Below are 110,154 nucleotides of genomic sequence, written 5' to 3' on the forward strand. Positions count from 1 at the left end.
TTAGCATATCCAATAGATGAAAATTTTGGATCTAGTAATGACTAGTACCTTTTGAATATCAAGTCACACCATAAAAACATGTTTTAGGTAGCTAATAAAAAACAAACATTATGAATAGAGAATTCATTAATATTAAAGCATAAGAAGAATTACATAGAATGCCATGGAAAAAATTGATACATGAGCATTATGACGACTACATCTAACTCCGACAAAGAAAAATTAGCTACGCTTAATCATCTTAACTTTACAATTAAGCATAGAAGAGAGATGTTGAAAAATAGCTGTTATTGATTCCTCGGACAACACTTCCTCCCTCAATCTTCTTTTCTTTTCTTCTCCTGTTATGTTTTTGGAAGACAATGGACATCTCTCACTCTCCATCAAGAAAACGACTAACTTACTCAAACTTATTTCAAACAGAATAAATTGGACCCATATTTTTAGGGTTCTGATATGTCATTCTCACTAAGCGAGGCTCGTGACTCCCTTAATAAGCCTACTTTTTCTCCCCTACATTTTATCAGCTCATCCTGTAAGTTGCCTTTACCGCCTATCCTCGCTTAGTGTGCCTTCAAGTTTGATTAGGTTAGAATGAGTTGTGCGTTAGACCAAATACCAGTCCACCTATTATAGAGAATTTTCTAGAGTTTAGAGGTATTAGAACCTTCTACTTATCATAACTGTTTTAGAGGACAAGTGTGAAAAAAATCATGTGAAATATAATGTGAACGGACTTTAGTGACTTGTCAGCTCTCCTCACATGTGCTACTAGTAAAAGTCCATCTCAAGGTACCTCTCTAGAACCTTCTTCAGAGGCATCTATCAAATGTGAGATGATATCAATAGATTTAACCGTTCATTTGATCCAAAATTCTTGATGTCTAGTCGATCTCAATCTGATTTCATATTAGGGCATGACCATTTTATAAATACACATTTTTGAATTGTTCTTTAGGTATGAATGTTGATATCTGTCTCAGAAGACCAGACAATTTAAATAAATGGGACGATGTCATTTTTTAAAAAAATTATTTACTTAAGAAAGACCTTGCGGTAAAAATAACAAAAAAAAAATTATATTAAGAATATTCTTACTTTTCTCCACAAATAGTAAAAAAATATTTATTGTAAAAATATTTTTACTCTTCTTCATATGACCTAGTGGTAAGAGTAAAATATTTATACTATAAAATATTTATTTAAGAATGTTTTGCTGGCTACTAGATCAATACAAAATATTGTTAGAAAAATAAAAAATGTAAATTTTATTTTAAAAGTTATGTATTGAATTTAGGAGTAAAACTTATCATTTTCAACTCATTCTAAAATAAAACTTCAATCTTTTGTTTTTTTAACTTATCTCTCCTTAGATACTTTCTAGTAATACTTTAAAAGTAATTCTTGAATATCTAACTACTTTAATAATACTCTAAAAGTAATTCTAAAGTATATGTAACTATTTCATGCATAACTATCATATATCTATATGTCTAATGTAAGTCAAGAAGTTAACATAGGACACATAAGCATCCAAAAGTAGAATTGTTCCTAATAGTAAACGAGTTGAAAGTGTAAGAAGACTCTTATAAAAGCAAGAAAGAAACTAAATTTGTCAAAAAGAGGGTCACAAAAAGAATAATCAAAACCATCCAAGCAAAGCAATTTGAAAAGAAGAAAGAGTAAAGCAAAGAAAACTAAAATGAATAAAGCCAAAATTAAGGAATCATTTGAGACAACTTTTGTCCTTAATGTCAAAGTGCAATTCCTCACGCAAGCTAAGGGGAAAATATGAATTAGAGAAAGAGAAAATTTACCTATCCCACCCATGCCACTAGATTTGCACACAACAATAAAAAAATTGAAATTGGATTAAGAGAATAAAAGAAAGACACCATCACACGGCATGCATGAAATTTTAATGGTTGAATTTTTTATAATAATATATTTTGTTTAATTTTTCTAACTATTGCTATCATTTTTAGTTTGAAACTAGATATTCTACTCTATAACCTACTAATATTGATGATCAATAAAGACAAAGTAGGGCTCTACATGGACTAATTCTCACAAGAATGGCTAATGAGGACAAATTTAAATTATCTTGAAATTTAAAAGAACACAATTTAGAGAAAGAATGGCGAAACGAGTATAATACATCCGACATGTCTTTTTTATTGACATTGTTTTGCGGGACATGTCAAATTTTAAGCTCACAGTTTTAGATTATTTGGATTGACTTTTAGAAAACTCAGAATCAATTCTAGAAGTGTAAAATTGATTCTGGGTGATTTTAAGGTGTTTTGTTTATTAAAGATAGAATTGATTCTACTTGAAGTTAAAATTTTTAATTTTTGCATCCAAAATTGATTTTAAGTGATTTTTATACTGAAATTTATTGTTCAACTAATTTTTATATAAATGTATTCAAGCATAAATCAATTTGCAAAACTCAAATTTGTAAAAATCAATTCTACCCAACTCAATTTTATTAGAATCAATTTTGTCCACCGTCAATCCAAACACACGCTTTGTATTATGTCTACCCTACCCTTTCCTATTTTGGCACATTTTTACGGATGCTGGCATTACGCTTAATTGCAACTTTGGTGCCCTTATTTTATTTTTTATTTTTTTCCGATTTTGATCCCATCATTTTTAAAACCATGATTTTGATCACTTTTGGAGTTTTCTATTGAAAAGAGACAAAAATAGGAATTAATTTTGTAGAAAAAAGCAAAATAGGAGACTAAAATAGTGGTTTTTAAAATAAAAGAATCACAGTTAAGAAAAAGATAAAATAAGAGGACTAAAGTTACAATTAAACTTATAATTTTTTTTCAACTTTTAACTTTTAGGAATGTTGAACTGGCCACCAATGCAAAAGTTAACGGCGTCAGTCAAAATTAGATGAGAAAGACTAACTTGACCCTTTTTGTGCAATTAAAGAATCACTTTAACACTTTTAGAATTAAGGGACCAGAATGGATCCGAGGTAAACTTAAAAGACCAAAAAAGATATTTTGCCCTTATTTTTATTTTAAAACTCGATATTCGACTCTATAACCTACTAATATAGATGATCAATAAAGTCAAAGTAGGGCTCTACATAGACTAATTCATCACAAGAATGGTTAACACAGAAAAATTTGGATTATCCTTAGATTTTAAAAGAACACATTTTTAGAGTACAAATGACAAAATGTGTCTGATTCGTCAAACATGTCTATTTAACATGTCAAACGTGTCTATTTAATTCACATTGTTTTGCATGACATGTCAAAGTTTTAAGCTCACACTTTGAATTATGTTTTGCCCTACCCTTTCTCATTTTTGGCATGATTTGTTTTTACGGATGCTCGTTAATATGAAATTTATAATTTTTAATCTTTAAAAATATCAGACCGGTCCAACCTTATCTTTTTTGAGATAGATCAAAATTTTAAACTCACATTTTTTTATTTTGCTTGTCTGTTTAAATTTTTTCAAAATTTTACAGAACAAAGCCTAAACGAAATGGATATACCTCATTTACCACTCTACGTTAAGTTCTTTGCCACCCTACTTTTAGGCAGTGTTTTAAAAATCGGACCGGTCATCGAACCGGTGAGGGTACTGGGTCACTGGTTTATCGGTCGAACCACTGGGTCACTGGTCGAACCGCACGACCAAACCGGATTAAACCGGATAACTCGGTTGAATAGACCTGTCATTATATAGGTATAAAACCGGTCGAACCGGATGATTCAGTCTCTAAAAAAATATAACTAGCTTTTAAATTTTTTTAAAATATCATGTCATAAATTCACAATTTCATAACTTAAATTCAAATTTTAAACAATGGTATCACACATAATAAAATAGTAAAAAATTACAAAGTCTAATTGCAAACAAAGTCTAATTACAACATAATCTAATTGAATAGTTTATAACAAAATAACTCCAATGTGCACCAAATTTAATTCAAAATAGAATCCTCCTAAAAAGAAAAACAAATAAAATTCAATATGTTTATGCTATTTAACAAATTTTATTAGCAAAGATAACAAATAGACAATAAAGTTTTTAATTTGTGACTGATCAGTGGTTTTTACACGTTTATTTACCGTTAATTTTAGTCGTCTTTGCTTTATATTGTCAAGTGTTTTACTTCATTCTTCTACATTTTATGCTTTGGTTGTGTATTTTACTATTTGCAGGCTCCAAGGAATAAATCGAGACAAATCAATGCGAAAAAGTACAAAAAGGGGAGTTTCGAAGGAAGTGAAAAATCAAGCTACATTAGGTCTGACACGACCACCTGTGTCACCTGAAACTGGCAGTGTTAGGATGAAGCGTGGCCAAGAAAATGCAAAAGAGATGAAATTCACGGGGCTGACACGGCTCGTGTTAGCAAGTGTGAGATCTAGAAATTTTCAGCATGTTTCTCATCGTGACAGGCGTGTAGTATTTTGATCATAACTGGAGCTTCGTAACTCGGAATGACGCGGTTCCGGTGGCAAAATTTCGCTAACGAAAAGGGCTACAACTTTCATGAAGAATGCAAATTCAAATTCTGAAGTTAAGGACCAACACGGCCCGTGTTACCTAACACGGCCGCCCGTGTTAGCAGTGCTGAGTGTGATTTTGAAAAATTAAGTTCAGGAGGCCAACACGGCCACCCGTGTTGCCTGACACGGCCAGTGTTGGCTAAAACGCTGATTTTGCTGATTTTTGTGATTTTTTATTAAGTGTTGACCCAAGGGGCATTTTGGGTACTTCCAACCAACCTAAGTGAGTCTGCACTATTTAGAAGAGTTTTAACGATGAATTAGAGGACTTTTTGGCTAGGAGAAGACACGATTGAAGATTGGAGAAAACAAGGGTTTGGGAGAGAAGAAGGTCTTCATGAACGGAAGCGATTGAAGATCAACTTTCATCTCAATTCTTGTAATGTATCTATTTTATAATTTGTTTTCTTTGAACAATATGAGTAACTAAACCCTAATGCTAGGGGGTGTCCCTGATTTGACTCTGTAATGATTTTGAATTCCTGAGTTCATCAATAGATTTGTTTTCTTATTTAATTTAATTGTACAAGGTTTTTATGCTTTCTTTGTCGGACCAACAAGATTGATTTACGGTTAACAACCAGCTGGACAGCGGTTGTTAAGGTTTTTGTACGATTAGACTATAGTAGATATTACCTAGGACTAGGGATACCATATAGTTACCGGTTAACTCTTAATAACATAAAGGCTTGATTTCATCATAATTCTCTAAGGACTTAGGAGTTAGGATGAATGTTCAAAGGTTTTCCCACTAAGGAATTAGGGGAAAATAATCTAAAGGGCGGTAATTAAAGGTTATGAACTTGTTGAAGAGATCTAAATCCAAGGTTATTACAGGAACAATCACACACTATACCCTTAGCATAATACTCATATTTGTCAAAAAGCCAATTTACTTTTCTGCTTATTTTAATTATTGTTTAGTGACAATTTGCAAACAAAACCCCAATATTAGTTTTTGTTTAATTGATCTATAATTTGAACTCGATATTACTACGCAGTCCTTGAGATCGACATTCGGGGAATTTCCCTATTATTACTACAGAGGCAAAATAGTACACTTGCTATTTTACCGATCAGTGACTAACGAAAAAAACTATGTGAGAATGCTATTTAAGTAATACACAATTAAATATATTAAAAAAAAAAGTTTAAAAGAAATGTTAAAAAAAAAGTTTAAAAAAAAATTTTAAAAAAAATAAAAATGCAATTAAACCGCCGGTTTTTCGGTTTTCCGGTTTTCCCGGTTTTCACCAGTTCCCACCGGTTTAATGACATACCCGATCTGACTATTGAACCAGACCGGTTACCAGACCGGTTCCCGGTTCGACCGGTCCGACCGACCGGTCCGGTCCGGTTTTTAAAACTCTGCTTTTAGGTCTCAAACTTTCCTCAATTCTAAAACAATTACTAACAATACTACTAACCGTTACAAACAATCTAACACATAAAGTCTTCCAACTTGAAAATTGCATATAATAGAATTAATGTTGATGTATATTTACTTTCACATAAAAAAGACATAATGTTGATGTGATAAACTGACATAAAAATTAATGAATAGAATAGAATTGTTAACGTCTAAAAAACCAATATGATATTTGTAAGAATCTTACCAAAAATTCAAACGGTGCCTCTAGCTAAAAATATTTACAAGTTTCTCTTTCTATGTATGCATTAACATTGATGATTCTTTCTTGTACTAGAGAAACCTGTTCTGTTATGTTTCTGTGGTTTTGTTGTTTTTCAAATGCCCTTCTGACTCTGCAAGACTGAATATTCAATGCCACTTTGTATTATTTATTGCTCCTTTTTTTCAAATTCAAATTGGACCACCGTTGAGTTGCTTTTACACTAATTTCCTTTATTCATTACATTCAAGTATTTCACCTCATTCAACTCATTCAAGTACTACTACTATAATAAAAACAACCATTGATGAGAGTTGCTATTATTTTCATTATTAGCAATTATGTTTTCAACGAAAGATGTAGCCAAACTAGAATTGCCTTGCATGTGCATTGCTATAAGTATGATTAATTAGATTTTAGACCATAGTTTAATTATTCCCTTTTTATTTACTAGAATCCACTCAAATTATGGGACCAATCAGATCTAGATAATCATGTAAATACGAGATCAGTGTTTTAAAAACCTGATCGAATCGGCCAGTTGGACTGGGAACCGGAGGGGTCATCGGTTTGGTTTGATTGTTGGATCGGGTATGTTGTTGAACCCGTGAGAACCAGTCAAAAGTGGAAAAAAAACCCGGTAAACCGGCGGTTTTAAAAAACCGACGTTTCAGATGTATGTTTTTTTTTAATACAAAACAATGTCGTTTTTAAAAAAATATAAAAAATATATTATTAGACTATTCAAAATGTATTTGGAACAATTTTTCTCCTGTTTGCAATTAGACCTAATTCAAAATATATTTGAATTTATATTTTGTATTATTTTACTGTGAGTGGTGATTATATTTAGAATTTAAATGTACAGAATAAACATGTGAAATTATGGTATTTTGAAATTTTAAAATTTTGTAAGTGTCATAATATTTTTTAGAAACCGAATCATCTGGTTCGACCAATTTAATAAATATATCGTTTTGCAATAGAGACCGATTTATTCAATCGAGTTATCCGGTTTGATTCGGTTTGGTCATGCGGTTCAACCAATGACCCAGTGGTTCGACCAATTAGCCAATGACCTAGTACCCTCACCGATTTGATGACCGCTTCGATTTTTAAATACTGTGTGAGACGGCCAAGTCAGAATGTGAAGGTTATGATTTTGAAATAACGTGTTTGAGTCTAAATTGTTGATTGGACTTTATAATATAAATATGTAATAGTTCAATAGCGATATATTTTAAAAAAATGATAAACTTGCATTTTTATATATTGATATAAATGACATTATATAAATATGTAGTGTGGGTAGAGGTGCGTGGGTAGTAAGATATTGGTACCCGCATTCATACCCGCTTATTTTAATAGGTAATTATCGTGTCTATATCAGTATCTATTTTATAGATTTTTACCCTATCTACTATGGACATTTTTTGCAAATACCTATTGAATATGAACTAAATTGTTATCCTACTAAGATAATGACCTAGCTTTTGAGTTTTTGATGGATTGAGTCTTCATCTAGTCTAAAATATTTTATATGGATAAATATAAATCTATCATGATAAATTCATATTTAGCATTTAATATAGTAATAAATCTATGTATCAAATAACTATAGTAAGTCTAATATTTTGAATATGTGCTTTATTAGTTTTTTTTGAATTGTTATTTTCAACTTTTTATTTATATATTTATGACAATCAATAAATTTTATTATTTTGTATTTATATATTTATTTATTCTATTGTAGTTTTAACCATTTATAATTTTATTATATTTTTTATATTAAATAACTACATATATTATTGATAGATTATATTAAATTTAAAAAATCACAAATAAATAAAAATATAACTTTCATGCAAATACTATGATTAAAAATAATAGAACAGGTAATAGTATAAAGTATGAAATGAACCATAATTCCTTTCCAAAAAGCTATGCTCTCATTATCAAGATTTGAACTCTAAACATATGATTTAATAGCCATACTAGCCATTAGAAACAAGATATTGCAATTGTGTAATTAACAAGATTTCAATCAAGAAACTTTTGTGCGACTTTTGCATTAAACTTGAGTAATACTCACATTAAAAAGCTTATCCTAAATCATGATAATGAATTTTCGCTTGCAAAGATAAAAGAAAAGATATCAAGTTCCACTCACAAAGAAAGTTACCATATTTTAATTTTTTTGAAGAGAAAAAGCTCTTTTGTTTACCCAAAGTTTCCATCTTACTTTTTTTATTACTAACTAATAGTGTGTGTTGTGTTGGTTGTGTTTGCAACTTCCAAAGTCAAACACCAAAGGAGTGCTTAAGTGGTAACTACATCTTCTCTACAACACAAATTATAACTTGACATATTATAGTATTATATTAAGGAAAAAGTTTAATAAATTGTTAGTGTCTTAAATTAATTTTGAAATCCATTTTATCTCTTAATTAAAAAAAATAGTTTAGTCTATTAACTCTTCATAACTTACTTTTTTTTTTCTAATTACGACGAATTTAACGACAAAATTTTAAGTTTTTTTTATTACAGGATCAATATAAGACTACTTTTAAGTATTAAAATTCGTGGGTGGTAAAACAAATCCGGTCGTCGAGTATGCCTTTTTGTCCGTTTTTTTCGGGTGAGCCAATGTTTTAGACTCGTAATTCATCCTGTTCCGTCACTTTTTTTCACAGGCGAGAAATTTTTGTAATTTTAAACATAAGAGATACACTGCCCACGGCTCCGCCTCACATTCATTTTTTTAGATGACCAAAGTTTTCGACCCTCGTCCTCAATAATATTTGGCCCACTTCCTTTTCGTTTTTTTTAGAATGACAAAGATAAGCTTACATTCTCAATTATGTCCACCTCATCCGACTCTGTTTTTTTAGAGACTTTTGCAAGATAATTCTAATCAGCGCGTGGATGCCGGCCTGCTAGGAATGGCAAACGGACATGTTCGTCCATTTAGATCTGCCCCGCAAAAGCCCATAAAAAATTGAGTGAAGCAGAATAAAAATATTAGAGATTGCAAGTCTAAAATTTTAGTCTATCTCAGAGAAAAGTGCTATCAAAACAGAATTGTTCAAAAGATCTCTAGTTTAAGTGTACATTTTAGAAAGAAAAGAAAAAGATGATACATACCCCTTTGACATGATTAAATAATTTATATGTCCTAATCAAAATTTAAAAGTAAAATAAATTGAGTGCTATATTTCTAAATTGAGAAAGGTAGTAAAAGTTTTCACTTTCACTTTACATTTTTTTCCTCCTTATATATCACTCTTTCATCACACGCCACTCCACATTATCATAAAGCAAAGCAAACACACATCTTCATTCCTCAAACACATCTCTCCCATTCCCTCTCTCTCCTCTTTCTCTCTCTACATTTCCACTTATAAAACCTCACACCTCATTCCTTTATTCCCGCTTCCCCTCTCTCTCTCTCTCTACAACCATGCATTCACCAACGTACGGATCCGACCCGACAGCACAACCAAACACAACCTTCGTACAAGCCGACCCATCCAACTTCCGATCAGTCGTTCAAAAACTAACCGGAGCATCCCAAGACCCATCAGCCCAAAAACTTCCACTCACACTCCCATCTCGTCTAACCCAAGCCCAAGCCCACCGTCTACCACCATCCACCACCACTTCCGAACAACCAATGGGCCCAAAAAAACCAAACTTCAAACTCCACGAACGCCGCTCCAAAAAACTTCAACTAACCGTTTCGGAAACTCCCACGATGTTCCAAAACAACAACATGATGATGATGTTGATGAACAACAACAACAATAACAACATTCGAAGTGTTGTTATGGCTTCACCTGTTTCTCCATTAGAATACTACATGGCGCATGGAAATAGTCCAAAGTCACCCTATGAAGAAGATGAAGAAAAAGAAGAAGAAAAAGTGATAGCTCAAAAAGGTTTCTATTTGCACCCCTCTCCTAGATCCTCTCAACAACCACCTCAACTCTTACCTCTTTTTCCTTTGCATTCTCCTTCTTCTCAATCTCATTCTTAATTAATAATTAATTATTTTTATTTTATTTTTTTGAGAGAGTTGATTGTTTTTTTATTTTTGTAATATTATTAATTAATTACTAATTAGTAGTAGTAACTATTATTAACTTTGTTAGATTGGATTTTATATTTTTAAAATTTAATGTATTGCGTGTGTCAGTGTGTGTATCTGTAATGTGGAATGTGAATAAATACTGTTGTTTGTTATGTTTGATTCTGCGTTGAAAAGTTTGGTTTGGTTTTACATTTATGTATATATTATGGTACTTAATAATTTATTTAAGATTTGTTTGCAATTTAATTTAGTAGTATTTTGGTAATGGGTTTTCTTAAACGTGAATGATGGAGAGAGTAGCTTTTAAGAAGCAATTAAGAGTTGAACTATAGAACACGGATTAGGATTATATGAAGTTTGAATGCATGACGTACGGTGTGATGATATAATGTTTTCAAGTAAACACAAATTTTGACACAAGATATATTCCTTATCGTACAGATAATGTATGTACAATATTTTTGTTGTTTACTTTATGTTAGTATTAGATAATGTTAAGGAGACATTTTTGTAATAATAAGTTTGATTAATTAACCACTTAGAATGTTTCATTAGTTATTTAAATGAAAGACATTAATTATGTTTTTTTTTTGTGATTACATAATTAATAAAGTAATAGATGTGTTTGTTATCTCATTAATCACTTATAGTTTTTTTTTGTTAAATACCTAAAAATAAATGGGGTAGTCAACGAGAAGGAATATCTTGTGTCAAAATTTTGTTTAAGTAAAAATAAATTTTGACCCAAATTTTGACACAAGATAAGCCGAAAGCATTTAAATATAATCGGCTGAGCATGAGTCAATATAATCTATTTCGAATTTATTAGAGTTTATCGTGGATGCCATAATTTTAGACTCAATCAAAATATAGTAAGATTGAACAATTGAGCTTAATGATCATGTTACGTGTTAATAATGCCACTAATCGTAAAGGGTGAAGATTGTGGAACTACGACCAAAAAAGATGCGCACAATGGATGTAGTCAACGAGAAATGCTGACAAAAAGACAATAACTTGAACATGCATATATATATCTCAAAGTAGAAAAACAATCACGCTTTGCTACATAAATAACCAAATAAGCCATTATGATAGTCCTCTACATAAATACCACAATCTATAAATTATTTCGCATGTCCAATCGATCAAGACATTTTATACACTTTATCTTTTTGACTTTCTTTTTGTTTTTTTATGTATTTTGTACAGGTCAAAAAGTATAGGTGTACATGTTCCTCCTGCAAGGGGAGGGAGGCTCAGAGGCCTTAATAGATTTATAATAGTTTGTAGTGTTAGGAATTGCCCACGACGGCAAGAAGCCATGTACGATGGAATTTTGAGGTGATTTAAGAGACTTCACGTGAGGTTAGAGACTCTGCTAATGATCGGTGATGCTTGATGGCAACCATATAATTATCGGTGGTCATGTATCCAGACTATAGTGAGCGTTGTGCTCTTTAAGGTGTAGAGAATATATATTACTTAGGGCATGTCCCTTCTCCTTGAGAGATATGTATTTATAGAGGTCTATAGGACCTAAGTTTTGAGTCACCCTTAGTGGCGTCAATCTCCCCCTTATTCTTCGGGGAAGTTATTGACCACTTATATGTCAGGAGTTAGCGAAGACTTCTTATTTCTTGACTCACACATTAAGGTTTCTTCTGGGGGGTCTCCGAGTCATCGCCCTGACAACACGCTACCTAAGGGAGGACGCCTTTGTTTAAAGCCTTCGCAAATATCATAATACATAGTCCTTCAAGCACGAGGGCTTTTCTAAGGGCGAAGTATTTTTAAAATCTTGGACCGCGCCCCTCACCTTGTCAATAATTTCTCTAGATAAGGATGACCATGCTCTCTAGGTGAGTCCCTTAGCTAAATGTGACTATTTACCATGACACTTAATAGATGAGTCAATTGCCATATATCCCCTGTTAGCTAAGAGATGTCATCCAAGGATGTCAATAAATCCCCTTATGTTTGTACTTACTTTTATTTAATATAATCAATAATGACCTATTTTTTGAGACCTTAAACATTAGTGGCACATGTTAGAAACCTGTTGAGTTTTTCTAATGCTCTGAGGGGATTATGAGATGGTGTGTAAGGAACTGGACATTAATCAGATCGAGGGGGTCTTTTTATCCTTCTTTACTACCTACCTATCGAAGGATAGTTGGATGTCCCTAGGTATACGTCTTAGAAACCTTCTCACCTCTTATTATAACCATTATAAGTATTGGAAAGACAGGTGGGTAGTGAGTGAGGGGGCGAGACGATTCTCTCGGGATGCTAGGATCTAATGGCGACCCTTCTTTCCTTTATCTTGGACGGATGATCCATTAATAATCACGGGATACGAACAACGTTCCTTTCTCTCAAGGAGAAGAGGATTGTTCGCTTCTTGTTGCAGTTTCAATTTATAAACTGACGAGAAGTAGTTAATCTCTAGGAGGGAGGTGGCATGCATCCTGCTGCGTATATAGGTAAATAACTTTTTATATTCCTTTTGCAAGCTTTTTTATACCTTTTATGATCAGTGTATTGTTTTGTAGATCAAACGACAAGGATTATGGATGAGGAGTGTAGGCAAAGGTGAGAGAGGCTTAAGTCTGCCAGCATGAGTACCAGCAACCTAAAGAGTCATACTGAGGGTTTCATCATTAAAGGGAAAAAAAGGTTAGTCGAAGAGCCATCTCAGAATTCTCTAGGTGCCAAGGCTCAGAGGTTGGAAGATGGATCCTCTTCTGTTGTCGACAAGACGAAAGTGGCGGCACATCCTACATGCGGGGCTACTTCGGCTCCGATGGCTTGGTGGAATGATGTCGGTTTCAACACCCTCCGATTCAAAAGCTTTCACCCCCCTTCTCCAAAGAGTTACCTGTCATTTATCAAGCCCTCTGCTCTAAGCCAGTTTCTACATTATGAACATGAATGACACTATTTTGTTGAGGGAGCTCATGCTACATGAGGTAGAACAAGGAAGGCATGACTAGGTGATAAAAGAGCTAGAGTCAAGATTAAAAGAGGAGTTAGACGCCTATAACGAGAGCCACAGGTTGTTGCATTCCCTCCAGTAGGACGAGAAGAAATGGAAGAAAAGGTTAACAGATGTTCAGGCCAAGGCAAAAGAGGTCTCTACTAAGAAGAACTCTTTGTAAGATTCTTTGAATGTTGCTCTCTTTCGCCAGAAGGATATGAAAAAGGATGTGTTGAAGCTAACCAAAGAGGTTGGGCCTGCTTCCGACGTCTGAAGGATAGAAAAACACTTAGAAAGGGGGGGGTTTGAATAAGTGTAGCTTTAAAAACTTGACAGATAAAAATAAATTGCACAGTTATTTTTATCCTGGTTCGTTGTTAACTAAACTACTCCAGTCCACCCCCGCAGAGATGATTTACCTCAACTGAGGATTTAATCCACTAATCGCACGGATTACAATGGTTCTCCACTTAGTCAGCAACTAAGTCTTCCAGAGTCTTCTGATCACACACTGATCACTCCAGGAACAACTGCTTAGATACCCTCTAAGACTTTCTAGAGTATACTGATCCACACGATCACTCTAGTTACAACCTGCTTAGATAACCTCTAAGACTTCCTAGAGTATTCTGATCCACACGATCACTCTAGTTCCTTACAACTTAATGTAATCAATTCTAAGAGTATTACAATTGCTTCTTAAAAGCTATAATCACAAACTGTGATATTTCTCTTAACGTTTAAGCTTAATCTCACTAATATATTACAACAGCAATGTAGTGAGCTTTGATGAAGATGAAGATTCTGAGCTTTGAGTAGAACAGAGTTTCAGCAAGTTAATATGAGTTGTTTTGTGCAGAATCGTTAACCTTGCTTCTCATCAGAACTTCATATTTATAGGCGTTGGAGAAGATGACCGTTGAGTGCATTTAATGCTTTGCGTGTTCCGTACAGCATCGCATTTAATGTTATACGCTTTTGTCAACTACCTCGAGCCTTGTTCACGCTGTGTCTACTGACGTTGCCTATAGTAGCTTTTAACGTTCCTTTTGTCAGTCAGCGTAGCTTGCCACTTGTACTTCCTTCTGATCTGATGTTTGTGAATACAACGTTTGAATATCATCAGAGTCAAACAGCTTGGTGCAAAGCATCTTCTGATCTTCTGACCTTGAAGTGCTTCTGAGCGTGATACCATCAGAACTTCAGTGCTTCTGATCTCATGTTCTTCTGATGCTTCCATAGACCCATGTTCTGATACTGCTTCGACCATCTTCTGATGTCTTGCCAGACCATGTTCTGATGTTGCATGCTGAACCCTTTGAGACAAAGCTTCTGAGCGCTGAATTATGCGTACTCTTTATATATTTCCTGAAAAGGAAATTGCATTGGATTAGAGTACCATATTATCTTAAGCAAAATTCATATTATTGTTATCATCAAAACTAAGATAATTGATCAGAACAAATCTTGTTCTAACAATCTCCCCCTTTTTGATGATGACAAAAACATATATAAATGATATGAATTTGCGATCAGAAAGAGCAGACGGCAAAAGACAAATTACACAGCTATAGCATAAGCATATGAATATGTCTCCCCCTGAGATTAACAATCTCCCCCTGAGATAAATAATCTCCCCCTGAAATAAATACTCGAAGAACTTTTAATAAAAGACTTCCCTGATTATTTCGGTAGAGACGATCACATAAGCTTCTGTCTTCAGAGAATTCATAGCTTCTGACTTCTGCTTCCATTGGACAGCTTCAGAACTAGAATTCCTTTAGATCCCTAGAACACTCACAGCTTCTGATTCCTGCTTCCATCTAGGACAGCTTCAGAACTTGAATTTCTTTGATCTTCAGAACATTCACAGCTTCTGATTTCTGCTTCCATTTAGGACAGCTTCAGAACTTGAATTTCTTTGATCTTCAGAACATTCACAGCTTCTGATTTCTGCTCCCATTTAGGACAGCTTCAGAACTTGAGTTTTCTGGATCTTTAGAACATTCACAGCTTCTGATTTCTGCTTCCCTCGGATAGCTTCAGAGCTTTGAGTTTTCTGGATCTTTAGAACATTCACAGCTTCTGATTTCTGCTTCCCTCGGATAGCTTCAGAGCTTTGAATTTCTACCAACATCACTTCATGCTAGATTTGTATCAGAACATTGTTGAATGTACCAGAGCATCATCAGAGCATCTCTACATCCTGAAATGTTACAGAACAAAAACTAAACGACAAAAGTCAGCATGAACGAGTCAGAACATAAAATGTATATTAGAACACATTATATGTATCAGAGCCATATAGGCTAAATTAATGTATCAGAGCAAATAGAATTTTGTCAAAGCAAATAGACAAATATGGATCAAATTCTATTATCAGTGCTTCTGATTCATTCTTCTTTCTTGCTTCTGATTTCTGAAGCTTGACAGCACTCGGCTTGCTTCAGTTTCCATGAGCTTATTCTTTTTACAGAATAACACTTCTTATGGTTTTGCTTCTGTGTTTGCTTTGAGGATTCTCTTCACTTCTTTATACCTGCAAAACACTTAAACCATATAGAACTTGCAGTTCTTGTTAGTAAAAGCAACTGATTAAATCAAATCATTTATCACATATTTCTCCCCCTTTTTGTCATATCATCAAAAAGCAAAAAAGATTCAGAGACAAACAAAACGAAACACTCGGAGGAAGAAGATGATTTCATTGAAGTTCAAACAGCAGGTACAGAAGTACATGAAGATAAGTAAGATCAGATGCACAAAGACAGATGCAACGAAAAGAAATAAACAACACAGACTCAATCTAAGATGGCCCTAGCCTTGACAAGATCTTGGCCAGCATCTCTTGAACCTCATTGTTGTGTCCATCTTGCCTCACCATGAAAGCTCTATACTCATCATTGAGTGAGCTTTGCTCATCCTGTCTCCTCTGAATTTCTTCCAGAGTCCTTGCAAGACGAGAAGATTCATCAGAAGAAGCTTCACCGCTTTCAACCACAGGAATAGCAACTTGATCTGTAGCTTCCATGGATAGATCATTTGCAGGGATTTCCTCAACAGGATCTGATTCAGCAACATGATCTTCAGCATCTGCTTCTTGCATAGAAGCATCTCCATATTCTGCAGCAGGAATTTCCGAGTCTCCATTCTCAAGTGCCTGAAGAATGGCAGCTAGATTCCTGGGAGCAGAAGGACCTTCAACTTCTGGTGGGTCAACAACTTCTGGAATGACCAAGCTTGGGTCTTTCTCAGAAGGGTTTTCCCTCAGATAGTCAAAGAGAGTCTTGAAGTCTCCGAGCAGAACAGGATAATCAGGAATAAAGATAACCATATCCCTGCATGAATTTGCTTCCATTTCAGCAGCCAGTCTTAATTGTTCCATCTCATCCAAGAAGGGCTTCTCCTCAGCAGCAACACAATTTCTGAGAGGATGGTAGTATATACCATTATCATCCTCCAGAAGGTAACCAGGGTAACCAGGGGCAGCAGTCACTAGTCTTTTCTGTACTCCCATTGCTTCTACTTGAAAATCCTTGCGAAATCTTCTCTAGAGATTTCTTGTAGAAACATCATCCAGACCATTTAGAAATGCATCCTTCAGAAGGTCTAGACTGCTAATCACCTTATGTCTGAAAAGTTCCAGGTAGGTATAGGGTTCAGGTTCAGGCGGATTGAAGGTGAATTTGTAGTCAGGGTAGAGAAGACAGTAAGGTTTGGATTTTCTGGTAGGTAAGGGATGGGATATAGAAGGTGGAGGTGCGGTGGATGAGGAAGAAGGGATATCTGAGAGAATGATTGATGAGGATGGAATGTCAGAAATGATAGATTGAGACGAGGATGGAGTATTTGTAAAGGGAATTGGTGAGAAAGATTTATCAGAAGGAGTTGGGGGAAGAATACTTAAAGGTGTGGGGTTTAGAATGGGAGAGGAGAAGGATGATGGAGAAGGATTTGGTAAGGTGAAGTTTATTTTTGGTTCAGATGGAGGTGATTGGAAAGATGGTTTAGGGACAGAAGGAGGTGGAGTAAAAACCTTTCTGGAGATTTGTACAGAAGAAGAAGATCTTGTTCTGCGAAAGGAATCTCTGATCCTTTTATCTCTTCGTTCTTCAGAGTCCACCTTGTCAGGATCATAGGTGACCCTCAACTTCTTGGCTTTCTCAGCCTCATCTTCTCGGGCTTTTCTTTTTAGCCTAGCCTTTAGTTCCTTCTGATCCTTCTTCAGAAGATCAGCCTTGGACGGAAGTACTCTGCCACGGATCCAAGCAGGATCAATATCTGATTGCTTCCTAACACAATCTTCCAGGTAAGACTTGACAACCTGATGCAGTTCTTCTTGAAACAAGGGGGCAAAACCTTCAACAGCAACTCTTCTTGAGAGAATGTCAGGAAAGCTTGGGCACACAGAAGGTACATTTTGAATGAGTTCTAATCTGAACAAATCCACACCATTAAAAATGGGACCTTGAACTACTCCAAGCAAATGGGATGCATTGAGTTTTCTGATGGAGTCCAGCACTTTGCTTTCAGTAAGAATGTCTGAAATCATTCTTCCAAACGGAATAGTCGTTCTTGAAAGATGAGGGTACTTCGCCCTTTCCTCTTCTCTTGACTCAAGGATTGAAGTCTTTAGATTCTCAAACAGAATGTGAGAAATGTTGATCTCAGTCTTTTTGCCAATGCAGAAAAGAGTGTGCTTGTGATCTGGACTGATGTAAGAAGAGGAGAGCATCCTTTTTCTGTGGTGAAGAGAACCCAGAATAATCTCAGCCCATACTCTATAAAATGGCCTTAAGGTGCCTGTGTTATTCGAGTCAATCCCAGAAGACTTAGAGATTTGTTTTTCAACTATCGACCAATCAACAGATGCATGTCGAAAACCAGACCAACCTTCTTCATCATTCAGATTGTATAGCTTCCTGATCAGTTTTTCAGAGATAACCACTTCATGCCCTAGCACGAATGAAATGATGGCCGTTGGGGTAACCGTTGCATGTACCCAGAAATCCTTCACAAGATCAGGATAAATTGGACCAACCAATCTATTAAGGTACTTGGACCATCCTTGCTCAAGGATTCTTGCATCACACTTAAAGCCATTCGCTTTAAGATTGTTTAAGTCCACAGCAGTTTCACATAAAACCTCCAAGTCCTTCGTGGGTATCAAGCAAGTTTTCAAAGGAGCATATTCATAATTTCGTAGAAGGATTTGTGAAGAAGTAAGTCTTTCTTTTGAGGAAGATGAACAAGAGGAAGAGTTCATGATGATTATGTCGTAAGATTAGAGCAAAGACTAGGGTTTGAAAAAGACAAACAGATGCAGCGAAAAAAAAAATGTACAGCAAAATAGAGAAGGAGAAAAGAATGAAGTTGAAGCGGGCTATTTAAAAGATTTGAAAATAATTTAAATCATTTTGCATTAAATGTGAAATGACATTAGGAGAGATAGCATGGTAAATGAAATGATTTAATACAGTTACCTAGGTCGGCGTCTTTTCAACTGCACGCTTCGTACTGACCGTAGAGACACGTGTTCATCATCAGATAATGGATGACAGGTGTGAAATGTTCAATAGGCTTTACGCCTTCTGATTCCGATCACTGCTTCTGAATTGATCAAGTTTCTCTTCTGGAAACACTCCTTCTGAAGTGTGCTGATATAATTCTGAATGATCTTCTGATCCATTACTTCTGATATACACAGCTTCTGGAGATTCACTTTTTTGTTCTGCAGCTTCTGATAAGACAAAACTGTATCTGCAGAAATTCTTAAGCTGTTTTTTTTTTTTTCATCAGAAACAAGTTTATCATCAAACCAGATATTTATTGATTCGTCCACAATCAATGTTTCAATATTGTATATTCTGTAGCATTTAGAGCATTCAGAATAATCAAGAACGAAACATCAATGCTTTAGAAACAAACAAAACAGATGGTTCCAAGACTAATAAACTTTCTTTTCTGATCTCCTACGAATATAGTTTCTTCCACAGATTTAAGTACCAGAACTCGGAAGACAGTCCTTCTTCCCTTCAAGTGTTGAGACCAACTTGAGTCCAGGTGACATGTCATGTTGACTTTTATCTTCTTTTTCGCCAAGAGAATCTGCAAAAGAAATAGTCTTTTTCTTTGGTACCCACATCTTCTTGGGTCCTTTCTTGTTAGATTTTCTCAAGTTCTGATTGAACTTGGGTTTAACATTGTAAGCAATAGGAGGAACAGCATGATAATTTTTAATGTAAGTTTCATGATATTTCCTAGGTTGTGTCACATGCTTTTTGGTGTGTGTTATGTGAAAACTTTGAGCATGTAAAGTGTGCCTAATATCATGGGAGTGGCCATACTTGAACTGATCATACAATGGCTTGTATGTGAATTTCATTTCATCAACAGGTTCAAGTTTGTATGGGGTTTCACCCTCAAAACCAATGCCAACTCTTTTGTTTCCAGACACAGCATATATCATAGAAGCTAGCTGACTTCTGCCAATACTTCTAGATAAAAACTTCCTGAAACTTAAATCATATTCTTTCAGAATATGGTTTAGACTAGGAGTGGATTTTTCTGAATCAGAAGGAGATCCAACATTATTGGATAATTTTAAAAGTTTTTCTTTTAATTCAGAATTCTCCAACTCAAGCTTCTTTGTTTCAAATTCAAATAGCTTTTTCAGCTTTTTGTATTTGAGACTAATCTGAGACTTGAATTCCAGAAGTTCAGTTAGACCGGAAACTAACTCATCTCTAGTAAGTTCAGAAAATACCTCTTCAGAATCTGATTCTGATGTAGATTCTGATCCGTCATCTTCTGTCGCCATCAGCGCACAGTTAGCCTGCTCATCTTCAGAGTCTGAATCATCTTCTGACTCATCCCAGGTTGCCATAAGACCTTTCTTCTTATGAAACTTCTTCTTGGGATTTTCCTTCTGAAGTTTTGGACATTCATTCTTGAAGTGTCCAGGCTCATTGCATTCATAGCACATGACCTTCTTCTTGTCAAATCTTCTGTCATCAGAAGATTCTCCACGTTCAAATTTCTTTGAACTTCTGACGCCTCTGAACTTCCTTTGCTTGTTCTTCCAGAGTTGATTTAGCCTTCTGGAGATCAAGGACAGTTCATCTTCTTCTTCAGATTCTGATTCTTCAGGATCTTCTTCTCTAGCCTGAAAAGCGTTAGTGCATTTCTTGATATTGGATTTTAATGCAATAGACTTACCTTTCTTTTGAGGCTCATTTGCGTTCAGCTCTATTTCATGGCTTCTCAAGGCACTGATAAGCTCTTCCAGAGAAACTTCATTCAGATTCTTTGCAATCTTGAATGCAGTCACCATAGGACCCCATCTTCTGGGTAAGCTTCTGATGATCTTCTTTACGTGATCAGCCTTGGTGTATCCCTTGTCAAGAACTCTCAATCCAGCAGTAAGAGTTTGAAATCTTGAAAACATCTTTTCAATGTCTTCATCATCCTCCATCTTGAAGGCTTCATACTTCTGGATTAAAGCGAGAGCTTTAGTCTCCTTGACTTGAGCATTTCCTTCATGAGTCATTTTCAAGGACTCATATATGTCATAGGCCGTTTCCCTGTTAGATATCTTCTCATACTCAGCATGAGAGATAGCATTCAGCAAAACAGTTCTGCATTTATGATGATTCCTGAAAAGCTTCTTCTGATCATCATTCATTTCTTGCCTTGTCAGCTTTACGCCACTGGCATTTACTGGATGTTTGTAACCATCCATCAGAAGATCCCATAGATCACCATCTAGACCAAGAAAGTAACTTTCCAGTTTATCTTTCCAGTATTCAAAGTTTTCACCATCAAATACCGGCGGTCTAGTATAACCATTGTTACCGTTGTGTTGCTCAGCAGAGCCAGATGTAGATGCAGGTGTAGACTTTGCAGTTTCATCAACCATCTTTTACTGAAGCGTTTTTCTCTTCCTGAATCTTTTCTAAACACGGTTAAGTGCTTGCACCTTAGAACCGGCGCTCTGATGTCAATTGAAGGATAGAAAAACACTTAGAAAGGGGGGGGGGGTTTGAATAAGTGTAGCTTTAAAAACTTGACAGATAAAAATAAATTGCACAGTTATTTTTATCCTGGTTCGTTGTTAACTAAACTACTCCAGTCCACCCCCGCAGAGATGATTTACCTCAACTGAGGATTTAATCCACTAATCGCACGGATTACAATGGTTCTCCACTTAGTCAGCAACTAAGTCTTCCAGAGTCTTCTGATCACACACTGATCACTCCAGGAACAACTGCTTAGATACCCTCTAAGACTTTCTAGAGTATACTGATCCACACGATCACTCTAGTTACAACCTGCTTAGATAACCTCTAAGACTTCCTAGAGTATTCTGATCCACACGATCACTCTAGTTCCTTACAACTTAATGTAATCAATTCTAAGAGTATTACAATTGCTTCTTAAAAGCTATAATCACAAACTGTGATATTTCTCTTAACGTTTAAGCTTAATCTCACTAATATATTACAACAGCAATGTAGTGAGCTTTGATGAAGATGAAGATTCTGAGCTTTGAGTAGAACAGAGTTTCAGCAAGTTAATATGAGTTGTTTTGTGCAGAATCGTTAACCTTGCTTCTCATCAGAACTTCATATTTATAGGCGTTGGAGAAGATGACCGTTGAGTGCATTTAATGCTTTGCGTGTTCCGTACAGCATCGCATTTAATGTTATACGCTTTTGTCAACTACCTCGAGCCTTGTTCACGCTGTGTCTACTGACGTTGCCTATAGTAGCTTTTAACGTTCCTTTTGTCAGTCAGCGTAGCTTGCCACTTGTACTTCCTTCTGATCTGATGTTTGTGAATACAACGTTTGAATATCATCAGAGTCAAACAGCTTGGTGCAAAGCATCTTCTGATCTTCTGACCTTGAAGTGCTTCTGAGCGTGATACCATCAGAACTTCAGTGCTTCTGATCTCATGTTCTTCTGATGCTTCCATAGACCCATGTTCTGATACTGCTTCGACCATCTTCTGATGTCTTGCCAGACCATGTTCTGATGTTGCATGCTGAACCCTTTGAGACAAAGCTTCTGAGCGCTGAATTATGCGTACTCTTTATATATTTCCTGAAAAGGAAATTGCATTGGATTAGAGTACCATATTATCTTAAGCAAAATTCATATTATTGTTATCATCAAAACTAAGATAATTGATCAGAACAAATCTTGTTCTAACAACGTCTACTTCGAGTGCGCAGAGGAGCGGGTTCTATTCCTCTAATCCCGATTTGGATTTAAAATTAACATAATACCGCATCAGTCCTTGCTCACAACACCAATAAAAAACCCGTGAACCATACTTTCCATTATCTCTCTCTTCATTTTCATTAAACACAACTCAACAAACTTGTGGAAGAAAATAACCACACGCCTGATTCACAGAAAACTACACAATATATAATCATCACCTTATTAGGTGGGGCCATAAGAATTATTTTTGTGCTTGCATCCGGTGTTTTGTTCTAAGTTTAGCGCTTGCTATTCCTTTCGAGTTTTCAACCGTGTTATTAGGTGACAGGTGTGTGGATTCTCTCACTTATAAATGCTCAAGTCACTACTTTTCTAATCAATGTGGAACTTTCCATCACTTTATTTCTCAATATTTTCAACTCACACTTGTTATTCTCAACAATTAAAAAATATATAGTCATTTAAATTTTGAAAATTTAACTTATTTAAGTTCTAAATTTTGTTATAAATTTGTCAAAATTGGAAGTTGAGAAAAACATAAATTCTATTTTAGAAGAAAACAAAGTAGGCTACTTATAATAATAATAATAATAATAATAATAATAATAATAATAATAATAAATAATAATAATAATAATAATAATAAAATATTAATAATAATAATAACAATAATAATAATAAAATGGTACAAAATGGAAAATTCTACTGAAAAATAATTGTACTTTTGACTATAATCTTTTTACAAAAATAGAAAAGTTAAAAGTACAGATTTTGGATCGACAGTGACATATTTGCTTCCCCATAATTTCTGATAATGGCATACAATTTTAGGTCACATGCTTTTATCCATTAGATTGAAAAAGTAATGCATAAGTTTTGCTCTTTTATTATGTTAACATGATTTGGATGTGTTATTTGATAACGAGATTAACATTAATATTAGCAAAAACAACTTTTTCTCTTCACTTAGACTGTGACATAGTAGCATACCCTAATAGAGAGAAAACAATCCTTGAATTGTATTCTTTCCCTGATTTTTTGGGTAACATTTCATAGTTTATGGTCCTACTTATAATCAAATCAAATTCAGTATAACAGTTTCATAGATGCATGTATACAACCTTGTAGTTCTAATTTTATGTCACAAGTTGATTCTCTCTAGCATTTCAACCCTCTAGTTATATACTAATTTTTGGATGTCATGTCACAAGTTGATCCACTATGGGATTTCAATTAGGGTGTTAATGGGAAAGATGAGTCAAGAAAATCGACCTAAAACGAACTATAGTAAAAGATCACATAAACTTATCAATTTTAATTTATTTAAAACTGAATCGATTTAAAGTTATTAATTTAATATATTGGCTCAGAATTTTCAAACCGCACTAAATCGGTAGAAGACAGTTTTTTTCAAACCTAATTGTTTGTTAAAGAACTGAAGTAAACAGTTATATTGTTTTTCATTATTTTTTAATGTTTTTATCATTTATCATTTTCAATTTTGATTTGGTTCCGTTTTAATTCCGATTCAATTTATTTATCATTTTATTCAATTCTAAAAAAAAAAGTACAATATTATTTAGTTTACTAACCAAATATAACAATTCGATTATTTTAATTTTAGTTAGGTATGTTTGTAGATTCATTTTCATCGTTTTTTAAAAGTACTAATTTTAATTACTAAATTGCTTCATCAAAATAAATCACTCCAAAAACTTTGGCTCTTTTATCTTTTTAACAAACAATAATGTTTTGAGATCTCACCATAATCATAATGATTGATCCATGTTTTCACCTTGAAGCTATTCTTCAATTTACTGTGCAGTGGTTACTCAGATGTGATGTGCCTCAACTTTATTGCCAAATTCTTCAAATATCTTCATAATTAAAGTGAAAGAATGAATCCCAAATGTGGTAATAATTCCTTGAACTACTTCACAAAATTTGGATTCATTTCCAAACTATGTCTATATTTGTAGATAATTTTCAAACAAGTATACTCTATATTTGGACATGAATTATAAGATTGAAAAATAAAGCTAACACCAAAATATAACCTTAAAATTTGTGTTGGTAAATCCGGAGAAGTTGGTAAATCATGAAAAGTATAGTTTTTACGTAATCAATAGGAGTGTGAAGAATAGCTCTCAAAGACAAAACCTTGTAGAATTGGTTCATGGATTACTAAAGCTCAATAAGATACATATCCGGGCCGGTTTTTTTTTTAAAGAAATGATTGGTTATTGCATTCTTAGTAGTTCTCTCCCGTCACGGTGAAAAAATAATTTTTACTACTTTATTTTTGTCTAGAGTTTAAAATCTGGATGCACCACGATACAACAAATCAGTGCATCCATGCTAGTAAAAATATATCTGGAGATTAGACTCCGGAATAACTCTCCAGACATTCGAATCCTTATACACTCATTTAAGTTACATGGTCATCTTTTTCTTCTAATTCTCTTACATTTAAATAGTTCTAAAAACACGAAGAAAACCTCTCACAAATCCAAATTCTTCATTTTTCCAACCATGCTTGCAAGTTCTAATCATGTTCATTCAAAACAAGCAACTTCATCAAATTTATTCATGACTCATCTCTTAAATTTGATAAGTTTTTCATTTTTTATTTTAATGTATACAATGCAATTTCTTAATACATTCTAGTTAAGCTACATTAAGTTACATTCATTATAAATGTAATATATTGTTTCTCCTACTTAGATTTGGTTTGATTATGAGTCATTTGAGGGTTAGGGTTCATACTGATGAGTTTCTGTTATGAGTTAATAAAGTCGGATTTCAAAATCTGAACTATGTATATAGATAACAAAATCTAGATTGCTTATCATTATGTTTATTGATTTTTAAAGTGTGCCATAATATTGTAATTATAATATGTCTTGTCGCATTTGATTATAGAAAAATGACTTACAAACAACAAATGTACAAACATATTCCGCTTTCTCAACTTGTATTGTTATCAGTGTGATATCGCAATCAAGGACAAATACACGTGACATGTTTTTAGGGTCTTTCAACATATTCCGACACATTTTCAAAGCCTATGAAACATTATCAACTTTTTCATATTCCAAAAATGCAAAGCTAATTGAGTATATCATCTATGTAAAGTAACACCAAGCAATTTCCTGTTGGTCTTACAATAGGATTGTGTTTAGAAACAAAAATGCAAAAAAAAATTTAGAAAAGTTTAAGTAAATGTGTTATGATTATGAAGAGTACCACATGTATGGTTTACTCACAAGGTTTTTCCATTAAGCACAACAATAATACTAACATGGATTTGCCATTAAGCTTTTTATTGACAAAAAATTTCCAAGTATCTTATTATATACCCTTATTACCTTATTTTATAAACAGAAAACAAAATGAATGCAATGACCAAAATTAAGTATAAACAGTGATCATCCAAGTAATATTTTCAGTGTTGATCAATGCCTGAAGATAAGTCTACTACATTGTCGACAGAAACAAAATGTTGCAACCATCACCATAAATTTTCTGTTCTTGACAAAATGATTTGGGTTTAATTTTGATGAACCATCGGTGTAACATTTTTATAGTACTGTCAATCAATCACCAACAAAATCACATAAATTTGAACATTTTTTATAACGATAGAATGGTAATCAATCATCAATGTGAATTTTAGTAAAATATCGAAACAGAGATGAAATTAGACGTGTGTATGTGTCATACATTTGTAGCTCTAAATATACATAAGCATATCGATGTATAAACAAATCACATGCAGTATAGCTGCAATAGCCTTAAATATCGATGTATCAACAAACAGATTATGAAGCAAAAAAGCTTTTTGATCTCTAATCACGCTTTCTTCCTCGGTTTTGGAAGGAAGAGAAGCCAATATTGCAAAATCTGTTGCCCATTCTTGATGATCATATTCACCATTTCCCTTGGCCACCACCATTACCACCCCAGTTTTCATCCTCAGCAGGTAGAGCCGGAAAGTTCTAAAGAGATTCGCCAACGGGACTTAACTTTAAATGTTTCTTTTTAGCTTCTTCCAAGATCTTCCTAGCCTGCTCCATTTTGCTTCCATTCGAATAACCACTGGCGATAACAGAATACGCATACACATCTGGTTTGAAACCCCTGCTCTCAAGTAGCCTCAAAATCTCCACAGCTCGCCCCATTTCCCCGGCTTTGCAGTAACCAGTGATAACAAAATTGAAAACAGCATTTCCAGGAAGTGGACCATCAGCAATCATTCTCAAAACCAACTGCTTTGCCGCATCAACATCTTTAACCTTACACAAAGCTCGAACAACAGCAGAAAATGCATTGATTGCCCGTTTCCTCTTTTCCACAGGGATATCATTCAACACCTCCAAAGCCAATGGTACAGTTTCATTCCTATAACGTAGACAAGCAGCCAAAAAGCTAACCGAAGACAAAGGTGGACGCCTCTTGTTCTCCATTGCTTTTACACTGCATGAGCTTCTTTCGCTTTGTCGCCCTTACATAATCAACACAACATTCTACCAATTTTCTCACCATCAGGAGTCATCTGTGCATCAAGCATCTTCTGACACACAGAACAAGCCAAATCAAAATACAATCTCCTAGAAAGAGCATCAATTGTAAAGTAATATGAGTCAGCATCAGGTACACACCGGAAATCCTCAGTTTTTTCAAATACCTCTAATGCGGGTAAGAGTATAAAGGTTGATGCCCATGCAGGTATGGGCTCGGGTACAATTTTTTTTCAAACTGTGGGTATGGGGACAGATACTACTGTAGTACCCTATACCCTACCCAATGTCACCTTAACCGTTGAATCCCTATTTCCTAGAGAGAAGTGAGTTATTCCCTTGACTCTTTTTCTGCATTATCGCATTATCTCTGACCAAGACACGTCACTTCCTATGTTTTCCTATCCTGGGTGAGTGGGGATGTCTCTGGCAAAGTCATCTCCTCGTGGGCGAGATATGATCATGTTGTCTCCTGGTGGACAATATGATCTCATCGCCCATTGTGAACCATCGCAGATATATCACTATGTATTATGGTTTGTTGCACCAACATTTCTAATTGAATAATTTATTATAAAATGTCACATTTCTTGTAACTTACTGATTGAGGGTGTAAAATATTATCCTAGGGTTAATCGAGATTAAAATCCAGAACATTTTTTTAACAAAGAGGGGGTGTCACACTAATTAAATGATTTGATCTATAATAGACCCACCGACTTTTGAAATATGAACAATACAAAGAGTATTTTGGAATTTCTATAGGATGTGTGATCAGGGGTGTAGTGAACAACATATAATTTATCAATTTGACCCAATGTGTTTAAGAAAACAATAAAAAATTAAGATAGAGTATTTATTCTGCAAGTCATCTCTCAAGATTCAAAGACCGCTTGCAGAATATTTTACGATTACCTACTAACAAGATTCTTCTCATATCACGAAGAATTTTGAACTTGTTGCTTCACAGGGTGATACATAAATAGCAAACTTACCAACTAAATCAACCTTTTGTGATACATAACTTAATAAGTTTAACAAAACTATCATGATAACATAAAATAAAAACAACAATTCTGAAGTGAACTTCTCAATAAGCTTTTTATTGACAACAAAATTTTCCAAGTATCTTATTATACGGAGAAAACAAAAATACCTTAAATACCTTATTATATAACATAAAACAAAAATGAATGTAATGACCAAAATTCAGTGGAAAGAGGTCATATAATATTAACAAGATGATGTCAAGAGCTTTGGCCAAACAAAGCAAACAAATTTGGATAATTGTCGTGACTCATTTCAAGAAGACTCTAATCAACGAACTGAAGCACAAATTGATGGTTGGTTGTACAATTCCGTGACACCATTTGTGATTTTCTGTCTGTTTTTTCTCCTGTTAGTCACTACTACAAATCCTTCACCATCTATTTTGTCTGACTCTTCACTGTCATCACTGGAACTAACCACTGTCTTATTCTTTTCTTCAGTACCATACATTATTTTTATGACTGCACTGTCTTTAGCTACTTCGTCAGAAGAATTTTCAAAGTTCTCAACTTTTCCTTCACTAACTTTAGGCTCATCCACAGTATCAGCATTTTGATGAACAGATTTCACTAGAAAACTCAGTAATATCTGTCTTGCTATCTCTGACTTCTCAGATTCAGAAAGACTGTTTTTTGACGAATTATTCTTGACTTCACTTGTTTCTGTTTGAGAAGCTCTTCTTGGAACAAACTCAGGAGCGTGTGGATTCATTATTCTTGGACCGCCTGATCCACTTATTTCCCTTATTTTCGCTGAACCATGTTTCATGCGAAAAGTATAATTTGTTCTGTAATACAACGGTGATCTTGGCCCGCAAGGGACCCGGGCAGCAACAGGAGGAAGAATGGGCTCCACAAGAATGCCTTGACTCCCATTTGCATCATATATGGTTGCGAGAGGAACAGGATTTAAATGACGAGAAGCAGACAATGTTCCTGGACTGAACGGTTTGGCTGCAGCCGAAAGCTTACTTCCATTTGTTTCTGTAGATTTTGCTTGATCACTTGAAAGAGAAACCTTCTCAAGCTCTGATGCAGAATTTTCTTGTTCCGATTCATCTTCATGAGTTTCTTCTTTTTCATCTTCCTTAGGAACTGTATCATCAGCTATAGAATTTTCGACGGAACCTTCAGTTTTCGGGGTCTCATTTTCATCGCTTACCTTTTCTGTCTCGGTTTTTTCCAACAATGGCTTTAAAACAGTACCTGGCGGTGCTACAGCAACTTCTTTGTATGATATAGACTTTGAGGCCAAAGAGCTCAGTGAGGTTGGAGTAGATGCAATTTTAGACGGCAAAGCTTTTGGAGTTTTTGATTTTCTAGATGGAGATAACACAGCTGAAGCTACTTTTGGAGATGCTTTTTGGTGCACGGTAGTCTCGTTCCTGTAACTGGCTTCTTTGTAAACATGGTTATCAGGACCGTTAACAGTGAGCTTCGATAGAAGAGGCCTTTGTCTACGACCAGACTTGCGGTTAGCACCGTTAGCTGATCGCCCTTTTGAATTGGCTTCTTGCCAACCTTCATCAGATGATGTCTCATAAACAGCTTCACTTGTAACCACTGGCTTGTGCCTGCTGAGATCGCCAATTTCTTTTGGTTTTTGAGATATTTTTGTGGTATTTGTTTCTTCTACATTGCTTTCCACCACCGGTGCTGCTTCTTTTGCATTCTCAACAAAAATTCCATCATCCGCTATTGCAGCATCATCATTTTCTTGAGAGTTGTCACTTATTGGAAGTATCTGAAAAAATCACATATAAAAGTGACATAAAAAATTATAAGAATTAGTTTTGATTTGAAACTTTTCAGACTCTCATAGAACTTCACCTAGAACTCTAAGCTAACTCCAAAAGAATGTAATAGGTTGAATGTCCTTCAATGTCGACTTTAATAAAGGTTAAAACTCCCAATCGTTGGAACATAGTCTTCATTGTTTTCCTTAAGGACAGTAATAAATAAACAGCACGGTAAATTGTAAAGAGATATATACAAGAAATATTTATTCAAGAATAAAATAGCATATAGTACCTTAGCATAACCTAAGGATATAGAAATAAATATGATCAAAACAAAACCGAATCCCTTAAGAGCAATTTTAATTTTGAAGAATAAATAAGCATGTAAAAATGTATGTATTATCCCACCTTTGGACGCCTTTGTTTCCTTTGAGCATCATTTCCCTTTGAATCGCTGTCAGGACTAATAAAATCCAGGAGATCTGACACACTGCATGAAAAAATTCACATATTTTTATAGTCTAATGTATAACCTATTTATTTGAAACACAGTATTAATGAATGTATACCAGGTCAGTACCTAAGGTGACCTTTACTTGCAATGGATGTATCTGTCTTTGGAGTTCCATTTTTTGCTGCTTCTTGCTGTTCTATGGCTTTTGATTCAAAATATTCTAGCCATGCAGCGGCGTCCTGCATTGGAAAAAATTCCAAATTTTAAAAAATATTAACACTATCCACTATCATCTACCAACCCTATATTATGGAAATTATAGTACTCCTTTTGTTCCAAAACAACCACCAGGCTAAATTTTAAAACATAGATTACGAAAAACAAAATAACAACAGTTTTGGCAAAAGAGGGAGCATCTAACAACATATCCTTTAAGATTAACCGGTAATAACTTAAGAAAGGGAATGACCTGAGTGCGAAGATCTTCTGCACCAAGCTTTGCTTGAAGTATCTTTAGTGTAGTTTGCTCATGTTGTACACTCAGAGAATATGCTTCCATCAATGAAAGAGCTATGGCTATGGCGTGGTAGCTTGCAGCAGTCTATATAAGATAAAAAGTATAGTATGAAACTATGTTCTACCAATGCTCTTACAATGTTTTATAGGAGAAAGATAGAGATACCTGTATATGATCTGCTCCCAACAATCTTTTGTTGCATTTAAGAGCTTCATGAAGGTACCGAAGTGCCACATTAACATTTCCCATGCCTTCTTCCATCATTGCCACATTTATATAAGTTGCCGCGGTATTCGGATGCGATAGACCACATGTGAAATGAAGGAGGAATAGAGCACGATTAACGTACCTGTCAAAAAATGCATTAAGTTCAATCAAAACATAGTAAAGATTATGAATAATAAACAGAAATTCCTGACACAAGCAACTAAATCACTTCATCAAAGGTTAACTTACTTCAAAGCCAGCTCAATATGTTGCAGACGATAGTAGAAAACAGAAAGATCACCATAGCTTTTCATTGTGTCCGGATGGTCAAGTCCAAGCTCTCTCTCATTTATATCTAATGCCTTCTGCTGATAAATGGTGGCCTGAAAATAAGGATGGTATAGCAAAATTTTAATACAAACACTGGACTATCAATTATTTACTACATGACACATAGGTCAATATACTGTTTGTCAACTAGCCGCTATAGTAGTCGTATAGCTCTGCATCATACTAAAATTTGACAGACCACTATTTTCGCCACTATGCGATTGGCAATACTGGTCCACTATCCACACGCAACTATGGAGCACTTTCTCAAGACAGTGCTTAAAACTATTGATTAATTGTCATATTTTTCCGTATATCATTTCTTCCTTTTTTACTTGTAACTTAGAAGATTAGGAAAAACTGTTTTGTCATCATCATTAAGCTTAAACTAGTATCATTAAAAACTAAACACTAAAGTATGACATGCATACTTTACCTGGTTAAAATCTCCGGTGTGGTACAGAACCACAGCTAGAAGACTATACGCACTTGCAGTATTTCTATGATATGGACCACAAACTGTCATCATCTTTGCCAATGCCTGTAATATGATAGTAATGTCAAACACCGCGCTGTATTTATAAAAAAAGACATAATGATTTGTTCCAAGGAATTGATTATTACCTTTGTTCCATAGCTCACAGCATCCTCAAGCTTTCCTTTATCAAGAGCAATTTTTGATGATTCTAATAAATTGCGCCCATCTATTGAGGAGCATCCCACATGCTGTAAAGTAAAATGTGATGTTGTTGTTAAATAGTATTAGAATAAATAGGGATTAGTATTAAGTCTATGTATCCCTATAAATAGGGATTAGTATTGAGTCTTTTGTATCAAGTCGATAGCAATTATTAATAATACTTTCTTCTCATCTTTTACATATAATCAAAAACAAACAAAAAAAAAAATTAAATGAGATAGTAAATTTAATGAATTATTATTCACATAAAGGACTTGGGTATAGATAAACAAAATCACACCTTGCAAACAGGAACAAGGCTGATAATATCGAACTTTCCAAACGGTTTAGGTGACTCCATGTCATAATCTCTAGAGAACAACTCTAATCCAACCTGAGCAAAAACCATTGTAATCTGAAAAAAGATTCATGTAAAAAGAATTTACTAAGTAATTAAATGAAACAACTGGTACCTTGTGACAGAGCCCTCTAAGAATAGATAACTTCCTCAAATGTTGAAATTCATCTTTCAATGTCCAACCAAATCTTTTGGACAAAAACATACGTAACCATTGAATTTTTAGATGATGATCATCACCAGAAGTTTGGTCTGTATCTTCAGTAGGACACCCTCCAAGTAAGAAATTCAGTGTTGACGCAATGATTGACGGTAAATCTGCTACGTTGTCGACAGAAGCAATAACTGCTTTAAGTAGATGCTTGAATGCTCGAGTTATCATCTCGTGAATACAAAGGGATTGTATATGTGGAAGATTCTCTGAAAGTTTAACCTGATTCATATATGATATTAGAATCAACAAAAACACAGTAAATTACCAAACTTGTATAATTAGCCACAGTATTTACTTAGTTATTTACTCTACAAAAGTAACTATCAAATATTAAACAAACTCAACATTTCCAACATAAGTAACATTACTAAGGGCCTGCTTGGATTAGCACCACTGACAGTAACACTTGTAAGATTGTTTGGGAGAGCCTATGAAAGCAAAGCATAGCATGCTCATATGCTCTCCAAGAAATAGCTTATAAATAATCATTTATAAGTTGTACCATATGTGCTTAAGGCATAAGCGCTTAACTGGCCCAAACACAGAAAGGTCATCCTCAGCTTGCAAAGATGTTTCTAGAGGAATCAACGATAATAAGAAGAGTTACTTACCACTTCACCCAAAGATCCCATCTTAAGACCCCTTAAATGCATGAAGTCAGTTAAAGTACGACCATCCACGGGAGAAAGTTCAAGTGATGCAAAATCTGTTACCTACAAAAGTAAGCATGTAACATAGGTCTTAATCCATGGATTCAGTTTTCAAGTTATTATTCAATGAAATGTAGAATCCGTTGAAGAATATAATGTTACCAGCTTTGGCAAGGCAACTTCATCATAAAACTTGTGTGCCATGTTGATAAGCTCATCCACTGACTGTTGCAGGATGATACAAATTAAAATAATAGGTACAAAATAAAAACACTTCATCATAAGAAAATACAAAATAGAAAAACTACAACGTAAAAAAAATTAATAAAATATGCATGGTCACAAGAAAGTACACCAACAGAAGGTATCACAAACCTTCATATGAAGACCAGATCCAGATTCTTTGAGACGCAAAAAGACTTCTTTAGAAAGCAGTTTATCCAACCCACTGGAACTACTTAATTCATCATTATTTGGCTCATTGGTATTTTGCTCACTAGAATCTGCAGCATCTAAGTCACTTGGTTTCTTTTCCCTCTTCTTCAATAACTTAAATTGCTTTCCAAGACCTTTCACGGATTGCGCAACATCATTAACATCCTTGTTATTAGAACCGACGTCTGTTGAGGTTTCCTGTTTCTGCAGATGCTGCATCCAAGAAGAACCAAGTTCCCATCGAATCGACCTTTTTGAAACACTTGGCTCTTCCTTTATCTTTTCAATGCATTCTTCAACCACCTTCCCAACAATAATTTTTGAAGCATCCAAGTTATCAAAATTTGACAAGGATGTTAAAGCCCCTTCAGAAGATTCAGCTCCTAACTTGTGAAGCAGTGCCCTCAAACTGCAAACATCATAAAAATGTTGCAACCATCACCATAAATTTGTTATTGTTAATAAAATGAATTGAGTTTAATTTAAATGAACTGTCAGTGTAAATTTTTCATATAAGCAATCAATCAAAACCTATCATTATGTGACTTCAAAATGGTTATAATTAAAAACAAACATATCTACTGATCTAATAATCATGGCCGAATGCCAATGTAAAAACTCTTCACACTCACATGAGTGCATACCAATTAGATCTAAATGTTGAACCTGATATGATATACAATATTGGAAATGAAATCTTAAAAGCTAGAACAGCTTATTGTTCAAACCTGTTGATGTTAAGAGCATTTGCGCCTCCTTCTGGTTGATCATCTAATTCGATATCCTGAACTTTAGTCTTCCTAGCGTTCGCATTACCCACAGCTTTTACTGTTGCTGTATATCCACAATGGTGAACAACCACAACAGCCAAGGAAGAAGTATCCTGTCATAAAGAAGACCAAAAGCCTCTCATCTTAGCATCATGTACATTTATAACCTTGAAAATTTGAGTTATTTTTTACTTACATTAACAGTCACACTTTCATCCGCAGACAACCCTTTGATTAAATTTTTCTGAATTTCGTCATCACGCTTACTGGATTCTTTCAGAGTAGAATCAAACTTTCCATTTCCACCGCGTTTGACTACAATGGATAAATCTCCAACATGATCTTGATGCAGAACAGAACCCGGAGAAGTATTCGTACTAGACCTCGACTCCATCACATGCTCAATAGCTGAAACAGCCTTAAATACTGATGTATCAACAAACAAATTATGAAGCAAAAACGCTTTTCGATCTCTGATCACCCTCTCTTCCTCGGTTTTGGAAGGAAGAGAAGCCAATATTGCAAAATCTGCTGCCCATTGTCGATGATCATATTCGCCATTTCTTCCATGGCCACCACCATCACCACCCCAGTTTTCATCCTCAGCAGGAAGAGCTGGAAAGCTTGAAAGAGATTCGCTAACAGATGGAGCAACAAGCCATGTATTCGATCGGAGTCCGTATGGAAGATTTCCGAACTGCAGAATTACGCAGTTAATTAAGAAAGCATACTCATTTCGAGTTGAATAACCATACTGAGACCGAAATTTACAGGTTCAATCAAACTTCATCATCTTGTATCATTCAATTTTATTGGATGTCTGTCTAAAACTTGTTTTGCACTATAAAATATAGTTATGAACTCTTGTTTTTCAAACAATTTATTCCATGTAAAGCTAACCTTATTGCGCTCCGAAAAAGCTTTCATCAATGATCCATATGCCTGCATTGATCAGTCATTTGTTAGAGTCAAAGATCATAACGTATATCACTAGCCCAGAGGAAATAACATGTTTATGCTGTGGAATCTGAACAAAATCTAACACATCATTTATCACTAGCACACATTTAATGTCATGGACATCATTTACATGTTTTTTTCCTAAACTATATTATTATTGTTATTATTTGATTTTAGGAAAATCTAACTGAATTAATTGAGTTCATACAATTTTTATTCACTTCAAGTCAGTGTTGCACCTTCCCTATGTGCCATGCCCAATCGAGTTCATAGTATACTATTTTTATTCACTTCAAGTAAATACTGATATACAGTGCCAAACAACTTCTGGTTGAGAAATTGACAAGACAAACAAACTGATAAATTAATGTTTAAATAGAAACATACGTTAGCAAAACCTCTGCTGAGCTGTTGTAGAAGATCAACCAATGTGTGACTCTGCAGAGACAGCTTCCCAACACTATAAAAGCCTTTCTCTGACGCAACCACTTCTATCACTTTCCCATTGCTGATTTTAACCTTCATATGGCAGCAACAACATTTCACATTCAGCTTTAAATATAGTAACATTACGTTGGAATGAGTGCAACCAATTCTTTAATATATTGAACTTAAATTTTCTATCAAATTTTCTACTATCATAAAAATAACTGCCTAGGAAGCAACTAATACACACTGACACACGGACACGACACGTGAACACAGTAACAATTTGAAAAGTGAATAAATCAAACGTAATCTCAAGTGTCGGTGTCGATTTTGATTTCTGACACACAGACACTAACACGGACTTAACTACAATTCTTAAATCACAAAATTATTTACACTAAACTATACATTTCTTAATCAAAAATTAAGTACACTAAACTACACTTTTTAATCACAAAATTAATTACACAAAACTACATTTCTGAAGTAATAAATGAAAATTAATGAAGAAAAGAAGAAGAAGAAAAAAAGGTCGAACCTGAAGTTGAAAGTAACCTCCTCTGCGTCTATCATCTTCATCCTTCAGTTCACATTTCTTCAAATCTGTAAAAAAAACGTCACCAATTTCAAATTTTCAACTTCAACAAAATAAAAAGCATGAAAAAATGAAGAGAAAGAGAGATAGAAACTTACGTAAAATCGGTGGAGAGAGATGAGAAAACGAAAAAAACTCGTAAAATTCCGACAGCTTCGGCGTAGGGTGAATCGCCACCATACCGACATTATCCGAGATCGGCGACGCTGCCACCTCCGCCGTCGGTGACCCGACCCGAGCCTCTCCATTCGGTGTAGCCGGTGGACTCACACTGCTCTTGTTATGATTTTGGGCTTTTCCGTTTTTCTTGGGCTTCGAATCTGGGCCTGGTAAGTTACGCTTGGGCTTTCCGAATTTCAAAGTGCATGCAATAATATCCAATAGCCTTCGCACGTGCGTAACAGCTTCAACCTCTTCAGTGTAATCCTCTGTATTAAAAAAGTCACGTGACTTTCCAAATTGTATTTAACTTATTTATCATTTAAATTTAAAATTATCTTATAATTTTATAATTATTTAATTTGAAAATGAGAAATTTAATTTCCAAAATTACGCTCCAAACATAAATATAAACATGTGATGGAGATTTTTAAAAGGTGGGGTTTAATATTCCACTGAGAATGCAACTTGAATAAATAAATGACAGAAACAAATCAACAAAGAATCCAATAATGCATCATTAAAAAAAGCAAATATCACCTCAAATGAAAATGACTATAATATTCACATTTTTTTAAAATAAAATAAAAATTAGAACAATATAAAATTAAATATTTAAATTAAATAAAAAAACATTAATTCAGTTCAATAAATAATTTTGCACAGAATCTGAATATATAACTGGAAGTTTGAGACATTTCACTTATTTATCTTCGAAGTCATAATTATAGTTTAAATTAAAAAAAATTAGATGATATAATTTTTAATAGAAAAATTGATTTTGTTGAAAGCATCTGAATGAGTGAATTTAATTGCTTTCTGAGAATTACAAGGGACCCAAGAAAATGATATTTTTATGTTGCCATAAAAAATGTAATGACTTCATAGATGCAAACTGTCTTCTGCAGTATGTAAAGCATTAAAGAGCAATTGCTAACTATAAATTTAAAGTTAGGTTACTCACATGTATTTTTACCATATAGTTTATTCCAATCACTAAATATTTCTATTTAAAATAATAAATCATCATGAAATGATTCAACAATGATTTAGACTACTGACAAAGTTTAATGAGAAAATCCATTGAAAGAATTCATTGATTCTCAACCTAAAATAACATTCTAGTACATTGCAAAAATAAAATAATAAAAAATCTAAAATAAGATTGCATTAAACATAGACTTTGAAAGATACCAAATGTTTCAACAAATATGAAAGGGTATTGATTGCAACTAAAATGGTAAAAATTCTATGAATCTTTAAAGAATCATCAATTTGGTAGATGGATGGATGAATGAACCATTAGTAATAACCATTAAATATAACAAAAAATTAAATATAATTAAAAAATACTAATATTTCATAAAATCAAACCATCCATATTTTAATATAAATCTTAATTTTCAAAATTTAAAATACCTAAATCTTAATGTTTACAATCCAGCTTTCACCACTCGAATATTTTGACTGCGTGAATGCGTCTTATTATCAATCTAATCCTTTATGAGTGCGTCTTATTGTGGATCTAACCCTCTATGTTTTTTAGGTTTATGATTTGTTTAGTACCTTGAATTTGGTTAATACTCATTTTGCTAAGATACAATAAAGTGCTTAGATTAGAATTGCATAAAAATTCATTCACATGGTAGATTTAAAAGAATGCACATGCAAAAAATGACATAAATGGTAGTTGATGCTAAATAACAAGTACTAAGCTAGCTACACCTACCTTCAACCATTCTTAGAAGACATGGCTTTAGGGTAACAACCTCAACTCTTTCATTCAATCTTTGTCCTTTTACCTTAAGAACAACAAAGAATAAAATCAATAATTAAATAATAAAAATTATTAAAATAATTAATTAAAGCCACTAGGTTTGGCTTGTTAGAAATAAATTATTAATTATTAAAAAAATTAAAAACTAAAAAAATACTCAATTGAACTAAAAAACACCAACCTCATGAGATAAAGAATAGTTTGTAAAATGGCATGTTTCCACCTTCACAGCCAATAGCTTCCTCACATCAAGTATCTTATCAGTTGAGATACCCTTTTGCATACAAAAAAAATAATATTAATATTAATATTAAATATTAATATTAATCCAATTTAATTAAAATAATAACAATAATAATTTTGATGAAAATGTTAAATAAAATGTAATAGTATATACCTTGAGTACAATTTGTGAATCATATGGAGTAACCACAATGATGTCAACAAGAGAAGGTGCCACTGCTGAAGAATTTTCAAAAAAAAAAAAAACCAAACACAAAGGTTTAATGAAATAAAAAAAACCAAACACAAAGGTTTAAGGATAAAAGAAAGACATAAAAATATGTTGTTTTTTTTAATGAAATTGTTGAAATGAGAAAAAGAATGTGACCTTTCTCCTCCTTTTTCTTCTTCTCTGCCTTTGCTTTATTTGTTTTCCCTTTCCCAGATTTTGGGGCCATTTTTTTCTTCTCTGAAGAAACAAAAAAAGCAAAATTTGGAAAAGAAAGAGTAATAATTCAACAATCTGAAAAATGAAAGAGTGGAAGAGAAAAAGAATTTATAGTGAAGAAAGAAGAATGCAATATATATATATATAAAGTGTTTGAAGAAGAAAAGAGATAGGATAAGTTTTTAACCCTTTTCAAGATTTGAGAGCAATTCTAGCCTCTCCTTGTTGCTAATAACCTTTGAAAGATAACACACTTTTTTTTTCTTTTTTTTTTTAAAAAAAAATTAATAATTATTTTTCTTTCACTCTCTTTATATGTGAGAAATGAAGAGGTTTATATAATATATATAGAGAGAGAAAAAAAAATCAAATGAAATTGGGTTGAGGCTAAAGACAAAACAGGAAAATGGAAATGAGAAATCAACCGTTGATTGAGTGACACGTGGCAGATAGTTGTGTGGCGGATTAATTTTTGTTTTATCAAGTGTTTGGGTGTTATGAGTGATTTTGGACCGTTGATTTGGATTTTTGATTAAACACAGAATCTTAGGTGTTAAAAGTCTATTATTCAACCTCCAATAATATTTAGGGAAAAGCTAACATGTGTCCCAAGGGCACAAGATAAAGAGATATTTATAGAAATATTTTTTTGGAACGCGTGCATTTAATATATCGAAATTTTAAATATAACTTTATTGCATTTAATTACATTTAACTTTTTCTAATTATAGTGTCCTTAACATATGCCCTTAGGGCACATGTTAGCCTGACTCTAATATTTAACTTGTCATTTTCTTATAGGTTTTTAGTTTTTGTAGTTTTTTTAGTATTAGTCAATCTACTAAACTACTTTTTCTCTTTTTCTGTGTTATAAATTGAGTATAATATATTTTCTGGAAATATAATAATTTGGTTATTATATTTGATTGTTTATAATTGGATGAATAATTAATAATTTGGTCCTCCTAGAAAAATTGGTGAATCATAAAGAAATATAATAATGTGAATTAATATTTGGTCAAAATAAAGAGAAATAGTAATTTGGACAAAAATATAGAAATATAATAATGTTGTCAAAATTTTAAATTTTAGTGAATAAAAATTTATTGTTAACCGACTTTCTATATAGACATAGAAATGCATTCATTTCATTTTCAAAAAAAGAAATATAATGATGGGAAAATGAAAATTATTTATTATTCCATATTAAATATATCATAGACAATGTACATAATAGTTCAATGAATTTAAAATTTTATATAAAGTGAAATAAAATATTAAACAAAACAAATATTAATGGAATATGGAATTATTTATTATTCCATATTAAATATAATATAGACAATGTACATAATAGTTCAATGAATTTAAATAGTTCTCTAAAAAAATTAGTCAAACTAACAATCCCAGTATTGTGGACATTTTTAATTTGTACTAATTTTTTTCAGTTTCATGTCTAAATACATAAACTATAGTTATTTCAACTTGGAAATGCATGTCAAAATAAATTTCGTGTATGATAATGATGCAACTTTGAGTAATTATGGTGATTATCAATCTTTTCGAAAGCGATTACTTGTTCACTTGACTTCAATGTTTACCGTCCAAATTTTTAAATAAAAAATGAAAAGCTATACATAAAGAGAGATATATAAACAAATTCAAGAGAATACTAGCTCCATACTAATCATAAGTCTCTTTTGAAAGAAAAGTCATATTTATATATATACCTCATTGATTATCAAAAAAAAAAAGTTTTAAAGTGTTGTTTTTAAAAAAAACCTTGGACAAATTTTAGCAATTCATCGAAGAAATCACTTAAATATTTTTATAGTAATCAATTTGTCTCTTTTTTAATTTTAGTAAGTATAAAAGTGTTCTTTTTCTTATTGTAGTTTAGACTCTAAGTATTGAATTTAAGTGTGAATATTTAAATTTTACATGTTTATAAATAGATAGAGGGTTAAACTTATAATATTTTTGTTGATTAAGTGGTGACTTTTGTGGTTCTGAAGTATTTGATTTATTGTTGCTCCTCACTTTTTCATACTCTGTAATAAGAGAAATCAAAGTTGAATCTGTTGTTGCTATTGACTTTCTGGGACTCTTCATCAAGTAGTATTAGAATTTGGGTCTATTGTTACTTTTGACTTCTTGTGACTCTCCAACAAATGGTATTAAAGTTATGGTTCATCTTAGGGGGAGTGGAAACTAAATATTGTGTTGGATATTGTTATAGGAGGTGGGAACTCACATATGTAGAGAAGATTGTTTCGTTCAAGTGTAAGTGATTAAGTCTTAAGAGAAGTGACTCGTATACCAAATGTCTTAAGATATTGGATGAAAATGTGGTGTCTCTCTTTTGTGGTCTTAGATCATTGATCGGTCTAAATATAAAGTTATTAATATACTCGTTAGTTGCAACATTGACTAGTCTTTGGCAACAAGAAAAAATGGGGTATGAGTTTCATTATGAAGCTATATTTATAAAAAATATGGAGTTCTCCTCCTTAAAGCGGCATATTTCAGTTGATTTTGGTAAGGCCCAATGAGAGGTCAATGTTAAAGCCTTTAGGTTGAGAGTTTGAAGGCCATAATTGTTAACAAAGATGAGAAAGTTTTTTGTGTCATCGAATTGCAAACAACCTCACCAAAGTGCAGTAAAGCCTTGAAGCTTTTTAGAATGAGGTGAAAGAAATGAAGAACCAAACATGTTCTCTTTTTAATGAGAAGTTTATTTATGATTCACATGAATCTGCCTTTTTGGAAGAGAAGAAAGCTAATGGAATCGCCTCTTGAGGCTTGGACATAAGATTAGTGTCCTCACAAAAAAAAAAAACAATGAGAAGATGGTGAAAATTTATGACAAACTGGATGTAAACCATGAGGTCGACTCTCAGTGTTTTAAAAATTTTATAGACCATATTAACTATTTGAATTCTTGCGTTAAACTGCAAACAACATGTATGGAATGTTACAAAAACTTCTAAGATGGAAAATAGTTTAAAGACGACTATTGTTTATGGGGGCTATGATGTGTGTAACTAGTCTCCATATATATTTGTTTCTTTCACTTTGTTGTTGTCACATACCTAGTCTCGACATTTTTCATGTAATTGGGATGATTGTCATTGTGGTCGTGTTTGCCTTATTTACCTAGCATTTTAATCTTTCGCTCATTTACACATTAAAATTCATCGAATATTCTTGGAAAGGGCTTTCCTGACCGCATAGAATCTTTCTTCTGTTCCCCTTATCCGAATTATTACAAAGGGGATGAGGTGGAACACTTTAAAAACTCCTTAGCTCATAGAGGAATAACCAATGAGAGAGGTTCTCTTACCATTTTTAGGTGGTTTGGGTCATCGGTCCCATTTTTCCTCTATGGGATAGGTGATACATCATAGCCACCCAATCCTCTTTTGATCACTTGTTGATTCCTATTTTTTATTGCAAGTTCTCTTATTGGGGTATATTCTTCAGGGTTATCTATCCCTTAGTTGTAATGTTTGTTACTTCCCTAAAACGAGGATACCTTCCTTCGCCCATTCAATAACTCGTTTGTCTTGTTTTAGGGATGTATGAGTACCCACATTCTTTTTAATATTATGGATTAATTTTTTAGTTAGTCAAACCAACTATTACGTGAACGTCTTTCAATGAACGCCTCGAGTTACAGGGTCGACCATTGGACCAAGTCACTAAGGCTAGGACTTTAGGCCCCCCAAATATAAGTGTTGTTCTTAAAGAAATTAAGGCCTAAAATTTTTTTGGCTAAAAAAAACTTCCATCAATTTTAATTTTTAAATAAATTTAATACTTCGAGTAAAATCAATTCAAATAAATTTAATAATCCCAGCAACTACATAAAAAAACAGTGCCTTTTCACTTTTTTCGTCTTAACTCTTCTTCTTTCCAATTCCAAAGCTCTCATAATAATTCTATATTAAATTGATTTATTTCCTCAATATTCCCTTAATAACTCTACTTTTGTAATTGTTAAACTGCAATTGAACATTTTCTCAAAAGCAAAAAAAACTCTGTACCTGCAAATCTGCAATTGAAGTAACTCTGCATATTTATACTGTAGCGATGCGCTATCACCGCATCATATCAAAGTCATTCCTACAAATATAGAAACGACTTCATGTTATTTGGATTTTTAAGTTCGTTCTTATTCTCCATCTCCAATCACTAGTTTGTTGTTTCGATTTACGACAAATAAGTTGTTTTTTCTTTTATTTCCTTTGTGTCGACAAACAAATTCTTTTATTCTCTTGTTGGATCTATTTACTTTGTTACTATTTATTTTATTTCATCTTTATTTTTTTATTCTCTATTTATCTTTTATATCTTTAGTTTTATTTTAGTCTTATCTAAGATCAACAATGTCTCAACAAAAATTAAATGGATTGACTTTATTATTGATTGAAAAAGAAATGTTAAATGAAATTGATTATAATAGTTTAATAAATTATTTTGCATCTCAAAAAGCTCAAAAAGTAAATTTTATGATAATTTAATTTAATCTTTTACTAAAATATAAAAGGCCTCAATTCAAAGTTTTCTTTAAATCGTAAGGTGTTGGGTCGTCTCTGTCGAGTTGGATCATGTTCAACAATAAAGGTGCTCAAAAACGACTATGTATATGTCGAAGTTCACGACCTTATTTATTGTGGATTGCCCTTTAGATGAACCATTTATTTGTTTCTTGCTCCTTCTCGCCAAGAGGTGAGATGCGTTGAGTTTTTCTTGGATGATTTTATTGCAATTTCTATCTATTTAAATGTGTAATTGGTGCGAAATTATGAGCAAAATGTAATAGATAATAAAAAATTCCTTTGATGAATCTTACGAATGGTCATAATAAGTGATTGAATGATTATCTCTTGTAGTGACGAACCTTTGAAGTCGAATTTGATGAGTGATCACAAGTACTGCACGAATGACAACATCTACATGAACAAAATACCTTTACTCACAATGCTAGGTGATTTGAATGAAGTATTAGAGAAAAAGAGGGTAAAATTTTATATTTTAAAAAACTAGTATTTTTTAAAACGAATTTGGTCAATTTTATTTACTTCAGCACAAGTGTTCTATTATATAGAATTACATGTGTGGTTCGCAATCTGATCAAGCTCATTTAAGCACAACGGACCTTGCGGTGTTCCATATTGAACTTAAATGTATTATATCTTATACTAGATCATGTTTGTTTAACTAATGTTTGTGCATTACAAGACTGTATCACGGGATAAATTTCACTTGTTTATTTAATATTTCATCCAACTATTTTTATGTGTATGAAATTATAGGTTATATATAAAAAATAAAATTATTGAAAAAAACAAGTTACTATCATTACTATTACTATTTTTTACTATACACATTAGTAGTAATACCTTTTTTTTGTTTGATTTCATGAAAATAATATTTCTATTAGTTAATCTAGGTCGAATTTTCTTTGATAAAAATCTAGATCAAATTTTACTATTAAGCAATTTTTATAAGGGGATATGGAAATAAAATGATTTGATTATTTTGAAATTGGGTGAATGCTTTTTTTCTATTATTATTATTATTATTATTATTATTATTATTATTATTATTATTATTATCTTATATTTATTGTTAAGCAATTTTCTATAAAAGCATATGAAAATATAGTTATTTGGTAAAACATAAAGAAATATAATAATGTGATTTAAAATTTGATCAAAATAAAGAGAAATAATAATTTGGACAAAAATAAGGAAACATAATAATTTTGTCAAAAGTTTTAAAATTAAGTGAATAAAAAAATATTATTAAGCAAATTTCTATGAAGAGATAGTAATGTATTAATTCCATTTTTTTAAAAGGAAACATAATCATGGGAAAAATAAATATTAAATAAATCATATTAATGCTATGTGAAATTTATTACTTTTCCATTCAAAATAAAATAAAGACTAGATGAATATCAAAAAATAAATAAATAAATAAAGACTAGATTTATTATTATTCAATGAATTTGAAAAATAAGATATATAAGTAAAATAGGAATATATTAATTCCATTTAAAAAAATGAAATACAGTTATGTGTGAAATAAAAATGAAATGAAATATTAAATAAACCAATATTAATGATATATAAATTTTTTTATTATTCCATATTAAATATAATATAGACAGTATGTATACATAATAGTTCTATGAATTTAAAAAGTAAAATAGAAAATATAATTAATTACACACAATAAAGTTTTGTTTTGCATTTTAAGCATAATAATACTAATAATTTAAAATAAAAAACTAATTAAAAATATTGTAAGGTCAAAATGTAAATTAAGAAAATAGTAGTACTCTTCAAATTGATACAACTTTAGCATTATTTTTTATTAATACAATCAAATTTAAACTTAATCATCTAAAAATTATAGTCAAACTAACAATCCTAGTATTGTGGACATTTAACACACACTAATTTTTCTTTTCACACTTTGATGTCTAAAAATACATGAACTATCGTTATTACAACTTCGAAATGCATGTTAGAATAAAACTCGTGTATGATAATGATGCAACTTTGAGTAATGAAGGTGATTATCAATCTTTTCGAAAGCGATTACTTGTTCACTTGACTTCAATGTTTACCGTCCAAATTTTTAGTATACTAGCTCCATAGAAATTATCTTTCAAAAGAGACATTACTATCTCTTCATAGAAAAAAAAAATTTATAAGTCTCTTTTGAAAGAAAGTTTTAATATACTAGCTCTTCATAGTATATTGAAAGAAAGTTTTTATTATCAAGAGAATACTATCTCTTGCATATTGTTATAGGAGGTAGGAGCTCACATATGTAGGGGAAATTGTTAAGTTCAAGTATGAGTGATTAAATCTTAAGAGAAATCACTCATATACCAAAGGCCTTAAGATTTTTTATAAAGATGTGGTCTCTCTCTTGTGTTCTTAGAACAATGATCGTGTTGTTGCTCTCATCTTCTTAGGACTTCTCTGCAATTAACATTAATGTTTTTGGTTGGATCTAAATATAAAGTTATTAATATACTCGTTAATTGCAACATTGTCTAGTCTTCTGCATCAGGAAAAAAAGTGGAACACATTATGAAACTATATTTATTGCGGATGTGGAATTCTCTTCCTTAGAGGGACATATTTGGGTTGATCTTGGTAAGGCCCAACGAGAGGTAAATGTTCAGGCACATAGGGTCGAGGGCTTGAAGTCCATAATTGTTAACAAATATGAGAAAACTCTTTATGTCGTCGAATTGCAAACAACCTCACCAAAGTGCAGTAAAGCCTTGAAGCTTTTTAGAATGGGGTGAAGGAAATGAAGTACCAAATGTGTTCTCTTTTTTATGAGAAGTTTATTTATGATTCACATAAATCTGTCTTTTTGGAAGAGAAGAAAGTTATTGAGAATCACCTCTTGAGGCTTGGAGAGAGGATTGGTATCCTCACAAAAAAACGACGAGAAGTTGGTGAAAAATTATGACAAACTGGATGTTATTCATCAAGTCGGCTCTCAGTGTTTTGAAAATTTTCTAAACCATATTCATTATTTGAATCATTGCGTTAAACTGCAAACAACATGTATGGAATGTGACAAAAACTTCTAAGATGGAAAATAGTTTAAAGACGGCTATTGTTTATGGGGACTATAGTCTCCATATATATTTGTTGCTTTTATTTTGTTGTTGTCACATACCTAGTCCCAACATTTTTCATGTAATCGGGATGATTATCATTGTGGTCATGTATGCCATGTACAAGCGACTCTTGGACGCGGTCTTTGCCCATGAGATTGGGTAAAATCTAGAGGTATATGTCGATGATATGATTATAAAGACGATGAATGGGCATAGTCACCCTCAACGACCTAGAAGATGTCCTGCAGTTAGTAAGAAGGTATGACATGTACCTAAATCTCGCCAAGTGCTCTTTCGGAGTTTTGGAGGAGAAATTTCTAGGTTTCATGATGACAAGGTTAGGGATTAAATCCAATCCTCACAAGTATTAGGCAGTAATCAATGTGACAATCCCCACTAACGTGAAATAAGTACAACAGCTCACTAGGCGCCTTGCCGCCCTATCTCGCTTCCTCTATTGTGTAAGCAATAAATCCTTTCTTTTCTTCACAACCCTGAGGAAAAAGAATAAGTTCAAATGAACAGTCGGGTGTGATGATTCCTTCACAAAGGTCAATGAGTTTCTCACGTCACCCTCGATCCATACTCGCCCAAAGGAAGACTCACCTCTACTCGTATACCTCTCGGTCACCTAGCGGGCGATAGGCCCAGTCTTCATCCAGGAGATAGAAAAAGCATAGAGACTCGTGCATTTCGTAAGAAAAGTGTTCAAGGATGTGGAGACACACTACCAAAAAAATGAGAAACGGGCGTTAGTCGTTGTCACCATGGCGAGTAAACTCAGACCATACTTCCAAGGGCCCACTATCTTGATAAAAACCAACTATCATGTCTGTTAAATGTTGAAGAAACCCGACTTGGCAGGAAGAATGATATCTAGGTCAATAGAGCTCTCAAAATATGACATTCAGTATATTCCGAGGGGGAGCATCAAGTCTCAAGCCCTGTCCAATTTTGTAGTCGAGCTCAACTTACCCATTAAGGAGAACCCCCCTTCAAAATGAGTGTTATCCATGGACGGCACATCCAACATAAAAGGGAGTGATCCATGAATAGTACTCAAAAGACCGAATGATATAGCATTGAATAGGCGTTGAAGTTCCAGATCACCGTTAACAACAATCAAGAAAAATGCGAGGCTCTCATCGCTGGTATGATCCTCACCTTATAAATGGGAGCTTCCAAATTAAAAGCCAAAAGTTACTCGCAGTTGGTCGCCAACCAGACCTCAAGACTATATCATGCCAAGGATCCCCTACTAAAAAAATGTCCGCAGAAGGTACATAATCTATCGTCGTGTCTCCTCCCCTTTAATGTAGAATACGTCCCTCACAAACAGAACATCAAGGCGGATCTGTTGTCCAAACTAGCTACCCCAAAGGTCGTAAGGTTTAATAGGATAATCATATAAGAAACCCTTGCCTCCCCCGACATTGAGGTAGATGAAACATACACCTTAGGACACGTCCTCGAGTTAAGTTGGATGTCGCCTATACTGTGTTACCTACAATCGGTCGAACTCCCGCCGAATGAGGGTGAAGCGAGAAAGATCATAAGAAAAGTCGCCAAGTAGACCCTATTATCAGGAAAACTTTACAAAATGGGGAAGGCTACTCCCATGCTGAGGTGTATGGACAAGAGCGATATCGCCTTAGTGCTCGTAGAAGTACACAAGAGAGCCTGCAACTATCACATCAGTGGAAAAACCCTCGCCCACAAGTTATTAAGAGCGGGTTATTACTGGCCCACATTAATGAAAGATATCATCTCCTTTCCCAAGAAGTGCGATCAATGCTAGAGATATGTTGACCTTCACCACACCCATGCAAAGTTTCTTCAATTGAATACCTCACCCTAGCCATTCTATCAGTGGGGTGTGGATATATTCAGTTTGTTCCCTTTGGCATCGGGTCAATTAAAATTCCTCACAGCGGGAGTAAACTACTTCACCAGATGGATAGAGGCGGATGCAGTGGCCAAAATCATGGCAGAAAGAGTCAGGCGTTTCTATTGGCAGATGATCATGTGCTGATACAGACTCCCGTGCGCCATTGTCTCAGAAAATGGGACCCAATTCGACAGCGCCGTGGTCATTGACTTTGGTAAAAAATTGGCGTGTAGACAAAATTTGTGTTTGTAGTGCACCATCAAGCCAACGGACAATCTAAACCAGTGAACAAGATAATTCTCAAAGGACTCAAGAAGAAACTAGACAACCTCATATGATCTGAATCAAGTACAAAAAATGATTTGAATCAACTGATTTTTTAAGCTATATTTTGGTTCTGCTCAATTTCATCCATGAATTAAATAGTTGTTTCTTTGATGAGAGTAACAAGTCAATGAAATCTACGGGAAAAACCCATAGAGACAAAGAGTGATTTTGTCTTTTCTTCTTAGTATGTTTATACCCATCACCGTGATTCTTTCCATTATTCTTTATAACAACTTATTGATTATAAATTAATGTCAAATTCATTCTCCTTTTTGTTGTATATTGTTCTTGTGCAATTTGTTGTTGCGTTGTGTGAATTAGAAAAGGGGAGTTGATTAATCTTGATGTGTTGTTCAATGATTCATCAATTTCTTGATAACAACCAAAGTTAATACCCATTTACTCAGAAATTTGAGAGAACATGTTGTGTGTGTTCTTCATTCACATTCATCTAAAATCATTGACTAACACCTTATGTCTTTAGTGAGATTGTGAGATATAGTGACATTGTTCATTATCTTCATCCTTAGTCTTTTTCCATTGTTGAGAACCTTCATTTCTAAAGATTGAGTGTTGGGGAAGACTGGTGGTACATTAGGGTATCTAATGTTTTTTTATGAAGTTTGCTGGTTGTTATAAGTGAAAATATCTTTTATTGAATACAGTTTGACATATATTGTTATTAATAAAAAAGAGAGTTTCAATGTACTCGAAGGAAGACTTTGACGAGATCTAGTATCAACTATCTATAAGGCGGGGATGAAAGTTATCCATCTTTGGTGGAGTTGAAGAAAGATTGCTCGCAGACAAAGTTGAGAGTTGTCCAATCAAGACTTAGCTAATGGCAATCGCTCAGACAAGAGATTGGTGGGATCAGGTGGATTGCCACATACAAATACTTGAAGCAGGTTATTGTGGATAACAAGGTTATTAGATCAAGATCTTTTAGAGATCTTGTTTTTGTTAGCAGTTGAGTGTCTACATCAACAAAGAGGATTATCATTTGATAGATCGTTGTAACCAAAATGTTTGTAATCAAACTTATCAAAATAGTGGAAGATCGTGATCATTTTTCAATGGTTTTCAACACCATTGAAGAGTAGAGCAAAGCAAGGACAGATGTCGAACCACAATATATCTCTGTGTATCTTTTCTTCTTCCCTTGTCCTCTTTTAATCTTCTAGTATTCATTAATTTCGCTATTGCATTAGTACACCTTTGCATTGATTGTATGTCATATAAGCTAGTTAGACTTAGCTTATAGAGATTTAATATATAAGCTTAGGTATATGGTGTATCAATCTTTATTGAATTATCATGAATCTAATTATGTCTTGATAGAACATTTATGATAAGAGTTTTGAAATAGCTTTGTTTAAAGCTGTTTGGTTGTCTTGTGATTGACTTGCATTATAAGCAATCAAGTACTTAATAAACATCATGTATCATTTCATTTGATTTGATTTAATTCATTGAGATCCCTTGTTTTTTGTGTTTTGCTTCCGCGATTCTTCAAATCTGTGATTTTGTATATGAGACCTAAAATATTTTTAAAATTGTCTTAAAAAAAGGTCTATTTAACCCCTCTCTTAAATCTCTTTATGTCTATATTCTCACCCAACATATATCTCTTATTTTAAACATATTTATTATTTAAGAAATAATTTAATTTATAATTTAATGCTACCCTTTAGTGTGTTTATCTATTTGAGAGAAAAGCATTCATGGTGCTTATATAAAAATATGACAGACGGCTTGATTAAAAATATCATTAATAATTTTGTTTTTTTTTTTTGACGGAAAATTAATAATTTTGTTATAACCCAAAAAAGTGAGATAGAGAAAACCCTAAACATATTTTTATCAAAATAATCATTAATCATGTGTATTCTAATATTTGACTAGACTAGATTCTCTCTGAACTTTTGTTGTTATATAGTTCCAAAGATGTTGGTAGTGGTAAAGTGCAACACTATGTAAACCCCGTCATGTAGCCGGAAAACTATATTATAAATCTCATTCTATATATAGCCATAAACTATAGTGACGATATCATACAAATATTATACAAAATGGACCATACATATACATGTGACCAGGTCCATCCTAAGGAAAATTGAAGGAGGTAGGTAGTGCAGTTTGTGAATATAAAAATTCTGTTTGGGAAGGTTGTCAAGAGATGGGGAAAAGAAACTACAAGAGTTCTAAATTTCGAAGACTTGTTCCTTCAATGAAAGAGAATCACTAGGGCATGGAGACATTGGACTGTCTAACAAACAATTACTACCTTACCTTAGATTAAGACTTTGCGAGCACCACTTTAAGAATGCCCTTTAAGACGTTTTTAAAAAAAATACCTAAAAATAAACTGCTTTTATTTGAAAACATTTTTAATATTTTAAATGGTGTACATTTTATAGAAAAAATAATTTGAAAATCTGATAGAGGGGCATAATAGTATTATATCTATTATTTTAATTTATTTTAATGTCTTTCTCTTTTTATTATTGAACCCTAAATTGATAATTTTAGTAGGATAGCTTCGTATCAATTGGTGCTTTCATTGAGAGGAAGTACCAATTGATATACACATTTTAGATTCAATCATATTCATACAAACACAATAAAGATTATCTCACCTATATCATTTTTAATCTTCACTTTTTAATATACACATTTTAGATTCTAATTTCTTTCTTAATTTTAATTGATTTGTAATTTCTTTCGCATTTATGTCGAGTTTTTTTTCCTTCCATTTTACTATGTAATTAGGTTTTGAAAACCCTTAATTCTCTAATTAATATCATCTTGTTTACGATATATATATATATATATATATATATATATATATATATATATATATATATATATATATATATATATATATATATATATATATATATATATATATATATATATATATATATATATATATATATATATATATATATATATATATATTTAACCTTGTAGAGTCACTCTATATTTTCATACCCGAGATTATCATTGTCGATTCTATAATCCTCCGTCATCAATAGGCATGACAACAAAATTCGTACCTGCGTGTGCCCACCCGAATTTGACGGGAAAAACTCGTTTTGACTGGGTTTGGATTTTTCCCAATTACAAAATATGGGGACAGGTCGGGTAATAGGGACACTGGTATCCACCCTGAACCCGTCCCATTTATTTTATTGTGTATATTATTATATATTTTTGTTAATTTAAAATATTAAATACGTGGCCAAAATTTTGATATTTTGATTTGGATTTGTTATTTAAAATATTTAAAATGTATGTATGATTTTTTTTTGAAATTGTTTCATTTTAATATTTACAGAGTAATTTAATTTTAGAAAAAATTAGTATTTCTATTAAAAAAATTGATTTCACTAATTTGCTGGTGGCGGAGCGGGGAGCGGGGATATCCGAACCTGTTTGGGTCGAGTTTGGGTTTTAATTCTCCAACCCCGTTAAGATTTGGGGCAGAGAATAGGGATTGTTTGGAGATTCGAGTTTGGATTTGGAGGAGGTAATAACCGTCCCCGGCCCGCCCCGCTGTCATCCCTAGTCTTCAATCAACACCAACACTAGTTCAACAAAGGGAAAAAAAAATCTTAAAATAAAGGGTTAAATATATTTTTTATCCCTATAGATATTTCAAATTTCACTTTTCTTTTTTATAAAAAAAAAAATCATGTTTTAGTCCTTATAACATTATATCTGCATTACGTTTAAATCCTTCTACAAAGACTAAGATTACTTGCATAAATAATTTTGTAGAGACTAAAACGTGATTTTTTTTCATAAAAATTAAAAGTCAAATTTGATAATTTTGTTGAAACAAAAAATATATTTATCCATAAAATTAAAAGTAATTTTTTTAATAAAATACACTATTCTCTTTTGATATGTGGTGTTTTCTATTAAAAAAAAATTTAACTCTACAATTTTTTTTTTTACAAAAAGTAGTATCGTTTTTCTACCCCTTAAAAAAATAGTATTTTTTATAAAAAGACATTCTCAATTTTTAAATTAAATATGTTTTCTACTTTTCTTCCAATCTACTCGTATTCAAAAAAGTCAATAATACACATAACACACAATTGCGTTGAAAAAAGAAAAATAACGGTCAATGGTCACAGTTTTCATCTCGTTCCTTTACTTTTGTAAATACATTTTATTTTATTTTTTACAAATTATTTTTTCCATCTTTATCTCTAGCAAAATATGTTTTGCTTCATATACATTTTTAGGTTATTGCCATATAAGTTCATAATGTACATATTATTTACGTTAATGTTATGTAAGTTCATAATTTACTCAAATGCATATGTTTATGTTATTTTTAGAACTCATAACTAGTAGTGAAATATGCTATAACAACTAACTGAATCCTATGACTTATGGTATATTTGAAATAAAAAGCGTATATATGGGTAGCATTCTGCGGTAATTTTGTTGAGTACACCCTCCAGCAAATTTAACTTTTTACATTCATTCAATAAATGATGTATTTAGATTATATATAGACTAGATACATCATTTATTCAATGAATCTAAAAAGTAAATTTTGCATCATTTATTCAATGAATCTAAAAAGTAAATTTTTGCTTATAATAAGGAATTGAGGGTGTATTTAAGAAGCTAGAAATTCTAGTTTTTAATAGACGTGCGTCTGGGCAGATAAAAAAATAAATCTATGATAGGAGAAATGACAGATTTAAATTTTAAATTTTTTTAACAAATCAGATTCAAATTTTATAAAACCTAACTCGATCTAACTTATTGCCAAGCCAGGATAATCTCTCGTGTAATATCTCATACCTTTTTATTTATTTATTTATTTATTTATTTTCAATCATTTATATTTTCACTGCTTAATCTCTACTTCTATCTTCTTCTTTTTTTTTCTTTTTCTTAAAACCAAATCTTTTTTCTTCAAATTATAGCTATGACAAATATATTCTCCGGGCATCAAAGTTTGATCTTCTATCACAAGCTCAACAGTGTTTAGTTATATGAGGAATATAAACAAAAAGTTATTATCAATATGATTTATACAATCGTACGAAACCTTTTCTTTTTACCAATCATAAGAAACTTTTTTATAGTGATACAAAAACCTTTTCGTTGATTTATTGACTGGCCTTTTTTGTGTCATGTCTTTTGACCAATACCTAACGTCTTTCCTGCAAAACAGTTCTTTTTCTGATTATGGAATTATTATACATATGCAAGTAATAATAGAGTGAAACTTGTCTATAAAAAAAAAAGACTATGAAAATCTACTCACACATAATCACATAATCATAGTTAGGGGTGGCAAACGGGCATGCCCGCGCCCGTTTAGCCCGCCCCGCAAAAGCCCGCAAATAAACGGGGCGGGGCGGGGCGGGCATAGTTGAAGATGCGGGCCTAAAACCTAGCCCCGCCCCGCAAAAAAGTGAGGGCGGGGCGGGCAAAGCCCGCGGGCATTGCACCTTTTAAGCCTAAAAACATAAAAAATTATGAAAATGCACATGCCCGCAAAAGCCCGCGTTGAAAACGGGGCGGGGCGGGGCGGTCACATTAGAGGGTGAGGGCCTAAAACCTTGGCCCGCCCCGCACTAAAGTGCGGGTAAAACGGGCATGCCCAACGGGCCGGGCCCGTTTTGCCACCCCTAATCATAGTAGATATAGAAATTATAATGAAAGACATTAGAAAAGAAAATTTCTTTGCCAACCTCCCTACCTTCTAGTCCACCTCTGGTGAAAACCCCATACTACCCCTGACTTCGGAAATGCATTTCCGAAAATGCAAGAAAAAGGTGTTTTCGGAGATGCATCTCCGAAAACGCCTTTTTTCTTGAAAAAATTGTCTTATTTCGGAAGTTCATTTCCGAAAACAGTATTTCGGAAGTTCATTTCCGAAATGCTGCGCGTTATGCAGATTTATCAAAACACTCCCCTCCCCCATTCATTTACCCTAACTCAAATCAAAAACAAGCAAAGGCGAAAATTTGTGCAAACACACTTCCAAGGCTGCATCAAGGCTCCAATCACATTGCTATACAACATTCAAAAGCCCACAAATCACTCAATTTGTAAGTTTTAAATTTGTTAGATTCATTATTCAAATGCATGTTATTTAGGGTTTCAATTGCATAAATGATATATGGACTGGTTGTTAGTAGTATTTAGGTTGTTTAGAAGCTTTTTGAATTTGTTTTATGTTTGATTTTGGGGTCTGCCATGGAAGTTGCAGAAAACTCCATCGCATGGATGTTTCGGAAGTTCATTTCCGAAAACACCTCCATTCCCAGTTTCGGAAATGAACTTCCGAAGTGTATCAGAAATGCAAATTTTTTAGTTTTTTATTTTGTCTCGCATATTAATCGATTTCAATTGTTTACAGGAACATGTCAGACAACCAACCAGCACGCATCAGATAGGGTAGGGAGACCCAGACTGCGTCGGCTAGAGAGGGTAGGGAGTGTCCGTTTTAATTTGAAAGTACTTTATTTTTAACGCCTTTGTTTATTGTGCCTGTTTCTTTGAAGTTTGTGTGCATGCGTTCTGACTTCTTTGACGGCGTGTCGCTGGTTTCCAACGTCTTTGTTCTTTAATGACATGTCTGTTTCCCAAGCGTTTTTGTCCCCTTTCTTCTTTTATAAAAGGAGGTCTCATGGACCTTTCTTTCTTCATTTTTACGCAGGAATGGGTGGCGCTAAGGGAAGAAAGGGTTCTTCAACCTCGTGCTCTCGCGGAGTGAAGGAGGTGAAGGAGAAGAAAAAGGTTTTGACTGGTTCTGCTTCTCGTCCCCTGGGGGTCCATGGCTCAAACGTGCAGGCTCAGTCTTCAGGCGTGAGAGTCATGATCAATGCTGATGGTTCTGAGACTGAGTGGGATGAGGATTGGTATAATTATCTTCATTCGGAGGAGTTCGCTCGTCGGGCAGAATAACGTGTTTTTGTTTTGTTTGATGTGTATTTTGTAACGCTCGTCGGGTAGAATAACGTGTTTTTGTTTTGTTTGACGTGTTTTGTTTTGTTTTGATTTCAGATTGTATCTTTCGCACAGTGTTTTTGGATTGGATTTATCATCTTAGTATTTTCAGTTTATCTGTTGCTTATTTTTATTTGGCGTTTGCGTTTAATTAAAATGTGAGACAGTTTAAGAAAAAACATAAAAAAAAAAACACAGTTTCTGCATAATTCGGAAGTTCATTTCCGAATTCACCCCCATGAGGTGTTTTCGGAAGTTCATCTCCGAAGACACCCCCCATGAGGTGTTTTCGGAGATGCACTTCCGAATTGTGGAAATTTTTTTAAAAAAAAACGCTTCGGAAGTTCATTTCCGAAGCAGGGGTATTTTGGGATTTTCGCTGGGGGTGACCCCATAGGGAGGTGGCTAAAGAAATTTTCTTAGAAAAACAACAAATAAAATCACACTAAGTTAACAATATAATTAAGCGCTAATTATAGGTATAAACTAGATTTATCAAAGATCACTTTCTTTGAGAGTTTCTTTTCAATTCTTTCTTTTTCTACAAGTGTATTTTACACTTAATTCCGTTGCAATCTTCACTCAATCTTCAACCTTTTGACTATATTGTTAATGTTCCTACGACTTTCTTTAAGATATTGTGTTCTCATTGAAGGTAATATGATCTCATGGAGAAACAAGAAACAAAATACAATTGCACCATCTACTGTTGAAGCTAAATATCGTATTATGGCAGTATCTTCAAAGGAGTGTGCATGGCTTAAAAATTTACTCTCGGAACTTAGGTTGGGAGATCTTTAGGACACAAAACTCATATGCGATGCGACAATCAAGCGACACTCCACATTGCATCTAGTCCAATTTTCCATGAACGGACGAAACACATAAAAATAGATTGTCATTATCTAAGGGACAATATACTTTCAGGTGAAATCACCACAGATTTCATCAAATTTGAAGAGCAATTGATTAGTGTGTTCACTAAATCTCTTAGGGATTCTCAAGTAGATTACATTTGTAACAAGCTCGGCTCATATGACATATATGATCCAACTTGAAGGGGAGTGTTAGGAATCAATTATGTTCATATTTATATATAGAATATTCCTTAACTTGTCTAGAATAGAACATGTCGTAGTATATTCCTTATGTAATTAATACAATAAGTTGTAAATCCCACTGTATAATACAATCTCTGCAGTATTATTCAAACAGAGTTTTATTCAAATGTCTTTCACTCTCACTCTTTCCAACAATTAACATCTATCCTTCAATTTGTGGATGGATATTACACACTAATTGTGACACCTACATTAACTTGCCTTGACTTAGGATTATGCAAGTTAGTTACATGGGTTATTCAAGTTAGTTATGTTTGTTATACATATAACTAACTTGTCTCAAGTTGTTAAGTAGGTAGAGTTATACCTATGCTTGATTACTATGGATACTACCTTCTCTCTTCTCTACATAAGTACTCTGTATGGAACTTCCACACAAGCTAATAAAGGGATTCTCCTTTATTCATATTAATATATAAAGTAGTTTAAATAGATAATTTGCAAGATCATCACTTCTCATTTAATCACTTCAAAAGCATTTTTTTTCTATACATTTCCTCAATTTTTTAGAAAGAAACATAGGACAATATATGACAAACTAAATTTACAATTTAAAGAAAAACTCAGGATTGCCCTTTCAACTGAGTAAACGCCTTCGAACTCGCTTGTTTTAGTTATTGAAATCAAAAGAACATTCTGAAAGCATCAACAACTTTCTCAGGCCTGTCGAAAAATACAAAGGTTAAATTTATAAGCGATCGAATAAAATTTTCTACAATGCATTAGAATTATGTTAAAGTTACCCTTACCAATCCTCTTGCGGCATATGACCTGCTCCTTCTATCAATTTAAGCTTGATGTTTTGAGGATTTCCTTGCTGAAACTCCTCGGCGATAGATTGTGGCAAGTACTTGTCTGATAATCCCCAAGCAAGCAGTACAGGTTTATCCCATCTACAACAACAAAAAACATGCGCTATGTTACTATACCGATGGTCTTGTTTGGATAAACAACTTCGCGATTATAGCATAAGAGTTAATCATATAAATATACCTGTTAGTTGCAAATCCTTCTGCTATTTCACTGAAAGTGCCTTTGAAATTAGCTTTTCTTGCAGCTTCAAGTAGAGCTGAAATTCGACATCAGAATCTTCATTATTGCTCATTCAAGTAAAGTCAGAAATTCAATATGCAGTTGAAGATTTAGACACAATTGACCGAACTTTGTTAACAAATATTGTGTTCATTGTTTCCACTTTTTGTATCTTTATTCTTTTGACGCTTGTAGCTTTTTCAACACTTTCATTATATTTTGACAGCAAAAAAATTCAGAAAATTCGAAGTATCGAAATGATGTCACTTACCGAATCCAGGTCCACTGCTTGACAAATATGGTAGCCGGTAAACATCAGCCTTTTCATTTTTCAGAACATAACTGCAGAGTAATGCATCAATAAGAGAAAGCCTCTTATATATTACAAACAGACTTTTGGAAATAAGTTGAAAACAACTTATGGAAAAATCGGAAACTGTTTCCATAAGCTCTCAAACAATATCACTAGCTCTTGTGGCATCAAATTAATTCAAGTAAGTCAATCCAGACAGACCGTCTTCTAGTCAAATTGAAGTTGAACTATAAAATCAATTTTGCTGAACAATAATCAAATATCTGTTTTTTTTATTTTATTACAAAAATCATATTTGAAAGGGAAATCATCAATTAATAAAATTATCAGCTAATAATCAAATGCAGTTTTGGATACATACGGGCTACCTGCTTCAATAAACCGCTCGGCAATAATAGCATTCTGGCATTGAAATTCACCATATAGAGGAAATCTAGAAACAAAACAAAACGATTAGAAGGATTTAATATAATAGAAGAATCAAAACCAAACAATTAACATATCTCATTAGATATAAGAGCACCAAACCTTAGCTGCTGAAATAATCCAGGAATGGGAGATGAAGCGGTTAATGGAGTGTTTAGTATTGCTAGCTTTGATATCTTGCTCGAGTTCTTCAAGGCCCATGTTAGTCCATATGAACCTACGAGAAATCCCTTAAGAGGAATTGTCATCGTATATATGACGTTAGACACAACTTATCGACACGCTATAAGCTATTTTCATAAGCTCTCCTAAACGGTCTCGTAAGTGTTTATATCAGTAGATAAGTTTAAATAAGTCGATTCATACAAATCCTAATAGTCCATCAAATGTAAATGTACTACAATGCTTCACCTTATTGAACATTCAATATGATAAATGCTATAATCACAAATTGTATTCGTCATTCGTTAGATACCTGAACAACTAGGAAAAACGGAGATTCGATTTTCAACACTTCAAGAATTTTATCCAATGCATCATGGAACTCCTTTTCTATACAAATTAAGAAAGACCAAGTATGAGATTTAGGCATGAAAAATTAATTATGATATAACAAAACTATTTTATAATAACACCTGTGTAATTAAAACCATATCCTGGTTGCGGTTTATCGCTGAAACCAAATCCTATCCAGTCGGGTGCAAAGCAATGGAACCCTGCATCTGCCAACTGTATAAGAGAAAGAAATCGAAATATTATCCGCGAATCGTGACATAAGTTTAAGCCTATGTTTGGATTATGGACATGAATCAAACAGAACGAAATGGAATAGAATAGAATTGAACTACATTGTTATTAGGACTAACCTGAGACATAACGACTCGGTAGCTAAAAGATTGAGTCGGGGCACCGTGAAGGAAAACAATTGTTCCTCGTCTGCTTTTTACTGATCCTGCAAAAAAAGAAGAGAAAACAAAAAACATGTTTTCTGAATATTTGATTAAGGGAAAAGTAGAGATGAAAGTAGTTTTACATCGAAGAAATGATACCAGTTTCCCTCACAAACCATCTCAACTTCCCGGATTTCACATATGACCCGAATTCCTTGCCCTTGTCTTGTATTTTCTAGGAATACAAAAATCATAACTATTACAACATTCCAACTAAACAAACAACATCATCGGTATCACTATCTGAAATCAGACAAAGCCTGTATTCAAATGAACAACTTAATTAAGCGCTTATATATAAGTATTTATGTACAAGCAGCTTATACAACCAAAGAAGAAACTGTGGTAAACATCCATAAGCATAAGCTTAAAACAACTTATGAAAATGAACTATTGAGAAGAACTCGTGAAACTGAACAGATAACAAATTACAGCCAAATCATAAGCTTTTGTAATCTTTTTCAAACATGAATCATTTGAAGACTAACAAAAGTAAATGTATGTTTGATTTCAGGGTTGGAGCACTTAGAATTGATTTTGGATGCGTAGAATTAACTTTGACATGTTTGGTTGCTCTGGAGTAGAATTGATTATGCTTTCCAGAATTGATTCAACTTGAATGTAGGATTTGTAGCTTTTGACTGTAAACGTGATTTTTACACTGAAATTTACGGTTAAACTCATTTTTAGCCAGAATCAATTCACTTACGATCAATTTTTCTCCCCGTATAAACTAAATCAATTCTACCCTACAACATCCAAACATGTCAAAATCAATTCTACATTTCTGAAATCAATTTTTCCTACTCCAGAAGTGGAACTAAACATGCAAGTAATCATAAGAAAACAATTGTCAAAAGCATTGAAAATTGAAATATAAGAAAGAAGAAAAACTAAAAAAGAAAATTACATCAATCATTTGTCCAACGTTGCCAGCTTCAGCAGGAGTTTCAGGCAATTGAATGGCACTACGGCTTGATGCATTATCAGTAACAAATCCAAAAGGATTGAACGAAGATTTCTCATCTTCATCTTTATCTGTGGAGCTAGCTCTTACTCTCATACTATTCAACCCTCTTCTTGATTCTCTTCTTCTGCTACAACACTTGGTAGTTGAAGAAATTGCAAGGTTGAGAGTAGGAGAAAACATAGCAGAAAACACCATTGTTGCAAAAGAAGAAAAAGCTTCGATAGTTGAAGTGAAACAACAAAACAAAAACTAACCACTGTTTTTTTTTTTTGTTTCAATGTTTTTATAAATTGAGGTTGATATATGTGGTTACTTCAATGTGCTCCTCATATATTTCCACGTAAGACATGTGATCTATTATACTAAATAACTAGTAACAAACCCGTGCATACGCACGGGTTCTGATATGATATGCGCATTTATTTACAAAATATATTTATTTTAAATAAAAGATTAAAAAAGAAAAAAATATTTATATCAATAATAAATTTTTTTCGTATATAAAATATTTAAATAAATAAGTTCTTTTCTCTATATCAATTTTAGATCATAAACACCATCTTTCGTATTTAAAAATATTTAAATTAATAATAGATTTTTTCCAGTATACAAATATTATTTATGTTTAGGTATCATTTAGAAAAATATTTTAATCAATAGTAAATTTTCGTATATAAAAATATTTAAATCAATAATAATTTTTTTCTCCGTATACCATTTTTTAATCAAAATTTTTTGGATCACAAATATCAATTTTCATATATAAAAATATTTAGATTATTAATAGATTTTTCTCATTTACAAATATTATTTATGTTTAGGTATCGCTTACAAAAATATCTGAATCAATGGTAAATTTTGGTATATAAAAATATTTAGATCAATAATAGTTTTTTCCCGTATACCTTTTTTAAATAAATTTTTTTAGATCATAAATACCGTTTTTTATATATAAAAATATTTAGATTATTAATAGATTTTTCCCATACACTATTTTCCGTATGTATATGTATATGTATGTGTGTGTGTATATATATATATATATCTATATATATATATATATATATATATATATATATATATATATATATATATATATATATATATATATATATATATATATATATATATATATATATATATATATTTTCCTATTTACATTGATAACATATATTTGTGAAATGACATCAATAACAAATAATTTTTTTAATATTTAATTGTGCAAACATTATTTTAATTGTATAAACTTCATTAATGACATATATTAATATAATAATATTTTGAATCATATAAATTAAAGATAATGATAACTGACATACATTTTTGTATTTTATCCAATAACACACCTTTTCAAGTATATTTATTTTAATTGAAATTTTTTTAAACTAAAATTATTATTATTTTCTTAAAAATATTGTATCTTAAAATAAAAATTATTTTAAATTATATTTCTTTGTTATTAATATTCAATTATAAAAGTTAATTTTTAAAAATTAAATACTATTTTAAATGTAAATTAACAATCATTTAAAATGATCATAATAATCATTTTATTAAAAATTAACTTATTGGAATATTTTGATTAATAATTTATTATTAATAATAATAATAATAAAGTAATAAAAAGTAGAAACTAAAAAGTAAGTTGAAAAGTGAAAAGTGAGTTGGAAAAAATTTTTAAAAAAAAAATTTTGTGTCCCTAAATCATTAATTTAGACTAAGCTAATAAAAGGTATTTTTGTGATTTTCAGAACAACAACTTATATTATAGATTTAGTGTCTTATAATTGATAAATTTTTTGTGATAACAATATAAATAACGTATATGATTTTTTAATTGATTTTATGCTATTATAATCAATACTTCACATGTATTTTTTTATTTTATTTTAATTAAAACTTATGATTTTTTAAACTAACAAATTATTATTATTTTTCAAAAAATATTGTGTCTTAATAAACATTTTCAGATTAAAATTGATTTTATATGCTAATTAACAATAATTTAGAATGATCATAATCAAATTTTACTTTTCATTAAAAATTAAAAATAAAGTGTTATAATGATAATAAATTTATTCATTTGAAAACTTATAATTGAGATAGAAAACATTTAAACTACTATAAAAAAATATAATAAAAAAGTTACTGCCAATAAATATTATTCATCATAAAATATGATGCCACTAAAATATGATTATCATATATGATACACTAAAACATCTTCAGAACTCTACTCTGAGACATTTAATTACTAAATAAAATAATGTATTAGTTTCATAGTTAAATTATTTGTGATAAAACCAACACATCAATTAACTTAAAATGACTGAATTTATTGATAATAGGAATTAAATTGTTGTCAGATTTCGGTTCACAAATGCGATGAGAGCTTAAGAACTCAGAACTCAGAGTTTAACAACATCACGAACACAGAAATCAGTCACAATCCAAGAATGTTAGCACAAAATCAAAATATAATCTCAAATAATCGTTTTTTTAGGAAATAACAAACTCACGTTCTTGTCGAATACCACCAGTTTAAAATGCTCCTTGGAACATACCTTCAGATGGTGACGTATGTGAAGATGAAACAAAGATGAAGAAGAACAGGAAGATTAACAGACGTTGTAGTTGGGAGAAGAAGTTATCGTCGTAGATCTGGAGAGATTTTGAAAAGATAACATAGTAGAAAGAGACTTGTGGAGTGTAGAGCAAGAGGGATGGGACATATCTTCTTTGGTACAATGGAGCAGGTAATGAGCCAGACATTGGGGGAGCAAAAAATATGGTTGTGTTGTAAATGAAAATGTGTTTGTTCGATTGAAAAGGAAATAGATGTTAGGGTTTCAAGAGCAAATGAGGAAAACAAAAACAATAACTTTTAGAAATCATTAGTTACAATTGGACCATGTCAGAATTTAGTCACAAAAAGTAATATTTGGACAAAATTTAACCCTCATTCTAATAGGTGGCAAATTTAGAACAAAGGGCAAAAATGAGTTTTCCAGGTACATCTGTTTTCTTATTTTATAGATTATTCAACAAAAACAAATATTTGTGATCTATGTCACGTATCATATTCTTAATTCCCTTTTTAATATACTATATGTTATATCAAATTTATTATTTTATGGTATAAAAAATTATTTTCAGAAATAATTTTCCTAGGCATAAATTTTTATAAAAAGTGTTTGGGTAGTGCTTTAAGTTTCCAAAAATATTTTACTTTTTTAATTAATAATATATAAAAACCTTTTAAAAAAAACAGTTATAGAAATGAAATGATGTGTAGTAGTCGGATAACACACTATTTATACATAATATTTGATGATAACCGTCGAGAATAAAAGATTTTTATACAAAAAATCAGAAAGCCATACAATATGAGCAAAATTCTTTCTTGAAAATTAATTTTTCTTGAAAACATTTTTTTATACCTTGTAGTATTTTAAGTTCCAACCTTGAATTCTCAAAAATATGTATGTTTAGTACCCATGAAACAAACACTTCATATTACTTTATTATAATCTTACAAAAAAATTCTATATAACATTACTCTTTAGGTTTAGGTTTAAATTATGTGAATGTTTCAAAATTAGAAGTGCAACTACAATATATTTTGATTTAAGTATATTTTTTATTTTTTTTAGTAAAGAAATAATTTTATTTCAAAAAACATTAAAGTACAAGTGTCGATCCGAGGATCCAGACTATCAAATTGCCGCAATGATATAGCTCATCAATCCTATCTATAGGTTATTACAATAACCACCCAGTTTAACATCACTTTCAACATCACTTCTAACTCTCCATTTAAAAGTGTCAATAATATCCTTGCTCTGTAAGTCATCTAATTTTTCAGACTGGAAGATGAGCATATTTTTATGCCTCCAAATGAAGTACACAGTCTCTGTCACAGTTATCTTCAACAGGCAAGATTTGCAGCTTTTCTCATGTGTTTGATTGCATACCCAAGACAACAGGCAAGATTTGCAGCTTTTCTCATGTGTTTGATTGCATACCCAAGACATTTCAGCCTTCCATTCCTCAGGTCTGTGTATTATCTTCAACCACGATAATACTCGCATCAAGATTTTCCTAGTTTCCACACATTCAAAATATAGGTGGTTACAAGTTTCCATAAGACCACAAAACATACACTTACAATTTGTGCAAATGTCAATCTTACTAAGCCTCTCTTTAGTAGGTAAACGATCTTGGCATGTCATCCATAGAGTAAAGATAGCTCGAGGTCAGGCCTTATTACCAAACATCAAATTTGTCCATAGCACTTTAGGTTTGTTACCTCTGAACAGACTGCAAATATTTCGTGTCACATATTTACCAATTGCCTGGAAACTTTGCCACACAGTTGAATTCATGACAGTGTCCCTATGCTTGAACATCGCTTTTAGAATCCATGAGCAGTTGGGTTTGAGCGTATATGTACTCACATCAACATGTTTTATGTAATAGAGGTGTTATCTAATCCACAGCTTGTCCTTTTTTGCACAGATATTTCACAGTATCTTACAAAGAGTAGCTTTGTTCCAATCACTAGAGTAGTCAAATCCTCCTGCAGATATTGGGTCACAAGTATGTTCCCAAGAGATGGGAGCTCTTCTGGAAATAGCATTTTTATCTGTCCATAAGAAACTCCTGCAGAACCCATCAATGTGGGTTATGATTTTCTTGGGGAGGAGAAATATTTTCATCCAAAAGTTAGAAATATCAAACATAACACTCCTAATCAGTTGAAACCAACTCGCATAAGAGAAAAGCATAGTACTCCAGTGATTAAGTCTAACCATCATTTTATCAATAAGAGGTTGGCCAGTGGTACACCCAAGTACTTGAAAGGCAAATTCCCTACCACAAATTTAGTCTCCTTTTGCATCAATAGTTGCTCCTTCACATTACCACCTCCAAAGTACACTTTGATCTTTGAGGGGCTAATATAAATCCTTGTAACAGCAGAAAAATTCCTGAATTGATTCACCATTAATTGCACAGATCTCAAGTTCCCTCTCACAAACAACAATAGGTCATTAATAAAGCAAAGGTTGGTAATCCTGAGTTTTTCACATTTAGGGTAGAAACTGAAGTTAGGATTGAGGCTCGATCTTTGTAGTATTCTATTGGTAAGTGCCAAATTGTGGTGTTTTTTAGTGTGAATAATTGGCACTTTTTGACTTGATTCGTTAGTTTTTCTTGCAATAAACCTCAACTTGTTTGTCATTACGTTTATATTGTGTAAAATTAGTATGCACTTTTCAAGTCAGGTATCCGTTTAACCGACTTAAAAAGTCCTATACATAATTTAAATTTATGTCTTTTCATGAACCATTGTCACAAAATTTATTCTTATAGTCACAAAGCGGAGATAATAAGAAAAATAATATGACCAACAAGAAATATCAAAAGTTGTATCAAACATAACAAGAAAAATAAATGATCATATGTGATTAAAACAATAAGGATGTAAATTTTTTTAGAAAATGCAACGCTAAGCCACTTCAAAAAAATTAAAATTATCTAATAAAAATGGTGTATTGGCGAGTGGTAAAATTCAATAGCCAACGACCAACCGATGTATACTTAAGATTATAAAATTCAAATGTATTTTTCTGATAATAGGTATTTAAAATCCCAAATATACAAATAAAAGACCATAGCAAAGTTGTGTATTTATGTTTTGATTTAAATTCTAGAACTCGAACACTTAAAAAACACATTTCATATCCTAGATCCTAAAACCTAAAAATGCTTTTAAAATTTTGAAGAAGGTATTGAGGATAAAATTTTGCTTTCTAATAAACTGAATCCTATAATGATGACAATTATTTAAAATGTAACGACAATAATTAAGAATTACACCTGCTTATAATGATGACAACTATTTAAAAAAAATTAATTAAAAATTATACCACTCACTATCATCAGAATTCTAAAATCTTTGTAGTATTTTCTTTCACCACATAAGTGATGTATTATACTAATAATTCGTTTGGTCTCACTTTTTATCTTTTTTTTTTCTCTTTATAAAGAGATGGATGGCTAAATACATTTTTTCTAAAGTTGTTACGAAAAAAAGTAGCTCTTTTTTAAGATAAAAAACTGAATAAAATGAACTTGTAAAAAAGACGTTGAAACCAACTTTTTCAGAGCTTAAGTCATGTGGTCGCAGTTCGAATCCCAACGAAAATATTTTTCTTTTAAAAAATGGCACTTGTGCAGTAGACGTAAGTTTTCAATTTTTTTCTAAGATTCATAACATCTAGAGTTATGTTTTATTTATTGTTTTTTTCTTCTTCTTCGATTTACATCATCATTTTTGTAGATAATAGTATTGTCCAACATTTTATTTGTTTTGTATATTATATCTTATTTTATTGTATAATGATTTTCAATAATAATATTATTAATTTTTTATATTATAACTTTTACGAAACAATTTTTAAATTAAAAATAATTTTAAAAATTAAAAAATAATCATAACCAAACAACTTTAATTTTACTTTAAAAGCTGTTATTTTTAATTTTAATTTTAATTTTAAAATAACTTTAAGACTTAAAAAAGTTTGACCAAACGAACTCTAAAAATAATTGTCAAAATTGAGATTATAATAAATACAGTTTGAAAAAGCATTAAATAATAGGATCATAGTACGAAGGGATGATGACAAATTTAATTCAGAATAATTGTAACATAATCTTTTATTAATTTAATTATAAATAGCAAATATTTATTGTCTCAATAACAAGAATGGATGATGACAAATTTATTACGGTAAACTATGAAATTTATTATGCAGACAAATTTAACACAAAAATTAAGGCATTCTGTCATTCCATTCACTTGCCAAATATCCTATGGAGTTCACTGCTTAAAGTTCCCCATCCCAAAGTTCTTCAACGGTTTTGTAACCACCATAATTTTCATGAACAAATACATCCATCCGGAGCAATCTTTCCTGTAACAACAATGAAAACCAGTGTCATAACAAGCAATGAGCATATCAAATACTCTCTCCGTTTTAAAACAACTGTCGTTTTAGAGAAAAAAATATTTGTTTCAAAACGACAGTCATTGTGAAACGGAAGGAGTACCAGAGAAACAGAAGGGAACTATCGAATACTTACTTGTTCGATCTCAGAAAATTTAGCAAACAAGTCTTCAGGTATAGACCAATCAAAGATATCAAGATTTTCTTTTATCCTTGTTTCATTTGCACTCTTGGGAAGCACACTATGACCAGCTTGCAATCCCCAACGTAGAGCCACCTGTGCCGGAGTCTTGCCTAGTTTCTCCGCAATCGAAGTTAAAATTGGATGGTTGAGGACACTGCTTTTAAGCCAGGCAGGGGAACCCAATGGTGAATATCCCTACACATTAATAAGAGCAAAACTGAATATTTATTTCTATGCAGAAACAAAAATAATAATCTGTAAACGCTCTCTGAACCTTGAGGTCTGTCCTGACTCTGGTGAGTCGGTCTGTCCTGGTGAGTCGAGTCCACAGAGTCCAACTCACCTAAACTTTTCCTGACAAAAAAATAATTATTCAATATTGGAGAACTTACAGAGAAGTGGACCCCTTTGGAATTGCAAAAATTCTTCAGCTTGTCTTGTCTCCAAGAAGGATGAGCCTCAACTTGATTGACAGCCGGAGGAATGCGCGCACCCTCCAGCAAATCCCCCAATTTCTTGACGGAGAAATTGCTTACACCTATAGCTCGCGCCTTGCCGGAGTCATAGAGTGACTCCATTGCCTTCCATGTTCTTGCAAGGTTAGGTTGCACAAGATTTTGAGAATTAGAATCTGATGATCCTTTCTTCTCTGAGCTGGAAATGTTAGGTTCTAAGATATTTTCAGAATTGAAACCCACTGATTCTTTCTCCAATGTCGATTCTTTCTTCATCGCAACCGGCCAATGGATCTGAAAAAGAAGAATCATCGGTTAACAATCAATAGATGATTTCCTAAATAATCTAGATGAAATCAACCACATACGAGATACAGGTCAACATAATCAAGCTGTAAGTCTCTCAAAGTCCTTTCCAATGCTAGAGGTACATCTTCTGGAGCATGCTCAGTATTCCTGCATTGCATATCATCTTATCAAGACAGAGACACGACACTGACACATTAATATTGACACTGACACCGATACATCGATATTGATACTGATACATTGATATTGACTCTGACAATGGTACATTGATATTGACTCTGACACTGATACATCGATATTGATACTGATACGTGGATTTTAATATATAAACAAACCAGAGTTTTGAGGTAATCCACAAATCTTCGCGTTTCACTATGCCATCATCAAATAGTTTTTTCAATGCAGATCCAATCTGCAACAGAAAAATTCAACGAATCATTTCTCCACGCGTAAAATTACATCAACACTGAGAAAATAAACAATGAATTACCTCCTTCTCATTGCCATAGATCGGAGAACCATCAATGTGACGGTAACCAGCCTTGACGGCGATCTCAATGGCTTGACCAACGACTCCGGGATCAGACTGCCAAGTTCCCAAACCGACAGAAGGGATCTTGGCTCCGGTGTTGAGATGGAAGAATCGAATCTCGTTTGACATTGTTATGCAATAATATGAAGAAAATAAAAGAGAAAGAATGAGAAATGAGAATGGCATAACAAAGAGATTATATGTAGCTTTATATAGGCGGGAATTTTCAGATTATTTGTATTTGAATTTTCCACTTTTGGTCAGAAATGCCCTTGTTTAAAATTTATTTCTTTTTGGATTAAGTGAATTTGATGATGTTTCTATATGTTAAAAAGAATTGATATTAGTTTTATATGGTTGTCATTCTTATTTTTATTTTTAATCTTATTTTTATTGATACTTTCTAGATGTTTGTAAAAATTGTGAAAATAAGATTAATAAAATATTTTTATATAGTTGTCATTTTTATCTTTATTAGTCTTATTTTCACAGCTATTAAAGTGATAATTCAGATTCAAAGATTTCTTATATAAAAATTGTGAAAATAAGACTAATAATGATAACGAAAAATTTTGTTTTGATGAAAATTAAAAATGAGAGCAATATTTTAAAAACCAAACCGGTCATCAAACGGTGAGGATATTGGGTCACAACACTTACAAAATATCTGTCTCTAAAAAATATCACAACACTTACAAAATTTTAAAATTTCAAAATATCATAATTTCACATGTTTATTCTTTACATTCAAATTCTAAATATAATCATCATTCACAATAAAATAATATAAAATTTAAATTAAAATAAATTTTAAACCAAGTCTAATTGCAAACTGGAAAAAGTTATTCCAAATAAGATTTGAATAAAGTATAATTAAACTTTAATTTAATTTTCTTTTAAAAAATATATGAAAACGGCGTCGTTCAAAAAAAGGGCGTGCATTTGAACCGCCAGTTCACCTGTTTTTTCCAGTTTTTGCCGATTCTCACCGGTTTAATATCACATCTGGTCCAATAATCAGACTCGGCCGATGACCCCTCCGATTATCGATCCGACCGGCCGATTCGGTCCGGTTCTTAAAACACTGAATGATAAACTTTAGAAAAACGACACTTTGCAACATCTTTAATTGTTAATTTTATATTAATTTTGTATGAGTAATGCTAACTTGTGCCTTTAGGACACAAATTAAGAAACTTATTTTAAAAATTTTATTTTAAAAAATACAATAGAATTAAAATCAATGCAAAAGTTCTAAAATATGTTTTCTTCAATTAGTTCTTAATTAAAATAGTCTTTGAATATACCCCAATTTTAAAAAAAATTTAAATTTTTTAAAACTATATTTAATTCTCATTTTAATTTTTTTTTAATAATAAACATCAACATTCTTTAAATGAAAAAGAGGGAGTACAAGTAAAAGACAATGTGTAAGGACATTTCTCATCCACATTTAATTCTCATTTTAATAATATTTACTTTAAGATAAGATAAATTCAGTTGACGTGTCGCTTTTCAAAACCTTTTGTTTTTTATTTTCATCAAAAAAAATCTCATTTATCATATTACTTTTATTTTACAATTTTTAATATAAAAAATTTTTAATTATCAATTTCATAATTCTCACTCTAATATGTGTCTATTTGGTAAGAGAGATCTTTGAGCTTATAACTTATAAGCTCAAATGCGAAAAATTTGATGACTTTCTTATCAAATGTACTAATACGGTAGAAGTAATAAAAATAAATTCGTCTCGACAAGAATTACAAATTTAAACAAGGTTGTAATAGTGTGATTTAATCAAAGTACAGGGAGTTTTCATATTGAGTTTGCAAAAATTAATTACGCGAATAGAACTGATAAAATGTATGATAATATGAAAGCAGTTATATCTTATTTGCATGCCCTAATTATTCCCAATCGATGAATGTGCATTATTTTAATAGAAATCTCTCTATAATATTACAGAGATTTGACAATATCACTGCACTCAATTCCTAGGTGTACAACTCATTACTTTAAACTATAACTCCCTAATTCCTTAGTCGAATTCGAAGTAAAATTAGGCGATATATGGCGTTCACGTCTTATAATTACATATCTCTAATTAATTACTAAGTTTAACAATTACTCTACTTTAGATCGGTAGACTTGTGATCAATAGCCCCTACTCATTTAAATTCGCTTTACGCACTCATCAATACACAAAGAGCATTAAGAACAAAAGAAATTGAATAATAATTATAAAGTAAAAACATTTAAATAACATCAAACATTCATATGATCCAACATAGTACCATTAGTTTCATCTTCTAAGACTTAATCAAAAGAAACCTAGCTACTCATAGTGTAACAATGAATTACCATGAGTTGGATACGAAGAGGACATGAAAATCAGTGAAGAAGTATGTCTTCAATGGCTCCAAAGCTCTCTGAATTCGTGCTAAAATATCTCTTGTCGTCACTTTCTTGCAAGAAAATTCGAACCCTTCAAAAGGTAGTCAAATTCTCTTTTTAAAGCTACAAAAGCATGTTAAGAAATTATGTCATCTCGGCCGCGTTAGAAAGCATCGCGATACTTTAATTAACATCACGCCCAAGATGGGAGCATCGCGATCACGAGAAATCCAGGGGGGCTGCATCATTGTTTTTTTTCCAATTTTTTTTGTAAGTCCCCAATTCTTCTCCTTTGCCACTTCTGCTTATTTTTTCATTATTTTACTTTGGCTTTTGCTCATAATTCTGTCGATTTTTGTCAAAAATATTCGCAAATATTATGTAACGACAGAGTGTCATTAGTTACCTTTGATGAAACTAACCTTATTTTTGTAGTAGATGTAGAAATTTTTGTTTGTGTATGTATTCTAAAAAAAAACTTCTTAGAAGATAAAAATAAAGATATGAGAGAACAAACCTAAAGAATGGACAATCTCTAAAGATCATTATCTTGACGAATAACATAGAAAATATCTCAAAAAAGGAGACATCTTTAAATAGATCAACATACTGAAGAGATACTTAAGGAATGTGAGATGCAAAAAGAAATCTCAAATTCTACAACAACAAAGATAAAGAATGTTAGTTGGTAGAAGAAGAGTTGAGGTATGATCGCATTCTCTCTTATCATTTTCCATTTGGTTGAACAAGTTTGTTTTTGACATAATTTTAAATTTATATATTCTCATTCACCTTATTTTTTGACATTTTGTTAATAATTATTTGTACTAAGTGGGCTAACAAGGTAATATAAAATCCATTTAAATTTGAATGAAAGAAAATTGGCAACATGATCTAAATGCATACATAAATCACAACCTCAATCCAATCCTAAATGTAGTAAAGACACTCAATAAATTGATCTCATATATTGGATGTCGTCCAACATGGGAAATAAGTATGACCCTATGCTTTTAGAAACACAATTCTCATAATTGTACTTCTATTAGGTCATTTATTTATTTATTTTCGTTTTTTGATAATGGCAAAAGAGAAGTATAATCTTAGGAGGAGTAGATTTTTTATATTTTTTGGGGCGCTAAAACTCCAATTATTCTTCATCTTAACCTTCATTCTAAACCACTGCTCTGAGAGATGATTTTTCATCATAAAAAAAGAGAGAATGTAGTTCTATGTGCTTAACATGTTTTGATGGTGCCAAAGAAGAACAAAATAAAGATATCATAAACGTCATCAAAGAATAAAAAAAGAATATCTTAAATCAAAAGGCGTGAATTTCTGATGATTGGCTTAAAGAAAGATCAAATGCAATTGAACAACATCAAGAAGTGTGAATTTCAAATGTCTCGTTATTATTTTCTATATAGGAAAAATATTGAGTAATCCGAATACTGACAAAAGAAAGATAACCGTTTGAATACCCATTATAAAAAAAATACATCTTTGAAACTTGTATAAATATGTATAATAAAGTTACAATTAAGAAAAATTTAGTAAATCAATGTGCATAAACTAATCTAACTTAGATCTATTTCCATGTGCCCCAGTTAAAAATCAAACCTAGACCAAAGGGAGCTAAACATGTATCACTTGTTGTGCCACACCATGTTGGTATTGATGGATACTTCATTTATTAAAATATTTACCAGAAATTATTACATGAACATAAACCATGCCTGAAATGATGAAATCTGGTTTTGTCCCTAACTATTAGTTCCCTGTTGTAAACCTTTGAAACCACCTTCGCCATATGGTGACAATCCACACACATTCTAAGGTTCTTCACTATTCTTATGGTAACTCCATGTCCTGAACAAATAAGAGCATAAGCAATGGCCAATTTCTCACTGTGCCAATAAAGTGAAGTTTCCTTATCCTCTTCACCAACATCAAGAAACACCTCTGATGTATCAGGTGAATACCCTGCATTTATCAATTCCTGCTTCATGTTTTCTAACTTTTCATATATCTCTTTAGTCTGAGGATGTGACTTGTCTCCAGCAACAAATTCATAGACCATACCATTCATTTCCATCAAACTACAGCCTGGTGTTTTCTTGATTCCTCTCTCCATCATCAATTTCCTTACTTCATGCAAATTTTCCCATTTCTTGCATGCGGCATATATGTTACATAACAGAACATAAACAGCACCATTTTCAGGCTCTAGCTCGAGTATTTCCTTAGCTGCCATTTCTGCAAGTTGTGCGTTTTTGTGAACTCTACAAGCACCAAGGAGTGACCCCCAAACAATTGAATTTGGTTTTAGTGGCATATTTAAAATGACTTCAAGCGCTTCTTTTAAATGCCCGGATCGACCGAGAAGGTCAACCATGCATCCATAATGTGCTACGTTAGGTTTAATTCCATGTTGGATGGTCATGTTGGAGAAAAAATATTTTCCTTTCGCTACCATGCCTACATGCGTACACGCACACAAGACTCCAATATAGGTGATTTCATCTGGTGTAACCGAAGCTTCTAGCATATTTGAAAACATATCAAGAGATTCTTCACCGTGGCCGTTATTAGCGAGCCCAACTATCATTGCTGTCCATGTAAATTTATCCTTATTCTGCATTTCATTGAATATTTTCCTTGCTTTCTCAACATTCCCACATTTGAAGTACATGTCTATTAGAGCATTCCCAATGAAAGTATCATTTTTAATCTTGTTTTTGTCAATATAAGTCTTTGCCCATTCACCTAGTTCTAATGCTCCTAGGTGAGCACAGGCTGTTAGAATGCTAACCATTGTGAATTCATCAGGTTTCACATTCGACACTTGCATCTCGCGGAAAAGCGTCAAAACTTCTTTGAAACGATTCATTCTAAGGTAGCCGTCAATCATAGCAGTCCAAGAAACATAATCTCTCTCAGGCATTTGTTCAAAATACTTCCTTGCTAAATCAATCCGACAAATACTTGCAAACCCAGTAACAATGGATGTCCAAGAAATTACATCTCGAGTCTTCATATCGTCAAAAACACCTTGTGCAGCATCCATTTCTCCACAAGATGCAAACATATCAATCAATGCATTTTCCAATATGAGATTAGTTTCAACAATACCGTTCTTTATATACTTGTAGTAAATGTACTTGCCCCCATCTAAATCCTTCAATTTGGAGCATGCTGAAAGCATCAAAACTAGAGTAACCGAATTGGGCAATACACATTCACATTTCTTCTCCATCTCAATAAACAGCCTCTTCGCTTCCTCAAATCGCTTAACCCTATTGTACCCGGATAGCATTACATTCCACGTTACAACTTCCCATCCATCACCCATGTCGAAAATCTTACGCGCCAAATCTACTAGCCCGCACAACGAAAACAAATGTATGAAACCCTTTTGAACAAACAAATTAGAATCCAAAAAACCATGTTTCACTGCATGGTTAAGCAACACTTTCCCATACTTCAAAGACATATCTTTGGTGAACCCCTTCAACAAAAACGGAAAAGTAAAATCATCCGGCTTGATGCTATTGATCAACATTAGTTTATACAAAGAAACTCCATTCTCACAACAGCTTATCCTAGAATACCCTTTGATCATAGTATTCCAAAGGAACACACTTGGTTGTGGAATTTCTTCAAACAGTTTACGTGCATAATACACATCACCTGATTCCTTTGTACAACAGAAGATTATAACTTTAGCTAGAAACAAATGGTTTGAAGAGAGACCTACTTTGAGTGTGTGTGAATGGATTTGGTTTAAATGATACATGGAGTTGCAAGATTCAAGCAATGAGATGGGAGATTCTACTAACTTGTGTGCAAAAGTGTTTGAAATCATTCTTTTGAGGAACAAAGAAAGGGAAAGTGACAATTTTGAGGAACAAAACATGAAGAATATGCTAAACTTAAATAATGTAAGATTATCTATGTAACAATGAACTATTTTATGATTCATCAACCTCAAACCAAAATACAAACATGATTTTAACTTTCAATGATCCAACAAAAATTGGAGAATTGAAAAAGAGAACAGTGTAGGAAATGTTAAGTGAGCTAAAATAAATAGACAAGGCTTATTCAAATTCGAAATAGTGAACATATACTAGTTTTAAATTTATCTTAAACTATCATTTTTGTTAAACTTTATATGAAACTTGTTATATAAGATAAAGTTTCTCTTCTCTTAACAAAATTCGAGGTATAAAAATTATGATATAAAAACATTAATTAAAATATTATTTTGACAGAGTAAAAATAAAAGAGTGTCAAAATCTTACATGTGTTATATATATAATCAGTTCCAAACATCACATAAAAGAAGAGGGTTGTGGTAGTTGTCGACAATTAACTAAAAATTTTATCGACTTTCTATGATATAGATTGACTGCGAAATAATATGAATGTTAGGTCGTTATCCGTAAGTAACACGTTGTATGGTTCGAGTACAATGTTAAAAGAGTAAAAATTGTTACATCGCCGCTTGGATGCAGTAAAAAATAAGCAAGAGTTCCATCATTTTCACAAACATGTGGATAAAGAAGTTAGTTAATGAGAATAAGATTTGTTTTAATATAAGCGCACTTTTGGAAAATCTATGAAAATAGTGAACAATGTGATTAGGAGGAATATCAATTTCAGGTGCTACAAAAAACTAAGTGGACATGTGAAAAGAAGAAAGAATTAGACAACTTAGAGTTATCAGAAAAATTAGATTGAGAAACGAGATGGAAATTATTGTGGATAAGAAGTGAAAGAAAGATATTGTGGATGTGAAAAAAGTAGGAGATAAAACCATAGCCTTTAAAATTATACTGAACAAGACAGTATAATTAATTTAATATAATTGAATAAGATCGAAACTATAATTAATATTATTGAATTCATAAACAATAGTTAAAAGAAGCGTTGAAAAGGAAGAATAACAGTAAGGCGTTGAAAATAATAACATACATGTTAAAGTGTGAAAAAATCTTAAAGAGAGAAGCATTTAGTACCTCATCCGTTGAAAATAATAACATACATGTTAAAGTGTGAAAAAATCTTAAAGAGAGAAGCATTTAGTACCTCATCAAACACTTTAATGAAATTATGAGATCAAATAAAATGTTGCTGAATGAAAAAAAAAAAAAAAACACTTAAGTCTCTATCTTTTTACTTTAATTTTGAATGTACTCATAAAACACAACGAAGAGCTAGTACTGAAATGCATGTTTTTTGTAAATGATGTGGTCTTACTTGGAGAGTCGAAAGGAGAACTTAAATGAGAGTTTGAAAACTTAGAGATGAGTTTTAAAATTGCATAGTAATTGCCATATCGAAAGTAATACGGAGTATATGAAATGTAAGTTCAACAAAAAGAGAATCATTTCTAACTTAGAACTAAAAGTTGAAAACTATATCATCTCACAAACAGTTTAAATACCTTGAGCATGTAATACAAATCGATGGAAAAATAGGAGAAAATATAAATCATCGAATTTAAGATGAGTGACCGAAATGGAGAAGAGTTCAAGGATTTTATCTAACACAAAAATCGATGTTAATCGATGTTACATCAATAGCATTAGCAGCTAAAGATTGTAAATTGGTGCTACTCCATCTTAATGTACCATTTTTTTTTTTTGGAAATCTTGATATCCAGCCTTACGACCGACTAATTAACATCTATTAATAGTTGTTCCTTTAATAGGTTATTGAAATAAATTTTAAAAAACCGAATGCAGTGAGAACCAATATGTTACATAATGAGTGGTGAGTTTTTAGAATTAAGTAAATCATTGAGAAGAAAATATTCAACAATGATCAAAGTATCACCATGCTAAACAGACAAATATTTTCTTCAACAATGGTATGCACACCCATCTACAATTAAGCAGAGAATAATTAGGCCAAATAAATAAAAACTACAATGGAAGATAAGACAAAAATAATATTTGGCTTTATATTGAATGTAAGAAACTACAAATGTTTCTGGTTTTCAATTCAAACTATGAAAGTATGTGAAGCAGTTGCTAATTGTAACTCACATGAGTTAAGTTTTCAAAAAGAAGTTGGAATAGAATTAAACTTTCTATTCTATAAAACATATATTGACAATTATCACACAAAATTAAATGAGCTGAATAACGGTTCCAAAACTTGAATGAATACCTAAGAGCTACTTGAGAATCTATCAGTATCACCTATCTCTAAAGTTGCTTTCTCAAAGTGTATTTGAAACATTTTTGTGCATAGAATTATGTTGCAACCAATCCTTGGCACAAATAAGGGCTTCGAGTGTACGGGATTCTAACGAACTCCTGTGATTATCCATTTTTCTGACTCCTGTGTCAAAAACAGAATCGGGAGACACAGTAGATATTGACATTGACAAGATATCAGAGGCCATTCTAGACAATGTTGGATATTTCGATTGATTTAACTTCCACCAATTCACAATATCAAATTCTGTTTCTTCAGACAGTTGAGGTTCTTCCAAATAGTCATCCAATTCTGACTTATATGGCTGCAAACAAGTCATATCAGATATACAAAACTCAAAGTCAGAAAGTTCACCTTCATCGACAAAAAGAGAACCATCAACCGGCCCTTCATATGGCTCTACTGTTAACATAATCTCTTCCCCTTCTCCACCATTTGTTGTGGTAAAATGAATTTCAGTATTATATTCAATGAATAGTTCATGAAGGCCGTCCTCGACTATCCTAATCCACGGCTCAGCATTCTCTCCAAATATCTTAGCAAATGTGGTTTCCACAAGCTTCATTTTATGCCTTGGGTCCATGGCTACAGCAACTGCCAAGATGAGACAGCTATCTCTCCAATATTGATCAAAGTTCTTGAGCAAAGGCAAAATCAAACTACTAAGAAAAAGATCCTGGCTGAAGGCTGCAATAGTCAACTCCATATGAAGTTTTGACACTTCGGCAAAAAATAAGTTTGCAGTTGGATGTGGTTGGGTGGTTAAAAAGCGAGATGCATCATACAAATGTTTCAAATATGTGCAAAGAGTTTTAATCTGCTTCCAGTCATCCATAGATAGAGTCATTATGAAATCAGGACAGCGAGTATCCAAGCAAGCAAAAACTTCCTTTAATTCCCAGGCAGCTACAAGCATATGGTACGTTGTATCCCATTTATAATGATCATCATTCAATAGGTTCACCAAACTAGGTACCTGTAGTTGTTGCTTAAGCTCAATAAACTTCTCTTCGTGCAATTCAGAATATTTCACGAATTTCACAGACTCGCGAACTTTGCTAATAGTTTCTCCCATTGCCTGTAATGCATCTACTGCAAGGCGACTGAGAACACGGGCGTAACAATTCCGGTTTAATAACTGACCACCGAGAATCACAGGGTTATTAATAGAGAGATGGCTTCGCAAATTTACCTTGAAGGTCTCACTTGAGAAAGACTTATCGAATGCAAGGGTAAGTACCCGACCCTCCAAATGCCAATCAGATAAACAGGTCATTATAGATTGGTTTATGAGTTCATCTGAATCAAGAAACGGCACTGTAACAACACTGAGAATAGGATGATGTAAGTTGGAATCACTATCAATGAAGTGCCCTCTGATAATAACATACCCTGTTGTCTGGTTTGATGACCACACGTCCAATGTCAGGTTGAGTCGTCCAGGAATCCCATAGATAAGATCTAACAACTTTTGCTTCTCTCTAAGGTACATAGAAACACAATACCCTTCAAAAGAATTCAAACACAACGGATTGAACTGAGGTTGAAGACTCTGTGCAAAAGCAATGAAACCCGGTTGTTCCACAATATCAAGAGGATAATCATGTAAAATTACCATTTTAGCAATGTCATCGGTGCAACGCTCCTGATCAAATGAGATACCTTTACCAGTATAGTTAGATGTAGCTCTTGGCCTTTTCTTTGGTAGAGTGCCATTAACCTGCAAACCACCCTTTACACCATTTACATGATGTGAGTTTGGCAGAATGCCATTAACCTGCAAACCAGCATTTACACCATTTACAGGATGTGAGTTTGGCGGAATGCCATTAACCTGCAAACCACCATTTACACCATTTACAGGACGTGAGTTCGGTTGAGTTTTCTGCTGCATTACTTGACAGATTCCGAAAGAAATGTGCTTCTTCAAATTACTTGTGCCAGCTACTTTTAAATTCCTTATATAAGAAAACGATTTGTTGCACTGTTTACAGTAAGCTCTGGCACATCCAGCTACAACAGGTTCCACCGTGAAGTAATCCCACACAATAGACTTCTTTTTCTTCCGCTTATTGGATTGTGTTCCTGAATCAGGTTTCTCATTGTTAATAATAGGAGTAATAATTTCTGAATCAGGTTTCTCATTGTTAATATTAGGAGTAATAATACAAGATTGAAACTCCATTAAAGCGTCCTATAAAACAAACAAAAAAACCAACATTTAAAGGGCAAAAAAAATAAAAAATAAATCACAAATTAACAAAACAACCTTAAGAATTACATTTTATAAAAACATTATTAACAAATTGAACAAAAGTGAAATTTGTAAGATCTTAAAAAGTTAGACCTATATATTACAAAAACACTTCTCAATTACCACTCATCCAACCTATGTATGTTGGCATATATAAAATTCCTATATTAAAAAACATAAATACTTAAACCCTAAACCCTAATCCTATATTTTCTTTCTCATTCATTGTACCCATGAAATCAAAGTTATCACTGACATTTTCAATCAAATATATAGAAAATAATAATTAAAAATAAATAAAAAAAAAAACCTTTCTCGTTTACCATTCATCAAACCTACGTTAGCATATCTAAAATTTCTCTATTGATAAAAACACAACAACGTTAAACCCTAAACCCTAATTCTAAATTTTCTTTCTCATTCCTTCTTCAACCTTTTCTCATAGAAATCAAACATTACAATTTCTACCTTGACATAGACTTCAAATGCAATTTAAACACTAGTTATATAAACGATTCCATACTTTTTTTTTGTATAACAATTTCTAAGTACTAGAAAGAGAAAAAAACCAGAGAGCAAAAAGAAGAAAAATAAAGAGTAACAGAAACAGTACCGTTGATTCAATGGATTAAAACACAAAACAGAGAGAACGTTGAGAAGTGTTGAGAAATTACAAAGAGTGTGCGGCGGAAGAAGAAAACAACTATATGAGAGAGAGAGAGAGAGAGAGAGAGAGAGAGAGAGAGAGAGAGAGAGAGAGATGCGAAGGCGGAAGTGTTGGGGGTTATAAGGAGAATCGACGTAGAAACGGCTGCAGAGGAGAAGAGAGGCAATCAGGGTTTAAATTTTCTAAATACCTATTTTGTCCTTTAATAAGCAAATCTGTTTTATTTTTTTATTTATTAGTATCAAAAAAAATACTATTTAACAAGATTATTTTTTGATTACTTTCGATTAACAAAAAATTTTACATGTCTATTTAACATATAAAAATATATTATTATTATTATTTTTTGGTTTGTTTGACTTGATTTGTAAATTATTTTCATAAAATATTTTATACGGTATTGTTTAAATAAATATGTGTACTACAAATTTCTAATAGCATTAAAATAGATATATATAATCCTATATTATCTTATTATTATTATTTAGTTTAAAAGATTGATATTTTATAAATTTTTAAGATTAAATTTTTCTAATATTATCATTTAAAGATATAAATTATTGATCATCTCATACAAGTGTTTTGGAATTTTTTTTCTTAAATAATACTACCTTCGTTCCTTTATATAAGAGACAATTCATTTTTTTAGGTTCATTGAATAATCAATGTATCTGGTTTGTATATTGACTAGATACATTAATTATTCAATGAATCTAGAAAAATAAATTGTCTCTTATATAAAGGAACGGAAGTAGTATTATACAACTAAAAAATATATGTATCGAAAAAAATAATTTAATCTATAAAGTTATTGTTAATATAAAATACTCATATTTAGAACGGAAAAAAATTTATAATGCATTGGTGAAGCCAATTCAATTGCCGCTTGCACCGAAGAATTTAGAGGCGAAGCCAATTAAATTATTGTCTCATAAAGGTCAAGTCAATTTAATTAGCGTCGTTTATGTACAAGCTATAGGAGAGCGTCAATTTATCTAACGCCTATGTACATGTAGATTTTTTTTATTTTAATCCAATAAATAAATAGAAAAATTGAATAAAAACTAATAATAGTTAATTTAAATTGGATTACATACAATAATATTTTGTACACTAACGACGATGACCCGCTTGATAATATGACACCGGTTCTACACTTCTTAGGTACCCTTTCTCGTATCACTCTTTGTTGATTCAACTCGAGTGTTTGATACGAGGTTCCTAGAACATCACAATCACCATATTTCTTAATAAGTTATTGTAATTCTACGTAGTTTTGTGTCTGTATTTACGTGTTGTCGTAATTGAGTCGGTGTGGTTGGGTTGTTAGGGATGATGTGGTTATTGGTGAGCGACATTGGTTTGAATGCTTCATTTGAGCCATATGTTTGTTTGATGTTTTGGTGTTGTGATGTTAGGATGTTTGTGTCTTATGTTTCTTGGATGTGTTGGCTATGGTAAGATGATGTGTTGGGGGCATATGTTTGTTGGGTGTTTTGATAATAAGCATTTTGTCGTTGTTCGTGATATGAGGTGTGCTCTTAATTTTGTGGTTGGGTGTGTGACATGTATTGGGTATGGGTTGGTAATTTTGTTGGATGGGATGTTGTGTGTAAGTGGTTTGGAAATTTGGTTAGGGGTTAGATATTAAAGCTTATTGTAGGTAAGTGGTTTGGTGTGGGTCATATAAATACTTTCGAAGAAAAATTCAATTGTAAGCTATCTGTACCAATACATATTATTGCGGCATGCCTTGTGGTGTAGGTTCAGGCCTTCCGTATGCCTTGCTCTCATGTCATTGTGGCATGTTCAAGTGTTCGCTAGGATGCTTCCTTGCTTCTATCTGTCGTTTACAAAATCGTAAACATATTCAGTGTATACAACAATAGCTTTCCAGTGGTAGCAAAAGAGGAATATTGACATACATATAACGGGGATATTATTTGGCACAATGATAAGAAAGAGATTGGAGAAAAAGGGTCGCCCCAATCGCATGCATATTAGAATTGAAATGGATATGGCTGATAAATTTTTAAGATTATGTTATATATACCGTTATCCAGGACACACACGAAAATATTGTCCCAATGTTGGAGCAAGCTCTGCATGATAATTTACTATATTAAATTTTTTGTAACATTGGAATTTAATATAGATAACGACTTCTTTTCGATTGAAAGGAAGCCTGATGGACAAGAACTACACATGCATTATCCTATGCTTGGAAACACCCTCCAAGTCATCTATATAAACCTTAAGGAAATCATAGGGACACTTATCATACAGTTGAAGACTCGAGTTGTTTCTAGCACCATTTTTTGCCAAACTGTCAGCGCAATAATTTGACTCACACAGGATGTTCTTTATGGTTGTATCCTTGAAGCTCTTACCTCCTTATGGATTAATCTCACCAAATTTTCCCCAACGCATACTATCGTGCTACCTCTGGTGATGGCTTCAAAGGCTTGCTTGCAGTCAGTTTAAACACATAACTTCAGGTCAGCTTTATTATGGATCATCTTTAGGCCTTCTAGAATTCCCCAAAGCTCTGCTTGCATCGTATTACTTCTACCCTAACCTTTGGTAAACCCAATAATCCAGTTGCCCCTACTGTCTCGCAAAACCCCTCTACAATTAGCTATATCATTTTTCCCAACTGTCTCATCCGTGTTGAAAGTGACCTAACCCAACCCAGGAGGTTCCCATTTAATATAAATCACAGAGGTTGGTCTCTTGATGTTTCTACGGATCATATCATCTTTGTTGTTGTATTTGTGCAGTAGCTTCCAGATGGTTTTCACTGCGTTTTGAGGCATGGTGAAATGATCATCGAATTGCCTCTTGTTATGCCACAACCATATGCAGTGACGGGAGGTAGCCGAGGTTTCTTGCCACTGTATCTCATGTTTCCTGATTAGATTGTTGTTCAGGTTGAGGGCAAGCCAGTCTTGCAAATTATAGTTAAAAAAGGCAACATAGTTAGTTTTTCCACAAGGTTTAGCCATACATGCCTTATAAAGTTGCAATCTCTTAAATTATGACTTATAGTTTCTTATTTTCCTGTACATTCATTGCAAAATGGATCACTAAGGTATCTTTGAGAAAGGAATTTCTTAGTTTTCAGACCTTCCCAATGAACTTGTTAGATGAAAAACTGAATTCAATCAGGAACCTTTAACTCCCATATCTCCTTCCACTTGTTCTCCTGATTGTTACAATCCTCATCAGTTAAGGCTTCGTAAGTTGTTTTGGTAGTGAAGATTTCGTTGTTGGATCTGACCCCTATGCTTACATATCTCCCATATCTTTTATATGAGGTTGAATGATAATAATCTTCTCAAGGATATCTTCTTGGAACATAAGTTGTAATCTACACCAGTCCCAATCCCCTTTGTCATTCACAAGGTTAGCAACAGACATAGGATGTTGATTATTCAGGTTGTTAATTGGGCAATTTTTTAGGGAGGTACCTGTTTCAATCCAGCAGTTTTCAAAAACGTTGACGTTTTCCCCATTGCCAATATCACAGAGCTCCCATTAATCAATCAAAGGTTGCAGCTTAACGACTTTTTGTTACAACAAAACGAACATAAACACGCCGAAAACAACAACACAAACAACAAATAAAAAAGACTTTAACACCACAATATATCTAAGAGATTACAATAAAAAAATCATATGGTGGAGACATCATATCTCTAACATCATTGTCATCTTTAACACGCACCCACATTCGTTGGATATCATCATTTTCATCCGCAACAAGATGTGTGAAACAAGTCTCTAAAATTTGTAGACATTTGCCGTATGAAGTATGAAAGACACTAGAAGTCTAAACACGGCGAAGAGGGACATAAGAGATTAATGACGTGTTTCCAGAGGGACATAAGAGATTAATGATGTGTTTGGAAACACGGTCTACTGCCGCCACCGCACGTTTGGAGTCCTGCGAACATAAGAGATTAATGATGTGTTTGGAAACATGGTCCACTGCCACCACCGCACGTTTGGAGTCCTCCCACCGTGATTTTCAGAAGCTACTATTGGTAGCTTTTACCCACCGTGATTTTCTACCGTGATTTTTAATAAATTTCAAACATAAGCTATAACCAGTAACAAAATCTAATACTTCAAACCCAAAAATAAAATCTCAGAATTTAATTCAATTTGGATGTGTAGTTTAAAAACAAAATCTAATTGATTTAAAATATTAAAATTTAATACTTCTATTTATATTATAATATTAAAAAAATACAGTAAAATAGTATAGCTGATGTAAAATATATGACATACTATTCCAAGCAGTATTTGATTTGTTTGATATACATGTGCACATAATATCAACCATTTATGCATCAAAGGTTAATGCTACTTATTCACTTTATTCTCTAAAGTGAATTGCACAAGTAGAAAGATTTATAATGTGACAATTATCAAGAAAAATTTCTGATTCACAACAAATGCTTTCACTGCTATCCGAAGACTAATAAATATACAGAAGTAGGAGGGAAATTGTTTTACATGAAGAAAAAAAACTGCCAAGGTAATGAACTATTCCACCCATTGAGGCTTCTGCAGTCTGCAAATTAGTTGACAGCACATCTGAATCCAATTCAAACTGCATAAATTACGCAATGACGAATCTGACTCTTATGAAGCATAATAGTAAGTAATCAGAAACAAACCTCAGATCATATGCCATTAAGAATCTACTTATCGCCACCGCCAAACATTCCCATCATATCCTTAGAAGATCCCATCTGTTTCATCAAGCTTTGTAATCCACCCATACCTCCAATTTGCTTTAGCATCTGTGGAGGGAGGATTTTGCTCATGTGGTTGGCATTCATATTTCGGGATAAGGCACTCATTTCTCCCTTCTTTGGTATTTTAAGCCCTTTCATCTTGCTCCATATCTTTGCAAGACGTTTGTACTCTTCCATCATCTCCATTACTTCCCTAACTTGCCGACCAGAACCTCGAGCTATTCGCATCATTCTAGACTCATTCATGAGCTTTGGGTCTGAACTATCTAACTCTGAAACGCGTTAGCAATTAAAGGTTAGCATGTGAAGGTGTACTATTCCAATGGCAACGGTGAATTTAGTGCACATAACATTGATCTTCATAAATAAGTCTAAAAAAAAAAAGTTACAATACTTGCCTTTATTTGTCATTGAGTCCATCATTGTCATGTAACGCTTAATCTTTGCCTGGCTTTCCTTCTCACGGCCTTTTGGCATTAACTCAGAACTAAATCCCGGTAGCATAGAAAAAACCTACATAAAATCAACCACTGATTAGCCCCTCAAAGAAAAACCGAGAGCAACCCCTCATTAGACAACGAGAATTAATGTAAACAGCAATGGTAAATGTAAAACTAATATTTGCATGTACATTCTTATATATAATAGGGTGGTAACCTGGCCAATAGGACCCATTTTAAGAATATTCTGAAACTGCTCGTACATAATCCTCAAGGTAAAGTGTCCTTCTGACAGCATTTGAAGCAGTTCCGGTTGTTGATCCATAGGGACAACTTCATGGATTTTGTCCATGAACCCAGACAAGTCTCCCATGCCTAGTTCAAAACATAGCTGAAGATTAATATTAAGGGAATTGACACATCCTTATACATGCTTGAAAAAGGGAGGAATATCCTAAAACTCATTTGGGACGAAAACCAAAAAGTACATACCTAATAGACGACTGACAAATGGTTTAACATCGAAAACTTCGAATTCATCCATGTGTTCTCCAGTTCCAATGAATATGACAGGACTCTTTGTAGCAGCAACACTAGACATAAAAAATGAATTAAGATTAGATTTACAAATGATGACTACAAAAAAAAAAATAGATTTCATAACACAATCGCCTGCAAGCATCATATTTATAGAAGCTGGTGTTATATCATATATAAATATAATATGATCATATCCAGTAATACTTACGCACTAAGTGCGCCACCACCCTTTGCATGACCATCCATTTTAGTGATGATGACAGCTCCAACTGCAACACTCTGTTTAAATGCTTGAGCCTGATCAAAAGCAGCCTGACCGATACTGCTATCCATGACAAAGATAACAAGATCTGGTTTCTGAATCAATGCAAATAAAGGATATTAGAGATTACTGGCTTTTGGAAACAGACATTGATGCATACAATATCAACAGAACATACCGTTGCTTCTGAAACTTGACGCATTTCTTCAAAAAGAGCAGCTTCTTGTTTGTGCCGCCCACTAGTATCAACAATTATAAGATCACAGTTTTCTTTCCTGAATCTTTCCACACCTTCCACAGCAATTTTCACAGGATCTGACTCCATATAGCTGCAAAGAAATGATAGGGCATGGCAACCAAACATATTATTCAAGCACGTGTGATTTACATAAAAGCAAAACTAAAGTAAAAAAGGAGAAATGGAAATCATAAGAGAATTCCAAATAGATCCTTGGGATAAATAAAAAAGAATGCTTTTCAATTTTTGGTTTTATTATGCATAGCTTGTTTATGAGAAAGATTGTAATCAATCACCAATCCTCCATGTTTTTAATTGACTATGAATTTCCTTTTTCCTTAGTCTTTTTACCTTTTTTGCACGAAAGGTCATCAAAAATTGAAAAGGCCATAACATTTGGTAGGAGGGGGAGCCAATTATAGACCTTGGCCTTGGCGATTGTGTTAAAGGTGATTGGACATCCCCAATCTCACCACTGTCCTTGGTGATTTATTAACCCAAATAAAGCACAAAATGTCTTACTGCCTAGAAAGCCAAAAATGTACATTTTTTCCTAAAAAGTAGTTGCCTAACTCTAAGCTGATGGAAACTTCTAGACTACAAAGCAAATCCAATTTCAAACAACTATACATGATTCTTCTACAAGCAAATCTTCATATCATATTGTCTTTACAAAATGAACCGGCCAGTTTTCATGAAATATTATCAGTCTCATAGTTTCAAAATTTACTTAAAGAATGTGCCTAACCATAACAAAATCCAATATAGAAAATATAAACTGGCTTTGTGCTCATCAACATCTACAACCTTGAATTTGTTATCAAAAGCCATGTATGAAGCATGACTAATACGTAAAACAATAATAACCTCAAGTTTAATTCAACTACCACCATCAATTCACTTCCCACAAGTTATGAGTTGAAGATTTTGAATTTACATACAATATTAATCTATAATAACAATTAACAAATGGCAAGAGTACCTTCCATAGAAAGGGATCTTAGCTTTAGTTGCATTTTGCTTCAACTGATCAAACGCACCAGCTCTGAATGTATCAGCACATACTAGAGCTGGCTTCCAGCCTTTCTTTTGATGATAAAATGCATATTTTGTACAGGTAGTGGTTTTCCCAGATCCTAAATTCATTCAAGAAGCATAAAAGCACTCATTAGTACGTGCAAATGCATCTTTTATTGGAAATAAATGGCCAAACAATAATTGTAAGGAAAGCACATCTTGCTTGCCAAATGCATATATCTTGAGTATTAGTAATAAATAAATATTAGTATACATGCTTTGGATTGTTAATTTACATCCCAGTATCATTTGCATAAATTGAACATTGAAGAAGTATAATATAAAGAAAAAAAGAAGCAGGAAAACATCTTTGATTGAAAAACACCTTGTAAACCAACGAACATGACAACACTAGCTTTTCCTTTTTTGGGAGCAAAAGAGGGCTTTCCAGGATCCAAGATATTGCAGAGTTCATTGAACACAGCCTAGAATCAAATGAATTAATAAAATATTACAGATGAGTTAACATAAGGAGTAGTCACAATAAATGTCAACCCAACAACACATTAACCCGCAAACGAAAAAACACAGCACCACAAAAATACAAGCCTCTTCTAGATTCTAAGATCAATCATTAGTATTACTATTAGACATCCATTTCTTCCAAATTTAAAAGATCAATTGTGTACCCAAAAAAAAAATTTAATCCCGAATGTGACAAGTATTTGTTTAACGAACTAATCCATCTCCTACTAGAAAAAAAATTAATGCAATCAAATTTAAAATCTTTAACGAACTAATTAATAACCATACTCTAGTCATCCAACATGTGTCGTGCAGGTGTCATACAAGTGTTGGACACTAATCAAATTTAAGATCTTTAATCAACTAATTAATAATCATCCTTGAGTTATCCAACATGCGCCACACGGGTATTATACAGTGTTGGACACCGACCCGACACACCTAATTCAAAGAGTATATGTGCTTCATATTATAAACAAACAAAAAAGTTCAAAACTTTCAATATCTAATTTTTAAAAAAAGAGAGAGTGGATACTCAATTTTGCCTCTGAAGTTATATGACAATATAAACCTAATCCCCTATATAAGCAAAATTTCAAATTGGTCTCTAAAATTGTGAAATACTAATCGAATTCATCGAGATTAAGTTAGAAACCTAATTTGATAAGAAAGCCCTAAAACTTCATGAATCAAAATCGAAACTTTACTCCAAAAATTACATATAAAAAAAGGGGAAATTTACTTGTTGGATGATTCTGCGTTTGTTATGACCAGCAGCGAGATCATCGAGATTGACAATCTTCTTGATATTGGTCTGCATATCACGGACGAGCTTGAATTGGACATCGGATTGAAGAAGAGCGCGGGTGATTTCATTGAGGCATTCGTTGAGAACTTTTTCATCGATGATTGTGGCATTGCTCATCTGCTGAAGAGCACGCGAAATGCTCCCACCTAACTGTGCGAGAACCATCTTTTCGGTTTCTTCGAATTGCTCCGATTAGGGTTTGGGGTTTGAATCGCCGATCGGAGTTTTTTTTTTTCTTCGCCGATGGTGGAAGAAGCTGTGTCGTTATTATTGAATGAAAATAGCTTTTTTTTTGCTTTCAATTTATGGTTTTATTTTAATTTAATTTAATTGGATCCGAGACAAGGATTTATTTATGTTGTTGGTTTTTTTTTGTTACAATTATTTATGTTGTTAATGATGGTGTATATGTACGTGTGGTTTTTTTTTGTCGATGAATTGTTTTTTTTTTTTTTTATCAAATGAAGGTGCATACTTTAGTTTCATATTAATTTTAGAACTGTTTATGCTAACGATTAGTCACAAGTTAAATTAAAAAAAAATGGATATCATGTTTTTTTATATAAGACGGAAAGTGTTGATAAATATGAAAAATAAATAAATCATTGAAGAATAGAAGACAGCGGAGTAATAAGTTGTATCGTTATTTTTTTTAGATGATAAAATTAATCATTTTAAAAATTATATCAATTAATCTAAGATACAATATTGTTCTTTGTAGTTAATTTTTGCTTATTGATGTTGTTTGGGGTTAGGATTTTAATTTGCTTTCATGTGCACACATGTTTGATTGAGGCTTTATACCTGGATCTAAAAACCTAAGTATAAGTTTGATGATCGCGTAATGTTGGCTTTCGAGAGGTATGTCTTGCTTGGTTGGCACGATGTCTCACCTAGAGTAGATCCTCTTGAGGGTATTGTTGTCTAATGAGTAATTTGTTTTTGATAGAAATATTCTCAAATAGGGTTTGTGACTCTAGGAACTTTATCTAGAACCTTAAAGTCGTTATTAAGTTGGATGATCGCGTAGTGTTGGCCTTCGAGCTATATGTCTCGCTTGGTTTGCATTAAGACCTCACCTAAAGTAGATCCTCTTTAGAGTATTATTGTCTAATGAGTAATTCGTTATTGGTGGCAACATTCTCAAATAAGGTATGTGAATCTAGGAACCTTATAAAACCCTGGAGTCGTCCCTCGTGAGTTTCACTATTTAGAAAGCGCTTAAAGCCTTCCCATCGTAGGAAAACCATACATGGGCCCTTTGAGACCACATCATCCATAAACCCAAAAAATACATACATGGCATTGCATTGCATCCATTCTCATAAAAAAACTCTTAGCATGTTACATTTCTTTTCAAAACATTTTGTTGTATCGTGTTCATAAATAATGCATACTAATTTATCATCCAAAGAGATAAACGCATAGCCAAGTTATCATTCACACTTGTATTGAACTCATTCTCAAGTCATGGACGAATTTGCGCTAAGACAAGAAGCTCTGTAACACAAAGTCGACAAATTGAAAGATAAAATGGGGGATATTTTGATAGCCTTGCAATCTTTGATAGAAGAAAGAGAAAATCAAGAACGGTTTGCTGCAAGTGTGGGAAACTATAACATCATTCCTCAACCGCAAGATGTTAATCGTCCTCTTCTTCATCATTCTCAATGGGCAATGGTATCTCAAATCATGTACCCGAAAAACCGTGCGTAATCGCCAATCACCAAACCCCGAGACACTCGATCCAAAGAGAGATTTCAGAATTTGGAAGAACGACTAAGGATAGTTGACGAGAATGATAATAATAATTTGAATGCCTTTGATTTATGCTTGGTTGTTGATGTTATGGCTCCTCCGAAATTCAAAGTACCCGACTTCAAAAAATATAATGGGGTCAACTGTCCAAAGAACCATTGATCATGTATTATAGAAAAATAGCTCCTAATGCTCAAAATAATAAGCTCTTAGTTCATATTTTTCAAGACATACTAACTCGCGTATCTTTAAGTTGGTACATGCCCCTTAAGAAGGACCAAATTCACTCTTGGAAATACTTAGCTGAATCTTTTATGAAGCAATACAAGTATAAATTTGGTTTGGCTCCTAATCAAATGCAACTGCAAGATATGGCAAAAGGGATTATGAGACCTTCCGAGAATATGCTCAATGTAACACCCCGATATCCGCTGCACGCATCAACCGTGTCGGCCAACCGAGCATGTTACTGGCTTAATCAATAATCCCCCCTAGGTCCGCTTATCGGCTGCCCAGGAAATATTGTTTTTGCCTCCCGCAGGAATCGAACCATGTACCTAGGGGTTAAGTACATATTCATAGCAACTCCTGCTACCAATTGAGTAGCTCAATTGGTAGCAGGAGTTGCTATGAATATGTACTTAACCCCTAGGTACATGGTTCGATTCCTGCGGGAGGCAAAAACAATATTTCCTGGGCAGCCGATAAGCGGACCTAGGGGGGATTATTGATTAAGCCGGTAACATGCTCGGTTGGCCGACACGGTTGATGCGTGCAGCGGATATCGGGGTGTTACATTAAAAAGGCGCCTTTTAATGTAACACCCTGGATTTCCGCTTACCCCGCAGGGCTTCCGGCCTACCAAGCATGTCACCAGCTTAATCAATAATCCCCCTAGGTCCGCTTATCGGCTGCCCAGGAAATATTGTTTTTGCCTCCCGCAGGAATCGAACCATGTACCTAGGGGTTAAGTACGTATTCATAGCAATTCCTGCTACCAATTGACCATATGGTCAAGTGGTAGCAGGAATTGGAATTGCTATGAATATGTACTTATCCCCTAGGTACATGGTTCGATTCCTGCGGGAGGCAAAAACAATATTTCCTGGGCAGCCGATAAGCGGACCTAGGGGGGATTATTGATTAAGCCGGTAACATGCTCGGTTGGCCGACACGGTTGATGCGTGCAGCGGATATCGGGGTGTTACATTAAAAAGGCGCCTTTTAATGTAACACCCTGGATTTCCGCTTACCCCACAGGGCTTCCGGCCTACCAAGCATGTCACCAGCTTAATCAATAATCCCCCCTAGGTCCGCTTATCGGCTGCCCAGGAAATATTGTTTTTGCCTCCCGCAGGAATCGAACCACGTACCTAGGGGTTAAGTACGTATTCATAGCAATTCCTGCTACCAATTGAGCTAGTAGCTCAATTGGTAGCAGGAATTGCTATGAATACGTACTTAACCCCTAGGTACGTGGTTCGATTCCTGCGGGAGGCAAAAACAATATTTCTTGGGCAGCCGATAAGCGGACCTAGGGGGGATTATTGATTAAGCTGGTGACATGCTTGGTAGGCCGGAAGCCCTGCGGGGTAAGCGGAAATCCAGGGTGTTACACTCAACGTGGGAGATAAATCATTTCCCAAGTTGAACCTACAATTTTTGAGAAGGAATTGGCTACAATGTTTGTTGACACGCTCAAATACCCTTTTATAAAAAAAATGGTTGGAACCTCTTCACTAGCTTTCTCTGATCTAGTCACTATTTGGGAAAGGGTCAAAATGGGTATAAAGTCAGGAATAATCATTGACGATCCTCCAAAGGCAGTAAAAGTCAAGAACCCATGTTTAGAAGAGCCAGAAGAAGAAGACTTGGATGATTCGATGTCAAATCATGATGAAACATGAAATATCGTCTCTTCTTTGGCGAACATATCGACCTCAATCTTTGAGTGGGTAAAAGGCCAACCAAACATGGATCAAGCATGAGAGTTAATCCTCGAAGCTGGTGATCATTTGGCAATTTTAACATTTCCCTTGTAATTTCCTTGTTTTTTAAGCACTCGTTAGCTTTCAATTTTTTTGTTCTTCGGACTAGTAAAATTAATGAAATGATCATGCATTTTTTGAACTAATCCTTTCATGTTTACTCTTTCCCTTATTTTCTTTTGGAAAAAAAAAACTCAATATTTTTTCATTTCACTTTTCTTTACCAAAATTTTGTTTTACCAAAGATTAGATGGAGGATGATGTAAATGATATAATCGAAGTTGGTAAAGTATGTTTTTTAATAAAACTTAGTTAATGATGTAAGACATTGTTTCACGTCCCTAACACTAAGACCATTTACAATGGACATGTTGAATAATTTATTAAGTAGTTGAATGAGTGTGATGAGGTGTTGAATTGGGTGTTGAAAATGAGGTGGATTAAATTGTGTTGAATAAATTCAACATGTTAAATAAGAGAGAGTGTGGGCCACAAAAAACACTTGCCAAAATATCATTGGTTGTTGTCAGTTATTATATTTTTATTATCATAATCATTTGGGGTCAATTATTTTATAATAAATTATTTTTTTATTTATTTTATTTTTACCAAAATTCATCATTTTTTTCTCTATAATTAGAGACTAGTTTCATTAGATTTGAACCCAGAAAAAAATCAACTTTCTTCTCTCTAATTTTTCTATTTAGCCTTCTTGTTTGTAGCTCTTAATATATTTTTAGTGAAATGGATCCCAACAACAAATTAGAAAAATAAAATAAAAATAAATTATTAAATTAGAAAAAAATTAAAATAAATTATTTAACTCTTAATTATTCTAATTTAATTTTAATCGATAATTGTTATTAATATGTAATCACAAAAATAAAAACATAAAAGAAAATAATAATATAAAATAAAAGTGGTGGGGTAGGTTGTTGAATTTTATTAAACAAAATCATTGTAGTAAGTAAAAATTGAATGGGTGTTGAATAATTAGATGGAAGAGAGATGATGATGATGTGGAGTGTAAAAAGTGAAAAAGTAGGGTGTTAAATTTAGAAACCATTGTTGATAGCCTAAGGAGGTAAGGAAATATAATCCCTAGTCAACCCCTTTGAGTTTGGAAGTTGGTTTTCTTTCTTCATTAAAAACCCTTAATCTTATTCAAAAGCAGGTAATTTTTCTATTAGTTCGATTATGTATTGAAATTTCAAGAGAATTACTTCATTTGTACACTTCAAATATCTTATAATAAGAAGATCAGCCACAATGTCCTCGCACACATCATATAGTGTCAAAGAAATTGTAAAAATCTAAAAATTTATAGTAATTGTTCCTCACTAACTATTAACATAGCAGTCAGAAATCTTTCAAAAAAAAAGTCAAAAGAACAAATTCCATTGAAATTGTTCCAAAAAAATAAAAAAAGAATGAGATAAGAAAAAATAATAATAGTAATAATAAAAATAAGAAAAGCAAAAAATTGGAGAAAAAAAAGTCACTAAAATCCTTAATAGAAAAAAAAAACAAAATTGGGTGACCATCGTATCAAAAAAAAGCGAACAAAAAACAGGTGACTGCTATCTCAAAAAATCTCATTAGTTCTTGAGTCATTATCTTCACCTTTGCAGCTTCACAATTCTCTTAGAAATTGAATGCGTATGTCGAATTAATTTATCATAGGAATAAAGATAATTAGAAGGAGAATAGCGGGTTAAAATTACAAATGTGGAGTTGATACTTTGATATGTTCTTTGAAGAGTAAAGAAGAATATTTGGTGTTTATTTATGGAGCATCCTTCCGCGCTACTTCCTAAAAAGAATTCTTTCAAAATTATGTCTCTAGAAATCTCACTAAAGTGTTCCTTAGTAATGAACAATCTTTTGAGATTGTGAGCAACGGTGAAGTAAAAATTTGGTTGAATGGATCTGTATATAAACTGAAAAATGTCATACATATTTTCAACCTAACAAAAAACTTAGTCTTCATTGGCCAGTCTGCCAATACCGGTCACACAACAATCTTTCATGACAATTATTACAAGATTTCAAAAGGTGCTATGACGATTGGTCGTGGCACAAAGATTGAATCTTTACAGGACGTCGAAAACATATCATTTGATTGCAGTTGCTACATATGAAAGTTTAAATCTATGGCGCCAGATAAAGGTCATATAAGTGAAAAAGGGATGCAAATTATACACTCAAAATGAAAATTTCCAAGTCTTCAGTTACTAGAAATTGACATATATAAAAGACTATATTTGAAAAGTAGAAAAGAATTACCTGTGAATGAACCCCATCGAAAGAGAGACATGAGTTTACTCACTCTGATGTTTGGGATCCAAAAACTATCTTTTTATTTTGTGGAAAAAACTACTATCACTTTTATCGATATTCTAGGAAGATATGAATATACTTTTTAAAACATAAGTTTAAAGTATCTGAGGTTTTCAGCAAAGGAAAAGTCGTGTGGAAGATGAGACAAAATTGAAGTTCAAAAAACTAAGAACAACAATGGTGGTGAATATGAAGACAATATATTCAATAAATTTTGTTACGAGTACGAAATTAGAATGCAAAAACTGTGCCAAATACGCCTCAACACAACAGTGTAGTGTAGCAAAGTATAGAAACAAAATATTGATTGAGAACCGAAAACTTATGTGTGCGCTCAGACTTACTAAAGTAGTTTCGAGAATAGTCCATCAATTTCAGACTTACTAAAGTAGTTTCGAGAATAGTCCATCAATTCCATTGGAGCACAAAATACCAAAAGTGGTATGGGTAACAAATGAGTCCTATAGCTTGATACTCCCTCCGTCTCATAATAAGTGTCTTGCGATTCTTAAGAAAATAATTAGATGTGTTAGTTTTAATAATAAACTTATATTATTTACTAAAATACCCCTATTTATTATAGATAGTGGAATAGTTAAAAAACGTGAAAGTTAATAAATAGGGATATAATAGTGCAAAAAAAAATAAATATTGCATTAATATTCTAAAGATACATTTATTTTGAGACAAAAAATACAAATAAAACACTTATTATGAGACGGAGGGAGTAGATTCAAGTTCTACATGTCAAATTTCCAACAGTCAACCGTAAAATTAACAAATTGATCTTGAATCTTCCACATGTTCAATCATGTATTACCATCGTAACTACTAAGTTTATAATTTAAACCTATTGTTGAAACCTAAAGAAGCACATTCAAAACAATATTATTCTTATGATTCACAGATTTTTATTATCATATCTCAAACAATCAATCAAAACTCTTAAAATTGATTTTTCACTTTAAAAAGATGACATTTTTTATGAAAAAAAATAATAAATTGTAACAAATGAGCTCAATATCTTGATAAATTTGAGTTGGGCATGTCAAACTTCCAATAGTCAACAGTAAAAATATCAAATTGATCTTGAACATCGTGTGAACTCAATAGACAACAACAAAGCCAAAAAATAGGCAAAATATGGGAATGACTTATGGATAAGAATCTGTCAAGTTCTATATAGGGTTGATAGGATCAATCACTCGAACTATAGAAACAAAAAGCATGCTTGCAATAGAAGCTACACAAACTATAACAATGCTTAATCTTTCGTGATGAAGTACAGAGAACATAATTAACTGGATGCAACTGTTTGCCACCTTTATTAGGACATACTACTCATTGATTTAGTTAGAAGACATCGGGTGGGAAGTTCCCTTGAAATCCATTGCTCTGCTGAGCCTGCCTCAAATGCATTCCCAATGCATAGTTATTCATCTGTTGACAAACACAGATACAGAATTCATCAGCATGTGTGAAAAAAAATATTTAATGTACCAAATGAATTTTATTAGTAAAAATTCCCAATGCATAGTTCAGATTTTTTATCCACCATTTTAATAATTTGTTTGTCTGTATAACAAGGAACCAAATGAATTTTATTAGTAAAATTAATTTCTTATCATGTGTAATAATTGAGCATTGGCCCCTCTTTGTTTTCAGCTGAAGCAATTTTGTGTATTCGACAAAAAGGAGATTAAGAGAAGACCAGCTAATGTGAATTCCCAACAGCCACTAACCTACATATAGTATTTGGTAGATTACTAAAATAACTCCCAATTTCCAACCCCAAAGGGAGATGACAGTGAAGTATTTCTAGTTACTAGTATCGGAACAAAATGTGCTTCAGATTCAGGAATCAATCATGAAACTAAAATTATAATCATGAAGCAGTTTCCAACATCTATGTATGCAGTCATGCCACTTTTCTCCCTGCTATCCCATTTAGAAAGGAATGATATCAAAACTGAATCCTATCTTTAAAAAGATTCACAACAACTTATGAGGAAATATTAACTTCTTTAACTAAGAACAAGCAGTTTAGCAATGCAAAGAAAAGAGATAAAATTGAATCAGACCTCAAGAGTTCTGATCTGTTCCTGGTATTGAGACGCCAACTGCTTCAACTGCTGCAATTCTTGATTCTTATTATCATAATCAGCAAGGCGTTCGTGCTGAATCCTGAATGCGTTTTTAAAAGAATTTTTTTCCTTAATCAGCACTTCAATTTGCTGCTTCAGCATCAAGTTTTCCTGAAAACGAAACCATTCTATGCCGATTAAGATAAAAACCCAACTGAGGGGAAATACAATACAATACAATTACTCCTAACTCATTAATAGGTTCTAAGATGTAAGGGTATCAGAGCACACATGCACATAGAGGTCAACCGCACATCACAAAAATCATGGCCAGGACCATCACAAATCCGGGTATTCTGATCCTGATAAAAACCATTCTTGAAAAGCTATCAACAAATATGCTGTAAAAGATTTAGCAGCAAGAGAATGCATGACAAAATATTAAAAGATCTATAGGATAGATTGTCTAAGAAGGTTTGTTCCGCCCTCTTCCCCCAGTGTTACTTTAACACATAAGTAAAAGTAAAGAAGTTACATAGACTTGTTATACACACCACTGTAAGCTCTTCCTCAAACAAACAAATTTCAAAAAACACACTACTGCCCAACAGATAGTTCAATAATCCTTGCTCTTCAAAAAGGAGACTCACTTGTGACCTACGAGACAATACAATTTTAAGATGAATCATAAATGACTATATGAATAGTTAAATACCTTCTGAAGAGAGTCTGTTGCCTCAGCCTTTGCTCGTTCACTGATTGATTTCTCTAGAACCTCCAGCATTCTAGCAGCACGGGCTCTCGCATCATCAACACTGGTAGCAACCATCATTTCTCGAACAAAAAAGTCAATCCATTCTGCTCCGTCTGCAGGAAGGTTGTTCAAAGTAGACTGATTCTGAGAAGCAGACTCATTCACATCATCTTCCAGTTTACCTGCACAGTTTTTCAAAGACATGTTAATATTGTGGTTGATGATTCCACTGTCAATAATCAATACTTTTAAAAAACTCATTCAACCTATGTTGTTAAAATCTAGGATGGTGGCGCAGAGATATACAAACTAAACATAATCCCAACAGGATGCATAAATATTCAAAAATAGGAATATACACATGATTAAAGATATGAGCATACTTAATAATTAATAACTAAACAGGTAACAGGTGTTTTTATTGTTCATGTCCTTCGCAGAAAACCCAAAAAAACAGAGGAAAGCAAACCAAAAATACAAAAAAAAGAACAGTGGAGAATCAGAGGCCTTCTCAGTTCATAGGCAGGAGAAGGGATTTGTTTCACAGTTCACATGTAGAAGAACAAGATCGGGAGTAAACCTTTGCAGAAGAAGAAGAAGAAGAAGACACAAGCTTTGCATAAGAAGAAGACACACACAGAGTAGAGGGGAGAGTGAGAGGAGCCTCACGAAACAAGCATATAATAAGAAGAAGTCGTGAAGAATAGTAAAATATAGGTTACTTAAAATATAACTAAATAATGTATACCCTTAAAAAGTAGAATGGTTCATAATAATGGGTATTTGAGGGATTTCATCCATTAAACCCTAATAGCACGAGTGATTGGAACAAGATAAAGGTGATTCATGGTCTTTGCATCTGTTGAAAGTGGCTTGCTGGCCGAAAGCATCGTACTGGATCATGCCACCGCTCCATGATTGCGCACTATAGTGCTAAATTGACATCATGGCATTTAACTCAGCCACCTGTCCCTCACAGCCCTTGTCCCAGTCAACAAAGAGTAACATACTAGTGATTTGCTTGTGGGGCTCAAAAGTTAACAGAAAATTTGAAAAAGGAAAGAATGAGAGCAAAGAAGAGTGAATATGCAATGTGCATGTCAGTAGATGATATTTATTACAAAAGAGAGTAAAGAGGAATGTATTTGCTTTTAGGTAAAGAGAGTAGATGGGATTTGTTACAGAAGGACTGAGGGAGAGTGACTGAAACAGCGTAGAGACCGGGAGAGGTCATCAACCAATGAATGGAATTAAAAGGAAAAAAATGTCATTAGAATTGTAAAAACTCCACAGGATGAAGAATGAAAACTTTGTAAAAGAAGTTTTTAGATCCTGTTTACTTTTTGAAAATATTTTCTAAATGTGTTCAGAGTAAACAGGGCCTTATAGTTTCAACATTATCAAAAACTGATACCTCTTTGATCACCAAAATATGAAAGAAAATGAAAACACCAAATACAACCAAGTTAACCAAACATTTACTTGCCAAAGCCAACCATACCTTGATCCCCACTGACATCAATCTCGGATTCTTCAGCAGTTCCAAAATTCCCACCCCCAGCTCCCAAGTAAAGCTCATTCAGGCTCTTGATGGCAGCATCTAGATCATTGTCACTTTCTTGAAGAGCTCTCTCAAGAACCTGAAAGCTCAAACATCAATACATAAGCAAAAAATTCTTACGATAAACATCACATAAAATCATACAACAGAGTAGCATTTTCCCTCCCTCCATTAAAAGGCTCTCGTCCTCTCGTGAACCAAACAAAAAAGAATAGAATTATTTTCACTTCCCGCAACAAAACACAATATATCTCATTCAAATCGAATCCTTCATCCCCTCCATTAAAACAAACAAACCCTTACAAAAAAACAAGTACTCATCTTCAACATCAATAAATAAAACCGTAAACTTCAAAATAATAATCAGTTATACAATTCAGATTAACATATCATCATTCATAAACAACCATCATCAACACAGATAAACTGTATATACTAAATAATCAGTTCCTAAATTCAAATTAACACCATCATCAACACAGATACAACTTTAAATACTAAATAGTCACTCCCTAAATTCAAATTAACACCATCATCAACACAGATACAACTTTAAATACTAAATAGTCACTCCCTAAATTCAAATTAACACCATCATCAACACAGATACAACTTTAAATACTAAATAGTCACTCCCTAAATTCAAATTAACACCATCATCAACACAGATACAACTATATATAATAAATAATCAGTTCCTAAATTCAAATTAACACCATCATCAACACAGATACAACTGTAAATACTAATGAATCAGTTCATAAATTCAAATTAACAGTATCATTAACACAAATACAACTGTAAATACTAAATAATCACTCCCTAAATTCAAATTAACAGCACCATCATCATTCATTAGCAGAACTAATACAAGCGAAAATAGCGAAAATCGAAAGAACGAAAAAGTACCTGTTGGTCCATGTGAGGGAAGAGATTACGAAGCTGATCAAAGAGTGATGGAGTCGGAAAACGAATCGGAGAAGTAGCAGATGAACAACGAAGCCTCTTCGACAACGGCGGAGACGGAGGAAGTTCTTCAAAGAAAGATCTCTTGCTTCCGCACACAGCAGCAGACATCGTTCGTTCGATGCAGACTACGAATTCCGATCCAATTTCCTCCTCTTGGCTTCTCCTTCCTCGATCTATACTCTATCGAATTCAATTCAACTCATCCAAAAAAACAAACACACGAAAACGAATTCGATTGAATTGAATTGAATCTGAAGAAGAAACTAGGGTTAGGGTTTTGAGGTTTATCGTGAGGGTTAGGTTTGGAGATGGTGGAGTTGACAAAAGGAAGTGTTGAAAATTGAGGAGAATGAGTATTTATAGTGAGGTAGAGAATGCGATAAAGGAGAATGAATGAAGAAGAAAGTGTGAAGATGGTGCCACGTGCTTGCGAGCGCGTGGTAGAAAAATCTGTAATAGTGAAAAAGAAAGGTGAAATTTATATACTGGGGATTTTCTTTGTTAATGTGAAAATTTTACCATCGTGTTTTCAACTGTTAGTTGTTATAGGGATTTATCTGATTGTTGAGTGAATATATATTTGATTTTATCCTTTTTGTTTACGTTATAATCAACTATCTACCCAATACTAAAATGTAGCCCAAAATTACTAATTACCCCTTGCACTCAAATTTTTTTACACTACCAAAAGGTCTTTCCTGTAATTAACAAATTCAATATTCATCCATCCATTTGGTAGTCTTCTATTGGTCAATGTCTTCAATTTTTGTACTTTGCCAATCTACTTTTCACAACATTTCGTTTCCTCCAACAAATATTGTCTCTTTGCAAACAAGAACCATACCTCTCCTTTTTTTCTCCCCTAACCCTAGCCGCCGCAGCTCCTTCTCCTTTCTATATAGGACCATTGCCACCTCCGATTGAAAAACCGATGCCATATTCGTTCTCTTCATCTCTCAACCCTCCTAATGAACCGAATCAAATTTTGTTTCGGTGACTTGTCGTTGACCCAGATTATGGGTTGTGGTTTTGATTTCATTGATACACTCTCTTTGTATTCTCACCATGAAATTCAATTTTTGTCACAGGTTTGGAATGGAGAAGGGTTCTCTTAGGGTTTTGAAGGCTTGGTACTCTCCTATCTCAAATGGTCAGTATTTCTAATTAACACTTTCTATTTCTTTTCATTATATTATTTTGTTTGACTGAGACATTTGTGACATTTGTTGTTTCTATTGATTTTGTTGGTTTTTGATGTAGTTTTATCAACATACTGACCATATGGATTTTGTTGCAAACATGGTTAGCTCTGTTGTTAGAGCTTTCAGTTCTTCATGCTTAGTATTGTTGATATAATTAACAACTCACTTATAGATAACTGTCCACATTTGTCACTATTCTTGAGTTGTTAACATATTTTTGAATTGCTATTTGCCTAAATGCCACAAATCTGTATCACTCAGCCTTATGCTAAATAGCTTCAAGCAAGCTTTTTATAAATTGTCATTTGTTGTAAGACTTACTTCATACTATTAAATGATTTTGCTTGCTTTTAAATCTAAACACATAACAATAATCTTATTTTCTTTTGTTTATTTTTGTTATTATTGATAGTTAATTTTTATTTTCAATTGCAATGGTTCATGAGATTTTAGGTAACTTTGACCAGATATAGCTGACTTTATACTTATTTAATATAAAATCAATTGTACCTTTCTATTACTAATGTGTGGTTTTTTTATGCTTAGATAAAGGTAGTCTGTAATGGTCAGTCTTGCTTGTGGTCTTATCTTTGTATTTCCCACTAGAGATTTTAATCCTATAATTGTTTTGCCCTGTGTATTTTAGTTCTACCTCAACACAATATCAACATTTATAATTTGGCATATTTCCTCATTTCCATCATTTTCCAATATATGTGAAATTGAACACTCATTCTTATGACCCTTTAAATTTTAGTTATGTGAAATTGACTCGGATCCATCTCTTTATTTTGGCAGTTTTTATCTATGAAATGTGCAACAGTAATTCCACGGCTGGATTTTAATATTGAAGGTCTTCTTGCTAAAGATGTAAGTTGTTCATCTATTTGCATACCAGTTAGGAAAAAAAGCTTAAGATCTGCAACTCTGTCTAACATTGCGTTATTGTATTATGAATTTTACTCTGTTACATCAATCTTAGCCAGGGCTAATTCAGGCAGTTATTCCAAACATGACAAATCCGTCCGATATCCTCCGTAGAGCTATGCATCCACAATTGAGTGGAGGGTTCAAGGAGCCAAATCAGGTAATAATCATTAAAGTTGCTTTTGCGGCCAAATTATGTTCGCATTAGGTTTATTAGCTGACTATATTTTGATACAATTTGCTATAGATGCATGATATGTGGGAGTATGAGCTTCACAATGTTATACAAATGAGCTTTGCAACAACTGCTCCCACAAGTAACCAAGACGCGGATGATATAAATTCCCAATCAAATAACCCATTTTCTTAAAGCACATAATGCTGATGTGATTGAATTTTCATGGAATAAGTATTATAACATTTGATTTTGGTGTTCCATTATCTCAATTTCAGGTGTAGCACATAATTGCAGGTTGATTTATTGATTGGTAAAGGGAAGGGAAGACCACACTGCCATCTCTGCGGTAGGAATAGGAGGGCAAGGTAGAACCACTCTAGCCAAGAATATTTACTCCTTTTTATAAGCATAATATTTTAGTCATGAAAATAGAAGCTTTATTTTCTTCTCTCATATGCTTTATTATTTTAACTAAGAATCACCAATTATAAGGTACTGTTCGAAAGAGTGTGAAACACTATATGCATTGTTATGCCAATTATGATTTGTCAATAACATTTCATCAGTCCATTTATAGTTTACTTATGCTATCTGCAACTCTCTTGACATTTCATACATTTTCTCCATGTGCGAATTGAGTTCTGTTACATATTATTGAGGCTGAAAATCTACATTTAAACTAAACAACCTATTTATTAAAGCATTTATATGTAGACTAGCCTACCCAAGACATTAATATTAAGTTTCTGTTTTGCTCCAAATCCATTGAAAAAATCATTAGTGGTTATTTGCATCAACATTTTAACTGTTGTTGATCTTTCGAACTCTCCCTTTGACAGGATGAGGATGCATTTTTCAGATTTAGAGTTGGAGTGGTAGTTACCGCTGTAGTGGTCATCCTCAGAACATGAATGAACATTCCAAAAGAGGGAAGTAGAGCTCCTTTCCAACTCAAGGCTTCTATGATTCAAACTTTCAAGTTAACTTCAGAAGGAGTTGGTATTAATAATGATATGAAAGCTATTCAGCACCAGGTAATTTTCTATGTCCATATGGTTATGAGTTTTCCTTTTGAGTGATAGCTATTATTGTTAAACTTGTAATGTCATTGAACATCAATGACCTCAAAAGCTTATTAGTAAGATTGATAGATTTAACAAAATTTGTTTTTTTTTGAAATTCTATGTTAACTCCACTTCAACACCTATTTTTTTTAAATGTTTTCTACTTCTTCATGCTTTGTGACTAAGTTTTTCAAATTTGTTCACAATCTGTTTTCATCAATATCAATTTTAATCACAAGATTTTTTATGGTAATTGTCTACCGCTTCATGCTTTTTGGTTAGTTTTTCAAATCTCATCACATGCTATTTTGTATGCTATCTACCTTTTCAAATCCAAATGCTAACCAACCATATAATTCTTACCAGTTACAAGTTATGTTCTAAGACCAATTAAAAAAGATGGCTGCGCTTCACCTTTATACTGCACCTTTATACTTTCACTTTTCCACTCAGTTAATATTTGATCTTATTCTTCATGACCTAGAAAGTGAAATATTTGTTGTTCTTTTTTCTTATCAAATTTGGGATAATCTTTTAATTATTCTTGAACACTATATATATGTTTTTACTTTACTTTAAGTGGATCTCCTTAGTTTAAGTTTATTTTATCATAAAAATTGTAGATTTATTTAAAAAAATATATATAATTTTTTAGAGTATTTTGTTATAATGTCCCATAAAGACCAAGATCCTTATGTCTATTGTGTTTTACACATTTTAGTGTTTCTTAAAACCACTTGACACAAGAAATCTATCAGGTGTCATTTTTTAAGCAGGATGGAAACCTTATTAAGTTTATGAGTTTTAGCCTCATTATTTGATTCTTATATAAAACTGAATTTTGAAAGTTATAAGAATGTATAGAACCTACTTAGTGATCCTTTCTCATGTTTTTTTTTTTTGACAGGTTGAATTATGGCTTTATTGCATAAAAAGATCACTGCGAAGCTTTGATCGTAAATAAATAGTATTCAATAAATAGAAAGAGAGGAGACTTTGGATGAACTGAAAAGTAATTTCTTCTTTTGCTTGAAGGATTCTAAATAGATAGTATTCAATATTTTTTTTCAACTGATATAAATGAGATTAATCTTCATATTACAACTATGCACTATGATTGTCAAAATATCTCCCCTATTTATGTGGGACTAATTCATTTTTTACACTTATACACAAAGTTTGGCTAATAAATAAATTAATTGAAATACAATTATATAATAATTACTTATTTGGTTAATGCAGTTCAGTCTATATAATAATTATTTATTTTATAAATAAAAAATTTATTTTAAATTTAGATTTGCATTTAATTGTATTTTATACGATAATTATTCATATTATAATAATATTAATAGTAAATAAATAAATATTTAATTGCAATACTTTATCAAAAATATTTAAACTTTTAATTGCACGGGTCACTAGCACCATAATACTTAATTTTTTGAACTGATCAAGCCTTATCAAATGATCATAAGATATGAAAGAATTTATTTGTGCGGATGCATAGGTCGCTATCACTATAATATTTAATTTTTTTGAAATGATCAAGCCTTATCAAATCATCTAAGATATAAATGAAGGCACCCGTGCGGACGCACGGGTTTTCTACTAGTAGTCAAATAGAATCATGTTTTTCGTGTTTTATTGATTTGATTAATAAATTTTAGATATAACTGTATAACAAATTTAGTTTAATAAAATATGATAAGTAGTCAGTTTTCTAAGAAGTCCTTTAGTTGTAAGTTTATCCTTCAATGTTGAAGTACTCAGTTTGAGATTTGGCATTAAAAAAAATGAAAAGTATGATATTATTTTAACTAAAAAATTTAATAAATGAGAAGAAAGAAAAAAAATGAGAAAGAGATTATAATGGGAAAAAATATAGATTAAAATTATTGTTTGGTAAAAGAAAAATGAAATAAATATCTTTTTAATTTCATTCACGCATAGGATCTGATCTTTTTTTTTCTTTCTAAATTGTGATGACTAGCGGAAGGGTACTTAGTAGCATCATAGGACAAATCCATATAGTCTTTATCTATGGGTAGCAAATCCATAATCATATCATACTGGCCTATGAGTTAACTAAAGGGTATACTAGAAAGACTGGAATCCTTATAAGTATGCTACAGATTGATCTTCAAAAAGAATATAACATGGTGGATTGGAATGCTATGGAGTGTATTCTGAGGAAAATTGGCCTTCCAAACTAATTTGTAGCTTGGATTATGCTTGTTGTAACATCTGTGTCATATAGGATCAATATCAATGGGCAATACTCCTCATGTATCCTGACCAGAAGAGGGATCAGGAAAGGATCCCATATCCTATTAAGTGCATTTATGAGAACCAAGGGGGCCCCTACGTCTTACGCGGGCACGAAAGTAGCAGCCGAGGTGTCCTTCTTTTTAAGTGCATATGTGAGAAGAAAGAAAGTTAACAAATAAAAGGAAGTACAAATGTCAAGACACATATTAATGTTTAACCTTCTTGGAGAAGTGGTCTTGGGACCAAAATCGTCTCCTACTATCAAGACACATGGTTGGCTCTGCGGAAAGGGGCAGAACACCTCAAAATTCAACATGAGCTAGGGGAGGAAAGAGAGTAACAAAGAAATATTCAGCCTTGAAGTATTTTCAACTCTCAGAGTAAACAAGAAATACTTTATTTTTGGCACGATAGAGAGAAACGAGACCATAACTTTCGTCCCCCTTCGAGACAAGGTTAACCTCGAAGAGATGGACAGAGAGGTTTGTGGAGGTCGAACCCATGTCTCCCTAGTATTCATAGCAATAATAGAAATCCCTCAGAAATCTCCAAGCCCAGAGATGAAGCTACGAGGGAGGGATGTGAAGATGGTCTAACACCTCCTTTTCAAAGGAAGTCAACAGAAGTCGGACCCCTAATGTCTCAAAATGCAGTCGTAGAAAGGAATAGAAGACCCTTTGAACTTGTTGCACACCCATCTGTCAACAGATATGGCTGAGATTGCCCATTCATAGCAAGATCCCACCTCGAAGGAGGCCGTCACCACTTTAGCCTCTTATGTATAGCTAGAAGGTGCTTCCAAATATTTTGGGTCCACCCAGAAGTAATCTTCTATATTTGTCTGCGCCATCAGGTTCCCTGAATTATTAGATCGCATGCCTGTATTGCAAATAAAATCAGACAAATTCGCAACCAAAAGTCTTTGGTAAAAAGGGTTTTTCCCTTAAACCAGATCAATTGTGGTTGAGGATGGAGCGAAGACGATGACATACATGTAAAGGGTAATGAAAGAGAAACGCAAAGTCCAAAGATTGGAGCAAGAGAATCTATAGCTAAGCTCGAAATGAGGAACTAAGTGGCGAGTAATAGGAAGGTGAAATGAAGTTGGGGGAACACCACCTTTTATAAAAGAATCAGTCAAAAATCAACGGGCCGAATCAAAGGCAGAGGAAAGATCCAAGGGAAGCAAGGTTACAATCTCATCATGCATAAAAAAAGTCAAAAACACTAAAGTACCTTAAGTAGGGGAATCATTCCATGGCCTACATACCTAAGTCACATGCTTGGTTCAAAGAACAAAACATTTCAGCAGTAAGGAAAAATTTAAAACACTTGTCTCCCACTACTTTTTCAACTAACTCCAAGCATTTCACTTCCAGTCCGAATCAGACGAAATCCTCCGAGGTTAGTCGCAATCGATAAAGGCTTCTCAAACTCCCCCCAATGCCCTACAAAGCCTTGGGTGTAACTCTTATGAGCCAACGAAAGAACCATAATGGCTAAGGACCAAATCCATTCCACTTGACCCAAGGTACATTCTCCGATCTCCACTTTGACTACACTTATTTTGAATCTTGAACTGACTTAGGTGTTGGAGTTCTAACCTTGTAGGTCCGCCCCCACGTTGCTGTATTAGAGGTCAGCAGCACCTCTCAGGACAATCCTTTTTTTTTAAAGTGATTGATTTTTTGACAATTAAAACATTTTACCTTTGATTTGTCAAACCTCTTTGATTTGGATATCGTTTCCTCATCTTGACACACTTAAGCCTTCACCACTATCTTCAATCTTCAAATTTTTTGCCTTTGGAAATTCTTTGGATTTTACCGTCGTCTGGACTTCATCCAAAGTGATATCACATTTCTTACCATAAAGAATGTCATCCTTAAAGTGCTCAAAGGATATGGGTGATGAACTAAACAAGAGTAAAGTCTTGTCCTCATCATCAATCTTCACTTCAATATTCTCAAGATCTCCAATAATTTTGTGAAATTCTGCTCCATTATAGATTTGTTCTCCACTATTCAAAATGAATATAGTTGTTGTTTCAAACACAACTTGTGCGCCAAAGTTGTCATATACAATTATTTAAGTTTTTCCCACATAGCAACTGCAGTTTTCTCCCTAGCGGCTTCTCTTAAAAATTTATCCCCGAGGAACAAGATAATGGCACTGACCTTATCCACCATCTCGGTCTTCGATGCATGTGTAAGCGCTGCAATCCTCACTTCCTCACCCTTCAAAGCATGAATACACTTCTTTTGTATTAAAATTGCTTGCATATTTACTTTCCACAAACCAAAGTCGTTGTTTTTGAAAAATTTCTCGATCTCCAATCTACCCATGGCGCTCGTTTGTAAATGATACTCCTTTGCCCCATGATAGGCGCTACTTGTTGTGAATACCAACAATGTTCAATTTCAATTAACACTTTGATATGTGAGACAAAAAAACAATAGTAACCAAAATGAACAGCCTTCAGAACTAATAACCATTAAACATAAATTATAACATAATAAAATGAAAGAAAAAAACGAAAGGTTTGTTTATCCAGTTCGATCAAAAGATCTACTCTAAGGGAGAGAGTAGCTCTCCAATTCACTATACTCAGACAGTTGTTACAAGAGATTACATGAGGTACAAGAAAATAACCTTTGTCTTTAGAGTTTCCAAGAACAACCTTGAAGGCTCCCAAGAACTAACCCCTATTTTCTACCCAAGTGTTTTTCAATTTCTCCAACTCTCAATATATGAATCACTCAAACCTAATATTTATAAGTATTTCTCAATCCCCTTAGATAGCTCCAAAGATTTCCCAGAACCTTTGCATTTCTAAATTTTCCCTTATGAAGACCATAAACCCTATAAACCCTAAGATTGTCACACTTTCAAACAACAAAGATATCCAATATTTATTAGAATAAAATATTATTAATATCTTATAATATATTTTATATTAATTTAGACTATTTCTAAATATATATATATATATATATATATATATATATATATATATATATATATATATATATATATATATATATATATATATATATATATATATCCAATATTTTAACATTAAACAACGGATCCGCAAATCGAACCGGTCAAATCTGAAATCTGCGAACCGCCCAAACTAGACATTATTGTTGCTTTTTTAGCTTCCTGATTTTTTACAATCTCGAAATATATTTTGTTTCTCTTAATCAACAAAGGTTTTAAGACATATTTCAACAAAGGAATAATAACCTAATCATGCAACACAATAGTTTAGATAATTTCAACAATGTCCCTTTTTCGTAAAATCTAAATGAAAAAAAAAAAGATTAAAATAAAATCTTAAAATTATAAAAATGTAGTTTAGGGAAGCGACACTCAAGTAAAAAACGAGTTATTAAATATGTAGTGTAGGGAAGCGACACTTAAGTCCTATGGAAGAGACTTTCAATAAATTATCTAAATTTAGAGTCAATAACGTTAAAGGGTTTTTTCTTCAAGTTTGAACATTTTCTGAAAATTTAATTTAAAATACGTATGAGTAAAAATCGATCGATCCACTGAATTGACAATTCTGACCTATCGATTCTAGGGTTCAATATCTAGTTTTGATTCTATTCCTGTTTAACTTTAGAGTAAATTAAGCAAGTGTGTATCAACCCTAAAGAAATTTTGAGTTTCTGTTATCAAATAAACATCAAATTTGATAGTGAGCTATAATTGAACAATCAAGCGTCACAAAATTATAACATATCGAATATGCCCAAT

General features: G+C 32.9%; 8 protein-coding genes and 1 long non-coding RNA gene across 14 annotated transcripts; 2 read left to right on the plus strand and 7 right to left on the minus strand.

The window, feature by feature from the left end:
• Positions 1-9,487: 9,487 nt before the first annotated feature.
• LOC131606122 (VQ motif-containing protein 11) lies at positions 9,488-10,460 on the plus strand. Its single transcript, XM_058878401.1, has one exon. The coding sequence runs from the start codon at positions 9,642-9,644 to the stop codon at positions 10,215-10,217; it is 576 nt and encodes a 191-aa protein (XP_058734384.1). The 5' UTR covers positions 9,488-9,641; the 3' UTR covers positions 10,218-10,460.
• Positions 10,461-28,072: 17,612 nt separating this feature from the next.
• On the minus strand, positions 28,073-39,303 carry LOC131601150 (protein REDUCED CHLOROPLAST COVERAGE 3). 2 transcript variants are annotated; one of them, XM_058872907.1, is made up of 24 exons: positions 39,178-39,303; positions 38,931-39,011; positions 38,718-38,782; positions 38,502-38,594; positions 38,273-38,345; positions 36,483-36,812; positions 36,328-36,392; positions 35,748-35,879; positions 35,301-35,342; positions 34,597-35,097; positions 34,359-34,513; positions 33,571-34,039; positions 33,358-33,420; positions 33,157-33,258; positions 32,447-32,764; positions 32,275-32,367; positions 31,919-32,020; positions 31,731-31,835; positions 31,214-31,347; positions 30,923-31,106; positions 30,710-30,841; positions 30,367-30,479; positions 30,195-30,276; positions 28,073-29,791 (listed from the first exon to the last, which is right to left on the minus strand). In XM_058872907.1, exons 2-24 carry the CDS (start codon positions 38,998-39,000, stop codon positions 28,316-28,318), a joined length of 4,899 nt encoding a protein of 1,632 aa, XP_058728890.1. In that variant the 5' UTR covers positions 39,001-39,011; positions 39,178-39,303; the 3' UTR covers positions 28,073-28,315. The 2 variants fall into 2 exon arrangements, 1 of the variants encoding a protein (XP_058728890.1); XR_009283588.1 differs by lacking the exon at positions 39,178-39,303 and adding an exon at positions 29,878-29,988 and having other exon boundaries at positions 29,654-29,791; positions 38,931-39,147.
• An 18,101-nt stretch (positions 39,304-57,404) lies between these two features.
• LOC131606124 (uncharacterized) lies at positions 57,405-60,939 on the minus strand. Its single transcript, XM_058878402.1, has 11 exons — positions 60,602-60,939; positions 59,791-59,866; positions 59,608-59,693; positions 59,377-59,470; positions 59,217-59,293; positions 58,844-58,971; positions 58,677-58,748; positions 58,274-58,344; positions 57,964-58,039; positions 57,720-57,863; positions 57,405-57,633 (listed from the first exon to the last, which is right to left on the minus strand). The coding sequence occupies exons 1-11, from the start codon at positions 60,854-60,856 to the stop codon at positions 57,594-57,596; spliced, it is 1,119 nt and encodes a 372-aa protein (XP_058734385.1). The 5' UTR covers positions 60,857-60,939; the 3' UTR covers positions 57,405-57,593.
• A 6,408-nt stretch (positions 60,940-67,347) lies between these two features.
• LOC131606125 (NADPH-dependent aldo-keto reductase, chloroplastic-like) lies at positions 67,348-69,343 on the minus strand. The gene is made up of 6 exons (XM_058878403.1): positions 69,110-69,343; positions 68,955-69,031; positions 68,679-68,766; positions 68,248-68,604; positions 67,808-68,050; positions 67,348-67,638 (listed from the first exon to the last, which is right to left on the minus strand). The coding sequence occupies exons 1-6, from the start codon at positions 69,335-69,337 to the stop codon at positions 67,552-67,554; spliced, it is 1,080 nt and encodes a 359-aa protein (XP_058734386.1). The 5' UTR covers positions 69,338-69,343; the 3' UTR covers positions 67,348-67,551.
• Positions 69,344-73,022: 3,679 nt separating this feature from the next.
• Positions 73,023-75,540, minus strand: LOC131606126 (putative pentatricopeptide repeat-containing protein At3g15930). The gene has a single exon (XM_058878404.1). The coding sequence runs from the start codon at positions 75,528-75,530 to the stop codon at positions 73,251-73,253; it is 2,280 nt and encodes a 759-aa protein (XP_058734387.1). The 5' UTR covers positions 75,531-75,540; the 3' UTR covers positions 73,023-73,250.
• Positions 75,541-77,490: 1,950 nt separating this feature from the next.
• On the minus strand, positions 77,491-80,853 carry LOC131606127 (zinc finger BED domain-containing protein DAYSLEEPER-like). Of its 2 annotated transcripts, none has more exons than XM_058878406.1 (2): positions 80,644-80,853; positions 77,491-79,861 (listed from the first exon to the last, which is right to left on the minus strand). In XM_058878406.1, exon 2 carries the CDS (start codon positions 79,668-79,670, stop codon positions 77,778-77,780), a length of 1,893 nt encoding a protein of 630 aa, XP_058734389.1. In that variant the 5' UTR covers positions 79,671-79,861; positions 80,644-80,853; the 3' UTR covers positions 77,491-77,777. The 2 variants fall into 2 exon arrangements, with proteins under 2 accessions (XP_058734389.1, XP_058734388.1); XM_058878405.1 differs by having other exon boundaries at positions 77,491-79,970.
• Positions 80,854-84,968: 4,115 nt separating this feature from the next.
• Positions 84,969-89,613, minus strand: LOC131601152 (signal recognition particle subunit SRP54 2). Of its 4 annotated transcripts, none has more exons than XM_058872912.1 (10): positions 89,228-89,613; positions 88,346-88,445; positions 87,926-88,079; positions 86,884-87,034; positions 86,652-86,800; positions 86,396-86,496; positions 86,121-86,278; positions 85,862-85,976; positions 85,383-85,735; positions 84,969-85,276 (listed from the first exon to the last, which is right to left on the minus strand). In XM_058872912.1, exons 1-9 carry the CDS (start codon positions 89,456-89,458, stop codon positions 85,407-85,409), a joined length of 1,488 nt encoding a protein of 495 aa, XP_058728895.1. In that variant the 5' UTR covers positions 89,459-89,613; the 3' UTR covers positions 84,969-85,276; positions 85,383-85,406. The 4 variants fall into 4 exon arrangements, with proteins under 4 accessions (XP_058728895.1, XP_058728893.1, XP_058728894.1 ...); XM_058872910.1 differs by having other exon boundaries at positions 84,969-85,299; XM_058872911.1 differs by having other exon boundaries at positions 84,969-85,315.
• Positions 89,614-96,400: 6,787 nt separating this feature from the next.
• LOC131601153 (uncharacterized) lies at positions 96,401-101,095 on the minus strand. Its single transcript, XM_058872913.1, has 5 exons — positions 100,688-101,095; positions 99,719-99,857; positions 98,179-98,399; positions 97,461-97,634; positions 96,401-96,819 (listed from the first exon to the last, which is right to left on the minus strand). Exons 1-5 carry the CDS (start codon positions 100,853-100,855, stop codon positions 96,733-96,735), a joined length of 789 nt encoding a protein of 262 aa, XP_058728896.1. The 5' UTR covers positions 100,856-101,095; the 3' UTR covers positions 96,401-96,732.
• A 499-nt stretch (positions 101,096-101,594) lies between these two features.
• On the plus strand, positions 101,595-103,419 carry LOC131606128 (uncharacterized). The gene is made up of 4 exons (XR_009284738.1): positions 101,595-101,897; positions 102,748-103,036; positions 103,124-103,193; positions 103,330-103,419. It is a non-coding gene; the product is annotated as an uncharacterized LOC131606128 (long non-coding RNA).
• The last annotated feature ends 6,735 nt before the right edge of the window (positions 103,420-110,154 follow it).

Source organism: Vicia villosa, linkage group LG5 (assembly GCF_029867415.1).
Source record: "Vicia villosa cultivar HV-30 ecotype Madison, WI linkage group LG5, Vvil1.0, whole genome shotgun sequence".
Taxonomy (NCBI): domain Eukaryota; kingdom Viridiplantae; phylum Streptophyta; class Magnoliopsida; order Fabales; family Fabaceae; genus Vicia; species Vicia villosa.

Coding starts and splice junctions, on each gene's coding strand:
- LOC131606122 (XM_058878401.1), top strand. CDS start 9,642: ATGCATTCACCAACGTACGGATCCGACCCGACAGCACAACCAAACACA.
- LOC131601150 (XM_058872907.1), bottom strand. CDS start 39,000: ATGGCCCCAAAATCTGGGAAAGGGAAAACAAATAAAGCAAAGGCAGAG. Junction 35,880..36,327: donor GAGGTTACTTTCAACTTCAG/GTTCGACCTTTT, acceptor TGCCATATGAAG/GTTAAAATCAGCAATGGGAA. Junction 32,765..33,156: donor TGGGATCTTTGGGTGAAGTG/GTAAGTAACTCT, acceptor TATATGAATCAG/GTTAAACTTTCAGAGAATCT.
- LOC131606124 (XM_058878402.1), bottom strand. CDS start 60,856: ATGGTGTTTTCTGCTATGTTTTCTCCTACTCTCAACCTTGCAATTTCT. Junction 59,867..60,601: donor ACGTTGGACAAATGATTGAT/GTAATTTTCTTT, acceptor TTGTATTCCTAG/AAAATACAAGACAAGGGCAA. Junction 58,749..58,843: donor GGATTATTTCAGCAGCTAAG/GTTTGGTGCTCT, acceptor TTTTGTTTCTAG/ATTTCCTCTATATGGTGAAT.
- LOC131606125 (XM_058878403.1), bottom strand. CDS start 69,337: ATGCCATTCTCATTTCTCATTCTTTCTCTTTTATTTTCTTCATATTAT. Junction 69,032..69,109: donor TCTATGGCAATGAGAAGGAG/GTAATTCATTGT, acceptor TTTCTGTTGCAG/ATTGGATCTGCATTGAAAAA. Junction 68,605..68,678: donor ATTATGTTGACCTGTATCTC/GTATGTGGTTGA, acceptor CTTCTTTTTCAG/ATCCATTGGCCGGTTGCGAT.
- LOC131606126 (XM_058878404.1), bottom strand. CDS start 75,530: ATGAATCATAAAATAGTTCATTGTTACATAGATAATCTTACATTATTT.
- LOC131606127 (XM_058878405.1), bottom strand. CDS start 79,961: ATGGAGTTTCAATCTTGTATTATTACTCCTAATATTAACAATGAGAAA.
- LOC131601152 (XM_058872912.1), bottom strand. CDS start 89,458: ATGGTTCTCGCACAGTTAGGTGGGAGCATTTCGCGTGCTCTTCAGCAG. Junction 88,446..89,227: donor AACGCAGAATCATCCAACAA/GTAAATTTCCCC, acceptor ATTTGATTCTAG/GCTGTGTTCAATGAACTCTG. Junction 86,497..86,651: donor GGTGGTGGCGCACTTAGTGC/GTAAGTATTACT, acceptor TTTTATGTCTAG/TGTTGCTGCTACAAAGAGTC.
- LOC131601153 (XM_058872913.1), bottom strand. CDS start 100,855: ATGTCTGCTGCTGTGTGCGGAAGCAAGAGATCTTTCTTTGAAGAACTT. Junction 98,400..99,718: donor TGATGTCAGTGGGGATCAAG/GTATGGTTGGCT, acceptor AAAACTGTGCAG/GTAAACTGGAAGATGATGTG. Junction 96,820..97,460: donor AACAGATCAGAACTCTTGAG/GTCTGATTCAAT, acceptor GTTTGTCAACAG/ATGAATAACTATGCATTGGG.